Below are 144,179 nucleotides of genomic sequence, written 5' to 3'. Positions count from 1 at the left end.
TATTATTTTCATTAATTGTAGTTGATTTGGAGGCCACCTCAGAAAGCTTGGGGGGGGCGAGCTCCCCTCGCTGCCCCCCCAAATGACGCCCCTGATCAAATGATCCAAACCATTACAACAAACCTGAGCAAATAGGTAAAGATACCAACACACAAAAGTATTTTTCACTTATTATCATGTCTTTTTTGTATGTGCCTGTATTACTTCATAATCGTAAGCAGGTGGTTGTGTGTGTTTTGCAAGAGAGGACAAAGTTATGTTCTGCCTGGGTCGAGATAATGGATGTAGTTGTGCTTATTTAGGCATGGCTAGGAGGGAAAAAATCGAAAATCCACTCATCACAGCAGTAGGCTTTGAACTGCTTGATGAGGTGTATGGGAGTGTAGTGTAGGTCAGTGTGAAGATGTTCAGAACGTTCGTTCACTTCCCAAAAATTTTTGCAGTTTTTTATAGGACACGCTCAAACGACGCCTGCGGCCATTAATCAGGTAAACGTCATTTGACGCTGGCGGACATGGAGGGGTTAAGGATAGAGGATAGAGGATTAAGGTGTAGCATAACTGGGCACCACACAGAACTGAGAGGACCCTTGGATGTCTGGACTGAAGTGGCAGGGCAAGAGGTTACGCTTCCAGTCTATGTGGCTGAGATGGAGGATCCTTGCATTCTTGGTCTGGACTACTGTACCTGATGTCCATGGGTTGTGAGCTGGACTACTGATCCATGAGGCTCAAGGTTAGAGGAAAGTCAGTTCCCGTCATGGCAGTGAGACATACCAGTTCTGGTGGTTAGATGAAGGTGTTCCGCACTACACTGATACCCCCAAGATCAGAACTATTGCTCCAGTGCAAGGTGATGGCTCTTTTGACAGCTGCCTAGGGCTGGTGCAGCCTGATGGACGGTGCAAGACGAAGGCTGAAGTGATGGTGGGGTGGAAACAGACACACGTGAAGTGCGAGTTGTGGTGGCCAGTTTCCCCTGTGAAACACTAAAGAGCATTGGGGGAAAAATTGTGGGACTGTGCCAGGCAGTGGACCGTGAGTGGCATCAGTGGAAGACTTATAAAAGGAGTGTAGTCAAAGAAGATGGGAGTCTGCTACACCACTTACAAGATCTATTTTCAAGGAGCTGCCAGCACCTGGATGACTCACAAGTGCTGGAGTTAGGACAGCTGCTAGTGAAGTTTGATGATGCTTTTTGCATTAACTCGCCCCATCCCGTCGACATATGGGTACGTTGGAACATTTTGCATTTGCCAGTCCCGACGACGTACTGGTATGTCGTGCAATTGCAAGGTCCCTAATTTGCACAATTTTCAATTTTTGTGCGTGATTTTTTGTACGAATACATGGAACACCTTCCTCTATTCCTCTACAAGATGCCAAGCAGGGACAATGCCTTACACCGCATAACCTCCCCCCTCCCCCCCCAAATGCCATTGTCTCAGCAATTCACCTGTTACCAGTGACCTGGCCAATAAAGACATCCAGGGCCAGAGTGATTCCCCAATCGATGACAATGTGGAGGACAAAGTTTACATAGCATTTGAGGAAGAAACAGTCAGAAATGATGATCAGGTAATGTGGCAAAAGAAGGTCAGGTATGGTGATGAGTTAGTGAGTGAAACAATGCTTATAATGCCTATATTACTGTTTGAAAACCAATATACTCTCGTACTACATATAAATTCGTACCAAGTAAATAAATAAATACCGTTTATGAGTGGTGTGAAATACTTACCCTCCCATAGAACTCGTTTTCTTTGGTGCCAGCCTGTTAGAAAACCCAGTCAGGTAAGGAGGTACTGCTATCTGGATCGAGTATTTTAAACCTCAGGTGAGCGATTTCTCTATGAAGTTTTGATGTTTCTCACCAAAAGTGGAGGTTTTAGAAAAAAAAAATCGAAAATACTTCGGGATTGGGGGGTGTCGGAGGTGCGAAATAGCTCAGGACGTGACGGGTTAAAGACCTACACCTGAGATGCACAGATCTGGCACCGGGGATCACTGCCCAATGAAGTACCCGGGGACGATGGTGCCAGCTCAACCGCAAGAAATGGAGAGGGTGATGAAGAATCTTCAAAGTCAGGGAGTGATAGAAAAGTCTAGCAGTCCTTGAGCATCAGCAATTGCTCTGGTAAGGAAGAAGGATGGCTCAGTGAGGTGCTGTGTGGACTATTGAGCCCTGAATGAAGTAACCGTGAAGGATGTGTATCCCTTGCCAAGAACTGATGACATGCTGGATGGTCTGTCAGGCACCAAGTGGTTCTCCACCCTAGACATGAAAGCAGGATACCAGGTGAAAGTTGCAGAGAAGGACAAGGAGAAAACAGTCTTTTCTTATGAGCAGGGTTTATGGTAGTTCAGAGTGCTGCCATTTGGCCTATGCAAGCCCCGGCTACCTTTGAGTACCTCATGGATAGAGTACTGGAAGGCCTGCTCTGGCAGACAGCTCTCATCTGTCTGGATGATGTAACTGTGTTTGGACGGACTTTCGACCAGGAATTGGAGAGGCTGTCAGAGGTGTTCAACAATGCACCTCAAGCTGAACCCTATGAAGTGTTACTTGTTCCAGAAGGAAGTGAAATAACTAGGACACACTGTAGGTATGAACGGCGTCCATACTGATCCGGAGAAGGTGGCAGCTGCGGAAAACTAGCCAGTTCCAACTTGTGTGAAGGAGCTATGGAGTTTCCTGGTTTGTGTACCTATTCCCGGCATATAGTCAAGGAATTTGGAACAATACCTGCACCTCTGTCCAACTGTAAAGAAAGAGACTGAAGTTTATGTGGCCTGCAGTGACTCAGAAGGCCTTCGATGAATTCATGCACTCGTTGGCAAGCTCTCCAGTGCTGCCATAACCAGATCAGGGTCAACCATTCATCCTGAACTGTGACATTAGAGACTATGGCATATTTGAGTCCTGTCACAGAAAAAGGATGACAAAGAGTATGTGGTAGCGTATTACAGAAAAAAGCTCAGCCCACTGGAGCGGAGCTACTCTGTGACCCATAAGGAGTTCTTGGCAGTGATAAAGAGCCTTGACTTCTTCCATCCCTACTTATGAGTCTTATTTCATCATCAGGATGGAACTTACAACATTCCAGTGGCTGAAGACATTAAAGAATCCAGAAGGACAACTGGCATGGTGGCGAGGGAAGCTGGACCAGCACAACTATGAGGTGCAGTGCCTTCCTGGGTGGGTACATGGCAATGCTGACAGCCTGAGTTGTCGGCCTTGTGACCCAGTTTGCAATTAGTGTAGTAGGAAAGAAGATTCTAGAAAGAAGTGCAGCCATATTGTAGTGACAGGGCCAGTGTCAGCTGAAGAAGACCTGAAGAGGATGCAGATGGAGGATACAAATTTACAAACGGTGCTAGAGTAGCTGCAGTGGAATACAGTGCGACCATCTTGGGAAGAGGTTTCCAGGTTAATCCTTGCAAATAATAGCGACTGGAGACAGTGCAACCTTCATTGTTTCAACAACAGACTCCTGGAGCATCAAGGGGAGACACCAGATGGCCTCAGCAATAAGTGATAACTGGTGTTTCATAACAAAATGAGGTCTGTGGTCTTAGAAAAGTCTCATAACCAGATCACTAGTGGGCATCTGGGAATGAAGAAAAGTCTAAGTCAGCTGGGACAGAGATTCTACTGGACTGCCATGCAACAGGATGTTGAAGGATGATGTTGGGCTTCTGATGTATGCTGTACCAAAAATGGACCCAGGAAACTTGGTTGCACCCCACTTCAGTTGTACCAAGTGGATGCACCAGTGGAAAGAGTTGCAGTGGATATTGCTGGACCTCTGCCAGTCACTGAAAGAATAAACTAGTATATATGTTTGCCATGGATTACTTTACTTCACAATAGGCCAGAAGCCTTTGCCATTCCCAATGAAGAAGCTGGAACTGTAGCTCAGGTGTTGGTTGACCAGTTATTCAACTGTTCTGGGATAACACAAGAGCTACATTCAGACGAGGGTAGAAACTCGTGAATGCTGCAGGTTAGTGGGGATCAAGAAGACCAGGATGACCCCACTAAGGCCACAGTCAAATAGGATAATGGAGTTCAACTGGACCTTGGGACAAGAACTGGCCAAGTACTGTGTAGAGGGACAGATGGAATGAGACAAGTAATTACCTGCATTGCTGATGGCCTATTGGTCTGCATCCCACGAGTCTACCGGCTACACTCCTGCAAAACTGATGCTGGGCCACGAGTTACAATTGCCTATTGATTAGTTTTTGGGAAGATCACCTGATGAAGAACTGCCTACAGACACCTCCAGCTATGTGAAGCATCTTTAAGAAAGTCTGGCTGAGGTACATCACCATGTTCAAGAACTTCTGAAGATTTTAGGTGCAGTGATGAAGTGCGAGTATGATACCCAGGCATGTGAGGTTAGCTTCAAGGATGATGACAAAGTTTGGTTATACAATCATCAATGGAAGAAAGAACAGTCACTGAAGTTACAGTCTGTGGGATGAGCCCTACACTGTGATGGACCAGCTGTCAGGTGAAACATATCAGATTCAGAGAGGTAGGCAATCTTGCCGAACGGTGGTACATGTGAATCATCTGTGGCTGTACCATGGGCCAGGATAGTACAGCTGGGACATCCTCGAGGAATTGTGTACACCCGCAGCTGATGATGTTGAGGATGACCAAGGAGCTGAAGAACAAGAGGGTGGTGATGGTTTCCATTGGGAAGGAGGAGGACCAGGCTATTCTAGATGGAGTGAACTGTGAGGAGGAGCAGGAATATCATCAGAAGCAGCATAGTAGAAGACCTGATAAGTTGGAGGACTAGTTTGTGTATAACCAAATAATTAGTCTGGATTAAGGATTATCTTTGTAAATATTGTGTAGCTTTGTCAGGACGGGAAAAGGATTAGGGAGGGAGTTGTGTTGAGAAGCAGGAATGTTAGCTGGGTAGTACTGGAAGGATCCCAATGGTTCTCGAGTTTTCATTTACAAATCAGAGTTGCCAGATAGCCTGCTGTTGCAAGCAGAGGTATTTTGTAAAATATGCATTAATTTTTAATCGTTTTCTATCTATAATGTTTTGCTTGGATGGTTATGTAATATTGAGATTTAACTTCAACCTGTTTGCTAAAGCATTTAGAATGCTACGTTATGTCAGAAAGCTCTGGAATATTTTAGATATTCCCGACATAGAAAACTGTTGTTGCTAGGCGGACGTACTAGAACATTTGAGTTTCGAGCAAGGTTTTAATAGAATGAAGGACAGATTAGAGGAGTTTCGGTTTAGTTTTCCTTGTGACCTTGAGAGGTTAGCGTAGCTCTTAAGTGGTGAAGCAGACAGTTTAGGAAAATAAAGACAATGAGCGTGTGAAGCCAGTGTTATTATGACACCTGAGTTGATTTTGTGTACATAGAAAGGCTGACCCAACAAGGAACTATTCACTGGGCGACGTCCATTCTATACTGAGATACTGCTGTTGGAGCCTGTGCCAGTGTGGAATGAGGACATAGCAGTATTTTCTTTTTCTATCCTAGTATGCTAGATTAATCTTACCTCTCATCCCAGGAATCACTTCACTTCGACAGTACTTTCATCCAATTCAGTTTTGTACATTTTCAGACAGCTTATCTGTTCTGTTTTCCTAGATTTATCCTAAACTGTTCATATGTTTGATGTTGGTCTCCTTTACTAAATATTTATCTCATTATTTCCTCTTTGTCACAGTCACTGCTTAATTGCTCCTTTCGTGTGTGTTTTTTTTTTCTAACCATTGCGCTCAGATCAATACTCCCTGCCGTTGCTAGACTCATCCACTTCTTCGTTACAGTGTCATTTTCATTCTAATCATTTTAAAAAATATATTTGCATGTTTCAGTCCATTTCCTTAATCCTGCAGCTATTTACAGGTAAGAAAAAGCTCTTGGGGGTACAAAGATGCCTGGATTTTTTTTCTTTTGTATGAATCTCATGAAATGACATTATTATTTTTACTAACAAATTTTGTATTAAAGGCAACACCCTAGTGTTCACATCTGAGTGTTTGATTTAAATAGGTACACATTTAGTCAGCATTCCTAACCAACTATTTCACACTTGCCTAAGGTAACTTTACCTAATTTTATCTTACCCAAATCAGCTTATTAATTTATTTTTGTGCAAAAGACGAACTACATACTTAATAAAGAATGTAAATGATTGCATTTTTTGTTGGTAATGAAAAACAAAAAAGATGTATTCTAATTTTTACCACATCACTGTACCTTTACAGTACAGTATAAGGAAACACTGAAGCTGGTGAAAATTACACACCTAACTAACCATTTACCAACACTGCCCTAACTCTAATATCTGTAATTACTGCCATGTAATATAATATTGTATGTATACTATTTTGTATGCTATACAATTATTTAGCCTCAAATATCAGGGGAAAGTAGTAGGCTACACTACCAAGCAAAGTACCGACTTTCAGTGATTATGTTAGCAGACACGGTAGCTGCTGCATGAATCAGCTATACACTTTAACTGCATGTGATATACTTCATAAAGCACTCCATTAAAATGAAAAATATTTATATTTGTTTCATGATTATCCTTAGCTAAGATAGTTACACACGGATATTGTTTGCGTAAGAGTAGAAGCTTGTAGGTACGGCCTCAAATGTGAGAACTACAGCACTGAGATGGCTAACGCAAAGGCTTTATTAATGTTGCTGTTTCAAAGATATATTTGGAATTACACAGATAGTCTGAAATAAACTTGGGAGCGCAATTCCTTAACTCCAAATATTATGCACCACGTTGCCGCCTCACCACCAAGAAAGTTTTTGTTTATTCGTATTGTTAAGAAACGGAATTTGCTGGAAGGTTCTTCAGAGGAGTAGACTGTAGCACCAGTCGAGCAGGGCAGTACTCCCGAGGTGGATGGAAAGCTGTTGACAGGGAGTGCTGGAGCTCCCGTTTCATCAGCCCTCAGGACTAGTTCCTGACCATCCCCCTTTGCTGAACTTTTTCAGTGTCTCAGTTACACAGAGAGTAGGCCAGCATGCTCTCCAACACAAATTTTTCTAACTACACCAAACTACATGCACAGTACACACTACACTTCCTTTCCCCCCCCAAAAAAAAAAAAAAAAAAAATCATGGCGTCTCATCACCCAGCCTCCGAGTCCCCAGGGGGGGGAGGGCCATAAATGCCCCCACCTTCCGCCCCTCTCTCGGTGATGACTCGAGGTGCCTGGAACCACTGTCTGACTCTCTTCTTCTTCATTTCTGTAGCATTCGTGGCCTTTCATCTAACTTTCGCTCTGTTGAGCACCACCTCTCCTTCTCTAAACCTCATCTTCTTTTTCTAACTGAGACTCAGCTGTCTGAGGCAACTGACAGCAAACCGTTTTCTGTATCCTCCTACTTTCTCTATACTCATTTCAAAGTCAAAGGTAGCTATAGTATATATATACGCAACGACTTATCTCGTTCTCGTGTTCCTGAACTCGATTCTTCTGAATTTTCTACACTCTGGCTTCGGCTTTCCTGTCATTCTCTGACTAAATATATCTGTGCTGTTTACTTATCCCCTAATTCAACTGATTATCAAAAATTCTTCGACTATCTTACTTCTACGATGGAACACATTCTATCCATCCATTTCTCCTTTCTCTGAAATCTCCATTCTAGGAGATTTCAATGTTCACCACCACCTTTGGCTCTCCTCTCCTTTCACTGTTCCACCTGGTGAACAAGCCTACATCTTTTCTATCCTTAATGACCTAGAGCAGGTTGTTCAGCATCCTACCCATATCCCAGACCGCCTTGGAGAGAGCTCCAACATACTTGACCTCTTCCTTACAACTAATCCTTCTGCTTACACTGTTAATATTTTCTCTCTGTTGGGCTCCTCCGATCACAACCTTATCACCTTAACCTTTCCTATCACTCCGGTACGGCCTGTGGACTCTCCAGGGAAACGTCGTCTGTGGCATTTTGGAGCTGCAGATTGAGAGACCCTCATGCAGCACTTCTTTGATTTTCCCTGGAATGATTATTGCTTCCATGGCCGGGAGCCATCTGAGTGTGCCTTGCGCATTACAGAGGTTATTCTCTCGGGCATGGAAGGATACATTCCTTTCTCATATCCTTTGACTAATGCAAGAAAGCCTAGGTTTAATTACGCTTGTTCTAATGCTGTCCGCAACAAGGAGAGGGCCTACAAAAGGTACCGGAGCCAACCCACGCCTGAATCACATCATCTTTACGTTTCTGCCTGGAATCGTGCTAAGTCTGTTCTTCGCTCTGCTAACATAATTTCATCCATACTAAATGCTCTCAACTCTCTAACTAGAATTCTTCCCGTTCCTTCTGGCATCTTGCCAAAAACCTTTCTAACAACTTTACCTCATCATCCTTCTCTTCTCTTTTCTACTCTGATGGTTCTGTAGCTATTTCATTTACTGATAAAGCAGATCTCTTCACACAGACTTTCTCCTCCAATTCCACCTTAGACGATTCCGGTGCTGTTCCTCCATCACTTCCCCCATCTGACTTCCTCATGGCTGACATTAAAGTTTCTTCAGCTGATGTATTTTCTGCCATCACTGGCCTCAATACTAACAAGGCAGATGGGCCTGATGGGATCCCTCCTGTTGTTCTCAAGAACTGTGCTTCTGTGCTTACACCCTGCCTAGGCAAACTCTTTAGCCTTTGTCTGTCAACTTATACCTTTCCTGCTTGCAGGAAGTTTGCTCTCATTCAGCCAGTCCCAAAGAAGGTGACCACACCCAACCCTCCAACTATCGTCTAATTGCTTTAACGTCCTGTATTTCAAAAGTTTTCGAGTCAATTCTCAATAGAAAAATTTTAAGGCATCTTTCCTATCACAACTTTCTTTCTGATCGTCAGTATGGGTTCCGTCAGGGATGCTCCACTGTCGATCTTCTCACCTACCTTTCAGACTCCTGGTCATCCTCCATTCGGAACTATGGGGGAAGCTTTGCCATTGCACTTGACATCTCAAAGGCTTTCGATTGAGTCTGGTATAAATCTTTAATTACCAAACTGCGCTCTTACGGTTTCTATCCTTCTATCTGTGCTTTCGTCGCTAGCTTCCTTTCTGGTCTTTCTATAGCCGCTGTTGTAGACGGCCATCGTTCTTCTCCTAGATCTATCAACAGTGGTGTTCCTCAGGACTCTGTCCTATCACCAATTCTCTTCCTTTTATTTATCAATGACCTTCTAAGCTGTACATCTAACCTTATCCACTCATATGCTGATGACTCCACCCTTCACCTTTCCATTCGGTTCCCGCAACGCCCATCTGATCAGTTACTTCAACAAACAATGGATGAGGCTATGGCACATCTAATGTCTGACTTGGCTCGTATCTCTGACTGGGGTAAAAATAATCTTGTTGTTTTTAACACATCTAATTATCAGTTCTTACACCTATCAACCCGCCAAAATCTTCCACTGGTACACCCACTAATGTTTAATAATATTCAGCTTAATCCTGCATCATCCTTGAACATGCTTGGGGTTTCATTTACTCGGGACTTATCTTGGAAAGATCATATTACATCTCTTGTAAAATCTGCTTCCAAGAGATTGGGTGTGCTAAGCCGACTCCATTCTTTCTTTACTCCTACACAATTGTTAACTCTATACAGGAGTTTTATCCGCCCCTGTGTGGAGTACAACTCTCATGTGTGAGAAGGTTCCCCACATACAGCTCTTCTCAATAGGGTGGAGTCAAAGGCTTTTTGTCTCATTAACTCTCCTCCTCTTACTGACTCCCTTCAACCTCTGTCTCTTTGCCGCACTGTTGCATCTTTATCTCTTTTCTTTCGCTACTTTAATGGTTACTGCTCCTCTGAACTGTCTGCATGCATTCCTCCACCTCCACGACGGGCGCGTAGCACCCGTCTAGCAGCAAACTCTCATCCCTTTTCTGTCCAACTCTCTAATGCTAGAGTTAACCGTTACTCCCAGTCTTTGATTTATGCAACAGGTTAGCTCTGGAACTGTCTCCCTCTGTCTGTATTTCCTACTGCCTATGATCTCCAGTCTTTCAATCGCAGTGTGTCCAGGCATCTCGAAATGAATGGATCTTGAATTTGGCTCTCTCTTGTATTTTGTTTTTCTCTTGGAGGGAACTGTTATTGCAGGCTCATGGCCTTTGGTTCCTTCTTCCTCGCTTTAAAAAAAAAGGACTTCTGGCATTCTTCAGTTACGAGAATCAGAATTGTCAGTTAGGCAACTATTTTTGAGTGGAGATATTTTGTAAAGTTATGCATTAAAGTTTATGATCTTTTTCTCTATAATATTTTCATTTATGTGATTGTTAAATTATGTAATTTTATTTCAGTTTGTATGCTGAAGCATTTAGTGTTATGTAATGTAAGAAAACCGGCATGTTTGGATGTCCCTGATTTGGTAACTTTTGTTGCTAGTGGCAGGTATCCGCACATCCTAGAATGCTGGAGAAGAAGGGAAGGCTATTTAAAGTGTGGAAGAGCCTAGAGCAGTCAATTTCGTTTGTTTTAGTTTTAGTGCAGTTCAGTGTTAGTGCGGCCTGGTGAAGATTGTATAGATTGGGTACTTGTGAAAATAGTGAAGTGTGGTTGGCACTTGGCAAGCATGCAGTGTAATTATCTGGTGAATAAAAACCGCGAACATATGAAGCCAGTGTTTATTTTCCACGCCTGAGCCGATGTTGTTGCACACCAAAACTCTGACAACAGGAAGTACGACTCACTGGGCAATGTCCTCCCTATACTGAACTACTGCTGTTGGAGCCAGTGGCACTGTGGGACTGGGACATAACTGTGGTGATTGGAATGGGATAATTAGAAAAGTGCTTCAGTGAGTCAACATGGAGGCAGAAGGTGAACAGACATAAGACCAGGCTAGACAAGAGGAGGTATTGCTAACTGCTACAAGTGCAGAATGAAGGACAGAAAGAACTCAAAGAACAATTACAGGCACAAAATGATTAACAGAAAGAACGATATGAAAAGCTTCAAGAGGCATTAAGGAGCAACAGAGGGAATTACAACTGCGGATGGAGACAGCTAGATGCTTTCATGGGGGAAATGAAACAAGAACAGTAAAATTTAAGGAGGAAGTAGATCCAAGCTAAAACAGCAGAAGTATGAGGTATGCACTAATGTGATGGAGTGTAGACTGCATGTGGACAATCAGCGTAAGATTAGTGAGGGAAAAGTGATGGAGTGCAGACAGGATGTAGTAGACCAGGTGAAGCATGTAGACGGCCATTTGAAGATAATTAGGGAGAGAATTGAGACTGTAGAGAAATATTACACTGCTGAGCCTCAGGTTTGTGTACAGGGAGCATTACAGGGTTGAATAATCAGAATGCAGAAGTTTCAAGTCGAGGACTTAATTATGATGATTCAGTTTTTAGCCCCAAACAAGTGAAGTACATGGCTATGATGGGGGTTTAATTAACAAGAAACCTCAGGAATTTGATGGTAGAGTATCTTGGGAAACTTATCATGCATAGTTTGAGTTACTTGCTGAGCCGAATGGTTGGGATTATAGGTAGAGGGCAGTGCAGCTTGCTACTAGCCTTTAGGGTGCCGCATTCGATACTCTGGTCCAGATGTCAGTGGAGTAGAGGAACAGTTATCAGTCCTTAGTAGAAGAACTGGAGTGCAGATATGAGACCATGTACCAGACTAAGGTTTAGAAAGCAAAATTTCAGAGCCATAGGGAGGCTTGAGGAGAATCCCTACAGCAGCTTGCTCATGACCTGGAGAGTATGGCACACCAGGCATACCTAGGAGCAGCACCTAACCTGTCGGCTATTCTTCTGAGGGACCAGTTCATCGATGCTCTGCATAGTGTGGAGTTGAAAGTGCAAGTGAAGCAGCACAACCCAGAAGTATGCAAGAAGAAGCATTAGCCAGGGCTCTAGAATTCGAGTCCAATGTCAGATCCAGTACATCCAGCTTGCAGGTAGGACGTAGTGCAGGGCTCAAGGCAAGAAAGGGGCACGTACATGAAGCGGAGAAATTCAATGGAAGCTGCTGGTATTATGAGAAGCCAGGACATCGGAAAGTAGCCTGCAACATGTGGAAGAGGGAACAGACGATCAGGAGAAGTTGCTGGTATTGTGAGGAGCTAGGACATCGGAAAGTGTACTGCTACAAGTGGCAGAGAGAACAGAAGAAGATCAGAGGTTGCTGGTTCTCTGAGAAGCCATGACACAAGAAGGTGGATTGTTACAAATGGAAAAACGAACAAGAATGGAACAGTGCAAGGGAACCCACGATTGCAACAAACGGGTGTTGGACATGTGGTGAGGTGAGGCACTTTAGCTGTGATTGTCCACATGAGAAAGACGGCAAGAAGAAGGCTGCAGAAGACGAAAAGGATGAGGGTAAGTTAGTAAAGGCTGGTGACAAGAGGCAACAACCAGCTAGTTTTTCCCAAGAAGCCTGACCTCTGAGGAGATGCAAGAGAACCTTGGCTGATAGATTGCGAGAAAACGGAAGAACGTTCGGCAAGCAGTGTAGTAGGAATTGGAATCTTAGCAAGAAATGCCACCGTACTGTAGTGACAGGGCCAGTATCAGTTGAAGAAGACCTGAAGAGGGTGCAGATGGAGGATGCAGATTGCAGATTTACAACCAGTGCTAGAGCGGCTGCAACGGAGTACAGTGCTACCATCTTGGGAACAGGTTTCCAGGTTCAGCCCTGCAACTAAGAGGTAATAAAGTCCTTCTTCATTTGAACAACAGACTACTGGAGCGTCAGTGGGAGACACCCGATGGCCTCAGCAAGTATTAGCAACTGGTGTTTCTGAAGAAGATGAGCTCCGAGATCTTGGATGAGGCTCATAACCAGATAACTAATGGGCACCTGGGAACGAACAAAACTCTATGCCAGCTGTGACAGAGGTTCTATTGGACTGACATGCATCAGAATGTTGAAAAGTGGTGTCGGGCCTGTGATGTATGGTGTACCTTCTTGGAATGAGTTGCAGTGTACATTGCTGGACCTCTGCTGCACACTGAAAGAGGAAACCAGTATATATGTGTCACCATGGACTACCTCATAAAGTGATCAGAAACCTATGCCATTCCCGATCAAGAAGCCGTGATTTTAGCTCAAGTGTTGGTTGACAAGTTTTTCTGTCACTTTGGGATGCCACAAGAACTACACTCAGACCAGGGTAGAAACTTCTGAGTCTGCTGTGTTCCGTGAGTGCTGCAAGTTACTTGGGATCAAAGATATCAACACGACTCCACTAAGGCCACAGTCAGATGGGATGGTGAGGAAATTCAACTGAACCCTGGGACAAGAACTGGCCAAGTACTGCATAGAGGGGCAAACGAAATGGGGTCAGAAATTACCTGTGTTGCTGATGGCATATTGGTCTGTATCCCACGAGTCTGCCGGCGACACCCCTACAAAACTGACGCTGGGTCACGAGTTACACTTACCCATTGACTTGTTAAGTGGAAGACCACCTGGAGAAGAGCTTACTTCAAACACCACCAGCTATGTGAAGCATCTTCAAGAAAGACTGGCTGAGGTACATCATGAAGTGCGAGAAGCACTAGAGTTTTCAGGAACAGTGACGAGGTGCAAGTATGATGCTCGTGCAAGTGAGTTGAGCTTCAAGGATGGTGACAAAATTTGGTTATGCAATCCTCAGCAGAAGAAGGGACAGTTTTTGAAACTGCACAGCCTGTGGGACTGGCCTTACTCTGTGCTGGACTGTCTATCAGATGTTTATGTACTGGATTCGGGGAGGCAGGAAGTCTTGCCCAAAGGTGGTACACGTGAATTGTCTGTGGCTGTACCATGGGCCAGGACAGTACAGGTGGGACGTCTTCGAGGAATTGTGCGCTCCCGCAGCAGAGGATGTTGAGGAGGACCAAGGAGCTGAATACATGAGGAAGAGTTGACTGTGTGGAGGAGCAGGGACGTCGTCAGAGGTGGCATAGAAGACCTGATAAGTTGAATGATTATTTTGTGTACAATTAGATGTTTCATTAGGATTAAGGATTCTGTTTGAATAAATTGAGGAGTTTTTTCGGGACGACAAAGGACTAGGTAGGGGGTATTGTTGAGAAGCGGGATTTGCTGGAAGGTTCTCAGTACTTCTGACATTTTTCAGTTACAAGTATCATTATGTGATTGTTAAGTTATGCAAATTTAATTCAGTTTTTATGCTAAAGCATTTAAAGTGTTATGTAATGTAAAGAAAACTCTGGCATATCTTTGATTTGGTATCTATTGTTGCTAGGGGCAATTACCGTCACTTCCTAGAATGTTGAAGAAGCAGGGAAGGCTATTCAAGGAGGCAGAAGAGCTTAGGGCAGCCAGTTTCGTTTCAGTATTAGTTTAGGTGCAGTTCAGTGTCAGTTCAGTGTCAGTGCGGCCTAGGGAAGATTGTATAGCTCCGGTACTTGTGAAAATAGTGAAGCGTAGTTGGTAAGCATTAAGGGTAATTATTTGGTGAACACAGACCGCGAACCTGGGAAGCCAGTGTTTATTTTCCATGCCTGAACCGATCTTGTTGCACACCGAATGGCTGACCACAGGAAGTACGACTCACTGGGCAATGTCCTCCTTACAGTATATTAAGCTATTGCTGTTGGAGCCTGTGGCAGTGTGGGTCCGTAACAGTATTTGTTGACAGAAATGTTTAGTCATGTAAAAGTATTTGAGCAGCTCTATATTTCCAATACATTTTAACCTGCCAAAGAAAATTTTATTCCAGAATTATTCAGTATTAATGGAATAGTTGGTGAGTGGGCTGTGCCTGCTGAGATAGATGAGAATGGCAGTGCGTTAGTGGACATTTGTGCTGGGAGGGGGTTGGTGATAGCCAATACACTCTTCAGGCATAAAATGATCCACAGATATACATGGCGAGTGATGAGGAGGGGGTGGTGAACTGAATGAAAGGAAGGCAATGATTGATTATGTGTGTGTGGATGAAAGGATGTGAAGATGTGTAATGGATGCAAGAGCTTATAGAGGTTGGGGGAGTGGACTCTCTGACCACTTCTTGGTGGTGGCCAGAATTAGGATCCAAGTAAGATGGAGGAATAGGAGAAGGGAAAGACGAGAGGAAGGAGTGGTTGCAAGGAGAGTGGAAAGGTTACAAGAGGATGAGAAAAAGGCAGAGTATAAGAGAGAAGTGGAGGAACGATTGGGCAAATATGAATTGGAGCAGATGGGGGACGTGGAAGGTGTGTGCAGGATATTTACAGGAGAAATATGTGCAGCATGTAATGTGGTGTGTGGGAGGAAGAGAAGACGGAGGGGGGTGCAAGGAACAGCGTGGTGGCCTGAAGAGGTGAGACAGGCTGTGGCACAAAAGAAGAAAGCATACAATGAATGGATGAGAAATAGGGGCGAGGAAGAAGTTGAGAGGCTGAAGAGAGAGTTATATGTAGAAAGAAACAGAGAGGTGAAAAGATTAGCAATAGAAAGTAAGAAGAGAGTGGATGACGAATTTGGAAGGAATTTGAGTGTAAAGTGGAGGGACTGTAAGAAATTGTTCGGGGTTCCAGAACATTTTCTTAGGTGAAAAGAGTAAGACAGGATGGAAGTGAGGTTAGTAGGGGAGTGAAAGATAAAAATGGTATATTACTAGTGGAGAAGGGAGAAAAGTGAGCAGATGGAGAGAACACTTTAAGGAATTGTTGAACATACGGGATGGAAGTAATGCGAGTATACAGTAAGTGGCTGGGGAATGGCTGGGAGAAGGAGGGATGTGAAAAGACAGGAAGAAATCAGTAGGATAGAAGTTGTGGAAGCAATGAAGAAAGTTTAATTGGGGAAAACCCCAGGAATTGATGGAGTGTGTGGTGAAATGCTGAAGCATGGGGGACAGATAGTAGTATTAGAATGGATGTGGAAGATATGCAGATTGGCCTGGGAGGAAGGTAGAGTCCTGGAGGATTGGAAGTCAGGTATAATTATTCCCTTGTACAAAGGAAAAGGGGAAAAAGAAGCGTGTGGTAATCATAGGGGCATTTGTCTTCTTAGTATAATAGGAAAAGTGTATGGTAAGATACTTATTGACAGAGTTAGAGAAAGAACAGAGGAATTAGTTGGAGAAGAACAGTGAGGCTTTAGGAACGGAAGAGGTTGTGTAGATCGGATATTCATTCTTAGATCTTTATTGGAAAAGTTTCTGGAGAAGGGAAAGAAGTTGTATGCGGCTTTCATGGATTTGGAGAAAGCATATGACAGGGTGGATAGACAAGGATTGTGGAAAGTATTAAGAATAAATGGAGTAGATGGGAAGTTGTTGAATGCTGTGAGGAGTATGTGTGATGGTGCTAAGGCTGCAGTGTGTGTGGATGGTGAACTAAGTAAATTTTTCTCTTTGAAGGTTGGGTTGAAACAGGGATGTGTCATGTCTCCATGGTTGTTCAATCTGTACATGGATGGGGTAATAAAAGAGGTACAAGGTACGGTAGTGGATGTTGGAGTGGCTCTGGTGAGAGAGGATAGTGTCTGGAAACTCCCTGTACTGTTGTTTGCAGATGATACTGTGTTGTTGAGTGAAGACGAAGGGGAACTGCAAGGCTTGGTGGATGAGTTTGGGAGAGTGTGTATGAAACGGAATCTAAAGGTGAATGTAGGGACGGGTAAAGTTATGGTCTTTGAGAGAGGTGAAGTCAGTGAATGTACAGTGAGGTTGGATGGTGAGGAATTGGAAAATGTGAGTACGTTTAAGTACCTGGGTAGTGTGATGAGTAAGGATGGAAGTTTGGAGGGTGAAGTGTTGGAAAGGGTACAGCAGGGAAGAAAGATTGCTGGTTCTTTGAAAGCAGTGATAAGAAACAGGGAAGTGAGCATAGAAGTGAAAAAGTTACTACATGACAGTATTGTGATACCAACTCTAACGTAGGGAAGTGAAGCTTGGACGTTGTTGGAAGGACACAAGTCAAGAGTGAGAGCAGTGGAAATGAGTTATTTAAGAGGAGCCTGTGGAGTCACATGGAGAGACAGGCTGACGAATGAGGATATAAAGGAGCGTTGTGGTGTGGATGTGGATGTGATAGGAAGCGTTATGAGGAACACACTGAGTTGGTTTGGCCATGTGGAGAGGATGGAGGGTGACAGACTGACGAAGAGAGTGTATGTGAGTGAGGTGGAGGGGGGAAGAGGGAGGGGGAGGCCGAGGATGAGATGGAGGGATGGGGTGGAGAGGTATATGAGAGAGGGGGATGTGAGTTGGGAGCAGGGCAGTGAAATGGCGGGGGACAGGGCGACTTGGAGGCGATTTGTTTGTGGCCACCCTAAACGGGATTGAGGCGTCTGGCAATAGATAGATAGATAGAATTACAATTTCAAATACTTTACCAAGAGAAGACGTGATAGCAATTGGTCTGTAATAAGAGGGGTCAGAAGAACTTCCTTTCTTTGGAATTGGGTGGATATTGGCTTCTTTCCATGAATAAGGGAGTGAAGAAGTACGTATACATAGTCTGAATGATGTAGCTAGAACAGAAGGAAGTTCTGGGGAGCACTTTTTCGAGACAATTGGAGGAATTCTATCTGGGCCTGAAGTTCTGTTGGTTGGTAAACTGTCCAGGATAGATTTTGCGTATCTAGTCTGTATTTCAAGAGGAACAACTTCGGGAGATTAAAGTTCTAGTACTGAGACGTTCTGCATGGCTTCCTCTATGGTTGAATTTCTGGCAAATGTACTTGCAAGGATATTTGCTTTACCACGTGGATCATTTGTACTGTTACCATCTGAAGATTTTAGTGAGGGAATGGGTGATGACTTATTAAAGTTATTATTGAAAGAATTGAGAATTTGCCAGAATATTCTATTGTCATTAGGACTGTTAAGTAGGTTTGATGCTTAGTTTTGAAGAAAATTTGATTTAGCGATATTTATTACAGCTTTTGCATGGTTTCTAGCAATTTTAAATTGACAGAGCGATTCATATGTTTTTAATTCTAGGTAAGAGTTATATGCTAATGACTTTTGGGCCTTTAGTCTGGCACAATTGCTATCAAACCATTTTGAAGAGTTCGATCTTTTAGTGAACTGTTGACTTGGTATGAATACATCCATACCAGCTAGTATTAAGTAATTAAAGTGGGACTGCGTGGAACTGACATCACTAGGGAAGAAAGACTGCCACGGAATGGCAGCGAGATAATTTCAAAATCCATCCCAGTTTGCCCTTTCAATGTGCCATCGGGTCACCCTGACAGGTTCAGAACGGGAAACTTTGGGGGAGCGTGCTAATAAGGCTTTAATGAGACTGTGGTTGGAGTATCCAAGTGGTGACAATACTTTTATCCTGTATTGATCTAGGTTATCTGCCAGGAATAGATCCAAGGGATGGGCGTTATGGTCAGGATTATCTGGTATTCTGGCTGGTTGCTTTACCAAGTGCATGAGATTAAATGATTCTGCAAACAGCTCGCACTCTAGACCAGTATCGTCAGTCCTGACAGAATGCGATAACCATTCTACATTATGTATGATAAAATCGCCTAAAATGGTAATTTCGGTGCTAAGGGTAAGGTTAAGTTTACTCAACTGTGTGGATATGGAGTTAGATACACTGGGTTCTGAAGAAGCATTGTGGGAGCGATAGACTACACAGATGTACTTGGTAATATTTGTATAATTTAAAAACATACAGTGAGTAATCAAAATTTGTTGAGGTGAAGTTTAAAACAGTGTCAACTACATATTCAGTCTTCAGCGGCATGATTGGCCATTCTCTTTTTACCTACTTGGATGATATAACTGTAGTGAGCAAGTCTACCCCTGAACATTTTGCTAAGCTTCAACAAGTATTTGATTGCCTTCAGATGGCTGGTCTAAAGGTTAAGCTCAGTAAATGTGACTTCCTAAGAAAGAAAATGTAATTCCTTAGGCATGTAGTTGATCCTGCAGGTATTCATACTACTGAAGGTAAGATTACGACGGTCATCAACTTCCCAGAGCCTAGCAGTACAGATGCTGTATGGAGTTTTCAAGAACTGAGTGGTTACTTCCGGCGATTTATTATAGGGTATGCACAGATCGCCGATCCTCTGACTCAATTACTAATAAAAATGCCCCTTTCGTGTGGACTAATTATCAGTCACAAGCCTTCAAAGCACTGAAATTAGCCCTTGTAAATGCCCTAGTCTTGGCCTTCACTGATGGTCTTCCCTGATTATACGAAACCTTTCCTTTTATGTACGGATGCATCAGGCGCAGGAACTGGTGCAGTACTGATGCAATTAGATCAGGCATCCAGGAAGCGTGTAATAACGTATGCTAGTCTCTCCCTCAACCCTGCTAAACGTAATTACAGTATAACGAATATGGAATCCCTAGCAGTGGTCAGGTCCCTGAAACAATACAGAGATATAGTATATGGTTACACAGCGCACATCCAGACATACCACATCCCTCTTTCTGATTTGTTCAAGGGTAGAAACTTTACAGGTTGGCTGCCTCGATGGTCAGTCATCATCCAAGACTACTCCAACCACACACACACACACACACACACACACACACACACACAGAAACTGAAAACAACAGCTTCGCTATCGTGACTGGTAAATATGCAACCCCCCGACATGTAAAATTACCCCCCAACAATACCAGGACACAAGTCCTGTATGAGGCAGCTCTAGCATGTATTCAGTAAGGATGGTGGTGAGTGCCTGCGCCGAAGTGGTAACATGCAGAGGTGTATTCTGTGCTGGGGGACTACTCAGGCTTGTGAACAGGCTATGAAGCCTAAACTCAGAGTAGGACATGTGTGTGTATATATATATATATATATATATATATATATATATATATATATATAGTAGACACAAAAAGATAAATATATATATAGATAGAGAAGAGAGAGAGAGAGAGAGAGAGAGAGAGAGAGAGAGACAGACAGACAGACAGACAGACAGAGAGGGAAAATTGTAAGACCATTTTCGCCTTGAACCTCTTAAGTCCTAATCGCATCAATTGATACGATTTGAGTTTTATGCCAAAACGCCTAATCACATCAATTGAGCGCTGCCTGTAAAAAACTGCTGAGCTCTTGCTCCAACCCGATTATGACGTACATGGCTTCAGGCCAATGAGAACTATCTCTTGATGTGGCTTAAGGGGGGATCGGACCAACCCAGGCGGTGGGGGGGCACCCCCCTCTCGGCCGCCTCCATGCCACCCTCTACTCCACTCCCTCACGCCCTCCATGTCCCCCATCACTCTCCCACCCCTCCACGCAACTGCATCTCTCCTCCCACAACAACCTGCGTCCCTTCCCACCCTCTCTTGCCCCTCCTCCCTCCCTGCTAGCCTCGTTCTCCTCCCTCAAACCCCACCCCATCTCCCCCCCTTGTCCCTCACTACTCTTCCAACTCCCAACAGGCCCCCGAGTGTCAGGCTTGATGTACGTGCCTGTTTCATATTATTTCTACTTCTTTCCACATTTTTACACCTCACTCTGTTCATTTCTCACTTCGTTCCTATCAGTTTCTATATGTACGTAACTGGAGAATGCTGTATGTTGTACTACATATGACGCATCTTTTTTTTTTTTTTTTTTTTTTTATTCTCCCTACCTTCCCAGATTAGCACCTCTGAGTAGTGTCCATTTGTGTTAGTTTTCAAAAGACTATGAGGCCTTGTAGGGCTACTCCCCGCACCTGTTTCATCTCCCCACACATACAAACACACTTGTTTTCATGATTGGTGTGATAAATTCCGATGAAATGGAGAGTTTCCACTAGAGAATTTGGTTTTTGCCGAAACTGTAATGATAAGTGTGATGAAGTGTAATGATAATGTAATAATTGTAATAGTGTGATAAATGTGTAACGAGAAGTTGGAACAGTAAAAAGAGAAATCGGAAACAAATAACTGTTTTTTTTTTCTTTCTTATGCATGCATTTATAGCATAATTCAACTTTATTTTAATGTCCTTGATGATTATAAACATTTATATTCGTCTGTGTTAGTTCTGGAATGACTATGAGGCCTAGTAGGGCTACTCCCCACACTTGTTTTATCTCCCCACACCTACATACACACCTGTTTTTATGGTTGATATGACAAATCCCATTGAAATGGAGGGTTTCCACAAGAGAATTTGGTGGTTGCCAAAATTTTTCTTCCCAAGTACCACCAAGGCCTTGTAGGCATACACCCCACACTAGTTATCTCCCCACACCTACATACACACCTGTTTTCATGGTAGATGTTACAGAACACACTGAAGTGCCTTCTTTTCATGGGAAAAGCTGGTTATTTCCAACCCCCGTACCTACAGGGCTACTCTCCATAGCCTACTTTATCTCCCCACAGTCTAGTAATCTCCCCACACCTACATACACCTGTTTTCATGGTTGGTGTGACAAAACACTTTGAAATTACCTGTTTCAATAAGAAAAATAGGTAGTTATCAAAATTTTCATGGTTTCGATTGTTTTCAAGGGGTAACTATCATAAACTTTTTTTCAACTTTGACACGCGATTGTGCGGTAACCATTAGACCTACGGGGGTACGGATTGCGTTATCAGGTGTGTAAATTCTTCCTCTTTAGCTAGAACACAGTCAATTTGTCCTTGGTGAAAGTCGCCAAAACACCCCCAAATTGCGGTTGTGGGGGTCGGTCTAGCAGCCGTGGGAGTATCACTGCAGAGCTCGTGAAACTCGGCTAGTGGAACCCGTAGACTTCATGGTCACATCTGCTGATGCCTACAACCCGTTGAGGGAGGCAACTGACAGCAGATCAGAGCAGCCGGGAATCCAGAAGATCAGAGGAACCGTGTGTTGGTTCAACGTCAAGGCTGGGTACGGTTTCTTCAAGCGCCAGGACACTGTTGCTGATGTTTTCGTGCACAGCCGAGCGATCGTTGCACCCAACACACGACACCTCCAGCGCTCTCTAGGCGAGGGTGAGACTGTGGAGTTTAGTCTCTCACAGTCTCTTAAGGGTTCTGAGGCCAGGGAAGTCTCTGGGCCAGGGGGTGTTGCTGTGCAGGGCTCTGCCCATGCACAGCGGCACCCCACGGCCCAGAGACGCTGGCCTCACGGTCCTGGGTGTTCTGGGGAGACTAATCTCCTTGTTTCGATGTGTGTCGCTATGGCACAAGCTTTTGGTGGGGGTGACAAGGCCGTTTTGTGCGTTCTCCTTCCTCAGATCTTCAAGGAGAACGGGCTACCTAGCCTTGCCATCCCCCGGAGCTTTGCTGGCAATGCACGTTTAGCCCTTCGTCAGGAGCTTCATCCCCGGCCGCCGCAGCCCCAGCCGCAGTCGTGGCCACGTCCACCTCGGCCTCGCAGTACATCACGGAAAAGGCTGCGACTGGATGGTCCCCTCAACAGGGCAACTGGCTCTACGATCACCGACCCGGCTCCGATCACTGACATGGAACTTGAAATCATCACCACCACTGCTGAGATCCACCCCATGCCACCTGCAGCCGAGGGGGAAAGGACTTGTGGGTGTTCAGGGCCCTTCCTCCCCAGAGTCTCCATCTGCTGCTGAGGGTGTGGGCCTCACTCCTGCTGCCGTGCCTTCTGCCTCTCCCCCTACACCTGAGGCTGTCCCAGATCCTCCACCACTGTGCCCAAAGATCTTGCCTCCTCATCTTGCAGAGTCAGCTGCCATCGATCCTGCAGCTGCTCGTGAGTTCCTCGCTTCCGAATTCGAACGTGGCTTGCTTGAGTTCATAGATCAGATGAGGAAGACCAATGATCTTGGGGTTCCATCTCGCCTACGTGACTCAGAGGACTTAGAAATCTACGAGGATCCAGATCGGGACTCTGATTACACTGACATCGACGATTCTGACGAGCAGACTTGAGCTGCATTCCATCGTGCTCTAGTCTTTGCAGCTTGTGACATTGCCCTCTGCCTCCTCTATGCTCATCCTCCTCTGCCTTGCCGCTTCCTGCTTTTTTTTTTTTTTTTGGCCTGTTGTTTTTTTTATTCTGCTATTCTCTGATGGGCTCTCTGTTTGCTCATGTCCCCACTTTTCGTTGTGGGGACGAATATTCAACAACAACAAGCGGTTGTGGGAGGTACCCTGCCTGAAACAATTGCGATCTTGGTCATCAGTAACTGTAGTTCCTTCACAGTTGAGATTTTGACACATGTTGATATAATCATAATATATATATATATATATATACTGAATAGTGCAAGGAAGAAGGAACCAAAGGCAGGGAGCCCACAAACTCTTCCCTCCAAGAAAAAATAAATGATAAAAGAGAGCCAGATGCAAGAACCTTACATTTCGAGATGCCTGGACACACTGAAAGACTGGAGCTTATAGGCAGTAGGAAACACAGACAGAGGAAGACAGCTCCAGAGTTGGCCTGTTGCATATATGACGAACTCTTGCATTAGAGAACTGGATAGAAAAGGGATGAGAGTTTGTTGCTAGACAGATGTTACGCGCCCGTCGTACTGGTGGGGCGATGCAAGCAGACAGTTCAGAGGAACAGTGACCATTGAAGTAGCGACAGAAAAGAGATAAAGAAGCAAAAATGCAGCGAAGAGACAGAGGTTGAAGGAAGCTAGTAAGAGGAGGGTAGTCAGTGTGATGAAAAGACTATTACTCCACCTTGTTGAGAAGAGCTGTATGTGGGAAACTTTCCCACACATGAGAGTTGTACTCTACAGAGGTGAAAAAAAAAAAAAAAGTGTATCAAGTCAACAACTGTGCAGGGGTAAAGAAGGCATGGAGTCAGCTTAGCATACCTAATCTCTTGGAAGCAGATTTTACAAGAGAGGTAATATGTTCTGTCCAAGACAAATCCCGAGAGAATGAAACCCCAAGTATGTTTAAAGATGATGTAGGATTAAGATGAGTGTTATTAAAAATCAAAGGGTACTCCCTTGGAAGATATTGTCGGGTTGATAAATGTAAGAGTGTAGCTTTTGATGCATTAATGAGCCAAGTCAGACATTAGGTGTGCCATTGCCTCATCCATTGTTTGTTGAAGTAACTGCTGATTTGGATGCTGCGGGAAACAAAAGGAAAGGTGAATGGTGGAGTCTTCAGCATATGAATGGATAGTGTTAGATGTATAGCTTAGAAATCAATGATGAATTAAAGTAAGAGAGTTGGCGAATAGACAGAGCCCTGAGGAACACCACTATTAACAGCTGTAGGAGAAGAATGATGGCCATCTACAACAGCAGCTATAGAACGACCATTAACCCCTTAACCGCGGGGCATCACTTTCATGATGCTCGGGCGCAATGGATCATACCGCGGGGCGTCACTTTAGTGATTCTGTGTTATTTTGAATTCTCCCAGGCTTACAAGTGGTGGCTTGTATCATCTATCAGTACTGCCCATGTCCAGCAATACTGTACTCCCATCCATTTTTGACAATTTAGCCATTTTTCCCCATTCCTGACCCCCCTCTCTACCTCCCCTCCATTACCGTCTCCTCTCGCCTGCCCGGCCGTGCTGCGCCAAGCAAATCTTCCCCTGAATTTTTCACTGATTTCATCCATTGAAATAAGCCCTATGCCCTATTTTTATACAAATAATATATACAAAAAAGAAATAAGGTAAGTGATAGTCCTATACACCTGGAATTGGCTAATTTTCACCTGACATCACCTCACGTGCATTCGTTCGCTAATATTCCACGGTGATTTCCCCTTTGAAATATGCCGTCTAATCTATTCTTCTAAAAAAAATATAAATAAGAAAGGAAGGGAGAAGCCTAAGTTATATTTACATTCACCTGGAACTACCTATTTTTTTATGTATTTTTGAGATTTCCTACCAATCATTTTTTAGCATGTACTGCTAATGTCCAACAATAGTCAGCACTCCTTATCTCATCTGTACTCCCATCCACTGTTGACAATTTAGCCATTTTTCCCCGTTCTTGACTCCCCTCCCTACCTCCCCTCCATCACCCTCGCTCCCCTCCCTACCTCACCTCCATTACCTTCTCCTCTCGCCTGCTCAGCTGCGCTGCGCTAAGCAAAACTTCCTCTGAAATATCCACTGATTTCATCCATTGAAATAAGCCCTATGCCCTATTCTTATACAAAATAATATATACAAAAAAGAAAAAAAGGTAAGTGATAGTGCTATACATCTGGAATTGGCTAATTATCACCTGACAACACCTCACGTGCACTCGTTTGCTAATTTCCCACGGTAATTTGCCCTTTGAAATGTGCCATATAATCTATTCTCGTAATAAAAATATATATAAGAAGGGAAGGGAGAAGCCTAAGTGATATTTACATTCACCTGGAACTACTTATTTTTTATGTATTGTCGAGATTTCCTACCAATCATTTCTTAGCATGTAAGTTAGCAGCTGTCACCCTGTTGTCATTGTCAACCCTTGCCTGCCCATATACGCCGCATCATTCAGTTCCTTGTTGTCCTCTGCTCTGAGGTCAAACCATGTCGCACTCGTGCCCCGCCATTTCCGCCGCTTCTGTGCCCATTGCAAAGGGCCCTGTGACCTCAACCCCTAGATAAAGTCGTGGGGGAAGCAGGAAAGGACTAAGTGACTCAGCAGTGGAATGTGAACTGGCAGAATTATCAATGATAATGATGGATAATGACTTTGATCCTTTGAGTGAATCGTGTGATGAGCCGGGGGAGGAAATCGTGAGAGAAACTCCTAGTACAAATGCTTCAGTGTCCCAGGTTATCCCTAGCTCCAAAGGAAAGGAGCCCTTAGTCCAGCAAGGGAAGGAATTTGGGAATGGAGTGAAAAGGCGGTGGGTTAGCCCCGGAACAATGGCCCTGTGTAACCCAGCCCGCCATGAGTCCCGAGGTAAATCACCTCCTCGCTTCCCCAGCCCCACTTCACTAATTTCTTCCTCATCTTCAGCGGAATTTTCTCCTGAGTCTTAGTCGTCGGAGTCTCCACCAGCACCTACAGTGAAGGCAGGCCATTGAGGAAGAGGTAAATCCCTGACATGTAAAAGTTGAGTAGCAAGTAGAGTAAGGGCTGCTAGTGCTACACAGCAACCTAGGGTCAGTGCGAGTGACCTTGAAACAGCCCAGTCTGCCTCACAGCCAGCCTCCACCCTCACCCACCCTACACCGCCACAAAAGGGAATCCTGGACGCCTTCGTGTGGACGGAAGGTTCCGATTTCGTCCCTGAACATCTTAATTTTGACGAGAGTTCCTCAGGGATACAGCCTGCCTTCACTCTTGATGAGGATGCTGAGTGTGTGGACTTCCTTTTGGCCTTCCTCAATGACGAAGTCATGCAGCACATATGTGATGAGACAAACAGGTACGAATCACAATGTGCTGCAAGTGGTGCAGGTGCAACGAAGATGCAACAATGGACCGTACTGGGAGTGCAGGAGCTGTATGTGTTCTTCACCCTCATGCTTCTCATGCCACACTCAAAGAAGCATGTTGGAAGAATACTGGTCCATGGACCCCTTACTACCCTCACCCACCTTCAATAAGTACATGGCCAGAGATTGCTTCCGGAACATCATGGGAAACCTGCACTTCGCCAACAACGATGTACCTTCCCAAACCGACCCACTCTGGAAGATCCGGGAGATTCTGAGCAGAATGAAGGATTAGTTTATGTCATTCTTCCACCCCTTTCAGAAGGTTGTCATAGACGAATCCTTGGTTTTATTCAGAGGACATCTTAGGTTTCTACAGTACATTCCAAGCAAACACCATCGCTTTGGAATCAAGTTCTTTGTAATGTGCGACTGTAAGACCGGGTACATCCTTGACTTCGTCAACTATTCAGCCAGCACTATCGATCTGGACAAAACACACCCCCTTGGCTTCTCAGGTTGTGTAGTGAAAGTGCTGCTTGAAAGGTATTTTGATGGGAATCATGTGGTGTATACTGACAATTATTATACAGCACCGAAACTTGCTAAATATCTTTCAGAGCACGGCATTGGCTCCTGTGGCACTGTGAAGTGCAATCGTGCCCACTTCCCCAAATTCCCAGAGGCAGGAAACTCGCGGGGAGGAGACGTGCACCTATGCAAGTCTGAGAAGATGCTGGCAATACGGTGGCATGACAAGAGGGTCGTGCACATGCTCACCACCATACACAAGGGGAAAATGAAAGACAGTGGGAAGGTTGACCGTAGGACAGGCGAACCTGTGAGGAAACCTGATGCTGTCATAGACAATAATATCAACTTGCGTCTGGTGGACTAGTCTGACATGATGACTGGAGAGATCGACTGCCTCAAGAAGAACACTAGGTGGTACAGGAAAGTTTTTCTGCATCTCATAGACATGACGATGCTGAACGCCTTCATCCTGTACAAGATGAATGTAAAGCCACCCAAGTCCTTCTCCCTGAGGTTGTACGCCAGGACTTGTGTTCAACAGCTGCTGGAAAGATATGTTAGGGTGACAGCAGCAACTCCAAGGCACCATGCAGTAAGACTTCCCGACAGACTTGAGCAGAGGGCGTACATGGATCGGCACAGACTGGTGCAAATGCCTACCACAACCAAGAGGAAGGCTGCGATCCGCAGGTGCCAGGTGTGTGCACATACCACCTGATGCATACCTGAGCACAAACGCACCTCTTGGCAGTGTGCTGAATGCCAGGTTCCCCTCTGCATTACCTGCTTCTTTGATTACCACAGCCTGAAGCATTTCTAAAAGTGCAAGTGGAAAATGTAAATAATGTGTAAATAATGTGTAAATAGCAAGTGAAAGCAATGGATGTAAATATGATGGAGCAGTGTAATATAGTTTTATAAGTTACTGCAAGTGACAGTGCATTACATAGTGTAAGTAAAATAGAAGTGTAAATATTGAAAATACAATAGAAAATGTAAATAGAAATGTAAATAATTAGTAATATAAGAATATGAGTACAAATACTTGAAGTTATGACAGAGAAAGCGAAACCGTGGCTCTCTACGTATTTTACTGAAAGAGAAATTGAATGCCTACAGTGACAATAAACTGCTGTTACTGAAGAAAACGTATGGATAAAGACTGAAGATATATATAAGTGTTATATAGGAAGAGGAATATAAAGTGTGAGTGTTTTTATGAATAATAAATGACAGAATACCAGCGGCGACTGAGTGCAAGTGTGAAGGTCATACGCGCTCGTAATTTTCATTGCTTTCACAGTGTTTCTTTTTTGGAGTATGGATTCCAAATTATTTGAAAATCATAGAATAGTGTTTTTAGTGATAATATCAGGCTGTAGTAATCATATTATGGGTTGTCGAGAAGTGTAAATTAGAGACTTCGTTACGCAACTTCAGAAGTCTCCACAAGGCCTACTGTACTCGAGGAAGGCTCAACAAACATCCCAGGAGAAAAATGAAGGTATGTGCCATAAGCATATTTAATTTTAATATTCTAGGACTAATAACTGATTTTCGGCAAATATTATTAGAGAGTCTGTCGGAGGCGAATATGCCCACGGGACACGCAAGTCAAGCTAAAACAACCCCGCGGTTTAGGGGTTAAGGAAGCTGGAGATGAAGGCACAGATAGAAGGACAGAATTCGTGGGGGGGGGGGTAGTTTGAAAATTAAAGAATTATGCCAGTTTTGATTGAAAGCCCCTGGGGGGCTCGGAGTCGAGTATTGTTTCCACTCGGTTTGTCTCTCAGTTTGTTTGTTTGTTTGTTGTTTGTCTGTCTGTCTATTAACAACTTTATCCAAAAACTACTGATGCGATTTTGACTAGGTTTATAGGGATGATAGACTATGACCTGATGATGAGACATCCTTATCCTGGTAAGGTGACAATTCCTGGAGAAGCCTCTTATCGTTTGCTGGAGCTATAGATGCTTTTGTTGCCATGACCAATGATATCAGATATTGCTTGATAATGAACACAACAAACTGCTTGAATCCTCAACCTTCTTCTGTGTGATGCTCTTCTGATGATGGAACTATATATAACTTGAGCCATCCATCTGAAACTGTTTATAACTTTAGCCATCCATCTGGCACTGTGTCAAGCACCAGGGCGCTGAAACCTGTTTCACGGGGCGATATATCACCCAAGAAAACAATGGAAAGTTCTAGCAGCTCTTGGTAATCATCTTGATGTTGGCTTTCTTGCAACTGTTTCATACAAAACGCTATGAGTTCATCACATTGCTCACTATTAATCACCGGCATTTCATTATTGCCATTCAAGGTCTGAAGCTTGTTGTGTCATTAGTATGACCTGGCTATGAAGTGCTTGAATGTGCATGTCGGGACCAGAGAGGGGTCTAAGGCAAACGGTGAAGGCCTTTTGAATATGGATCTCAAGAATGTGACGCCGACAAGGCAGGAGGAGATCCTTGCACAACTGTTGTTAAATAAAGGTGCACGCCCCCGCCCACAATCTGGTGTTGCTGACAGTGTTGTCGAATGCCATTCCTACCACACGTTCAGATATGCCTCAGTCATTCAGGGTTTCAGTGATGACATTGGTCATGGCCTTTCCGGTTCCTGATTCCACACTTGGTACATTCAAAAGCGTCAAAACTCCATCACTTGAGACGATAATTGGAAAGCGTTCAGTGACATTTGCTCCTGTTACACTGGGAATTAGTTTTCCATCCCAATGCACTAAAGTGGCACAGTTGGATGGTATGATTACTTCAGCCATTCTGCAGATTCCTTCCGACTCTTGTTTCAATCTCTGCGGATACTTTGCCTGTTGATAGTATACATTGTTGGATATCGTTCACAGACAGAAATGGTCGCATAAAGCAGATGGACTACAACACTGTCTAAAATCTTGGTCCGATTTAATGCAGCAAGAACTGTAGAAGTGACGATTGTTATGTGCTCGTTGGCGTTTCAGAGGAGGAGCTGCAGCCGAAAAGTATAATCGTCACCTGTTTCGTTTTCATCATTGGTTGGGCTTTTCTCCAGCTCCACTATTCCTCTCTTACTGCTCGAAGACATTCCTCACATTTTCTCCTCTCCTGATCAATCTATTGTCTCTCTCTCTCTGTTTTAGGTCTTTCCCGTGGAGTTTGACGTCAATAACCAGTATAGAGCCTCGCCTTCCTTTCTCCCTCTGAGACACAAGAAACTCCTTATCCTCACGATTTTTGATGAGGTCGAAGGCATTTGTGTGCGCAGTGTCAAAAAGATTTTTCATCTGTTCTTGGAAGTTCTTTCTCTTCTTCTCACCTCTTCTCCAACTTTCTCCATTCTTTACAGAGAGATTCGATTTGGGCGATATAATTCCGTGGTTCAGATGCAGGAATGCGAGCTCTCCCAGAATCCCCCTAGTTCGTCTGGCAGAACACATGCTGAATCCCTCAGTATCTGTGTCTCTGTTCGCATTAGTTAGAAAAGTTGCATTAACACTTGTCCACGAGAAGGTAACTTACTTCCAAGCAGTCTTTGACTTGGTTGGCCAACAAGCCAAATCTTGGTTTGGCTCCTGCTTTTCATCACTGGCACTGACAATTTCAATTTAGTCATTGTAAATAAGTGCTTAATTATATCTCAAAGGCAAATCCCTGAAAAAATAAACATATACTGTATCGATATATATATATATATATATATATATATATATATATATATATATATATATATATATATATATATATATATATATATATATATATATAGACAGTATTGGGACAGATAATTTTTGCCTATACTGGTCATCAGTTATTGTAGTCCTGTAACGTTCAAATGTGGACGGATGTTGATATCGGAACTCCCTCATCTGCAATTTCCCAAACTTACCCTCTTTCCTCCAGTAACACACTGTGTGTGTGTGTGTGTGTGTGTGTGTGTGTGTGTGTGTGTGTGTGTGTGTGTGTGTGTGTGTGTGTGTTTGTGTGTGTTTTCCAGAGTTTCAACCTTTGTCATGTATTTATTTCAAATATTTTTATTCTTGTTTGATATCATTGTTTTGTGAATAATAAACCTCAACAACTAGATTTTGTTTACTGTGGCTCTTGCTAGCCAAGCTTTCTCGCCAGTTGGACACGTACCTAGGTATAGGGGAGGGGAGGATGATATGCGTCTAAGAAAATATTAAAACCTAAGTTTTAAAGCACCGATAGAAAATATTCAGAGTTATTCTGTTTCCATTCAACTGCTATAACCCAAGTCTTTGAACCCAGTTCTCCGTTTCTGCCCTGTTTTCCGTTTTTCTTTACATTCCAGTATTTTTTTTTTCTGACAGATACTTTTGATGTTCACCGTACATAAATACTGTAATTACATATCTAAATTATTCAATCTGATACGCATGTTTTAAATACTAATCTGACTATGGGTATTTTCGTTCGGTTTTATTCACAACTGGATAATGTAGAAACACAAGGGGTAAAATATAGGCTTCACTAACTCCTTTATATATATATATATATATATATATATATATATATATATATATACCCAGGAAGCCATTTACTACGCTGGGTGGTAACCATATAACCGGGGATTCTGGCAGGGTTAAGTGTCCTCCAGATTCCCCTATCCAAAATCACTTAATCATGGCAATTGTTTCAGAGAGCCTCGGAGGGCCCAATACCTGCCAAGGGTCCCAACTAAATGGGCAGACTCGCGTGGCCATGTGGAATGTGAGAGATGTGAATGAGGAGAGCAAGAGGGTGGTAATGGTGAATGTGTTTAAGAGTGCGAAATATGCTGTGATGGCATTATGTGAAACGAAGATGAAAGGGTGCGAAGTGGAAGAGTGGGAGAGTGTGAAATGTGTAAGATCAGGGATGAATGGGCGAAGAAGATGCAAGGAAGGAGTTGTTTTGTTGATGAATGAGGTGTGGCAGAGTGGAATGAGAGACTACAAATGTGTCAGCTCGAGGTGTATGTATGTCAAGTTCAACTTTGAGAAGGTGAAAGTGGCAGTCATTGTAGCGCATGCACCGTGTGAGGACAGGAGTGAGAGAGAGAAAGACAGGTTTTGGGATGAGCTGGGTGAAGTAGTGGGAGAAATGCCCAGGAGCTACAGAGTGATTGTGATGGGGGATATGAATGGATGAGTAGGCACTGGTCCTGAGGATGACATAATGGGTTCCTATGGAGTGCCAGGAGAAAATGATAATGGGAAGAGACTGAAGGATATGTGTCAGGAGAGGAGGTTGTGCACTTGTAACTCGTATTTCAAACAAAAAGATGCACATAAATATACCTGGTATAGAGGGAACGGGGATCGTGTTGAAAGAAGCCTGATTGATTACGTGCTCGTAGAGATGTCAATGATGTGAATGGTTGCTGATACGAGGGCTGTGAGAGGACGATGTGGAGGTCTGTCAGATCATATGATTGTGGTATGGAAGATCAAGCTGAGAGGAGTGAGGTGGATCAAGAGATAGAGGAGCAGTCAGGGAGAAAGACTGAAAGCTGAGAAGCTGAATATCAAAGAAATGGCAGATGAATACAGGACCAAAGTAGAGGACGAGTTAGAATTACTGGATTGGAATTAAATGGATCTGGACAGACTGTGGAATGCATATAGGGATTGCTTAGTTAGGAATACTAAAGCAGTGTGTGGTGTGACAAGAGTAACAAAAAAGAAGAAACGTATGGCATGGTGGGATGAGGAGGTAAAGCGAGCAGTGGAGGAAAAGAGGAAGAAGTGGCTAAAGTGGTTACAGGATAGGGATTCAGTTGAAATAAGAACTGAAAATGTTGAGAGCAAGAAGCACGCAAAGAGACTAGTGAAGAGGAAAAAGAAGAAGGTAAAGGAGGATCTAGGAAGAAAAATGCATGCGAACTACTCTGAAAATAGAAAGTTATTCTGGAAAGAGGTGCGGAAATGTAGAAGTGAAAGCGGAAAGACATGGGATGGTGTGAAGAATGTAAGTGGTAGATTATTAACCCATGGAGATGAAGTAAGGACCAGATGGAAAGAGAGGTATGCAGTGCCAGGAGACGTGACACTCGCATAGGTGAAGAGTGCTGTGAAGCTGCTGAAAAAAGGGAAATCAGTTGGGGTTGATGAGGTGTATGCAGAGATGTTTAAATATAAAGGTGAGAATGGAATGAAGTGCTTGTTGGAGATATGTAAGAAGGCATGGATGAGTGAAACTGTGCCTGCAGAGTGGAAAAAGGCTGTGATTGTACCCCTGTACAAAAATAAAGGTGAACGAAGTGAGTGCAAGAATAATTGTGGCATAAGCTTACTGATCGTGGTAGGGAAGGTATATGGAAGAATTATTATAGAAAAAGTAAGAGAGATATCAGAAGTCCTAGTGAGTGATGAACAGGCTGGCTTTAGGTTGGCAGAGGATGTGTGGACCAAATATTTGCAGTGATACAGATAGTAGAGAAGGCTCGTGAGAAGGACCATAAGGTGTTTATGGCATTCATGGATCTGGAAAAAACATGAAAAAGTGGACAGAGAAGGATTGTGGAAAGTTTTGCGCATGTACGGTGTAGAGGGTAAGCTGCTAGGTGCCGTCAAGAGTTTTTATGATGGTAGTGAAGCATGTGTCAGGGTTAATGGGCATCTAAGTGAATGGTACACGATCAGTGTGGGCGTGCGACAAGGTTGTGTGATGTCCCCATGGTTGTTCAATGTATATATGAATGGGGTGATGAGAGAAGTGAAAACACGAGTAATGGAGAGAGGGATGGCATTGGTAATGAATGGTGATGGATGGAATATCATAAATTTGTTGTATACTGATGATGCAGTACTGCTTGCAAGTACCGGCAAGAACTTGGTAGGCTAGTGCAGAGTTTTGCTGATGTCTGTAAGGGTCGTTCCTTGAGAGTAAATGTAGAAAAGAGTAAAGTGATGGTTACTGAGAGAGAAGGTGACTCCCAGTGCAATGTAACATTGAATGGAGAGAGACTGGAATTGGTGAGAGAATTCAAATACCTGGGTACAGTGATAGAAAAGAGTGGAAAATGTGCAAAAGAAGTTGAAAGTAGAGTGACACAAGGAAGAAAAGTAGTTGGTGCAATGATGGCCTTGATAAGAAACAGGCTTGAGTGTCGCAGCTGCACGAGGCTTACATGAAGGAGTGTTAGTGCCAACTTTAACATATGGATGTGAGACTATGGTGTGGCATGAAAATGAAAAGTTAAGAGTAAGAGCAGTGGAACTGGGACTGCTGAGGAATGTATGTGGAGTACAGAGGGTCAATAGGCTATGAAATAATGTGATTCGTGAAAGATGCGGAGTGAGGAAGTCGGTGTACACCAGAACTGAAGAGAGTGTACTGAGATGGTATGGTCATGTGGAGAGAATGGATAACAGTAGAATGGTGAAGACGGTATATCTGAGCGAATTCAAAGGAGGAAGGAGGCGAGGTAGGCCAAGGAGAAAGTGGAGAGATATGGTGGATGAATGTGTGAGGAAGAGAGGTTTGGAAGTCGGTGAGGCTAGGGAACTGACAGGGGATCGAGCTGGCTGGATGAATTTGGTGAGAAGTGCATGATCAGACGCGGCAGCATCTGGGTTGACTCTGCCGGATATGGGTGTGTGAAGCTACAGAACGTGGTGAATGTTTTTGGTGTATCCAATAGAGCCAGGATTCCGGGGGCTTGAATGATGAGTGAATGGAAGCGTGGCCCATTGGACTGGGCAATTTTGGGCTGTCTAGACATTGCTACTCCTCATCCTGCCCTTCGGTAGGAAAGGAGGTCCGGATGATAATGATATATATATATATATATATATATATATATATATATATATATATATATATATATATATATATATATATATATATATATATATATATATATATATATATATATATATATGTATATATATATATATTTATATATATATATATATATATATATATATATATATATATATATTATGTGAGGAAGAAGGAACCAAAGGCCATGAGCCCGCAGTTACAGTTCCCTCCAAGAGAAAAACAAAATACAATAGAGAGCCAAATTCAAGATCCGATCATTTTGAGATGCCTGGACACACTGCGTTTGAAAGACTGGAGATCATAGGCAGCAGGAAATACAGACAGAGGGAGACAGTTCCAGAGCTGACCTGTTGCATAAATGAAAGACTGGGAGTAACGGTTAACTCTAGCATTAGAGAGTTGGACAGAAAAGGGATGAGAGTTTGCTGCCAGACGGGTGCTACGCGCCTGTCGTAGAGGTGGAGGAATGCAAGCAGACAGTTCAAAGGAGCAGTGACCATTAAATTAGCAATAGAAAAGAGATGAAGATGCAACAGTGCGGCGAAGAGACAGAGGTTGAAGAGAGTCAGTAAGAGGAGAAGAGTTAATGAGACGAAAAGCCTCTGACTCCACCCTATTGAGAAGAGCTGTATGTGGGGAGCCTCCCCACACATGAGAGTTGTACTCCACACAGGAGCAGATAAAACCCCTGTATAGAGTCAACAATTGTGCAGGGGTAAAGAAAGAGCGGAGTCGGCTTAGCACACCCAATCTCTTGGAAGCAGATTTTACAAGAGATGTAATATGATCTTTCCAAGATAAGTCCCGAGTAAATGAAACCCCAAGCATGTTCAAGGATGATGCAGGATTAAGCTGAATATTATTAAACATTAGTGGGTATAGCTGTGGAAGATTTTGTCGGGTTGTTAGGTGTAAGAACTGAGTCTTAGATGCATTAAAAACAACCATATTATTTTTACCCCAGTCAGAGATACGAGCCAAGTCAGACATTAGGTGTGTCATAGCCTCATCCCTTGTTTGTTGAAGTAACTGTTGAGATGGGCATTGCGGGAACCGAATGGAAAGGTGAAGGGTGGAGTCATCAGCGTATAAGTGGATAGGGTTAGATGTACAGCTTAGAAGATCATTGATGAATAAAAGGAAGAGAGTAGGTGATAGGACAGAGCCCTGAGGAACACCACTGTTGATAGATCTAGGAGAAGAATGATGGCCGTCTACAACAGTGACTATAGAACGACCAGAAAGGAAGCTAGCGATGAAGGCAGAGATAGAAGGAGAGAAACCGTAGGAGGGCAGTTTGGAAATTAAAGATTTATGCCAGACTCGATCGAAAGCCTTTGAGATGTCAAGTGCAATGGCAAAGCTTTCGCCAAAGTCCCGAAAGGAGGATGACCAGGAGTCTGAAAGGTAGGTGAGAAGATCGCCAGTGGAGCGTCCCTGACGGAACCCGTACTGACGATCGGAAAGAAGGTTGTGATAGGAAAGATGCCTTAAAATTTTTCTATTGAGAATTGACTCGAAAACTTTTGAAATACAGGACGTTAAAGCAATTGGGCGATAGTTGGATGGTTGGGAGTGGTCACCCTTCTTTGTGACTGACATATATATATATATATATATATATATATATATATATATATATATATATATATATATATATATATATATATATATCATCATCAGCCGTTTGAGTATCCACTGCTAGACCAGCCTATCCCGACCGAAGTCAGGACGATACAGCCTCTGTATCTCTACAAAGTGGCTTAGACTGTCTGCTTGAGATTGTATGTAGGGTGAGAGGTGCTTGTGAGTGTAACTGTAGTGTTGGAGTGGCTTTGGATGTGTGTGTAGTCTGTGAACCAAGTGAAATCGGTCCGCGCAAGCCGACTGGATGCAAGCATACTTTACAGTTAGCGACACTGGTTTAATCACAGCACCCCTTGTGTCCGCCTATGCAGTAAGTGGCCGGGTGAACACTCCAAAAGTTTATTACCCTGTCGGGGCGCGAACCCTGGTCCACCCGTGTACGAAACGCACACTCTACCACAGAGGGTGGACGAAACGCACACTCTACCACAGAGGCACCATATATATATATATATATATATATATATATATATATATATATATATATCTGATTCTTTCTCCTGCTGTCTTCCGTTGATCGAATTCTCGGCCTTTCTTAGTCTCTCTCTCTCTCTCTCTCTCTCTCTCTCTCTCTCTCTCTCATATATATATATATATATATATATATATATATATATATATATATATATATATATATACACCAGAGAGAGAGAGAGAGATACGATCACGGACAGACGGCGGAAGATAGAATCATCTAGGAGGTTCGCCACCAAGTTACGTTACGCTGTCAATCACATCTCTTTATAACCATGTGCAATAAAACTCCGTAACCCAAGAAGTGAGTATAACTCGTCTCACTCACGATAAAAGATTACAGAGAGAGAGAGAGAGAGAGAGACCTATTCACTCTACTTGACATCCAACCATTTTATTGACAGCTGCCCACGTTCCAATCCACTGAGGATAGAGGCAGCCATTAATCTACGATATACTTACAATATCACTCGCCATCGAATCATAACCCTTGACTACGTCTGTATATATATACAGAGAGAGAGAGAGAGAGAGAGAGAGAGAGAGAAAGAGAGAGAGAGAGAGAGAGAGAGAGAGAGAGAGAGAGAGAAAGAGAGAGAGAGAGAGAGGACTCTTTTCACCTTGAAGTAGAGTTTTGAATTGGAGTACTTGAATGAACTGTAGCGCATATTATCTTCAAGGTTACGGAGAAGGATGCCTTCACGTGGTGGTACAGATATAACCAGGTGGTTCCACTGACTGGTTATAAAACATCCCTGAAGGACTTCTCTTTCCACCAAAAAGGAAGATGGTGGGCTGCATGAAAAGGTGCAACTTATGCCTGCAGGCCACCGCGTTCATACTCAGATGAGCCTAAGGTTGCAACTCTCATATACTAAATAAAGTTGATTAATAAGTGGCATGAATAATCTAGAAAAATGTCACTGTGTTCAGGGGGTCAGTCGCTTCCAAACTTGAAAATCTTAGGTATTATGTTATTCTACCACTTACCATTTTTTAAGGGCGACTTCAAGCATTAACAGGGCTAAGATACGTAGCAGAAAGTTTAGGGGAAAATAAAAGTGTGATTGAAACCTGTTGTGAACTTGTAACCACAGTAGTGGCGGTAATAGCAGTAGTTTCACCACCATGTTCATCTCAGTGTCAACGCAGTGGATTGCAAACTGAAGTTGCCCACCTACTTTAGATACCGTCATCGTTTTGGGCGATAGGGAAGAGAACTAAAGGACGTTTGTATTGCTGGGCAGCTTCACCGCCAGTTCATATGGATGTCATCACGTGAAGGCCTCTCTCTCCAGCATCAATAGAGAGATTAAAACGTATCAGTCGTTCTCTGAAATTTAACAGACCAGTTACTGTCACAAAATGTAATGATAATAATAATAATAATAATAATAATAATAATAATAATAATAATAATAATAATAATAATAATAATAATAATAATGATAATAATAATAATAATAATAATAATAATAATATAAAAAGAAGAAGAAGAAGAAGGAGGAGCACTCAGAGAGTGAAACGCTTGAGCAAACCAACTGATCCAAGGGCGGTATATTTGGATTTTCTTTGTCACCATTTCTTCGACCGATTAGTCTCAAAAATGGAATTGCGTCATTCATGCTTAACCCTTAACCATTCCACGAACATTGGTTCAAATAATATCAAAACTGTTTCATCTGATTTGCCTCTGGAACCTTGATCTTTTGTATTCCTCTTTCACCTTGGCGTTTGACTGATTGCTCTCAAAATCGAATCTCTGTCCTTGTTTTAACCTGAATCCTTCAACAATTTTTAGTTGGATAAAAAGTGTTTTAGTTCAGCTTGGGATATGATCCTGACGTTTGACCTATTGCACTAAAAGCAATGGGTAAGCCTCTTCGATGATTCTAAGCTCTTTCACGAAGGTTGATGTGAATAAAATCAAAATTGTTTCAGTTACATTGTTCATGCCCTGAAGCATGGGTTAAACTTGCGACCTTCCTCATAATACGAGGTATGTTCAGAAAGTATCTGACCTTAGGCTCTTAAAATAATAAATTAATAGCTAGCCTGTTGAGCTAGGACAATAATCCCCCTCAAAGTAGGCCCTTTCTGACTTGACGCACATAGACCAGTTTTCTTTCCACTGCCTGAAACATTTTCAGAGTAAGTTTTCGATATCTCAAGCAGGTACTCCATCCCATTCGTTGTGATCTCTTCTATTGTCTCACATCGGGAACCCTTCAGCTGAGATTTGAGCTTGGGGAATAACCAGAAGTCACACAGGGCCATGTCTGGTAAGTAGGGAGCCTGCCTGACCTGCGTTCTTGGCCAAAAATTCTTGAATTAGTTGAGAGGAATGGTCAGGGGCGTTGTCATGATGCAGCTTCCTACTTTCGGTTTGCCAAAGGTCTGGTCTCTTCTGCCGAGCTGCTTCACAATAGACGACGGATAACGTCGAAGTAGTATTGTCTGTTGACTCTGACCTTCTAATACGTATTTGTGATGCCTAACACTGCGGTAGTTGAAAAAAAAATGTCAACATGCATTTTCACCTTGCTGTGATCCTGTCTTTTTTTTTTTTTGGCCAAGGCAACCCTGCATGCATCCACTGGGATGACTGTGCTTTGGTTTCAGGGTTGTACCCATACTCCCAAGCCTCATCTCAAGTGATAACAGCATTCAGAAAGTATGGATCACGATTTACACGCTCCGACATATCCTGGGTAATGTTCATCTGCGGTGCTTGGTGTTCATGTTAAAGGATCTTTGGAACGAACTTGGCAGCAACTCTTCGCATGCCCAAATCATCTGTTAAAATTTCGTTTGCTGATCCATCTTTGATTCCAATTTCGTTAGCAGTTTCTCTGACAGTTAGCTAATGATTTCCCACGGCCAAATAGCAGACTTTCTTCACATTTTCAGCACTTCTGCTTGTTGATGGCCTTCTAGGAGGTTGATCACTCTTGACTGACATTCGGCCATTTTTTAAGCGATTGTACCAATTCTTTATTTGTGTTACCCCCATGGCTTCATTCCCCAAAACTTGCTGGATCTTCCTGATAGTGTCGACTTGTAAATCATCTCGCTTTTGGCAAAATTTGATGTGCTGACACTGTTCAGCTTTTTTGGTCATAATGAAGAGCATGAGAATGTAACAAATGTTATGCGCATGATCATGAACACAGGCTGACCGATAGCCACTGAGTCACTCGTGGTGGCTAACATTAATCATGCATGCGCACGAAGGTCCTGCACTGCACTGTGCAAAAATCCTCCCCTATCCTCAACTGGTTGGAGAGAATAAATAAGTAGGCCAGATACTCAATGAACAGACATCGTATTGATCACTGACTTCACAGAAATGAATCCCTACATTCTTGTGTGATGGGTAACACTTTCACGCAAATAAAAAATGTTTGAGTTGACTTTGGCATTTTGCCATTCCCTGTGACCTTGACCTTTGATTGTTTACAAGGTGACATCTTTATTCATAGTTTGGTTGACATTGGATAAAGACTGTGTGCGGTGACATTCCCCTGTGACCTTAACATTTGATCCATTATTCTTATAATAGAGGGCTTACCCCGTGGCTGGCCATCAACCCATGCACTTAGTATGGCTAAAACCGAATAAAATCAGTTTGATTTATGATTCTTTTTTTAAATGAAAGGAGAAATAACCAAAGGCTAGAAACCCACAAAACTGTTTACACAAGGGTCGAGATTACACACAAAGGTCAAAATTTAGCCCTTGCCTTGACCTCGACCATCGACCGAGTGTTCTCAATTTTAATTATTTAGTTTTTTCCTCGCCGCGAACCCTTCCCACAACTTTGATAAAATAGCCAAAGAAAAAACTGTTCTAGTTTACTTACTTAGGTTAACACTGACCTAACACTGTGACCTTGACCCACTGACCTATTTTCTTTAAAAAACAAGGGTTCTGTATGGGCTATCCTTTAACCCTTTCCCAAAACTTGGTTAACCCCTTAACCGTGGGGCGTCACTTTTGTGACACTTGGGAGCAAGGGATCATACTGCGGGGCGTCACTTTTGTGATTCTGTGTTATTTTGAATTCTCCCGGGCTTTCAAGTGGTGGCTTGTATCATCTATCAGTACTGCCAATGTCCAACACTAGTCAGCACTCCTGATCTCATCTGTACTCCCATCCATTGTTGACAATTTAGCCATTTCTCCCCGTTCTTGACTCCCCTCCCTACCTCCCCTCCATTACCCTCTCCTCTCGCCTGCCCAGCCGTGCTATGCTAAGTAAAGCTTCTCTGGAATTTTCCACTGATTTCATCCATTGAAATAAGCCCTATGCCTTATTCTTATACCAAATAATATATACAAAAAATAAATAAGATAAGTGAGAGTGCCATCCACCTGGAATTGGCAAATTACCACCTGACAACTTTTAATGTGCACTCGTTCGCTAATTTTTGCGGTTTATTTCCCCTTGAAATATGCCATATAATCTATTCTCGTAATAAAAATATATATAAGAAAGGAAGGGAGAAGCCTAAGTGATATTTACATTCACCTGGAACTACCTAATTATTGCAGGCCACCACACTGTATTCTACGCTAAGTAAATCTTCCCTGGAATTTTCCACTGATTTCATCCATTGAAGTAAGCCCTATGCCTTATTCTTATATCAAATGATATATACAAAAAAGAAATAAGGTAAGTGATAGTGCCATACACCTGGAATTGGCTAATTATCACCTGACAACACCACATGGACTCGTTCGCTAATTTTCGCTGTTTATTTCCCCTTGAAATATGCCGTATAATCTATTCTCGTAATAAAAATATATATAAGGAGGGAAGGGAGAAGCCTAAGTGATATTTACATTCACCTGGAACTACCTAATTTATTATGTATTGTCTAGATTTCCTGACAATCATTTCATAGATATATATTAGCAGCTGTCACAAGGCTGACATTGGCAGTATTGCACTCCCCCTGGGCAGCCTGGCAGGCCACCAGTATTAGTTTACTGTCATCTTTCAAGGTGAAAGAACATCGGATTCGCACCTGTCAAATTCCGCCGCTTTTTAGCCCCATGCAAAGGGCCCTGTGACCTCTACCCCCTACTAAACCGGTAGAGGGCTGACAAATGATAGAGAGTGACTACGATCTTTCTGGTGAGTAAAACAGTGCATGTGGAAATATAAATAATGTGTAAATAATGTGTAAACAGCAAGTGAAAGCAATGAATGTAAATATAAGTGAACAGTACAAAATAGTTTCATAAGTTACTGCAAGTGACAGTGCCTAACACAGTGTAAATAAAATAGAAATGTAAATAATGTAAATAAAATAGAGAATGTAAATAGAAATGTAAATGAGTAGTATTATAAGAATATGAGTATATATACTAGGAGTAATGAAAGTGAAAGTTTCACTCTAGCATGTATGAATACTATGAGTTATGAAAGTGAAGGTGAAAGTGACATTCACTCTCAACGCCAGTATACAGAATGAGAAAGTGAATGCTACGTATTTTACTGAAAGAGAAATTGAATGCCTACAGTGGCAAAAAACTACTATTACTGAAGAAAACTTATGGATAAAGACTGTAGATATACATAAGTGTTATATAGTAATAGAGATATAAAGTGTGAGGGGTTTTATGAATAATAAATGACAGAACACCAGCGGCGAACGATCGCAAGTGGGAAGGTTATACGCCCTCGTAATTTTCATTGCTTTTACAGTGTGTGTTTTTTTTTTGGAGTATGGATTCCAAACTATTTGAGAATCATAGAATAGTGTTTCTAGTAGTAATATCAGGCTGTGGTAATCATATTACGGGTTGTTGGGAAGTGTAAAGTGGAGACTTCGTTACCCAACTTCAGAGGTCTCCACAAGTCCTACGGTACTCAACGAAGGCTCAATAAACATCCCAGGGGAAAGCTGATGGTATGTGCCATATGCATATGTAATTTTAATACTCTAGGACTAATAACTGATTTTAGGCACATATTTTTAGAAAGTCTGTCGGAGCGCGAATATGCCCGCGGGAGCCGCAAGTCAAAGCAAAACAAGCCCTCGGTTTAGGGGTTAAAGTAATTTAAAACCTTTCAAAATATGTTCTCTCTCTCTCTCTCTCTCTCTCTCTCTCTCTCTCTCTCTCTCTCTCTCTCTCTCTCACCAACACCCACACCCACACCCACGCACCCACCCACACACCCACACACACACACACACACACACACACACACACACACACACAGACACACATGTACATACACACACATAAAACACTAGCTCTGTCTCCGTGAACATAGGTGTAGTTAAAGTATGTAAAGCTCCTTATTACCCTGATGCTTAAGTCAATTAAAGTGCTCCAGTCGGATTGAGCATGTAATGGTTTACATCCAGAGGGTTATTGCTCCCATACGGCCACTGAGGACAGTGAGGCTGGTCACCCTTGCCTTCAGTGTCAGGACTCCATAGCTTAGCCCTGAGCTCCTACACTCTTGATGGGGCAAAAAAGGACAGGATGATGGATGGGTGAAAGGAAAAAAATAAACATTCCCTTTATTTTCCAAGTACTTTATTTTAATTTCTTCCATCCACTAATACGTCAGTCATAATCTCTAATTATGTCCTGTCCAAGACATCAAATAATCGTTTTGTTTCATACAGAGGTGCTGGGGAGGGACACCTTCATGTGGTGGCACTGATATGACTGGGCGGCTCCAGAGCCTGGCAATACACTCGGTCTCCAGTTACTCCCTATCCCCAAAACGAGAAAGGTGGACTGCAGGAAAAAGTGAAGTTAAGCCCGCAGTCCACCGGGTTCACACTGAGGTGATCCTGGGGCTGCAGCTCTGCTACTGTCGCCTTATTCAGTAGTGACGGTATCATCTGACGGCCTGTATTTTAGATGGCAAAGCTGGCTTCGTAGCACCTCGTCCTTGGCAATTTGTTTTGCATAATACACGTTGGGATTATGGCGTGTGGCAATAGATAGATAGATAGATGATATCGACATAGTTTGTATCAGTAACATACAAGAGGATACTGAGGTGCAATGTGCAGAATAAATAACTAAAGAAGAGGTGTTGCAAAATCTCCATGGTCACTAATAAAACGACCCAATGTATGTTATGCATTTTAGAGCCAGGTGGGGCGTTGGTTAGTTACCAAATATTGCTCGCAAATGGTGCTGGAGTATGGAACCGACATGACTGAGTGGCATATTTATATTCTGTATGGGTATCCGTCTCACCACCAGGAACCCTCAGCCAGGAATGATGTCGCCCCATCATTTCAAAACTAACCCTAGGTTCTTCTCAAATATGTTCAATGTGTGTCGTAGGCAAAATTACTTAACAATAATCAATCCTAACCTATCCCACTAGGGCTGCTTGGCTGAGATGGCTGGCTGTGGTATTGAGACGAATGCCCATTCAGAACGGAAATATGCAACCGGGTGGTGGAGCTTCCTGGTTATACAAAAATCACTCATTGGCCTTCTTATACCCCAAAAGGGACTGCAGGAGGGCAGCTTCAACCTGCAGTGCACTGAGTTAACACTTTGGTGATCCTGGGGTTGCAGCCGCTACAACAGCTAAAACTACACCAAGTTCGCAAATGGAAGAACCCAATTTCGATTCTCGGACCGATCAAACTCTTGGACAAAATTGTTTTTCCCCCTTGTACTTGTTCCATTGATGCTGGAGAGGGACGCCCCCAGGTAGCACTGATATACCCAAATGATTTCTCTTCCCGGTTGTACAAACGTCTTCCAGCTCCCTTTTTACCTCGAAATGAGGATGGTGGAAAGCAGAGGAAGGGCAACTTCAACCTGCAATTCACCGAGGTCACGTTTCACATAAACCCAAAGCTACAATAACAACGGCAACTACTACTACTGTCTGTTAACCTAACAGTAATCTTGGGAACCTGGATATAACAACGATTGTTACGGGTAATATTCTTGGGGAAGACCGAGATTTGGCAAAACTGATTATTTTCCTTAACCACTTCCGTGCAGCCAATAGGTATTAATTTAACGCCTTGTCGTTTTGCAACTGATGGGTCACTGGATACAGCTTTTTTTGAAGAAGATGGAGTCAAAGCTTTTTGTCACATCCACTCCTCTCCTCCTATTTGCTCTCTCTCTCTCTCTCTCTCTCTCTCTCTCTCTCTCTCTCTCTCTCTCTCTCTCTCTCTCTCTCTCTCTCTCCATTGAGGTATTTCATCTTTTTCCCTACAACATAGTAGTGTCGCGTTGTGTCGATCATCGCTGCTTCTCTGCACTGTCTGCTTGCATACCTCGCTCATTAAGGCGGCCATGAAACTCTTATCAAGTAACGTGCTTCAACCTTTTAAAAAATCTCTCCGGATCTTTTCTGGTGGTAGTAGTAGTAGTAGTAGTAGCAGTAGTAGTAGTAGTAATAGGAGGAGGACGATGAGGAGGAGGCTCAGGTTCTTTTGAAACATGAACCCAGTGGACTTGAGGCTGATATTGTCCTCCTGCGGTCCACCGTCCTTATTTCGGGGGATAGAGAGGGAGCTGAGGGAGAATCGTGTAAGCTGGCGTTGAAGCCGTCCAGTTATATTGGTCCCACCACGTGAAGGCGTCCTTCCTCGGCACCGTCCTGGTCTCTAATCTCAGAAGTTATCCTACACTGTTAGTCCTTCAAGTATGCAAATTATCACGTCTGGATCTGTTTTCGTTTGTTCGTATTTCCCTCTGCTTATGACTTCAGTCTTTCAAATGAAAATTGTCCGGGTATCTAGAAAATAACGAATAATTATTCGAAGCCTCTTTTATTATTATTATTATTATTATTATTATTATTAGTATTTTCACTGAAGAAGAAAATTTTCAAAAGCTTTACCTTTGATTTATTCTTTCTGTCATTAGAAATAAACTCGAGCGCTTCTGAAACTTTCTAGTTCCTCAGCCTTAGGATTTATTTGGCATTTACTCTTATGTTTTATTAATTTGGTATATTATTATTGTGTTTGATTTATTTAGCATATTATTCTTGTGTTTGAGTAATTACTCGTTAGTGCAAAGACAGATTGGATAAATAACATATAGAATTATTACAGCACAACAACCACAAAAAAGTGGCAAGGAGGTGTTCAAGCTCCTCCTTAGTCAATTAAAAATCCACCCATGGAGCCGTGTTATCATCAGTTTAGGATCAGTTGAGGAGATGAAAATGAAATTGGAGTTCCATATTGGATCAGATACTGCTATTCGTCTTGTGCCATCGTATCGAGTGAAATCTGATTTTTTTTCCTTTGAACATCCACAGTAAATTGAAATAAATATTCATCTCAGCAACTTGGATTCGAAAACGTACGTTGCCTATGTAACGTCGCAGGAGCCGTTAACAAACTGTGTGATGGTTTCTTTGTCTAGGACCGTGTTTCTCAACTGGTGGTCCATGGTGACTTTTTGGGTGGTCCACAGGACATTCACTATATTTCGTATTAAACTGGAGATTGGTGCATATATTTTTCAATTTACTGAAAATGCAGTATTAAAAATTTTATCAAAATAAATAATTGACCATTCATTATACTGTATTATTCCTATTTAAGAAATATTTTTCAAACCAAAATGTTTGTTGACTATGCTTTATTTATCATTACTCAAAAATGAAATGGTCCACAACATTTTTTTAAATTGGGCTGGTGGTCTGTGGCCTGAAACAAGTTGCGAACCACTGGTCTAAGAGATACATCAACCCTTGCTGAATCACATTATGCGCCACTAGACACCCCTTTTTTATTTTTTAATTACATACCGTCCAGTATAGCTTCTGGACACACACACACACACACACACACACACACACACACACACACACACACACACACACACACACACACACACACACACACACACACACACACACACACACACACACATGCTTGTGATGCCACTGAAGATTTTTCTCTTAACGTTTCCGTCCCAGATACTGCTTTCTGTGCAAGTTTATCGTATCATTGTATTGCCTTGTAGTATTGTTGAATTATACCGTTCTAGTACAAGATTTTTCCTGATGATGTACTGTTGCGGCTGAACACAGAACTTCACTCACGAATTCATCTGCGTATTTGACCTAAACGGCGCTCCATAGCTCAAGTTGCTCACCAGTTTATTTCTGCATGTGACGCGTTAGTATCCTCTTGTAGGTTATGTATGTGATCCATGTCGTCGCAAAAGAACTACAAAAGATATATTAAGGCGAAATGGGGAACATAAATTGCTAGGGAGGAGGTAAAAGACAAACCTGAAATCAGTATTCCCACTGGCTAGGCAGCTCCCTAACACATTTTTCTTGGTGATTCATTCTGCATATTACACACAAAAAATACCTTTCTGTGTTGTTTATATCAGACTATTTTCAACATAATTTACATAAGAAAAGTATTTCGGGGCTTGAATGGAGAGTGAATAAGAGTGACCCATGCAACTGGCCAGACTTTGGTCAGTTCTCATTTTGTCAAGTGTCATTGTTCCTTGGACATTTCTTTACATCATCTTTGGGTGGGAAAGGAGGTCTGGGTGATGATGATGATGGTGAACGTACAAGAGAACAATAACTACTCGTATGCAGAGATAAACTAGGAAGGAAGAGGTGATGGGGAGTCTCGTTAACGGGTGAGAATACGAGCCTTGTAGAGACTGGGCATCTACAGCTCAGTCTTGTCAGGCGTCCTTGGCACCACGAAGTAAGGGTTGAGAGCTTTGTTGGTTGGCGTGGGCAGAGACGAGAGGAAGTTGCGCACCTGAAAGACATCACAGATACTTACTCATCATCATATTATCATCATGGAGATGGAAAGTCAAGTATAAGTCTTTCTGCAGTATTTGGTGGCGTATATCATAGGAAGTAGGAAATCTCATTTACAGCACCTATCCTTCCGCCTCCTAATTATACATTGGATTCGGTAAGGTTAGGCAAAAGTATGCGAGGTTAGGTTAGATAGATTTTTGGATGAATTAGATACTGTAAGGCTAACCGAAATTAAGTTAGGTTAGGTTATATTTTGTTGCTAGGTTAGGTTACATTAGGTTAGGTTCGAATAATTTTTTGCTAGTTTAGCACCGCGTCGGATAGGATAAGAAAACGATTGGCTATGTCAGCTCAGGTTAAGCTTGGTTAGGTTAAATTAGGTTAGTTTGATACTACCTGTAACAAATCCTATTTTTCCCCTCCTGCTTTACTTTCCATGGAGGTGGACTATAAGTGTAGCTAATGCGAAACAAGACCTACTAATGACACTAACCCTGGGTATATATAATAATTAGTGCTGCTGGACTTTCATGAAACTTCTGTCAAAGTCCATAAACAGAGAAAAACAGGAAAGGGGACTGAATTTTTAATTCACACACACACATTATATATATATATATATATATATATATATATATATATATATATATATATATATATATATATATATATATATATATATATATATATATATATGTGTGTGTGTGTGTGTGTGTGTGTGTGTGTGTGGAAGACAGGATGAAAAGGTGTGTTATGGACGCAAGAGTATATAGAAGTTAGGGGAGTGGACTTTCTGACCACCACTTGGTGTTGATCAGAATCAAGGTCTGAATGAAATGGAGAAATAGAAGAAGGGAAGGACAGGAGGAAGTAGTTCATACAAGGATGGTGGAAATGTTATAAGAGGATGGAAAAAGGGCAGAATATAAGAGGTAAGTGGAGGAGCGACTGGGTAAATACGAGCTGGAGCAGATGGGGGACGTGGAAGGTGTATGCAAGATAACCAAAAAAGAAATCTGTGCAGCATGTGAGTTGGTGTGTGGGGTAAAGAGAAGACGAAAGGGGGTTCAGGGAACAGCATAGTGGAATGAAGAGGTGAGACAGGCTGTGTCACAAATAAAAAAAACATATAGTGAGTGGAAGAAGACAGAGTTATATGTAGAGAGGAAGAGAGAGGTGAAAAGAGTAGTAAGAGAGCGTAAGAAGAGAGTCGATGGGGAATTTGGAAGGAATTTGAGTGTAAAGTGGAAGGAATGTGAGAAAATGTTCTGGAAAGAGGTAAAGACAGTTAGCCAAAGAAGTTAGGTGGGGGGTGAGAGATAAAGATGGTAGATTACTAGTGGAGAAGTGAGAAAAAGTGAGCAGATGGACAGAATACTTTAAGGAATTCTTCAATATAGGGAATGAAAGTAATGTTAGTATAAGTAGGTGAGGAATGGCTGGGAACAAATCAGTAGGATGGAAGTTGTGGAAGCAATGAAGAAAGTTAAAATGGGGAAAGCCCCGGGAATTGATGTAGTGTGTGGTGAAATGGTGAAGCACGGGAGACAGATAGCAGTAGAATGGGAGTGGACGATGTGCAGATCGGCCTGGGAAGAAGGTAGAGTCCCGGAGGATTGGAAATCAAGTATAATTATTCCCCTGTTCAAAGGAAGGGGGAAAAAGAAGTATGTGGTAATCACAGGGGCATTTGTCTTCTTAGTGTAACAGGAAAAGTAAATGGTAGGATGCTTACTGACAGAGTGAGAGAAATAACAGAGGAATTAGTTGGAGAAGAACAGGGGGGGGGGGTTAATGAAGGATAGAGGTTGTGTAGATCAGATATTCATGCTTAGATCTTTAGTGGAAAACTTTACAGAGAAGGGAAAGAAGTTGTATGTGGCCTTCATGGATTTGGAGAGAACATTATGACAGGGTGGACAGACAAGGATTGTGGAAAGTATTAAGAATATATCGAGTAGATGGGAAGTTGTTCAATGCTGTGAAGAGTATGTATGAGGGTGCTAAGGCTGCAATGAGTGTGGACAGTGAACTGAGTGAATTTTTCTATCTGAAGGTTGGATTGAAACAGGGATGTGTCATGTCACCATGGTTGCTCAATCTGTCTATACTGTAGAAGGGGTTATCAAGAGGATACAAGGTAGCTCAATGGATGTTGAAGCAACCCTAATGAGAGAGAGCGGTGTTTGGTAATTCCCTGTGCTGTTGTTTGCAGATGATACTGTGTTGTTAAATGAAGACAAAGGGGAGCTGCAAGGCTTGGTGGATGAGGTTGGAAGAGTGTGTAAGAAACGGAATCTAAAGGTGAATGTAGAGAAGAGTAAAGTTATGGTTTTCGAGAGAAGTGAAGTCAGTGAATGTACAGTGAGGCTGGATGAGGAGGAAATGGAAAATGTGAGTGCGTTTAAGTACTCGGGTAGTGTGATGAGTAGGGATGGAAGATTAGAGAATGAAATGCCTGAAAGGGTACAACAAGGAAGGAATGTTGTTGGTTCCTTGAAAGCAGTGATAAGAAACAGGGAAGTGACCACGGAAGTGAAAAAGTTACTACCTGACTGTATTGTGATACCAACTCTAACGTATGGAAGGTAAGCTTGGACCTTGTTGGAGGGACAGACGTCAAGAGTGAGAGCAGTGGAAGTGAGTTATTTGAAAGGAGCACGTGGAGTCACGTGGAGAGACAGATTGACAAATGAGGAAGTGAAGGAGGATTGTGGTGTGGATGAGGATGTGATACAAAGCGTTAGGAGAAACACACAGAGGTGGTTTGGCCATGTGGAGAGGATGGAAAGTGAGAGACTGACGAGGAAAGTGAATGCAAGTAAGGTGGAGGTGTGGAGAGGGAGAGGAAGGCCAAGGATGAGATGGAGTGACTGAGTGGATAGCTATATGAGAGAGGTGGGCGTGAGCTGGGAGCAGGGCAGTGAAATGGCGGGGACAGGGCGAGATGGAGGCGATTTTTTTGTTGCCACCACTTACAGGGTTAAGGCGTCTGGCAATAGGGACGTTATATATATATATATATATATATATATATATATATATATATATATATATGTCCCCTGGTAGGGACCCCCTCCTCTGTTTTTTTAGTTCCTAAAAATAGACAGGCCATAGAAAGGGATGGAGGATTGAGTTATCCTCGTGCCCTGAAGATTGTGTCTATGAATGTGCGTGGATGTAGTACGATTGAAGCTAAACAGGAGGAGACTGGGAAAATGTTTGTGAGAAGAATGTTGGATGTATTAGCTTTGAGTGAAACGAAGATGAAAGGGAAAGGTGAGTCTAAGTTTGGAAGTGTGAATGGAAAATTGCCAGGTGTTGACAGAGGAAGGTCGGGAAAAGGTCTGGCTTTCATAGTGAGCCCGGAAGTGCAGCAGTGTTTGACTGAGTGGAAGGATATATCATCGAGAGTGATGTGGGTGAAAGCGAAATATGAATGTGTGTTGTGGGTATTTGTGAGTGCATCTGGGTCTGGTATTGAAACGGATGAAAAAGTGAGGGAGTTCTCTGGAATGATGTTGATGAGTGTCTGCAGAGTTTTGGAGCAAATGTGAATTTGGTAATGATGGGAGATCTGAATGCTAGAGTGAAAAATGTAGCAGTTGACGGTGTTGTTGGTATGCATGATGTGCCTGGAAGAAATAAGAACGGGAAACGAATGATAGCGATGTGTGTTGAGCGAGAGATGGTAATTGGAAATACCTTGTTTGAGAAGAAAGATATTTATAAGTATACATGGGTGAGACAGGAAGGTGGAAGGATTGTTGATAGAGCATTGACAGACTATGTGGTTGTGTCCAGGAATGTAATAGGAAGATTGGTGGATGTAAGAGTTCTGAGAGGGGAGGGTGGAGGTATGTCTGACCACTACCTGGTAGAGGGAATTTTAAGAGTAGGTAAGAGATGGGTGGGAGCTATACTCCTTTCGCAGCAAGAAGTCCGTTCAGGGTGTGGCAGAAGTTGGAATTTCTCCGAGTGCGACGTTGCCAATTTGACCACCAATTATCGGATTATCACTCTGTCTCCCTACCTACCCCCATCCCACCTGTTTCTCTCTCCCTCCCTCTCTCTCTCTCTCTCTCTCTCTCTCTCTATATATATATATATATATATATATATATATATATATATATACATATATATATATATATATATATATATATATATATATATATATATATATATTGTATATATTTATTATTTACAACATTTTTTCCACACCACCTATGAGGTAAAAGTCTAGGCGCGTTTTATTTTTAAGAGGTTTCCCCTGTAGGCCTAATCCTATCTCTGATCTTTAATCATAATCTTCGTCATCAGAACTTTCTGTTATATTGACGACGAATGACTCTACGAAATGTGGAGGCTTCCCATTGGCTGCTGTCCATTGTTTATATCCCGTGATTGGCTGACGGGCAGCCAATGGGAGAGCGCGAACTAACAGCTCCACGTGGACCCCTCATTTCATATTTACATATCAATCAATGTATTCGGTCAGCCATTACTATAAATGTATTCGGTCAGCCATTACTATCCTGGGTGGTGACTAGACAGGGAGTGACCCTGGGTCCCTCGCCGACCTCGGCGTGGCAACATGGGAAAAAAGCGCTGCCACGTGTCATAGAATTCATTCAAATCGTTGTTATAATTCTAAAAAGTGATACTCAATGTACTATATAGCTTCCTTTACTATATACAGAATATAAAAAACAATTTCCAATAGCACATAGATGAAATATAAGAGAGAGAGAGGCATGTACTACGGTTGATTTGGCAGCATCGCTAGAGGTGATTCACCAGGTGGGCCCAACCCTGAACGGACTTCTTGCGGTGAAAGGACTATAGGAGGGTTAGGTGTGGCTGGGAGGTTTTGAAAATTAGTGAGTTGGATATAAGAAAATGATACAGTATCAGAAGAAATTGAAAGATAAGTAGAGCGCAGTGAAAGATCTGGAGAATGGCAGTGTACTGTAGAGGAGGAATGGCAGTTGTTTAAGAGTGCTGTGGTGAGGCATGCGGAAGAGTTGTGTGGTGTGAGACGAGTGGGTGGTGGTGTAAGAATGGGAAGTGAATGATGGTGCGAGGAAGTAAGTATGGCTGTGGCTGAGAAGACACATGCATATGAAGTAAGGCTGCAGAGGAAGGATGAGGTGTCATATGAGAGGTACAGTATAAGGAAATGAGGAATAGGGTGAGAAGGGCTGTGCATGATGCTAAAGTGGCAGCAGGTGAGAGGTGGGGTAGATGGTTGACTGAGAATTTTCAACAGAATAAGATAATGTTTTGGAAGAAGGTGAAAAGTGTACAAAAGGGAGAGTCTGGGAAGAAAGAGCGAGTAAAAGCAGAGGACAGAAGGATGTTAACTGAGACGGCCGCAGTAAGGAAGAGATGGGCAGAGTATTCTGAAAGATTCTTAAATATAGAGGAGGAAAGGGAGGCTGAGATTGTGGCAGATGGAAAGGTGCAAGGAATAAATGTGTGAGGAGAGTTGAATGATTCTTTGATCACGATGGAGCAAGTGCAGGAGGCAGTAAGGGAGATGAAAACAGGGAAAGCTGCAGGTATGGATGGGTGTGCTGTAGAATGCCTGAATGGTGGTGGAGCGACTACTGTTGTGTGGTTAGTAAGATTGTTGAATGTGTGCTTTGTGAAAAGTATGGTGCCTGTTGACTGGGCAAGTGCTTGTGTGGTCCCGTTGTTTAAAGGTAAGGATGATAAGTATGAGTGTACTAGCTTTAGAGGTACAAGTCTGTTGAGTGTTGTAGGTAAGGAGTATAGTAGAGTGTTAATTAAGAGAGTTAGAGAGGGTACAGAGGGAGTGATTGGTGATGAGCAGTGTGGCTTTAGGAGAGGGAGGGAATGCATGGATCAGGTGTTTGCTGTGAGACAGGTGTGTGAAAATTATTTAGCGAAATGAATGTGTTTTGGGCGTTCATGGATTTAGAGAAAGCGTATGATAGAATTGATAGGGAGGCTTTGTGGACTGTTTTAAGATTGTATGGACTTGATGGTAGGTTGCTGAAAGGAGTGAAAAGTTTTTCTGTAAATAGTAGAGTGTGTGTAAGAGTGGGAAATACTATGAGTGATTGGTTTCCTGTGAGAGTGGGGCAGTGGCAGGGATGTGTGATGTCGCCTTGGCTGTTTAATATTTACAGTATATGGATGGTGTTGTAAAGGAGGGGAATGCAAGAGTGTTAGGTGGATGTCTGAGTCTGGTGAATGTTGACGGTAGTGAGTGGAATCTGAAGCAGCTGCTGTTTGCGGATGATACTGCACTGGTAGCGGATTCAGAGGAGGGATTGAAACAGTTGATAGAGGAGTTTGGAAGGGTGTGTGAAAGGAGGAAATTGAAAGTAAATGAGAATAAGAGTAGAGTGATGAAGTGTACAAGATTGGTAGATAGTAGGAGGATGAATATAGTTTTGGATGGTGAGTTGTTTGAGGAGGTAAAGTGTTTTAAGTATTTAGGGTCACATGTTGCTGTGGATGGAAGAATAGATGCAGAAGTGAAGTTTAGAATGAATGAAGTAGGAAAGGTGCTGGGAGGAATGAAAACAGTGCATATATGTCGTTTGCTTAGAATGGAAGTAAAAAGAAGGCTGTATGAGCGCGTTGTGGTACCAACTGCATTATATGGGACTGAAACATGGAATATGGGTGCAGCAGAGGAACACTTTGAATGTAATGGAGATGAGGTGTCTGAGGAGTATGTGTGGAGTGACGCATATGAATCGAGTGAGAAATGATGAAGTGCGAAGGAGAACTGGAGTTGTAAGGGAGATGGCTGATCGAGTTGAGCAAGGGGTGTTGTGATGGTTTGGACATGCGGAGAGAATGGATAATGAGTGATTGATGAAAAAGATAATTAGATCTGATGTGAGAGGTGTAAGGCTGAGAGGAAGACCATGAACAGGATTGATGGACAGTGTGAAGAGAGCGTTGGATGTGAAAGGAATGTCTGATGAGCAAGGAAAAGTGGCTGTGCATGATAGAGGTGACTGGAGAGAAAAATGTGAATGAATAAACGGTGACGCAGCGCTGAAGAGATATTCTCACGCATTTGGTCTGATCAGCTGATAAGGTCAGGTGCGGGTAAGGGGATGGGTCCATTATGATGTGGCAGGGGTAAACCAGCTCTGCTGGTGGTCCCTGCTGCGGAATTAACTGATTGCGCTGCGCAGTTGACCCTTATACGGTAGGGAGTGGTGAGAATCTGACCCATCTCCCCTTGGGACTAAGATGCGAATGAATGTGTTTGAGTGGATGAGTAAATGGGGAGTGTGTCGTCCTGTCTCGGCTACCTCCCTTTTCTTGGGCGAAGCAGCCTACGTATATATATATATATATATATATATATATATATATATATATATATATATATATATATATATATATATATATATATATATATATATATATATATATAATTAATCCGATCTCAGAGAGCAATGGAAAGGTCAATGTTGAGAATATCTTTAAGAGACAGGAAAAGATCAACTTGGGTGAGAGAACAGACTAAAGTCAAAGATATTATAGAAGTTGTAAAAGAACAGAAATGGAGGTGGGCAGGCCATATAGCAAGAATAAGGGATAACCGATGGAGCAAGAGGCTGACAGACTGGACACCAAGAGATTGTAAGTGTAGCAGAAAAAGGCCTGACAGGAGATGGAGAGATGAAATAGGGAAATTTGCAGGGAAAACGTGGCAAAGATTGGCTTAGTCAAGGAATTCGTGGAAGAGGTTGCGGAAGGCCTTTGTTCAGCAGTGGACTAGTTATGGCTGCTGCTGCTGCTGGTGATGATATTGGTGGTAGGTGAGGGCGCTCACCATCCACTCACTCGATGTAGTGCTGCTTTGGGTGTCTGCCCATTCCTCTCTTCCCATCTTCCTCTTCTGTCTTTCTTTCCTTCATTCTTTTCTCTTCCTTTTGCCTATGGGTGACTTTACACTTCTTCGTTCTTTCTTTCAATCTTTCTTTTCCTTCTGCCTATGGGTGACTCTACACTGAGTGACAAGCCAAATGGTTTCCTCTACACCAGGAAACCATTTACTACGCTGAGTGGTAACCATATAACCAAATTGTGGCGCCTGGTAATTTAGTGGGTAATTAAGGCGCTCCAATCGGACTGAGCCTGTGTAGCTTTATGCCCAAGGGGTGGTTGGGGTTTCTTGTTCACGTAATGCCACTCACGGATGAGTGAGGCTAGTCACTCTCATCTTAAATGTCAGGACCAACTTGCCTAGCCCAGGGTTCCTACGCTCGTCATGGGGCGACATAGGATTGGATGATGGATGGATATATATATATATATATATATATATATATATATATATATATATATATATACATGACTAATCGCTGCAGGAGACTGCTATCAAAATAAATGTTGTGAAATCGTTGCACCCTACGTTCTGTCTACAGCCCGGGATATACTTGGGAATGGTTATGATGGCCAGGTGTTGGAAAGTGTCAGGCCAGTTGCTGAAGGGTGTCAGGTAATATGATTATAGTGAGGCTGAACATCTTGCCTTCTGTTTAACTTCTGGTATTAGTAATGGTGATGATGATGATGATGATGATGATCGCTTTACCTTCTGCCTGGTGTCTGGGATCATCTTTGGGTTGGGTGTGATGGCCAGGTGTTGGAAGGTGTCAGGGGTTGTGGCCTCCCATATGAAGCCCAGCGTGGCATCTGGCGTCGGGTGCCTGAACAAAAGTAAATATGTCAATAAATAATTGCACACACACACACACACACACACACACACACACACACACACATACCTATAGATAGATAGAGTCTGTAGATAGATAGATATAGATATAGATATAGATTGGTGGTAGGTGGGGGGTGCTCACCATCCACTCACTAGATGTAGTGCTACTTTAGGTGTCTGCCCTTTCATCTCTTCCATCCTTCCTCTTCTGTCTTCTTTCCTTTACTCTTTCCTCTTTCTTCTGCCTAAGGGTGACTTTACATTCTCTCTTCCGTCTTTCCTTCATTCTTTCCTCTTCCTTCTGCCTGTGGGTAACTCTACACTGAGTGACAAGTCAAATGATTTCCTGTACACCAGGAAACCATTTTCTACGCTCGGTGGTAACCATCTAACCAAATTATGGCGCCTGGTGGTTTAGTGGGAAATTAAGGTGCTCCAATCAAATGGAGCCATTGTAGGATTACATACAAGGGGTGGCTGGGGTTTATTGCTCACGTAATGCCACTCAGGGATGAGTGAGGCCGTTCATTCTAGTCTTAAATGTCAGGATTAACTTGCCTAGCCCAGGGCTCCTACGTTCCTCGTGGGGCGACATAGGAATGGATGATGGATCGATGGATGGATTTTTTTTTTCTTCAATGCGAGGAAGAAGAAACCAAAGGCTAGGAGCCCGCAAAACAGTTCCTTCCCCCTCTCCCCTCACACACACACACACACAAAAAAAAAAAAAAAAAATTCAAGATCACTTGATTTCGAGATGCCTGGAAACACTGCGTTTGAAAGACTGGAGATCAATGGAAGTAGAAAATACAGACAGAGGGAGACAGTTCCAGGGCTGACCTGTCGCATAAATGAATGACTGGGAGTAACGGCCAGCTCTTGCATTAGAGAGTTGGACAGAAAAGGGATGAGAGTTTGTTGCTAGACGGGTGCTAGGCACCAGTCGTTGAGGTGGAGGGATGCAAGGAGACAGTTCAGAGGAGCAGTGACCATTGAAGTAGCGACAGAAAAGAGATAAAGAGGCAACAGTGCGGTGAAGAGACAAAGGTTGAAGGGAGTCAGTAATAGGTGGAGAATTAATGGGACGAAAAGCCTTTGACTCCATCCTATTGAGAATAGTTGTATGTGGGGAGCCTCCCCACATAATTATGGGAGTTGTACTCTACACAGGGGCGAATATAACCTGTGCATAACTTCAACAACTGTGCAGAGGTAAAGAAGGCACAGAGTCGGATTAGCACACCTAATCTCTTGGAAGCGGATTTTACAAGAGGTGCAATATGATCTTTCCAAGATAAGTCTCAAGTAAATGAAATCTCTTGCATGGTCAAGGACGATGCAAGATTGAGATGCATATTAAACATTAGTGGGGACTCCTGTGAAAAATTTTGTCGGGTTGATTGGTGTAAAAACTGAGTCTTTGATGCATCAAAATCAACCAGATTATTTTTACCCCAGTCAGAGATACAAGCCAAGTCAGACATTAGGTGTGCCATAGACTCATCCCTTGTTTGTTGAGGTAACTGCTGAGATGGACGTTGCAGGAACTGAATGGAAAGGTGAAGGGTGGAATCATCAGCGTACGAGTGGATAGGGTTAGATGAACAGCTTAGAAAATCATTGTTGAATAAAACGAAGAGAGTTGGTGATAGGGCTGTGTCCTGAGGAACACCATTGTTGATAGATTTAGAAGAACGATGGCCGTCTGCAACAGCGGGTATAGATCGACCACAAAGGTAGCTATAGATGAAGACATAGGAAAAAAGGATAGAAACCATAAGAGGGCAGTCTGGAAAATAAAGATTTATGCCAGACTCGATCGATAGCCTTTGAGATGTCAACTGCAATGACAAACTATAGCCAAAGTCCTGAAAGGAGGATGACCAGGAGTTTGAAAGGTAGGTGAGATAATCGCCCGTGGAGCGTCTCTGACGGAACCCATACTGATCAGAGGGAAGGTTTTGATAGGAACGATGCTTTAAAATTTTTCTGTTAAGATTAGACTCGAAAACTTTTGAGCCACAGGATGTTATCCCATTGGCTGCGGTATTTAGTTGAAAGGGACCCTTTGCCTGTGCGGCTATTTCGCCAAAACTCAGCTCTTGCAAAACAACATGAAGTATATATCAGTGTACTCACCATATATCTGTGTATCCTCTGGTAAACATCCTTTTTTCTAAAACACCGTGGTAATGGCGAAGTTGTGAACAGAAGTTAGAGAAGTTCGTGACATAAAACATCTTACATTTACCGAGTGTGAGGGAAAATGGAGCATCAGAGCGGACCCTAAAATAAACTGAATACGCCGATACAAATGTAAACCACATCGGGAAATGGGTGTATTGATAAAGTAGGTGGCTGATGTGGACCGTGGAATAGAAGAACAGTATGTGGAAATGAGTATGGCATGGATATGAGTGATAGGGTGATGTTCTAGTCAAACCGACATAACTGTACACTGCTAACAGCTCGCTAAAATGCTCTGGTATGTTCACAAGTTAGCTAGTTAGTGACACTAAGAATTTGTCGTGTGTGTGTGTGTGTGTGTGTGTGTGTGTGTGTGTGTGTGTGTGTGTGTCCTGAGCAGCCTCTAAAGTGTGTAAGTCGGAGCAAACACAAACCATTGAGGGAAAAGGGGGAGTGCTGATGAAAAAGTGCATGTGTACTGTGAAAAACAAGAAAAAAGCCCACTGGCTACACTGCGCCCCTCATGCAAGACTCCCGTGCTCTGACACACACACACACACACACACACACACACACACACACACACACACACACACACACACACACACACACACACACACACACACACACACACACACACACACACACAAGAAAAATACGTGGATATGGGAATGGAAACAAATTATAGGGGAAAAATGGGGTGTACTGATGGAGAGAGAGAGAGAGAGAGAGAGAGAGAGAGAGAGAGAGAGAGAGAGAGAACACCGGTGGAAGATAGGAAACAAAGACGGGGCTTGCTCAGGTCACCACAGGACAGGTGAGGGTAAGGGATAAACGGACGAAGGTGGGGCTGCCGGAAGTCAAGTGTGCAGAGTGAAATTACCTATTTCCTTTGTGTAATAAATCTATTTCCATACTCATGAGATGTGATTATAGAAGATGACTAACAATCTGTTGTCGGATGAGGTCGAGGAAGCCTAATGTTCAAATATTGTGGGTGATGCATCAGGGTTGTCACTTTAGTGGGATTAAGTTTCAGATTTCCTACATTCCTCGCATTCCTTTGACACTGTATAGTGCGGAAGACATGGTTATGGATGAGTTATGATCAAGTCATATAGGCACACATACATATGGATGAGATAACAGCTGGCTAAAATGCTGTCATTATTATACTGTGATGGCTTATATAAGGGTGGTTTCAATAAAGCGGGGTCAAGGTTCAGGTAATTTATCCTGCCTTCCTCAGATTCATTTAAAACTATAAAGTACTGAATGTAATAAGCATGGATATGGATTACAGGGTTATCGTCAGGTCATACAGACACATAACTGTACATGGGATAATAGCTAGCTGTAAATTGCGAAATGGTTGAAGAGTCTCATTATACTTTTTTTTTTTTTTTCACTGAAAGGCATACGGGAAACTATGGTCTGAATGTCTTTCATTTCCAAGGGCCGTGGTACCTCAGTGGTAAACGACTGAATGATGACAAAGAAGGTGGTTGATTATGGAAGTGCATTGAGGGTTTTTTATCATTTTGTTTTATGATTGATTTTTTTTTTTTACAAACTCGTGTCATTTACCTGAGGAAAATGAGTTCATTTTCCTCAGGAAAATTACACGAGTTTGAAGAACCTGAAATGTTTTTTTAGATATATATATATATATTTCTTAGTTACTATTTATTTATTTTTTATACACTCAGACACTCCTAGCCATAAAAATATAACACAGAACATAGCATGTATTGCAACAGTATGGTTGGAGGTAGAATATTCCCGTCACTGTCCCGTCACTGCTCGCTACATCCACCCGCCATCGTGACTGGCAAGTGACTAACCAGGGAGACGGTGAGAAGGGGTTGACAGGTGTCGCTGTGACCTACAATCTGTCCCACTTTGGGAAGTAGGTCCGGGCCAGATGTGGGTGTATCACACTCACTCAGGAATGTCCAGATATGGGTGTTTCGAAGCTTACGGGTTAAAGAGATTGGACGATAGGTAGAGAGTTGGGAATGGTCACCCTTCTTTGGGACTGGATGAATGAGAACAAACTTCCAGGAAGAAGGAAAGGTACAACTTGAAAGACAAAGGAGAGTTTTCGTAAGGGAGAGTGTAAGCACAGAAGCACAGTTCATCAGGACAACAGGAGTGACTCCATTAGGCCCATATGCTTTGTTAGTACTGAGGCAAGTGATGGCAGAAAACATATCAGCTGACGAAATTTTAATGTCAATCATAAGGAAGTCACAGGGGGGAAGTGATGGAGGAACAGCACCAGAATCATCTAAGGTGGAATTGGAGGAAAAAGTTTGAGTGAAGAGATCTACTTTATCAGTAGAAGAAATAGCTGCAGAACCATCAGAGTAGAAAAGAGGAGGGAAGAATGATAAGGTAAAATTGTTAGAAAGGTTTTTGGCAAGGTGCCAGAAGGAGCGGGAAGAATTCGAGTTGGAGAGTTGAGAGCATTTAGTACGGATGAAATTATTTTTAACAGAGAGAAGGACTTAGCATGATTCCGGGCACAAACATATAAAAGATGTGATTCAGGGGTGGGTTGGCTCTGCTACTTTTATAGGCCCTCTTCTTGTTGCGGACAGCATTAGTACAAGCGTGATTAAACCAAGGCTTTCTTGCATTAGTCAAAGGATAGGATAAGAGAATGAATGTATGATTCCATGCCCGAGAGAATAACCTGCATAATGCACAAGGCACACCCAGATGGCTCCCGGCCATGGAAGCAATAATCATTCCAGGGAAAATCAAAGAAGTACTGTCTTAGGGCCTCCCAATTCACACCTCCAAAGTGCCACAGTCGACTTTTCTTTGGAGGGTCCACAGGCCGTACCAGAGTGATAGGACAGGTTAAGGTAATAAGGTCGTGATCGGAGGAGCCAAACAGAGAGAAAAGATTAACAGTGTAAGCAGAAGGATTAGTTGTATGGAAGAGGTCAAGTATGTTAGGGCTCTCTCCAAAGCGGTCAAGGATACGGGTAGCATGCTGTACAAGCTGCTCTAGGTCATTAAGGATAGAAAAGATGTAGACCGGGTGGATCAGTGAAAGGAAAGGAGAGCCAAAGGTGGTGGTGAACACTGAAATCTCCTAGAATGGAGATTTCATAGAAAGGAGAAATTGATAGAATGTGTTCCATCGTAGAAGTAAGATACTAGAAGAATTTTTGATAGTCAGTAATATTAGTGGATAAATAAATAGTCAGAGAATGACAGGAGAGTCGAAGCCAGAGAGTAGAGAATTCAGAAGAATCAAGTTCTGGAACACAAGAGGAAGATAAATCGTTGCGTACATATACACAACAGCCACTTTTGGCTTTGAAATGAGTATAGAGAAAGTAGGAGGTTACAGAAAAGGGTTTGCTTTCAGTTGCCTCAGACACCTGACTGTTAGTTAGGAAGAGAAGGTGAGGTTTAGAGGAGGAGCGGTGATGGTGAACAAAAAGAAAGTTAGAGGAAAGGCCGTGAATGTTGCGGAAATGAAGAAGTGAGTCAGACAGTGTTGCAGGCAACTCGTTGAGTTGTCACCAGGAAAGGGGGGGATGGTGGGGGCATTTATGGTCCCCCACCTGGCGACTCCGAGGCATAGTTAATATGCGCCATTTTTCTTTTATAGTTTTGAAAAGGAAATGTAGTGTGTATTTTGCATGTAGATTGGTGTTGACAGTTAGAGGAACTTGTATTGGAGAGCATGCTGGCCTACTTTCTGTGTTACCGAAACCATGAAAAAGTTCAGCAAAGGGGGATGGTCAGGAACTGGTCCTCAGGGCTGATGAAATGGGAGCTCCAGCTCTTCCTGTCAACAGCTTTCCATCCACCTTGGGAGTATTGCGATGCTGGACTGGTGCTACAGTCTATACATACATACAGAGAGAGAGAGAGAGAGAGAGAGAGAGAGAGAGAGAGAGGGAGAGAGAGATCGGCCAAAATTTGTTTGCATTAGTTTGGGGTAAGTCCAGTGAGTATCAGAAAATACCAGACATTATGTTTGGCGATCGTAAGTCTCGCGACAACATGAAATTACCGGAAAGTGTGACATGAAAAAATGTTCGTTTGGTCGTTGCTTTTACGAGATCAGTATTAGGTATCGAGCTTATTGTCTTTTTTCAATACCTTGGGGTGAGTCCAAGGAGTGTCAAAAAAATATCAAACAAAATTTCTGGCGATTGCACATGACGCGACGGCGCGAAATTCTCGGAACTGGTGAAACACGAAAATAAGGGAAAATCATTATTTGACTTTCTGGTCAGGATTGATCATCGTGGGCTGAATAAACAAAGATAATTTGTGGACGTTTTATGATGGAAATGGTGTTTGCTAATCTCTGAGGCTGAAGTGTTGTATGAGTTGTGAATTACTCTACCACGACAAAGATCATTAACCCCTTTAAGCTGGGTTAAATACAAAGTGTTGTCAGACTGGAAGGTTAATTTGATCAGTGACCAAGGAGACATTTTTGTCTCATAAATAAATGTCATTGAATTTTATGCAACCATGACTTAGTACTAACGTTGTGGGACTGGTTAAGTTCCGTCAAATAAAAACCAAACCAACTATACTAAGATTCCTGACCCCAAGAAAATGGGACCAGTGTGTAAGGCCGTATTGTAGGTGGCATGGGAGGCTTCGTAGCTCCTCTTTTACGGCGATTTATTTTACATAACACACCTTTTTGCTTCCTCCATGTTACTGGAACAAACCTACCAGTGTAAAGAGGTTAACAATACATATATTAAAAATATATCTCACACTATCTCACAGTTTCTCTGAATCTCCTTAATTGTCACTCACTCACCCAGCAGCAGCAAAGTTGGTCCACAGTTTAGTGATGATGTCCCTAACTTCTAGGTCTTCAGCAGTGACCAGATCTTGAGGCTGAGAGGGTACAGGAGGTGCTGCCGAGGGACGCCCGGGGAATAGGTAGAGTAGCTCGTCGGCGTAGGGTACCCCTGTGGAGAGAGAGAGAGAGAGAGAGTGATGAAAGAACTTGAGACTTGATTATTAAAACTGAAGGAATGAAATCATAAGCAGACCACCAACTTTAACTGTCATTAACTGAACACCATAGGTGTGTTGCTTGTTATTAGCATGCATCCCGCACTTATGAGTGTCGTCGGCAGTAATGCAGAATGATCAGATGTATTATGTCAACAACACATACTTTAGTAAAAGTTGTTAAAAGTTTAATGCTTGTTTACACCTTCACGCTATTCGTTATAGCCCCGTGGTTACCAACTGCCTGTTGTGCAATGGTTAATTTTTTGCTGAAAATGCAGTGAGTGTACATTTTGTAATATTAATAATAATAATAAAGTTAATAATAATAATAATGATGATAATGATAGTAATAATAATAATAATAATAATAATAATAATAACAAGAACAATAACAACAACAATAATCTATCTATCTATGGCCAGACGCCATAATCCCTAAGGGGTGGCCGTTTGTGTTTAATTGTTTTATGGGGAGGGGCATTAACCTTCAATCAATCCACTTGCTGACACGTTGGGAACACGTATGTTGGTTATATGGTTACCATCCAGCACTGTACGTAGTTTCCTGGTTTACAGGAAACCATGCTGGTCGAAATTGTCCTTCAACAGTCCACCAATCTCACTTTAGGGAACAGGGATGAGATAGAGGGAAATTTGTATGATTGGGTATCTTCACGGCCTAATCATATCAGTGCCACCAATTGAAGGTGCCCATCTCCAGCACCAACACCATGCTACAAAATAGAGTATATACTCTTTTCAGTAGAGTGTGTGCAGTCATAAGAAAAACTATCGTTACCCGTCAGAGCACTATGACACAACGACGAAGTGTTGTGGAATGACGGGATAGGAAATCTTTACCTCAAACACGCCAGTGTCGGTTATGTGAGACACAGATATTAGAATTTGTGCTAGAGGTAATAAAAGCTAATTAGATCGTTTGGCCTCTTTGCATAGAGACAATACGCTTTCTTATCCGGCACCGAATTCATTAAATAAAGATATAACCGAATGGTCTGAAGTCGGCAACACACATGCAGACGGCCAATGAGTATGTGCACCCATGCCAGACATATGTAGTACTTCAGCCGATACAAGCCAAGTTAGTAAATTTCAGTGTAATAATGATATGTATTGCTTTCTACATACAGTAAATCTTGAGTACAAGGAAAATAATACATAATCAGTCTCATTGTTTTAATATTTTGTATACCCATCCCCTACGTCCAAAACAGCCTCCAGACGTCTGAAGCTTCCATCTGAAGCATTTAACCACCCATCTAAAGCAAACAAATGAACTCGTGCACCCCTGCTAGACTATCATTAAAAAAAAAAAAAAAGAAACAGTCGATGCCAATAGATTTAATACCATTCAAAATAATTTATTTGTTGTATTCTACAGATAAGTGTTGAATAGCAGGAAAATAATAAACCTGCAGAGTTTCATTATTAATCCCCGTCGGGGCGCTCAGGGTAACGCAAACACGTCCTATATATTTTCCTACCATATGGCTCATTCTTGCTCATTATTCCAACTCTTGTAATGGGATTGTGATATGGCAACACTAGATAGGGAAGGGGCGAACAGCAAGTATCCGCCCACATAGCCTAGCAAACATTCGTTTTGCATCAAACATTCCTGGGGTTATGATACTTTTTCTTATGACTACTCTTTACAGCACAATAATATGAAGAATAAAATAACTGCAAGAAAAAAATATTTCATAAACCTTATTTAGTGAATGCATACAGCCTCAATATTTTAAGCTTTCTTTTTAAAAACCTGTAATACAATATTCTATACAATAAAGAGTAGACTGTAGCACCAGACGAGCAGGGTAGTACTCCTAAGGTGGATGGAAGGCTGATGACAGAGAGAGCTGGAGCTTCCGTTTCATCAGCCCTCAGGACTAGTTCCTGACCATCCTCCTTTGCTGAACTTTTTCAGTGTTTCAGTAACACAGAGAGTAGGCCAGCATGATCTCAAATACAAATTTCTCTAACTGTCAACACCAAAGTGCATGCTCATTACACACAACACATCCTATACAAATTTGGAAGAAAAATAGCGACTAATAACCAAACCTCAGAGTCCCCGGGGGGAAGGCCATATGTGCCCACACCATCCACCCCACTCTTGGTGACAAGACAACTCAACGAGCTGCCTGGAAGCACTATGTGACTCAGTTCTTCATTTCTGCAACATTCGCTGTCTTTCCTCTAACTTTCTCCCTGTTGAGCACTACCTCTCCCCCTCTAAATCTCACCTTCTCTTCCTAACTAACAGTCAGGTGTCTGAGGCAACTCAAAGCAAACCCTTTTCTGTATCCTCCTATTTTCTTTATACTCATTTCAAAGCTAAAGGTGGCTGTTGTGTATATGTTCGCAACGACTTATCTTGCTCTCGTGTTCCAGAACTTGATTCTTCTGAATTTTCTACTCTCTGGCTTTGGCTGTCCTGTCATTCTCTAAGTATATCTGTGCTCTTTACTTATCCCCTAATTTTACTGACTATGAAAAATTCTCCGACTATCATACTTCTATGATGAAACACATTCTATCCATTTCTCCTTTCTCTGAAATTTCCATTCTAGGAGATTTCAATGTTCACCACCACCTTTGGCTCTCTTCTCCTTTCATTGATCGACTTGGTGAACAAGCCTACATCTTTCCTATCCTTAATGACCTAGAGCAGCTTGTACAGCACCCTACCCGTATCACTGACCACCTTGAAGAGAGCTCCAACATACTTGACCTCTTCCTTACAACTAATCCTTCTGCTTACACTGTTAATCTTTCCTTTCCATTGGGCTCCTCCAATCACAACCTTATTACCTTAACCTGTTCTATCTCTCCAGTAAAGCCTGTGGACCCTCCAAAGAAATGTCAATTGTGACACTTTGGAGCTGCAGATTGGGAGGCCCTCAGGCAGTACTTCTTTGACTTTCCTTGGAATGATTATTGCTTCCATGGACGGGAACCATCTGAATATGTCGTGCGCATTACAAAGGCTATTCTCTCGGGCATGGAAGCATACATTCATTCTCTTATCCTATCCTTTGACTAACGCAAGAAAGCCGTCATTTAATCACACTTGTTATAATGCTGTTTACAGCAAGGAGAGGGCCTATAAAAGGTACCAAAACCAACCCTCCCCTGAATCACATCGTTTTTATGTTTCTGCCCGGAATCGTGCAAAGTCTGTTCTTTGCTCTGCTAAAAATAATTTCATCCATTCTAAATGCTCTCAACTCTCCAACTCAAATTCTTCCCTCTCCTTCCGGCACCTTGCTAAAAACCTCTCTAACAACTTTACCTCATCGTCCTTCCTTCCTCTTTTCTACTTTGATGTCTCTAGCTATTTCTTCTACTGATGAATCAGATCTCCTTGTTCAGACTCTTTCCTCCAGTTGCACCTTAGATGATTCTGGTGCTGTTTCTCTATCACTTCCCCCCTCTGACTTCCTCATGGCTGACGTTAAAATGTCTTCAGCTGATGTATTTTCTGCCATCACTGCCCTCAGTACTAGCATGGTATATGGGCCTGAAGGGGTCCCTCCAGTTGTCCTCAAGAACTGTACTTCTGTGCTTACACCCTGATTAGGTAAACTCTTTTGCCTTTGTCTATCACTTGTACCTTTCCTTCTTGCTGGAAGTTTGTTCTCATTCAGCCAGTCCCAAACAAGGGTGACCATTCCCAACCCTCTAACTATTGTCCAATTGCTTTAACATCCTGTGTTTCCAACGTTTTTGCGTCAATTCTTAATAGAAAAATTTAAAAGCATCTTTCTTATCACAACCTTTATCCTGATCATCAGTATGGGTTCCATCAGGGACGCTCCACGGACAATCTTCTCATCTACTTTTCAGACTCCTAGTCATCCTCCTTTCGGGACTTTGACGAGAGCTTTGCCATTGCTCTTGACATCTCAAAGGCTTTTGATCGACCCTCCATAAATCTTCCATTTCCAAACTTACCATTAACGATTTCTATCCTTTTATCCTTGCCTTCATCTGTATCCTCTTAATGGGCATTCTATAGCCGCTGTTGTAGACAACCATCGTTCTTCTCCTAGAGCTATCAACAATGGTGTTCATCAGGGCTCTGTGCTATCAAAAACTCTCTCCTTTTCATTCATCAATGACGTTCTAAGCTGTACATCTAACCCTATCCACTCGTACGCTGATGATTCCACCCTTCACCTTTCCATTCGGTTTGCACAACGCCCATCTCAACAGTAACTTCAACAAAGAAGGGATGAGGCTATTTGTCACCTAATCTCTGATTTGGGTTGTATCTCTGAATGGGGTATAAAAAAGCTTGTTGTTTCTAATGCATCAAAGACTCAGTTCTTACACCTATCAACCTGACAAAATCTTTCACAGGAGTACCCACTAATGTTAAATAATATCCAGTTCAATCTCATATCATCCTTGAACATGCTTGGGGTTCCATTCACACGGGACTTATCTTGGAAAGATCATATTGCATCTCTTGTAAAATCTGCTTCCAAGAGATTAGGTGTGCTAAACCGACTCCATACCTACCTTACCTCTACACAGTTGTTGACTTTATGCATGGGCTTTATTCGCTCTTGTGTAGAGTACAACTCTCATGTGTGGGGAGGCTCCACACTTACGGCTGTTCTCAATAGGGTGGAGTCAAAGACTTTTCGTCTCATTAACTCTCCTCTTCTAACTGGCTCCCTTCAACCTCTGTCTCTTCGCCACACTGTTGCATCTTTATTTCTTTTCTATCGCTACTTCAATGGCAACTTCTCCTCTGAAATGTCTGCTTGCATCCCTCCACCTCTACGATGGGTATAGAGGTGGCGTGCGGTCCTAACGGACCCAGGTTCAAATCCCAGCTGGGACAGGGAACAGTTTAAGGATTTGAATTTCATTTAATCAGGCTTTACTGATACACCAGAAGACCAGCTGACATGTAAAAATACCCCCGCTAATACCAATACGCCAGTCCTGTATGAGACAGCCCTAGCATGTATTCAATATGGACGGTGGGTGTTAGCGCTGAAGTGGTGACATGTAGAGGTGTATTGTAAGTTGGAGGACTGCTGGGCCTTGATAGCAGGCTGTGAAGCCTTTGCCCAGAGTCAGACACACACACACACACAAAAAAAAAAGAACTCATCCCTTTTCTGTCCAACTCTCTAATGCAAGAGTTAACCGTTACTCCCAGTCCTTCATTTATGCAACAGGTCAGCTCTGGAACTGTGTCCCTCTGTCTGTATTTCCTACTTCCTATGATCCCCAGTCTTCCAAACGCAGTGTGTCTAGGCTTCTCGAAATGAACGGATCTTGAATTTGGCTCTCTTTTGTATTATTATTATTATTATTATTATTATTTTATTATTATTATAATTATTATTATTATTATTATTATTATTATTATTATTATTATTATTTGAAAGGAAAGGTTTGCGGGCTTCAGGCCTTTGGTTCCTTCTTCCTTCCATAATATGAGGAATCTAACAACAATACTATGGAAAAGGTACTACTGTCTCTGGCCTGCAGTATATTTTCCTTATCCTAAACATGGAGTATCTGTTTTGAGTCAAGGGTATGTTCTAAATATTATAATTTCTTTCATATAACTTGTACTATATATTGTAGGAAATGGCCAGATCAACTTCAAGCGCAGCAGGGGAACATCTTAATAATCAATTTTTATGGAAAACATTGTGGACCTAGTAGGAAAATATATTGTGTATATATGTGATGGTGAGTCAATAATTATCCACATTTTTCTTATACACTATACCCCGACTTCCGACAGTGTTGTGTACCAGTGGGAATGTTTGATCAGCGAGTAGGTCTGATATCAATGCAATTTTTGCCATAAGATACTGAAGAAAAGCGTTCCAGGCCCAATTCCCAAAGTCTCATGTACCTTAATCAATGAGACTGACACCATAGGCAATTTTATTTTCCTCACAAATAATACTACTGCCAAAAAATGAGACATCAAACATCATACGCAGGAAAGTAAGGTGGGTCGGACGTGCGGTGTGATATGCTTCAGGGCAACTGACAGGCAGGTAGCTGGCAGCGCGCCAAGCGGGGATAGGGGTGGAAGGAAGGATGGGGGATGAAGAGTGAGACAAACAGGGGTGGGAGGGTGGGGAGACTGGAGAGAGACATGCTGGAGTGGGGGAGGAAGACAAGTGGAGGTGGGGGAAAGTAGGGGGACAGGAAGGGAGACAAACGGGAGTGGAGGAGGGCAGGTGGACGGGGAGGGAGACGAGCGGGGTTGGGGGTTGGAAACAAGTGGGGGTGGCGGACGACGGGGAGAGAAGGAGGGAGACAAGAATGCCAAACTGCCCAACCTCCCTCCCAACCAGTCTCACTCACTCTCACTGACTCACTGTCTCACTCACTCTCCTTGACTCACTGTCTCACTCACTCTCACTGACTCACTGTCTCACTCACTCTCCTTGACTCACTGTCTCACTCACTCTCACTGACTCACTGTCTCACTCACTCTCCTTGACTCACTGTCTCACTCACTCTCACTGACTCACTGTCTCACTCACTTTCACTGACACTCTCTCATTCACTCTCACTCACTCTCACTGACTGACTCATTCACTCACTCTCATTTACTCACTCTCACACTCATTCTCACTGACTCACTTTCTCATTCACTCTTGCTCACTCACTCAGTCTCACTGACCCACTGGCTCACTGTCATTCACTCTCTCTCTCTCTCTCTCTCTCTCTCTCTCTCTCTCTCTAATACTACTACTACTAATAGTAATTATAATTATAATTCTGAAACTGTTTAAACAATAATCAAAGAACTACACATTCCAGATGAAAATACTATTATCATTGTAGACCTAATTTTAAGTGACTTTGCTATGACTAAAAATTTTTTACTTATTTTGACCTGTGACCTTTACATCAATGTAAAGGTCATTCATAGTAAGTAAATCACGTTTACTCATGACCCACAACATTTCCACCGAGTTTGATCAAAATCGGTCTAATACTTTTCGATTTCCCACTTTCAGGCATGTGCCGGCCTTTTTCATTTTCCTCAACATCTCAGAAAGTATTTGTTGTATCTCAATAGCGATACCCAGGTCCATAGTGTATGTTTGCGAATACATACTGGCTCAGTCGGTAGAGAGGTGGCCTGCAGTCCTACCGGACCCAGGTTCAAATCCCCACTGGGGCAGGGGCCATTTTAACCCGCCCCGTCCCGGAGACATGAATTCTACGTCCTCACATGATGTGCACTCATATCCCGGAGATGTAAATTAACGCGTAACACTGCAAGGTCCCTAATTTGCACAATTTTCAATTTTCGCGAGTGATTTTTGGCACGTATACACGGGACACCTTCCTCTATTCCTCTACAAGATGCCAAGCAGGGACAATGCCTTACACCGCATAACCTCTCCCCTCCCCCTGCATGCCATTGTCTCGGCAATTCACCTGTTACCAGTGACCTGGCCAATAAAGACATTCAGGGCCAGAGTGATTCCCCAATCGATGACAATGTGGAGGACAAAGTTTACATAGCATTAGAGTAAGAAACAGTCAGAAATGATAATCAGGTAATGTGGCAAAAAAAGGTCAGGAATGGTGATGAGTTAGTGAGTGAAACAATGCTTATAATGCCTATATTACCGTTTGAAAACCAATATACTCTCGTACTACATATAAAATCGTACCAAATAAATAAATAAATACCATTTGTGAGTGGTTTGGAATAGTTATCCTCCCATAGAACTCGTTTTCTTTGCAGCCAGCCTGATAGAAAACCCTGTAAGGTAAGGAGGTACTCCTACCTGGATCGAGTATTCTAAACCTCAGGTGAGCGATTTCTCTATGAATTTTCGATGTTTCTCACCAAAAGCGGATGTTTGAGCCCCCCCCCAAAAAAGGTCCAAAAATGTCAGGACTGGGGCATACCATTGCCCAGAAAACGTCGAGATGAGGGGGTTAAGGATTTGAATTTCGTGAAATCAGACTTTACTGATCTACCAGAAGACCCGCCTACATGTCGTAAAAATACCCCCACTAATACCAATACACCAGTTCTGTATGAGACAGCCCTAGCATGTATTCACTATGGACGGTGGGTGTTAGCGCCGAAGTGGTGACATGTAGAGAAGTGTATGGGATGTAGGAGGACTACTGGGCCATGAGAGCAGGCTGTGAAGCCTATGCACAGTGTTGGACACAGAAAAAAAAAAAAAATCTGTAGTTTTTGCTATGCAATTGAGCACATATTGAAACAACAAGCATAGAGAGGGCTAGTTAGGGGTTAGTGCTAGGAAAAAAAATTGACAAAAAAAGCCTGAAACCAAGGTAGGTCACTCCTGAAAATTTCGTCTCTATCTCGAATGAATAGGATGGATGGACAGTGTGAAGAGAGCGCTGGATGCGAGAGGGATGTCTGTTGAGCAAGGAAGGGTGGCTGTGAAATTGTGAATGAATAAGTGATGATGCAGCCCTGAGGGGATATTCTCCCACATTTGGTCTGATCAGCTAGTCAGGTCAGGTGCAGGTGTTATGATGTGGCAGGGGTAAACCAGCTCTGCTGTCGGGCCCTGCTAAGGATGTCACTGATTGCATTGCGCAGTTGACTCTTGTGCGGTGTGGTGCGGTGAGGATCTGTCCATTCTCCCTTTTGGGGCTAAGATGCGAATGAATGTGTTTGAATGGATGAGTAAATGGGGAGTGTGTCGTCCTGTCTCGGCTACCTCCCTTTCCATGGGGGAAGCAGCCTAGGTATATAGATAGATAGATAGATCTTGAACGGTCTTAGAATACCAGCCTTGTATATCTCCCCCTCCCTCAAAAAAAATATATATATATATATACAGTATATATCAATAATATCAATAAGAACTCCACAGAATGTGGAGTTCTCAATAATCTGATCATTTGTTTCTCAGAAAAGCAGTTCTACTTGAGAAATTCCTGGGCACTGGAAATACATCTGCATCTTTATCATCACATGATTTCCGAAATAACAGTGAGGAAGAACGCTGCAGAGCACATAGCCTCAATCACCCCTTGACCCCACCCCTAGGGATCTTTCTTTTAGAGTTCCAAGGTTGAAACTCACCCTCCTTAAAGAATCTCCCAACAGGAACGATTGAATTGCTCCAGCCATGAGTTTTATGACATCCCCTTTGGTCTCCACCTTAGGTTGACTCTTCGATATATGATCCACTGAACAGAGTCAGCTTCAGAGAAATGCGCCACGTGACATGATTAGAACTGCCATTCTGGTCTTATGTGTGTAATAGGTATTGGGTCAGTTTCACGGAGTAATCGCTTGTTGTAAAACCGGTATCTCTTGATCCTATGAGGGCACTCATTACCAAAGAAACCAATTCGTTGGCCAAAGGCATCATTTAGTGTCCATATCTAACAGTCATAAAGTAAAAAACACAGCACCAGCACCCTGATGATGCAGATATTCGAATTTTTACACAAAGATTGATATTGCCAAAACACTCAAATTGAGCGTATCAATAACACCATAATCCAGACCAATGCAGTGAAATACTGGTATTATCATCAGACCTGTTGTTACTGTGTATCACACTACCAACCTACCATTATCATGGATCACACTACCTAGATAAGCTGACATTTAAAAGAATTCTTGTCACCATCACATGCATAGTAGTAGAATGGATGTGGAAGATGTGCAGATTGGCCTGGGAGGAAGGTAGAGTCCCGGAGGATTGGAAGTCAGGTATAATTATTCCCCTGTACAAAGGAAAAAGGGAAAAAGAAGTGTGTGGTAATCTTAGGGGAATTTGTCTTCTTAGTATAATAGGAAAAGTGGATGGTAGGATACTTATTGACAGAGTTAGAGAAAGAATAGATGAATTAGTTAGAGAAGAACAGGGAGGCTTTAGGAAGATCAGATATTCATTCTTAGATCTTTAGTGGAAAAGTTTCTAGAGAAGGGAAAGAAGTTGTATGCAGCTTTCATGGATTTGGAGAAAGCATGTGACAGGGTGGATGGACAAGGATTGTGGAAAGTATTAAGAATATATGGAGTAGATGGGAAGTTGTTCAATGCAGTGAAGAGTATGTATGATGGTGCTAAGGCTGCAGTGCGTGTGGATGGTGAACTGAGTGAATTTTTCTCTTTGAGGTTGAATTGAAACAGGGATGTGTCATGTCTTCGTGGTTGTTCAATCTGTACATGGATGGGGTAATAAAAGAGGTACAAGGTAGGGCAGTGGATGTTGGAGTGGCCCTGGTGAGAGAGGGTAGTGTTTGGAAACTCCCTGTACTGTTGTTTGCAGATGATATTGTGTTGTTGAGTGAAGACGAATGGGAGCTGCAAGGCTCGGTGGATGAGTTTGGGAGAGTGTGTAAGAAACAGAATCTAAAGATGAATGTAGGGAAGAGTAAAGTGATGATCTTTGAGAGAGGTGAAGTCAGTGAATGTACAGCGAGGTTGGATGGTGAGGAAATGGAAAATGTGAGTACGTTTAAGTACTTGGGTAGAGTGATGAGTAAGGATAGAGGTTTGGAGGGTGAAGTGCTTGAAAGGGTACAGCAGGGAAGAAAGGTTGCTGGTTCCTTGAAAGCAGTGATAAGAAAGAGGGAAGTGAGCATGAAAGTGAAAAAGTTACCACATGACGGTATTGTGATACCAATTCTAACGTATGGAAGTGAAGTTTGGCGTTGTTGGAAGGATACAAGTCAAGAGTGAGAGCAGTGGAAATGATTTATTTAAGAGGAGCCTGTGGAGTCACATGGAAAGACTGGCTGACAAATGAGGATATAATGGAGCGTTGTGGTGTGGATGTGGATGTGATAGGAAGCGTTAGGAGTAATACACTGAGATGGTTTGGCCATGTGGAGAGGATGGAGGGTGAAAGACTGACGAAGAGAGTGTATGTGAGTGAGGTGGAGGGGGGGAGAGGGAGGGGGAGGCCGAGGATGAGATGGATGGATGGGGTGGAGAGGTATATGAGAGAGGAGGGTGTGAGTTGGGAGCAGGGCAGTGAAATGGCTGGGGACAGGGCGACGTGGAGGCGATTTGTTTATGGCCACTCCGAACGAGATTGAGGCATCTGGCAATAGATAGATAGATCACATCCCTGCATAAACTGAACTGCTTCATCTAACCAGCCAACAAATGCCTGGATCTTGGTCTTGGTACAGGAGATCTTTGGTCCCAGTGGCTTCATACTGTATGCCTCGAGATCACTGAGGAGTGTTTCCAGCAGCTCCACAAGGATAAACACAGGACATCACCAGTAACGTGATGAAAAGTGGCAATGTTCATCCCTGTTTCACACACAAGCTCTTACTGGAAAGAAATCGGGTGTCCTCCCCCCCCCCCCAACACACTTGACAGCACTGTCAGTGTTTGCATACAATCCAGCTTTCAGCTGAATAAACCCTGTGGGGATCCCATGGAATCACGGGAGTGTCCATAGTGCCACCCGATTTACTGGCGAAGGCAGGAAGCAGGCCTTGCTGAAACTTACAAAGACATTCCGTAAGGACTCGAAGTGCTAGGATCCGGTCAACTGTACAGTAGACTCCTTGGGCGCGAATCTGTTTGCTCAGCCCTCTGAAACTTCAGCAAATGACCTGGGGTACACATCAAGAGAACAAGAGCAAGAACCTTGCCTTGTACTCTGGACACTGTAACACCATGGCAATTACTGCAGTCACGTTGGCCTCATTTCTCTTTCCAGACTGAGATAACCAAATCTCTTGTCCAGTCAGGTGAAATGCATTCATCAGCTACTGCAAGAGTAATGCACGTAAATGTGACCCACTCTTTAATAGAATCCTCCACAGCACTGAGGACCTCGAACCAATTTGAGACTACCAATGCAGACTCATAAACCCTCTTACTTCTGAATGTCTTCAGGTGTAACCCATTTAAGTGGCACTGTCAGATTCTCTCAGTTTTGATTAGCAGTCTCAGTGTAGCAAAAGGAACGCTGTGACCAGCAGCATAGGATTCTGAACTGAAAACCCCGCAGTTTCTAATGATACTACATAAAGTACTTAATGGAATACGGTCAGTCGCCTTGGCAGCCCCTCCGACATTGGAAAACCAAGGCCAGTAGTAAAGACCAGGTCACTGAAATCAGAGATCCAGAAATTCTCATGTTACAGGATTTCGTGAACTCTATATGGAAAGACGTATTGGAAATTTTTATTACAGAACCACGAGGACTTACTCATTTCTCGGAGCTTACCCTGACAGTGCGAGTAGCTGGACTGAAGTCGTCCAAGACCAGTTGTGAATGCCACAAGAAGCACTGTCTACAACGAAGTTGAGTTTGGTATAAAACTGCTCTTTCTTCTCAAGGTCAGTCATCTCAGCAGAAGCATACACTGTAGTAAGAGGGATGTAGCTAAAAGTGTTTGAACCTCACCAACATTATAAATTCATCAACTGGGCTACAATTATCTACTGAAGAGGCAAAGTAAGTAGAAACTGCCACAGCACAACCCCTAATGTGGACAACTCTGTCACAGACAAAACAGTACTACGTATAACCATCACCACCAATTGGGTCAGGGTCAAGCTGCTTCACCTCAGAGAGTGCATCTATGCCGACCCTCAGTCACCTAAGCTCTCGTGACAACAAAGGCAGTTGGTGATGCTCTGAGAGACTTAGAGCATTCAAAACCTCCACACAAAGGGCCCTTCAAAGGCTAAAGCAGCGTGTGGAACTTCGGGCTCGTGTGTCCTCTGTGTCAACATGACGTCTATTAAAAACAGGACTTGGGCGAGTGGGTCCTCTTCCTTCATACAACTTCTGGGGTCCCAGGCATTACCTAGCAGCCATCATGATTGGAGCCAGCTTGACACTGTCCCAAGAGTCCTGCCTTGCCAGCGTCTGAGGCTATATCCCTGCACTTTGCCTTGGCATCGGGGATACAAAGCCTCATCAACAATCAGACATAAAACTGGTTGTCATCCATCCATTAGTGCTTTTATACCAGTACACCCCACTGTTGTTCATTTTTCTTAAATTCCGGTATCATCTTGGGTGTGCTGCGGTGTGGATGACAACAGGCCTCATCTTGTGACTGCCTGACAAGTTGACTGTAAACATTAGTCATCTTGCTCTTATCAATCTTGCATGCCTGTGCCTGCCTCTGATGCTTTGTGATGTATGTCGACTTCAGCATTGCATTGTAGTACGGGGCTGTCTCGTCCACATTGTAGATTTGCTCCCTTGTGTACCCACCCTCTTCAATGATGCCCCTCAAAATCGCAGGGTAATCCCTCGCTGCCAACTCATCCACTGATGCACGCTCCCCAGTGATGCATACATGACAGAGCTCCTTACGTTTCAGGTACCGGCCAAGGCAGCCTGTGGAGGCTAGGAAAGGCATGTCAACTCCCAGCTTACGATAAGCAGCCCTGTAGAACAGTTTCGCCTGCTCACGAATGTACCGTCCATTCAACGGCACTCCTTCCTTCTCCTTCCGAATGACGTAAGTTGCAAGGTAACACTCCATGAGGATGACGTCGGTGTTGGTTAGCCTGCTGCAACCGTCTAGTGCTGGAGCCCTGTAAGTCTTAACTGTTTTCTTGATGGCGTATCAGTTTTTCCATATTGTGCAAACCGTTGATTCAGCCAAACCAAGCTCCTTTCCAATGGTGATGTTTCCCTTTCCCTCTTCCTTCTACTTTATAACCTCCATCTTCAGGGTGAGGGTCAGGAATTTCTTGCATCTTGCTGGCTCAGCAGACATGCTGATGTAATAGGGCAGACTGGAGAAACAGCACAAAAAACAGACTCACAATAGGCAAATGCGTTTTTGTCAGAGTGACTTCCCTCCTATGCGTGTGCCATACCTCTAGTGAGCCTCTTTGTCCAACCCACACAACAGGTGCATTGTACGCATCAACATCACAATTTGGGCGGAGCGTGGCACGTAGTGGAGAGACAGGTGTCGCTCTCGGGGTTCACACATGAAAACACCAGTTTAAGGTAGCTTTTTCCTGCCGCCTTGCATTGTGTGGGTGTGACTCGCGCTACTCTGGTTAGGAAAATATGAAAAACAGGTCCTCGCACACTGGTGGTTTCACATACTAGGATTTTGCGTACATACTAGGGGGATGTACTGTATCTATATTTTATGGAGATGGGGTGCAAACCTCTTACCAGCTTCCAAAGTGAGGGGAGGGTCTAACCTATGGACAGGGTTCCATAACCCTGGACCCTTTGGCTGACTACTCAGGCCTGGCATCAGTTTTCCTTTTCCTAGGTGGACACTCAATTACTCATACACAAGACAAAATTGGTGAACCAGTAGTGTTAAAAATGGTCACATATGAACTTTTGGCTAAAAATAAATACTCTGTCTTAATTCATCTGATAACGGATGACTGATCTTAAAGACCGTCTGCACAGCCTAAGTTCAGAGAATTCAGTTTCCCAGCTTTGGGGTCATAGTGGATTGGAGATTTCGTGGTATTTTTTCCTTAGCAATTTATGCTGCACCTTACACCTCAGTATCTCTTGTTTCAAATGCAGCCTATGTTGACAAAGTGTCGCAAGCCGTTTACTAAAGAACTGTAATATGAATCATACAAAACTAGAAAGCACTCAGAGGGTGCATAATTCCGCCAATGCCATAGCAATTGAAAGGATTCGTATCCCGATCCGCCCCCCAAATTAATCGATTCTTCCCTAGTCCATGGCCCACGCTTCCACAAAATTTCGTCAAAACCGTTCGTAAATTGAGAAGGAAGAGGACAACGAGCGTAGAAAGTACATCATCTTTATTTGAAACGTTTCGACATTAAAAATATCATCAATGACCTAAAAGGAATAATAATATATTTTAAAAAGTGTAAGTCAAAACATTAAAAATCTATCACAATATTGTTTACATTAAAGCACACACACACACACACACACACACACACACACACACACACACACACACAAAGAGGGGGGAGAGGAACTAGAGTTACCTAATATAAAGAGGTACTTCAGATAGAGCGTTATTTAGAGATGGGTTGTGGGTCTTCATATACTATGATTCAAGCAATCTTACGTTAAGTTTGATGAACAAGCTAGAATTTTACAATATTCATTTTTTAGTATGATATCACAAGATTCACAATGGTCTCTTGCTGTTGAGTCAGGAGGGGACCTGAGTCTTTGGCCTGCCTTGCTCGACTGAGCCATATGTTCGTCTCTCCTAAACACGTATTGTGCTACTAAAATACCCGGCCTGGCAACCTGGGCAAGTGAAACAATAGACGACTGACGAACGTAGGTCGGTCGGAACAGGGTTTTTAACCTGAAAGAGTCTATTTCGAATTAATTGTTTGCCATAATCTTAGTCAATCTGAGGATAAAACTTAGCAAGACCCTGAATTAAACAATCTTTCATTTGAGCTGAAGTATCACCCAAGTAGGATAAACTAAGATAAATACCTCCTTACTGGCAGAAGAGATTGGTTGTTTAGGTACGTAATGGGTGTTTAGATAATTATTTAGACGATAGATCAAGTTTTCACTATAGCCATTTTTTACGAAATCTTTACGTAGGAAGGATAACTTATCACGGCACAAAGAATATGTAGATGAAAAAAAAAAATTCCCTACCGATATATAACAAGGTTTAACAGCAGTGATTTAGAACATTTTACAGCAATAACTGAAAAAAACTATATTACCCGGATCTGAAAAAGTAAGCTTACAGAACACAGAACACAAAAGTTTACCATTATCTCACTTAATCATGATACCTAATAATGGGACATAACCATTGGACTCTGTTTCAGTCGTGAACGGTATGTCGATGATGTATTTGCCGTATTTAGCGATAAAAGCCCTGCTCAAGATTTTCTGCACTACTGTACAGCATATTAACACTTGCTATAACATATCGCACAAGACTGAAACAGATTCCAGCGGTTGTCTCCCACTTTTAGATAACATGATTAAGAAAGATAATGGCAAATTGCTGTGTTCTGTGTTTCGTAAGCCTACTTTTTCAGGTTTGGATAGCAGTTTTTCATTTATTGTTGTAAAATGTTCAAAATCAATGGTGTTAAACCTTGTAACTTTGGGCATTTAATCTCTCCTCTATATATTCTCTATTCATTTATGAGATTTGCTCGCTAAGAAAATATTCTGTAAAAAAATGCTGTAGTGAAAACTTGCTCTGTCCCCTTGTAAGAAATTACCTAGACAAACATTACATGCCTAAGCAACCAATCTCTCCTGCCAGTAAGGAGGTACTTTATCTTAGGTTACCAGACTTGGGTGATTTTTCGGTTCAAATGAAAAACTGTTTAATTCGGAGTCTTGCTAAAGTTTATCCTCAAATTGACTTTATAGTAAATAATTCTTTCAAAATTGCCTCTTTCCTTCAGGTTAAAAACCCTGTTCCGACAGACCTACGTTCGTCAGTCGTCTATTGTTTCACTTGCCCAGGTTGCCAGGCCGGGTATTTTAGTAGCACAATACGTGTTTAGGAGAGACGAACATATGGGTCAGCTGAGCAAGACAGACCGATGAATCAGGTCCCCTCCTGACTCAGCAGCAAGAGACCATTGTGAATCTCGTGATATCATACTAAAAATGAATGTTTGAAAATACTAGCTTGTTTATCAAACGTTAACATAAGATTGCTTGAATCAAAATATATGAGGACCCACAACCCATCTCTTGATAGTACTATATCTGAAGTACCTTTTTATGTTACTTATTAGTCTATTTTCCCCTTGCCTCTTTTTTTTTTTTTTAGGCCGTGTGTGTGTGTGTGTGTGTGTGTGTGTGTGTGTGTGTGTGTGTGTGTGTGTGTGTGTGTGTGTGTGTGTGTGTGTTTCACTTACACAGTATTGTGATAGATTTTTAGTGTTGCGACTGACTTACATTTTTTTTTCACCATTCCTTTTGGATCACTGATGATGATATTCTCAATGTCGAAACTTTTGAAATAAAGATGTTCGTTTCTACTCTCGTTGTCCTCTTCCTTCTAAATTTGAGATTCCACTATCCGTTCATAACTTTCTGAGTAATCCCGGATCTGGATCCGTGGATATAGCCTACGATCCGTATCCGGATCCGGCCCCAAATTTAATCAATTCTTTCTTGGTCCAGGGCCCATCTTTCCAAAAAATTTCATTGAAAATCATTGAAAACTGTTGGAGATATTATGCAGGGTGCTATGGATCCGTCCTCAAAATTAATAAGTTCTTCCTTGGCCCATGGCCCACCATTCCACAAAATTTCATCCAAATCCGGTTATAACTCTTTGAGTAATCCTGCAGGGGGACAAACAAACAAACAGACACACTCGGGCTAATACATAATCACCTTGGCGGAGGTAATAAACTGCAAAGGAGGAAGTGTTATGTAGCCTTGGTCACTTACATTCGTTGTCCACGTCAGTCGGGATGCCGTCTAAACTTGGCAGTTGTCCTCTGTGGCGAAATTCGTAGCTGAACGTTGTTTTGTTCCTAGTGACAGAGGCGTGGTGAATGGCAGTAAAATCTTGGCACACGTGGAAGGCAGCGTCGCCCAGCATCTGTCAGACAAGATGAATGGGAGTTAGATTAAGCCCAGCAATCGTTTATACACTATAGGTGAAAAAGAAGTCTAATATTTATGCTTCAAATTGAATCTGTGAAATACAGTCCTCAGCGAAAGTCCTGTGGCTTCTCTACCTTTGCTCTCAATTGACTCCAGAAAAATATCTGACTTCCAAGGAACCAATGCTGCTGAGTTTTTCTTTAGCTTTACGTTCAGTGCGTTTGACATGGAATAAAGACCTGATGATCTATCCCTAAAGTTCAGCAGCCCTAAATGCTTCATATTCTCACATGTTTCCAGTTTTGCAATAATATTTACTGTACATATTAAACATAAGTTAAGGCTCTGTCATTCGGGAATAGTGTGATGGTATTAAAGAGAGGTTTTTATGTCGTCGGTACGTCTTGAGAAAGATAAGTAATGTTTGTTGTCATGCAATTTAAATAATTAGACAGATTCCCTGTCCCAGTCTGGGATCGAACTCGCTTCCTCTCAGGCAGCAGAGTACTTCTCGAGTACCTTCCACATACCAGTGATAAGTGCCATCACTGATGATTGCTGTGGACTCATTACACAGTGTTTTTCGAAATTTAATGAGACTAAAGCAAGAGAGGCGAGAGATAATATAAGTTCAAATACTCCACTACATATGCTTCGCACACATATGACATGCCTGTTACTTTTATCCCTGATACATCATATAATAGAGGAAGACATGAAGTTTCTTTCCACTTAACTTTTATTGGCTCTACTTCATTGAACAGTAGGGGCAGTAAAAACGCTGAAAAAAGATTGTGGCTGTGTTGTTACCTGGGTGACCTGTTCAGCATTGTCTGTGGTGATGCTTGTGCCTCCAAGGTAATACTCGTACACTTCCCTGGCCAAGTTTTCTCTGCCAGGGATGTCTTCTGTGAGGAAAGTTGTTGTGGGTCCTACCACAGAAAAATTATCCTCAAGTGCTTTCTTAAGATTCTCGAAGGCGTACAGAGCTGAAAACAGAAACAAATGAGACAAGAATCTGAGTAGATAGCCTACACAAAGAATATATGCATACAGGACATTATAAATGTGGAAGTCATCTTCCGGTGTCCGATCTCCCAGTATGGAATATCTCGCTAACGAACTTCAACATTTGCCACCACCTTTCCAACAAGTGATCAGCCACTTCCCGGTTTAAGAAACACTATCGTGGAGAAACACTAAGATTGGCATTAATTCTGCAGCCCACCACCAAAACAACCATCACCTCGAGTGAAAGTGTACCTGAGTTACCTTCAGTATGGAGTGTGCATTACAATTATATATTTAAAAATCATATTTTTGAGCAGTAATGTGACAAAAACAAAGGAAATGTGTGAAAAGGTATGTGATAGTACCGGTATGCTGATTATTGGACAAGAACTGGTTGTAAAATAGCCCATAAAAATGGCTAACCATTAAACAGTTCCTACATCAACTCAATTCAGTGACTTGCGATTTCGTCCCTCAAAACAATGTACACATTCGCGGGTACAAAATCTCGGGCCTTGGCGAGGCTGATTTAGCAAAGTTTTCTGTCCATCAGCCTATTCATCCACGTTGTATAGCTCGTATTTATGGACCGATTTTGAAGACTGAGGTGTCATATGAATCCTCTTATGCTAATTGGGTGCACTTGTCGTAGTGGTCGGCATGTTCGGGTCAATCCCAAGGTCACAAGTCACCACGACCGATAAAAGGAGTATAAAGAAGGCCACTTATGTTGGATTTCCCCTGAGACATCATGTGTCACAGTTAGCCAGCCAACCAACAACCAACACCTCTCAGACTTGCTTGCTCTCCATCCACCCACATTTTAATCAAATAAATAATTATTAATTCACTTAAATATATATATATATATATATATATATATATATATATATATATATATATATATATATATATATATATATATATATATATATTATATATATATATATATATAAGAGAGAGAGAGAGAGAGAGAGAGAGAGAGAGGAGAGTGTTTTATTCTCTTATGGAATTACAGAAAGTAAGCTGCAAAAAGAAGGAAAGTATCCTCAAGTTAAAGTGAAAGAAATGGAGAACCTGGGGTGTTTGTAAATATTCAATGAAGAAGTTTTTGAAGGCATGTTTTGCAGGTAATATACTAATGATCTAATTCTGTCAGATTATTCCTTTTGTTAATTCAGCCTTTACTAATAAAAGAAACTTTGTGACAGTGTTATGTTGTATTGATTTTTTTCTCTCTCATAATTGCATGTTGTAACACCGGCGATATGGTTTTTAAATATTTAGACTGTTACTGCCGAGCAAGTGATGTTTGCTTTCAGTTAACTTTAGAAATGAGCAGCCCGACCCGAACGTCACGCTAACTAGAACATAATACCATTACTTCTATATTGAGTTGAAATACTTACAGCATGTGATACATTCATTCGATTACTTTTGTTATCACCTTAAAACTCACCCACAAAGGCTTAGGAGCCCCCTGGAATCTCAAGTTTTCCAAGGGAGCAGTCTGCTCTAATTGGTGAACTTTTCAGTAATAAAAACAAATGACAAAAGATTTTCCGTCGTAGAACCTTGATTTTGGCATCAGCTCTAGCAACTGAGTATTGGAGATTCAACCTACAATCTTATATCAGTGGGAAATAGTGATAGCATGGCGCTCGCTCCTAACGTGCTCACAAAGGGTACTTTATTGATATCATATTTGTTTGAAAAGAAGAAAGAACCAAAGGCAGGGGCCTGCAAATTTCTCGCTCGAAGAAGAAAAAAAGAGAGATATTAGAGAGACAAATTGAAGATCCATTCATTTCGAAATGCCTGGAGACACTGCTTTTGAAAGACTGGGGATCGTAGAGAGTAGGAAATACAGACAGGGAGACACTTGCAGAGTTAACCTGTTGCATACATGAAGAACTGGGAGTAGCGGTTAACTCATGTATTAGAGAATTGGACAGAAAAGGGATTAGAGTTTGTTGATACACGGGTGCCACGTGCCCGCCGTAGTGGTGGAGGGATGCAAGCAGACAATTCAGAGGAGCAGTGATAATTTAAGTACCAGTAGAAAAGAGATAAAGATGCAACAGTGCGGCAAAGAGACAGAGGTTGAAGGAAGCCAGTAAGAGAAGGCGTGTTAATGAGACAAAAAGCCATTGACTCCACCCTGTTGAGAAGAGCTAAATGTGGGAAGCCTCCCCACACGTGAGAGTTGTATACTACACTGGGGCGAATAAAACTCGTGTATAAAGGCAACAACACTGCAGGGATAGAGAAGGTACGGAGTCAGCTTAGCACACCCATTCTCTTGGAAGCAGATTTTACAAGAGAGGCAATATCCAAGATAAATCCCAAAAGAATGAAACCCCAAGTAAGGTTAAAGATGATGCAGGATTGAGCTGGATATTAAAAATTAAAGGGTGTTACTGTGGAAAATTTTGTCTGATTAATGTAAGAACGGAGTTGTTGATACATTAAAAATAACAAAATTACTTTTACCCCAGTCAAAGATATCAGCCAAGTTGGACATTAGGTGTGTCATAGCCTCATCCCTTGCCTGTTGAAGTAACTGCCGAGATGGACGCTGTGGGAAGCGAATGGAAAGGTGAAGGGGGGAGTCATCAGGATATGAGGGGTTAGGGTTGGTGTACAGCTTAGAAGGTCTTTGATGAATAAAAGGAAGAGAGTTGGTAATAGGACAGAGCCCTGAAAAACACCACTCTTCATAACTTTAGGAAAAGAATAGTGGCCTTCTACAACCTCTGTCTGTATTTCCTGCTGCCTATGATCTCCAGTCTTTCAAACGCAGTGTGTCCAGGCATCTCAAAATGATTGGATCTTGAATTTGGCTCTATATTGTATTTTGTTTTTCTCTTGGAGGGAACTGTTACTGCGGGCTCATGGCCTTTGGTTCCTTCTTCCTCGCATAAAAAAAAAAAAAAAAACTATGCTACAGAACGACCAGAAAGGACGCTAGAGGTGAAGGCACATATAGAAGGATAGAAACCGTGAGAGGAGAGATTGGAAATTAAAGATTTCTGCCAGACTTGATCGAAACTCTTTGAGATGTCAAGTGCAATGACAAAACTTTAGCCAAAGTCCCGAAAGGAGGATGACCAGGAGTCTGAAAGGTTGGTGAGAAAATCACCAGTGGAGCATCCCTGCTGCAAGACGGTTGTAATAGGAAAGATGATTTTTTTTGTTAAAACTACTCAAAAACTTTTGAAATACAGAATGTTAAAGCAATTGGGTGATTGTTAAAGGATTGAGACTGGTCACCCTTCTTTGGGACTGGCTGAATGAGAGCAAACTTTTAATAAGAAGGTGTACGTTGACAGACAAAGACGAAAGAGTTTACCTAGGCAGGGTGTAAGCACAGAAGGACAGTTCTTGAGGACAACAGGAGGGACCCCATCAGGTCCATATGCCTTGACAGCATTGAGGCCAGTTATGGCAGAAAATATATCACTTGAAGAAATTTTAATTCCAGCCATGAGGAAGTCAGAAGGGGGAAGAGATGGAGGGACTGCACTGGAGTCATCTAAGGTGGAATTGGAGGAGAAAGTCTGAGCAAAGAGTTCTGCTTTAAATATACAAGAAATAGCTACAGAGACATCAGAGTGGAAAAGAGGAGGGAAGAATGATGAGGAATAGTTGTTAGAACGGTTCTTAGCAAGGTGCCAGAAGGAGGGTTGGAGAGTTCAGAGCATTTAGTATGGATGAAATTATTTTTATTTGAGTGAAGAACAGACTTAGCACAATTCCGGGCAGAAACTAAAAAAAAGATGAGATTCGGGGGTGGGTTGGATTTGGTACCTTTTGTAGGCCTTCTCCTTGTTGTGGACAGCATTAGAACAAGCGTGATTAAACAATTGTAGTTTTTGCATTATTCAAAGGATATGAGAAAGGAATGTATGCTTCCATGCCTGAGGGAATAGCCTTAGTAATGGACATGGCATACTCAGATGGCTCTCTTCAATGGGAAAATGAAAGAAGTACTGCCTGAGGACCTCTCAATCAACCAACATTTCTTTGGAGGGTCCACAGGTCGGACAGGAGTGGTAGGACTGGTTAAGGCGATAAGGCTGTGATCGGAGGAGCCCAATGGAGAGGAAATATTTGCAGTGTAAGCAGAAGGATTAGTTGTAAGGAAGAGGTCAAGTATGTTGGAACTCTCACAAAGGCAGTCAAGGATACATGCAGTGTGCTGTAAGAGCTGCTGTATGTCACCAAGGATAGAAAAGATGTAGGCTTGTTCGTTAGGTGGATTAGTGAAAGGAGAGGAGAGCCAACGGTTGTGGTGAACATTGAAATCTAGAATGGAGATCTCCGAGAAAGGAGAAATGGAAAAGATGTGTTCCATGGTGGAAGTAAGACGGTCTAAGATTTTTTCATAGTAGAGTTAGGGGATAAGCAAACAGCACGGATATATATGGTCAGAGAACAACAGGAAAGCTGTGGCCAGAAAGCAAAGAATTCAGAAGTGTAGCTATACATATTTGTTTTCATTAGTCCATCGCACCCCCATAACATTTTCAAAACAAGTCCATTTTTTTGTGAAGTTTCTGAATGACTCAGTTACCCATAACTACTATATTCAGGATTTTCAATGGTATTTTGAGAACCAATGAGTGCCTGGTAAGGCAGCAACTCAGATTTTTTCGCTCATATTTAGAGTCCCTGAAAGGATAAACTGTGGTTAACGTGTATCACTGTGATACTATCACAGTCAAGAGTAAAGTCAAGAGGAAGAGCTACCCTTTCCCCTTATCATGTAAGTAAAAAATATTGCAAATATAAAAGGTGGGAGGGGGTTCGTATGTACTATACTCTCGGTGAGCTTCAACTCCTTGAACATATGACAGTTGATTGATCTATTTTGGTTCCTCAGACAATTTTAAACCTCGAATAGGGCAGTGAAAGGATACATAAACCTTCCAGTATAAAAAGCCATCTTTAATCTGGATATAATTGTCTGGTAGCAGCAAGAATTTACTAACAAAAGATTAACCAGTATAAAGGGGTTAAGGTTATGATCGGCTAACCAGCGACAATGCATATGCAACTCTGCCCATGCAATACTTACGAAGCGACAGCAAAGCGCCATCGTCCTTGTTAGTGCCTGACATGAGGTCCGCCTTGGCGATTTTGCCTTCTCTCATCAGCTTACCTGGCTCGTCAGGCAGGTACACCCCATCCACTCTGGGTACCATTAGCAGCGGCAGCAAGTACCAGTCCTGTCAACGATAACATATTCATACATCTGAAAACGTCAACATATATTAGCACACTTGTCAGCACCAACGCATATTAATACTCCTCACAACACCAAACACACATATTACCGTAATCAGCCTGAGTCATAAGACACACTTCAGCAACGTGTGCTGTACAGCTGCCGACAAAGGGAGCGAGGACATCTAGTTCAGAATCGAGGTGGTAGTGTCCTCATCGCACACGGTAACGGAGGCGTGTCGTCATGGAACTTTACCCAGTCATTCACATTGATGTCAGTGAACTGTGATCCAGTGTTTCGACACTTACAGATTCGTTTATCCTGGTTTCTATACTTGTCAGGCGAAATTATAATACTGTATAACACAAGTAACAAGATATGGAAAAGGTAAAAAATACAAGTATAACCAGGATTCCTTTCAGTTATTAGTTCATTTTTTCTTTAAAGAGAGATATTCAGAGGCAAATTATATACATGCTGCAGATTTTACAGGACTACATGGCTCTCTATCGCCTATTATAGCATTGGTAGATGTTCGTATTCATGCTTATGTCGTTGAAACTTTTTCTCTTTTTAAATTGCGGCCAATCACCCCCCAGTCACCTCCCACGCATCCAGTCACCAACCCATCTACTCCTACAACCCCCCCCCCACCAAGCCATTCTACACACCCCACTCAACCACCCCACCCCACCCTTAACAATTAGACTTGAATTACTGTGGGTTGAAGTTTGGGGAAACTAATATGGAGATGTGAATTCCAAAGAGAATCTATTCAAGGAATGAAGGAATTCTGGTAGGTAGAAGCTCAGCAATATGACAGTGTGACGATTATCATGAGCTCTTCTACAGTATATTCCCAGGTAGAACGGTGGAAGGCGTGGAGAGGTGGCACAATGGATGCAGTTATACCTGAGAAATTACCATAGAAATATCTAAAATAATGAAGGGAGGCAACATTCCTCCTTACTTGTAAGCAGGCATTTAATTTGTATTGCTGGGTTATTATTTATCCCTGCAGATTTTCTTTTTTCTTCTTTAATTTTTCCAATTGTTTCAGTGCAACCTCTGACATACGCTCCACAAGGCAGAACAATATTAGAGCTAGGAGAGCACATGACTTGTAAATTATGGCTAACCGCTCGGTAGTGAAGAAGCTAGGTACTCTGTGCGGTAAATTAAATTTCTCTGTCGCGGTTGTAGCCAGTGATCTAACGTTACTGTAAAGTTTAGCCTAACACAAAGAATTTTAGTATTATTTGAGATAGGAATATTGGTTGCACTGAAGGTATCATACGACTTAGACAACATGCAATATCCAACTATTGGTTAACTCTCTCTCTCTCTCTCTCTCTCTCTCTCTCTCTCTCTCTCTCTCTCTCTCTCTCTATATATATATATATATATATATATATATATATATATATATATATATAAAAAATATATATATATATATATATATATATATGGTTTTCGTACCATTAAATGAGTCAATGTTATTTTGTCCCCATGCAGCGAACATAGGTGAGATTTAACTTAGTGAGACTGTTGGGCTGAACTGGAAATTAAAAATATCAATCTTCGTGACGATGTAAAGGAACTACTGTATGAACAGTTAAGTCATCTGCATCTGAGTGAATGAGATTGTGGGTGGCAGGCAAGATATCATTTATATGAATAAGGAGAAGGGTTAGAGACAGGACTGATCCATGTAGCACACCATTATTTATTGACTGGAAATTTGATTACACACTATCTACCCTTACTTTCATCTAGAACAAAAGATGATAGACTGTTGAAAGGGAGCTTCGATATAAAGAAGCATTGCCATACTCTGTCGAAAACTTTAAATGTATCAATGGATACTACATGGGTTTTCTCACTTTGGCCAGTTGACTGATGGGTTGTAGGAGTAGTTAGATTCAGTATGACAACAGAGGATTGTGGTAAAAGTTATACTGTGTGTCACTAATGAAGTTGATGGATTAGAAATATATGACACGTGCTTATTATCGACAGACTCAAATACCTTCCCATGAGAAAATGTAATAACTATTTATATGTAATCACAGTGGTCAGAGGAGCTTGCCTTCTTTGAAAGAGATGGATGTTGGCATCTTTCCAAAAATTAGGGAATGGAATCTTAAGTATGCAGAGCCTGAATAATCCGGCTTGAACATGAGCAAGCTCTGAAGAACAGTTTTTCACTACTTTGGAAGGAATTCCATCTGTACTTGAAGCTACGTAAGTTGGTAAACAGTCTAGAATTGAATTCACATTTCTTGTCTGCATCTTTAGTAGACCAGTGTCGAGAGAGCCATGTTCTAGTACAGGAACGTTTTAATAGATTACCTCTAAGGTAGAATTTTTGGCAGATATACTGGCAAGAATTTTTACTTTCCATGGGGGCATTTACAAAAATTCCGTCTGAATATTTTAATGGGGAAATGGGTTATGATTTGAAAAAAATAATAATAATAATACTGAGAGACCCAAAGTTGGCCAGAATATTCTATAATCATAAGGACTATAAAAAAGTCTGGATGTTTGGTTATGAAGAAAGTTTGATTTATAGCGATTTATTAATGTTTAGTTAAGCAACGTTGGGTCTGGTTAGTACTTGGATGGGTGACCGCCTGGGAACACCAGATGCTGTTGGCATCCCTACGTGTCAAGTGGGGTTGGTGGAGGATTAGTGCCCCTCCCTGTAAAACAGTTAACTCTAAGCCGTTGGCCACCCCGTTTGGGATACATGGCGTCTGGCAATGAATGAAAAAAAAAATAATGTTTCTGAGTGGTTTCTAGGAATTTTAAAATGTTAAATGGACTCTGTAGTTTTTAACCTCCACCTGACAAAGTCGGAGGAGGGTGTTGCTATCGCTGGGATCAAAAGGTGTTCGTCTGTAGAGATGGACTGCAAGGCGGCTAGACGGGGGTAGAGATTTCGTTTCCAGGCGAGGACTCAGAAAGTATTCACCATAGACTCATGAAATTCATAAAGGGACGTATCTTATAGTGAATTGGTGCCTACTGATAAGTAGAATACTGTCTTATTTTTTTTTTTTAAATGAAAAAGTAAGAACTTGTATATTTCATTTCCAGGATAGGACTCAGGAAGTACTACAGGTACATGCTTCAAACTTGTCAGAAATATATGTCAATATGCCTCCTGGTGCCTTTTGGAAAGTAGAATGCCATGAGACCATAAAATATCATGAAACTGCAAAAACACATGAAACTGATTATTTTAACGCATTTTTCTTTACAAATTTTCCAACTATTACCCCTAGGGGGAAGAAGCTGTGCATGATAATTGATTAATTGAATATCTAATTAGGTATGAAGTTCCATAACTTTATCTACTACACTCAGTAAGAAAGAATTGGTTTATTCAGTTTTTTGGTCTTGTTAGACTCAGTTTACCATGCTGATTCCAATGGTATATATTTTGTTTGTCTATCTCTAGGTTTTTGTCAACAATTGGCAATTGTTTATTTCAAGTCTTGTTACCACGTGCTGATGTAATGGCTGATGAATTGGTTACCACGTCACACACAAACACACACACACACACACACACACACACACACACACACACACAAACAAACAAACAAATACACCATCTGTGTCCATTCAAATGTCGCTAATATGACAATTATTGCATCGTGCAACGCAGATCGAGTCAGTTCACTCTATGAACTAGTCTCACGTTGCTATTTTGGCTGGTCAACATGTTTTTGAGCTGTTCCTAAAGGTGATTCAACTGATGAGAATGACCAGTACACGTTCTTGAAAGCTATCAGCCGATACATTTGATTATGTATGTGAAGAAAATATTGGACTGAAGATAATCAGACACAAAATCCACCTTGATACCAAATTTGCTCATGCATACAAAGCATATTTTGACATAGCAATGGGCGATCAAGATCAGGTTTGGGCTCCACACTGCACATGTGGTAGTTGTTGCTCCTCTCTTGAAGCGTGGCTACAAGGAGCGAGAAAGAAGATGCCTTTCACAGTTCCGAGAGTGTGGCGAGAGCCTTCAAATCACCATGACGATTGTTATTTTTGCATGGTTGGTGTAAGTGATGAGAAGAGCATTAAGGGCAGAAAGACCAGTATATATCCAAATTTGCCTTCTTCGATCTCTCTGGTGCCTCACAATGTTAAGCTGGCAATTTCTGTCCTTAATGCAGACACGGAAGTTATCTCTGACCACGAGAACATAGTCAATGATTGAGGGGAGAGTGACGATGAATCGTATGTTGGAGAATGCTTCGGAGACACTTCACACTTTCCTAATCAGCAAGAACTGGATGACTTGGTACGAAATTTAGGACTCACCAAGTCCAATGCTGAACTGCTTGCATCATGTCTAAGCGAATGAAACTTCTCGGATCCCAGTTGCAAGTTGAGCTATAGGAAACGCCATGGCAAGTTTGCATCTTGTGCGGATGCACAGCTCGTCAGTGACCTGATCGGCTCATTCCACCGGCTTGGATACAGATTGTCAATCAAATTGCACTGTCTGCATTCCCACCTTGATTTCTTCAAAGTAACATGGGTGCAGTCAGTGAGAAGCATGGCGAGTGGTTCCACCACAACATTCTGCTGATGGAACCCAGATATCAGGGCAGGAGGAACGAGGCAATGGAGGGCGATTACGTTTGGGGACTGTTGCGCGATTGTCATCACAACTACAGAAGAAAGTCAAAATCAAAAGTGCATTTCTAGATACTGTGTGCCCAGCATTCCTTGTGATGTTACTGTTTGCTCATTTTCTTGTTATATTCATTATATGCACCCGGAAGTATATAAATTCTTTGACATTCTCAACATTCTTGAAACGGTAACAAGTTGCAGTTCCTGCCCTTGTATGATACATATATTGTTGCATAATTCCTGTAACTCTAGATTTACACAAAAACAAATAGCATATTCGGCATCTACGCGTTGACATTTATCAGAAATAGCGTAATAATTAACATAAACGAAAAATTCGTTTAAATTTGTTACACAGTGTTATGTAATCATAAAAATGGCTGCCCAAATGAAAAAAGCTTGTCATATTTTAATCAGATTTGCTCATAACTTCATTACTGCCATGGATAAACTACTGAAATTTTTAAATTTTAAGGTCTTTGTGATATACATTAAACAATTATTGACCAAATTTTCTGTCTGAAAATACTTTAAACAGCAAAAATATATAAAATTAATCATTAGCTTTGCAACTGTTACACCCAACGGGCTGAAATTGCACAAGATAAATGAACATGTGAATGCCTAATTATGTGTTAAGTTTGATGACTGTATCTATTATGTAACCATAAATAATGGATGCCTGAATAAAAAAGCATAGGTTAAAATTTCACCCAAATCTGCTCATAACTTATTCATTACCATGAATAAACTACTGAAATTTTCATTTCTTAATGCCTCTGTGTTATGCTTATAAAAATTAATGATTAAGTTTTCTGTATTTTTTTTTTTTTTTAATGCGAGGAAGAAGGAACCAAAGGCCATGGCCCGCAGTAACAGTTCCCTTCAAGAGAAAAACAAAATACAAAAGAGAGCAAAAATCAGGATCCGATCATTTTGAGATGCCTGGACACACTGCGTTTGAAAGACTGGAGATCATAGGCAGCAGGAAATACAGATAGAGGGAGACAGTTCCAGAGCTGACCTGTTGCATAAATGAAAGACTGGGAGTAACGGTTAACTCTTGCATTAGAGAGTTGGACAAAAAAGGGATGAGAGTTTGCTGCCAGACGGGTGCTACGCGCCCGTCGTAGAGGTGGAGGAATGCAAGCAGACAGTTCAGAGGAGCAGTGACCATTGAAGTAGCGATAGAAAAGAGATAAAGATTCAACAGTGCAGCGAAGAGACAGAGGTTGAAGGGAGTCAGTAAGAGGAGGAGAGTTAATGAGACGAAAAGCCTTTGACTCCACCCTATTGAGAAGAGCTGCATGTGGGGAGCCTCCCCACACATGAGAGTTGTACTCCACACAGGGGCGGATAAAACCTCTGTATAGAGTCAACAATTGTGCAGGGGTAAAGAAAGAGCGGAGTCGGCTTAGCACACCCAATCTCTTGGAAGCAGATTTTACAAGAGATGTAATATGGTCTTTCCAAGATAAGTCCCGAGTAAATGAAACCCCAAGCAAGTTCAAGGATGATGCAGGATTAAGCTGAATATTATTAAACATTAATGGGTATACCTGTGGAAGATTTTGTCGGGTTGATAGGTGTAAGAACTGAGTCTTAGATGCATTAAAGACAACCATATTATTTTTACCCCAGTCAGCGATACGAGCCAAGTCAGACATTAGGTGTGCCATAGCCTCATCCCTTGTTTCTTGAAGTAACTGTTGAGATGGGCGTTGCGGGAACCGAATGGAAAGGTGAAGGGTGGAGTCATCAGCGTATGAGTGGATAGGGTTAGATGTACAGCTTAGAAGATCATTGATGAATAAAAGGAAGAGAGTTGGTGATAGGACAGAGCCCTGAGGAACACCACTGTTGATAGATCTAGGAGAAGAACGATGGCCGTCTACAACAGCGGCTATAGAACGACCAGAAAGGAAGCTAGCGATGAAGGCACAGATAGAAGGATAGAAACCGTAGGAGGGCAGTTTGGAAATTAAAAATTTATGCCAGACTCGATCGAAAGCCTTTGAGATGTCAAGTGCAATGGCAAAGCTTTCGCCAAAGTCCCGAAAGGAGGATGACCAGGAGTCTGAAAGGTAGGTGAGAAGATCGCCAGTGGAGCGTCCCTGACGGAACCCATACTGACGATCGGAAAGAAGGTTGTGATAGGAAAGATGCCTTAAAATTTTTCTATTAAGAATTGACTCGAAAACTTTTGAAATACAGGACGTTAAAGCAATTGGACGATAGTTGGAGGGTTGGGAGTGGTCACCCTTCTTTGGGACTGGCTGAATGAGAGCAAACTTCCAGCAAGAAGGAAAGGTACAAGTTGACAGACAAAGGCGAAAGAGTTTGCCTAGGCAGGGTGTAAGCACAGAAACACAGTTCTTGAGAACAACAGGAGGGACCCCATCAGGCCCATATGCCTTGTTAGTATTGAGGCCAGTGATGGCAGAAAATACATCAACTGAAGAAATTTTAATGTCAGCCATGAGGAAGTCAGAGGGGAGAAGTGATGGAGGAACAGCACCGGAATCGTCTAAGGTGGAATTGGAGGAGAAAGTCTGTGCGAAGAGATCTGCTTTATCAGTAGAAGAAATAGCTACAGAACCATCAGAGTAGAAAAGAGGAGGGAAGGATGATGAGGTAAAGTTGTTAGAAAGATGATGAAATAATTTCAAATAAATATAAAAACTTAAAAATATTACATTCTCATATATTAAATGCTAAATTTCACTATAATGGCGGTGATGTATTATGACATACCATTTTACTTGCAATAATTACAATATATTATTTAATCAATCATATACTAATCAGCTATATGAAGAACAAAAATTACTGTAAATTTAGAATAAATTTTTAATGTTTATTACCCTCCACCTGACAGACTCAGAGGAGGTTGTTGTTATCACTGGGATCAATAGGTGTCTGTCCGTAAAGTTGGCCAGTAGGGCGGCTGGCCAGGTGCAGAAATGTTCCTGGGCCAGAACACAGAAAGTATTCACTAGAGAGTCATGAAATTTCAGAGTTATTTGTGTTATACTGACCTGGTGCCTTTTGATAGGTAGATGCTGTCTTAAGTAATTTTATTTTAACAATAGAAAAACTAAACAAAGAAAAAAAAGAGAGAGATTTCAGTGGAACCTGCACAAGGAATCTGAAGGGCTAAGGTTATGTGTCCTCAAGGCATTCTCCATATACCCACCTTTAAAAGAAAAGCTTGTGGGTGGGTCAGGGTCATTATGCACTTGGTAAGGTATGCAGGGAGGTAGTGTGTATGTGCTTGGTTAGACGAAAGGTTGCAACAGCATAGCATTGCCTATGTTTTAAAGTAAGTGATATATGCTAAAGATTTTGGATGATTTCTCTGGCACTAATGAAGCTGAACCATCTGTGAGAGTCAGATCTCTTTGTAAATTATTAGCAGGATATGAACAGCTCCTTACCAAGTTCCATTAAGACACAAATTTGTCACAGATGTGGTCAGATATATACTACAACAGTGTCAGATACTAGACATTCATGAGCCTGGCAAACACTCATTCACACACATCATTCAAGCGCCCAGCATCCTGGTTCCTCCTGCTTCAGCAAAGCAAAATTTCTGTTTGGGTAAGTTTGGCTTCACTTAATCTCTTCGCTGCTAGACACCATCCGTGAGTCGAATAAAATAATTTGGAATCATTAATCATAAGCGAGAATAGTACATTATGGTATGAAAGAGTTATCAGAATTTTGTCAGCTTTCCAGGAGCAAGGAAAACCAGCAGACTACACAGCATGATTAGTTGGAAGAGAACCATCACAGATGGAAGTTCCATCAACAACTGCAGTTATGCAGCATTCTTCTTGCAACGTCAGAGAACTTCGTACTATCTATAAGTGCCTTCCGGCCTTCTGCGTCACTCAGCACTGGTCCAAACGAAAATTTTTTCCGAACCGTGCGAGTTCGCAAAGTAATTGCCCAAATGAGAGCAATTTTTGAAAAGCTATCTTCATCACCGCCATTGCCATTACCAACACCATTAACACCATCAGTGCTACCACCACCACCATCACAACACCTACCACCATCATCACAGTTACCAACACCACTGCCACCACAACAGCTACCACTATCATTACCACTATTGTAAATGTCCATCCCCTCCTCTCTCTCTCTCTCTCTCTCTCTCTGCCCCGTCGTATTTTGCCGCGTATGCAACATATACCACCAATTGGGACATTTACTGAGGGACAAAACACCTTTCCAGAAAATTTCAATTGACATGAATCTGAAGCAGTCCAATCTGAGACCCAATTCCAGTCATCCTGCAAAGTTCCCTTTTCCTGTTTGGCTACACTACACACACACACACACACACACACACACACACACACACACACACACACACACACACACACACACACACACACACACACACACACACACACATACCACACACACACACACACACACACACACACACACACACACACATACGCACGCATGCACGCACGCGCGCCAATTATTTTAGTATATCACACTCGTCAGGAATCTTTTTCAGAATATTATTTCTTTGTATATTACAGTCTTTAAATCTCTGACACACTTATGGCACGAACATGGGCAAAATCTCTGACACAGTTATGACACGAACATGGGCAACTTAAGCCCGTCATCGGCTACACTCCCAAGGGGACCACACACTATCCATCTATTATTCCTCCGTGGACTTGTTCCTGCTTCGGCCAGTTTTCCCCATCAGTTTTATCCATGAACATATTCACCCTCAAGGATCTCTTCTCTCCACACACCTTTTTTATAATCATGAGGAGACAGGTACTCCCTCCAGTCTACGTAATAAATTTTCTGATTTAGAGGCCCTTTTCTTTACCGATTATGATGTAATTGGAGTTACAGAATCGTGGCTAAATACTGAGCCGAGAGATTTTCTAGCAGAGTTTAATTTACCAAGCTATCAAATTTTCAGTAGTGAAAGGAAGAATCGAGCAGGGGGCAGTGTGTTGTTATATGTTAAATCAGGATTTCATCCAGTCAAAATTACCAAGACATGTATTGAAAACATCGACACTATATTCAGCTTAGAAATGAATCTTGTCATAAAATCACTCGGGTTATTTTATCGTCCACCCGGTCAGCCACTCAACATCGATAACGAAGTCTATAATTAAACTGCCGAACTATCTTGTATGCAAAGCACTGTAATATTTAGTGACTTTAATTTACCAGTTCCAAAATGGAGAGAAGCCCTATCCTCACACACAGGGTTAGACCTATAAATATAAACTTGCAGGAAAGTTCTTTGTATCAATTAGTAATTTATCCGACACGTGGAGCTAACATCCTAGACCTTGTCTTAGCTACATCAAAAAATGTAGTGAGTAATGTTATTGTAGGAGAAGAATTTAGTACAAGTGATCATAGCATAGTTACATTTAACATTAAATTCAGTGAAGACAGTGTCAAGGCCAGTTGTGAGAAAGTGCCTGACTTTAAGAGAGCAAATTTCAGGAAATTACAGGCAAATGCAGGTGCAGGTAACTGTCATCCCATTGTCAAAACTTTATATATCAATGACGCATGGAGTTACTTCACAGAAACTCAACAGTGCCATCAAATTATGTATTCCTATGCGCAAGAGAAGGCCCGTCAAAAATTCTAAACCCAAATGGTGGAACTCCAACATTAAACATTGTCTAGAAGCAAAAAATCTTGCATATAAGAATTATAATACCACAAAGAGTCCAAGTGATAAAAATGAATATGATGCCCTGCAATGAAAAGCCAAAAAATTAATTAAAAGGAGTAAAAAAAACCTTGTGACATATATTGCAAGTATCAGTAAATCAAATACCAAAGAATTTTTCAGGTTCATAAGAAGCAAAAAGGTAGTAACTCCATCAATCGATCCTTAGTCACAGGAAACGGAGAGCACACTGATGAAACTATGATGGTGAAAATTCTTAATAATTTCTTCGCATCAGTATTTGCAACAGAAAATATACATACAATTCCTACAGTTTCCCCCATTCCTATAGAAGAGGGCAACATAATCACTGACATTACAGTTAGCAATCGTGACGTACTGTTTGCAACAAACAAATTAAAGGAGAATGAAGTACCAGGACCGGACAAAATATCGCCAAGTGTATTGAAGGAACTGCAGAATGAAATATCAAAACCTTTAGCTGAACTTTAAAAACAGTAAGGTGCCACATGAATGGAAGCTTGCAAACGTAACCCCAATATTCAAAAAGGGCAACAGAGCCCAACCAGAAAACTACCGCCCAATTAGTTTAACATTGATAGTTTGCAAATTGCTTGAAACTATTATCAGAGACAAGTTTGTGAAACTTAGAAACAAAAAATCTCAAAAAAGATTCGCAACATGGTTTTCGTGATAATCGCTCTTGCCTCACGAATCTGCTGGACTTTTCCAATGATATATTGAACATGTATGACGAGACTAAATCTGTTGATGTGGTCTACCTCGATTTTCAAAAGGCTTTTGACAAAGTTCCACACAAAAGACTCCTTCAGAAGCTAAAGGCACATGGTTTCAGCGGCAGTGTTCTCGTGTGGGTAGAAGATTGGCTCACTGGACGAAAGCAAAGAGTTGTATTAAATGGAAAAGAGTCAGACTGGATAAACGTTACAAGATGAGTGCCGCAGGGTTCAGTGTTAGGTCCCATTCTTGTCTTAATATATGTAAATGATATTGTCAAAGGATTGTGTTGCAAGATTTCAAAATTTGCTGATGATACTAAAATAGGTAACAGAGCAGATACAGCACTGCAAAGGCAGGCAATTCAGAGAGATCTTGATCAACTGTTTAACTGGATCCAAGTCTGGCAAATGGACTTCAATATTAATAAATGCAAAGTGTTAAACACTGGCAGTAGAAATGTAAGAGCAAGTTATAGCATGAATAATGTCCAAATTGATAGAGTAAACCATGAAAAAAGACTTAGGAGATATAATAACAGATGATTTGAAACCAAGCAAACAATGTACAGAAGCAGTGAAAAAAGCCAATAAATTGATTGGATTCATAGGCAGAGCATTTGAACATAAATCCGATAATATCATCCTCACTTTGTATAATTCCTTAGTAGGCCCGCACTTGGAGTAGTGCGTTCAGTTTTAGTCACCATATTATAAAAAGGATATAGAAAAGCTTGAAAGAGTGCAGCGAAGGATGACAAAGATGATACCTAGATTGAGAAATAAACCGTACGAGGAATGTTTAGAAGCCCTGAATCTCTTTACCCTAACAAAACGGAGGATAGGAGGAGATTTAATTCAAGTATTCAAAATATTCAAAGGACATGATAACATGGCCGTCAATAAATACTTCATAGTTGATCACTCGAATTACACTGGAGGCAATGGGCATAAAATAATTGGCAAACGATTCCAGTCGCATGAAGCTAAGCATTTCTTCTTCAATAGAGTTGTAAATATATGGAATAAATTGCCCTTCAACGTAATAAATAATACAGTGCAAACCTTTAAAGGTCGCCTGGATAAGTATTTGGCATCCAACCCCCAGCTTAACATGTTTACTCCTGAATAAAACACTTGTGTGTGTATAATTTTTTATTATATTTTATTTTAGTTTTTTAGAGCCTGGATCAAAATATGCAATTATAGTATATGCACAGACTAGGATATGCACAGATTGCCCTGAGTTAATGGTCACTACTCATACTTTCGACCTTGATGGGCTGTGGGTCACAAAGGGTCCCTGTTAGTTACGTGGCCACCATCTGGAATTTTTTAATGTGCCAGGAGTCACTGCTTCAGGAGGTGACTTGTTTGCTTGTCCCGCATGGGAAACTTCCTAGTCTAAGTGGAATGAATGGAGCTGGGGCCTGATTGACTGCTGCCTACCTTAAAAGCACCGGGCAAGGCTAACGCACCACCCCTGAATATTCACACTGTGCACTGTGCAAATTCCACGCTGTGTCAGCAGACGCCCCGTCAACTCAACGTACCCGTACATAGCGACATGCATTAGTTATTTATTTATTTGATTATTCATTTTAGTTTACTACTTTCTCTTTCAGGTAATTCATACTGGTAGCTTGTAGATAAGTTTTACAGAATGTAGTTTTTCCTTTTCAGTCTTTCCTATGAAATTTCCATTTCTTTTTTTCCATGGTGCATGGTGGTTTTTCTCACTTTTTCTCGCCAGTTTTAACTGGAGGGTTTGGAGGCGGGGGGAGCCTTCTTGCTTTACTATCCTTATACTTCAGCATGTAGAGTTAGATCTTGTAGTCATAGTCTACTCTGTAACAAACAGCCTCGAAAGACCATAAGGTCTGTTGCTGTTTGGTTTCCTTTGTACTCCTTTGTGATTCTTTCCCCCATGGATTATTTCTCCCTGGGAGCTATTCCTTCATGGACCAATTTCTCTGACGAACCTATTCCTACCATGGACATGTTTTTCCCACATCTGAGAAATTACCAATTCCTCATGGACATTTTTTCCCCTTATTAAGAGGATCTTCCCTTTCCTCAATGGTCTCATTTTCCTTAATGTGGGACGTACCTATTACCCATGTACCTATTGTCCTCTTTGGGAGAATTTACCTCATTCTTTGATTGACATTTGTCACCACCATGAGATTCCTGTTCGATACTTGAACCTACATTCCCTATGAACCTGCTTTTCCCATGGACCTACTTCCTCCATGAGCCTACTTCCAATGGACCTAATCTAAAAGGCTCCAACAGCAGGATGACAACAAGTTTCTTTGCAGAGAGAGAGAGAGAGAGAGAGAGAAAGAGGGAGGTAGAGAAAGAGAGAGTAGGCACAGCAACTTTTGTAGATAAGATACATGAGGCAAAACATGTAATACGCAAAATAAGCTGTTGCTGAACAGGTGCTGCCAAACATTCAAAACAAATGATGTAAGGTTCATGCACTGCAAATCACGGCTGCAGTTCTCTAATAAACTAACGACGTTTTCTGGAACTGTGATTTGTTTTTGCAGGAATGATAAAGAGTACTAGGTCCTCCCACTTCCCCTTCTTTCTACAAAATCAAATCTAAGCAAGAGCATTAGTAAAAGGTAGTTCTTTCATCAATGGAAGAAGGATAAGGAAATGAGGAAGTAGAAACCTCCCTTTTTTTCTGCAAATGAAAATACAAGATAAGTACGAGGAGAATATTAGCTATGTTAACTTGGACTGGCAAATGTTACGTTATCAGTACAGACACTCACAAACAGTTCGTATGTTTGGTAGACGATCTGGCGTGCGTCGAGAACCTGGAGACACGTCAGTATTTTCTGGCTGCCTTGGTCGGTGGGGCAAGACAGGGCCTCGGCGACCCTCTTGGCGGTCTGGGCAGCAGTGCGGGTGACGGCCCATGGACACAGGGCGCTACCAGACTGAGCGATCACGCGGGAGAATAGTCCTGTGGGGGAGTAGTTATTGCATTTATTGACACCTGACAATGATGCATACCCTCTCTCGACACACTAAAAGGCTGCATAATCAGACCGAGGAACCGATTTCCTCAATTATGAAAGAGTATTTTTTTTTCTTCATAACTTAGGCTTATGAATTTCGTGCAACCACTACTAAGTACTAAAGTTATGGGAGCGGCCCAGTTCTTTCAAGTAAAAACAGATTATGACTATAATTGGATCTACTTTTCAAATCTGTATCTAGGAGTTTCTGTAACCGAACGAATTTTGTACTAACATGAACAATAGTTTACCAACAGTCACTTGCCATCAGTGTATACTTGGGCATCTGACATCTTCCTACATATCAGAGAATATCTTTACTTAAACCAATTTGTTCTTTCTTGCATAGTGTCACGGTATATATCTCATACACATAATGACCAGAATCTGTGGGATAATTGCCAGCAAAGTGTTGACCATGACAGTGCATGGCAATAATAACATAAATCTAAGTGATCTCAAGTAAACATCTAATCGTATACAGATTTCCAGTAATATGGCAGCTGCAGTCAAAGAAAAAAAGAAAGATCTTAAATGCATGTATCACCATGGAAATCGCCTCCATGTCCCTGTTTTCCTCCACCATGTATAAAGTGGTAGGAAGACAGCATTGATGCAGAAAAAAAAGGGTGATATGGCTGTGATTTATTTGTTGCCACCCCCTCCAGGATTACAGCGTCTGAAGATATGTAGATAGACAGGTACACTCTGTAGGAGGATAGATAAATGAACCTCCCTTACCTTCAGCGGCTGGTGTCAACATTTGGTGGATGACAGATGCTCCTCCTGAGATCGAACCAAAAATAGTAACTTGGTGTTCGTCACCGCCGAAGTGGTCGATGTTCTTGTGGATCCAGCGCAGAGCTTGTGTCTGGGGAAGTATTGACAAAGGCTTTTGAGGGTGATTCCCCAACGACCCGACGATCAACTCAACTTCTTAACTTTGTTTTTGCAGAAATTACCAGGAATGTTTCAAAATGGGTTCATACCAGCCAGATGCTGATAATCAAACACAATATAAAATGCTTAGTTTCTACACATCAGACATGAAAGGAAGACTGCAGAATTATCCCGAATCTTTTGTTCTTCTGATATAACACTCATTTACGTAAATAATAACATCAGTTTGACAGTGAATCTCTAATTAACCCTCTTTTTTAATAGGCTAATCTTTATAGCAGTGCATTAATACCAGCAACCAATATTTTGTCTGGTTGCACTTTTGGTTTGACTCCTGCCAGATAATGGCTAAATTTTTATTTCATATGATCTATCTCGAGAGGTGTCCTTGCAACTTTTAAGACACTTCTCAAACTGAGGTGTTGGATATAGCCTTCAGTTAGCCGTTCACCACTGAAGTTCCATCCACAGTTGAATGAATATCTTTATAGCAGCCAGCTTAAAATAATTAATACGTCATCGGTATGGTTGATACGCATTTGTTTCCTGGCAAAAGGTAGAGAGAGAGAGATGGATACATACCTGGCAGATAGATAGATGGATGGTTAGATAGCTGGATATAATGACAACTTGAAAACATTAGTTGGGATATTGTAGGTTTGAGTGAGACCCACAGAATAGAAGAAAAAGTAATTCGACTCGAAGACAGCAACCATCTATTTTACTACAGAGGAAGGCAAAATGAAAGAGTTAGTGGTGTAGGACTTCTAATTAACAGAAGTCATGCAGACAACAATGTTAAATTCAGCAGTGTATCAGAAAGCAGAATGGGTTGTAATTAGACTATGCAAAAAATATACTGTATCCTGAAAGTAATACAAATATATACTCCAACTTCCCAAAGCTCAGATGAAGAAACAGAAACATTCTATGACGATTTCTCCCAGATTATACAAGAAGAAAAGACCACATATACTATACTCATGGGAGACTTCAGTGCAAAAGTTGAGAAATCAAAAACTGAAAAAGCATGTCTGGGAATATTTGGAGTGGGAGAAAGGAATGAAAGAGGAGAAATGGTGGAAAATTTTGCTGAAATGTATAACATGACAATAATGAACACATTCTTTAACAAAAGAACAGGGAGAAAGTGGACCTGGAGAAGCCCAAATGGAGAAACAAAGAATGAAATCAACTTCATTATAGCAGATAATAACACGATCACAAATGCCACTGTTACCAACAAAGTAAATATAGGAAGTGACCATAGAATGGTGGGTTGCACGGCCAGATTCAATTTCAGAAGTGAAAGATGATGATTAAAGAAAAAAAGATATACCCAATAAAAGTAAACGGAAACAAAGCAGTCTTCCAGGTGGAAAAAGGGAAAAGATATCAAGCTCTATGTAATGCTGACTGTGACATTGATGAGCTGAATGACGGGCTAACAAAAGTGCTAAGAGAATCAGCGAGGTAGTAGGAAAACCTAATACAACTAAAGCAAAGAAATATTCAGAAAAAAACACTCGAGCTTATTTAAAAAAAAAAAAAAAAGGAAAGGTAATAACTAAGAAAGATGAAGTAGAACGAGCGGAATTAATAAGCTTATCATCAAAAGACAAAGAAAGGAAAAAAGAAAGAGAAAGATGGATTAGATCAAAGAAACCATCACAAAAGGAAAAATTTTGAAATAGGTCCGAACTAAAATGGCACGAGGAAAGCAAAAAAATTACAACACTGAGTCAAAAACCGTGAAGTCACTGAATGCAGAAATAAGATGGTGGACAGAGTTGAAGAATTTTACAAAGGACTGTATGCATCAAACACAGCAATACCAATAACTAACTTTTCAGTTGACACAAGTGAAATACCTGAGGTAACACCAGACGAGGTAAACATTTCTCTTAAAAAACATGAAGAGAGGGAAGGCTCCAGGAGATGATGGAATAGCAGCAGATTTACTGTTGGATGCATGAGTAGAAGCACAAAACAGGCTTGCTCACTTATTTACTCAATGTATCAAAAAAGAAGAAAATTCCCAAAACGTGGTGTAATGCAGTAGTTATTTTACTTTGCAAAAAAGATGACTCAAAAGATCTTAATACCTATCGGCCCATAAGCTTATTACGTCATTTATTAACTCATCACTAAATTCCTTACGAACAGAATAACTACAAATATGGGGGAAAGACAACCTCGTGAACAGGCAGGATTCCGAAGCGGATATTCGGCTATTGATCATCTACACACAATGAATCAGCTAACTGAGAAAACTTCAGAATAAATAAACCACTGTGCTTAGGTTTTGTTGATTACGAAAAGGCTTTGACTCAGTGGAGCACATAGTAATTATAAATTCACTGCGAGAACAAGGAATAAGAACATTGTAAATCTGCTCGAAAACATATATAAAGAGGGAACTGCCACGGTTAAATTGCATAAAGACTCGGAAAAAATTAAGACTGAGAAGGGCCTGCGTCAGAGAGATACAGTTTCACCAAAATTATTTACAGCATGCCTGTATTTTCAGACAGCTAAACTGGGAAAACAAAGGAGTGAACATACATGGAGAAAAGCTAAATCATTTAAGATCTGCAGATGACATCGTCCTAATCTCAGAAACAGCAGAGACATTGCAAAAATGTTAAATGACCTGAACAGCAGAGACCTTTCAAGAAATGTTAAATGACCTGAACAGTTCATCTTTAGCAGGGCTAAAGATGAACTGGAGTAATATTAAAGCAATGTTTAATCCACAAACACAAAAGAGTGTCATCAGAATAAGCAAAGAAATTCCTGAAGAAGTCGTCGAGTACAATTACTTGGGACAAATACTAAAATTAACGAAAGTTCATGTTAGCGAAATAAAAAGACGCATTACAATTGGATGGAAAGCTTTCGGTAAATATGGAAACATCATGAAAAGTAGCTTGCCACTTTGCATGAAACGAAAAGTATATAACGAATGTATAATTCCAGCTATTACGTATGGTTGTGAGACTTGGACACTGGCATAATCGATGGAAAATAAATCAATCCGTTCTCAGAAAGCAATGGAAAGGTCAATGTTGGGAATATCTTTAAGAGACAGGAAAAGATCAACTTGGGTGAGAGAGCAGACTAAAGATGTTATAGAACTAATAAAAGAACAGAAATCAAGGTGAGCAGGCCATGTAGCATGAATAAGGGATAACCGATGGAGCAAGAGGCTGACTGACTGGACACTAAGAGATTGTAAACGTAGCAAAAAAAAAAAAAAAAAAAAAAAAAGGCCAGACAGGAGGTGGAGATGAGACAGACAAATTTGCAGGGAAACGTGGCAAAGATTAGCTCAATCAAGGCATTCGTGGAGGAGGTTAAGGGAGGTATTAGGAAGAGAGAGAGAGAGAGAGAGAGAGAGTCACAAATTTCTTGTCATTATCAATTTCTGAAAGTGCATAATTCCATCGTTCTAAATGAACCATAGGCCTACTGGGTTTATAAAATAAAATTCTAAACTAATATTCTCTGCAGCAGTTAAACCACTAAACAAACAGCCTTACACACAATTTGAACTTAATATAAAATTAAGAACAAATAGTCTTATACATTACCTTACTTAAGCACGACTAGGACATAAACCTGCCTTCATTTGCATCCAGTAGGTATCAACCCTCACCCATTTATTTTCCCCCCCGTGGACCTGTTCCTGTGCTGACATACTGTATAGCATTTCTCACAGCCAGCCTGTTTTTCTCCATTCACCTAATTTCATTTAAAGACATATTTTCCCCATGGATGTATTTTCACTCATAGGTGTATATTTCAAATAGACCCATTTTTTCACACGGACTTATTTTCTTTTTTGACATTTTCCCCTTGAATCTATTTTCACTGATATACCTACCGTATATTTCAGATAGTCCATTATTCCCATGGACCTATTTTTCAGATAGACTTATTATCCCTATCGAAACATTTTCCTCATGGACCTATTTCTCATGTACTTTTTTTTTCTCCATTAACCTACTTTTGCTCGACCATATCCCTTGGACCTTGTTTTTTCACCATGAATCTATTTTCCCCCTACAAGATTTCTCTCATGAACCTCCTTTCCGTCATGAACCTAATTTTTTCCCATGAGAAAGCACAAGATCCTCATATGGACTTTTTTTTTTTTTTTCACCCATGAACCTATTTCCTTCACAGACTTTTTTTTTTTTTTTTTCCCTGGTGGACCTACGTTCTTACTTGGGCACATTCTCCCAGAGGTGTATTGCACATGGTCCTTTCTTTCCCACATGGGCCTTTTCCTTCCCGGGCTCCATTCACACCATGACCTCATCCACCATGGCTCCATAATTCCACTACCTACCCAACACCCCACCCATTCACATACCCACAGCCTCAACCAGTGTACTCTGTCTCATAAGTATGGCAATGGCTCGGTAAGTTTCAACACACACACACACACACACACACACACACACACTGGAATAGGGAATGTAAAATGCAGATTCTGAATACAGTACCTGGTCTTTGAGTCCTAAATTTCCAGGCATCACTTGGTCTTCAGTCGACAAGAAGCCTGTGTGATAAAGCAGTAGCCATTTAGTAGTAATTATTGTGTAACCTAACTGTCTCTATCTCTCTTTCTCCCTGTCTGTTGCTCGTGACATTTCCTAGTCAGTATATGCACATTCATATGGCAATAGGATAATGTTTACTTTTATACCATCCATATCGATAATTTAGGATATCATCACACCCCTTCATCGAGACACTTTTTTTTTTTTTTACTGTGTGTACTTTCAGCAGCAAAAGTTTACCGATAATCGTTTGACACCCTTAGGTTCTAACTTCCATATTTTTCATTTCTCCCCATACGTAAGAGAGTATCCATTCTCCACCTCATTACTTGTGTTCTTCATATTGCCATCACAAGTGTATTTCATGTTACTCTTTCAGATGCAGCAACTGCCAAGGAAATTCTACTAGTAAAACTGTGGTCGGTAATTTCGCTAAAATCTTTAGCCGAACAATTTCAAGCCTCTTACACAATTATCCAGTGAGTGCCTCGGGCTCTGAATTCATGACTAAACTGCTGTTCACTTTAAATATTTCATTGTACAGAGTGTATTCATAGCTCAGTTCATAAAGTGTACTCACCACTGGTATATAATCTGTGCATATTCCATGTGAAACAATTTGACACCACGACCAATCGCTATTGGAATCTGCCGGATAATTCTACCTCACGTCAGTAAACCTGTTATCCCGACATTTCCATATAAGTATTGTTGTTGGATCCTCCCAGAGGCCAGTCGTAGAATCGCCATTGTCACTGAGTTACTGGATTATTAAGTTACTGAAATACAATCATACAAGAGCCACGCCAAGACTCGGCATGCCCAAATTGTTGTACTATGGGACTGGTTCTCTACCATAAGGTCAGGAAAGTTTCAAATTTTCGAGAATTCAGAGTTTGCCCTTTAGAAATTTGTAGAGGAGATTAAAAGTTGATGGGCTAGTCTTGGAATGGCGCTGACATTCCTTAGTTTTGCTCTAGAGTGTGTGATGTTAAGTTATTTAGGTTTTTCTATATCAGCTCACCTTTGGTAAGCTTTCATTAGTCTGAGCAAGTTTGGATACAGTATGGTTTTGAGTTTTGGTTAGGCAGGTCTGTCGATAGTTAGTAGGTAAATCAGAGCGGAAGAAATTTGTGCAGAAATTAGTGTTAGGGTTAGATTGATAGACAGAGAGGCAAACAGATGAGTGGATAAAAGACAAAGAATGTTAAGCGCGTGAATGGAAGGATACATAGATTGATGAATTTGTGGGTAGCAATCAAAATAGGTTAGTGGATGGGCAGGTACACAGATATACAGTTTAGATATATATGTACAGGTGGGTAAAGAAAAAGCGAGATACATGGATATATGAGTAGTGGACTGCAGTGTCATCTGGCAACTCTGACGCGAGAGGGAGGGGCGGAGGTAAAGCCAAATGCCGATTCATTATAAACTCTGTTTTTTGCTTTGTTTCAAACCCTCTTTTCTTTCCTTTTTCTACTGAGGGTCCAGCAGAGGCAGTCACCGGATGTGCTTGTTTTCTTGTACATTCAACAGATTAAGTTTCTTGGGATATCACGAGCTATGATGATCATGTAGAACATTATCACACTTCTCATGCATGATATTTATTCTCTCTGACAAGGAGAAAAGTCTTCACCCCTGATGGTTTGTTTATTTATAAGTTTGTTTGTCTGTTAGTAGGATTACTCAGAAACTAAAAGAGATATTTGGACCAAACTTGATGTGAGAAGATAGCCCATGTCCCAGGGAAGACTTGGTTAACTTTAGGGACCGATCTGGATCGTAATTCAGGTTCTAGGTCCGGAAAACACTTTTTGCGAAACCGTAATCAATGATGAGAGACCCTAACCCATTATGAAGAGTGATTTGGAAATTACGTTGCCCTTGATGGAGAGATGCCCTCCAGTGAGTGCCCCTCTAGTTTTATCGTATAAATAGTTGCAATTAGCAACATAAGTCAGGTACAAAAATATTGCACTTTTTTCTGAGAAGTCTGTTAAATACTAAGTATCTCATCACTGTGTTCAAAAGTCAGTTCACTTTCCTGTTATTAATAACTCTTAAATGTAACATTATTCCGACCATAGTTGTACTGCCTGGGTCAAATATTCGCACATCATTCTACTACAAATGCTTTATATAATGCATGTTTCTTCCACAATGGAACATTATTAAACAGGCATCTGTAGGCAGAGAAACATATAATTTCTTCTCAGCTAAGGAATAGTAGCAAGGAGAGGCAAGAGAGAACTTCTGTATTTATCCAGAGAGAAACATACTAAACTTGGCTCGCCTTCAGAACACTAGCCATCAGAGGGAACTGAAATGGAAGAGATTAGACAGGCTAACATACGTCGGCAACCGTACGTACCGAAGATGCCAAGACGGTATTGCACCACCACCAGCACCACATCGTGATCCAAAAGGACGTCAGGGAGGTACTGGTTGGCACCACCAAAGAAGAACGCGCCCCCGTGGAACCACACCATCACCGGTAGATTCTGAGGGTCGTCCCTCGGCTGTTTCGCGAACAATTCATTAGCACCAGGAATCAGATAACATGACGTGATTGTAATTTTTTTTTCATATGATTATATTCTGCCTAGGTTTTTTAACGAAAGAGACAAACAGCAAATTAACTCCATTCATACTAGGATTAAATAAAGTGCTTAAACAGAACAGAATGTAGCAAGAGATAATGAGAAATACATCTTTTGTGAAACGGTTAAATTCTTCATTCTGAAGGTATTTTCTGTGCTGAATAAAGTTGCCTGAAATTGGCCAAAATAAGACCAAAATGTCCTTTAGCAATAATGTTCATTTGAAACTAGCCATAGCATCGTCTCTCAGTAAACTGTTGCCTTCTCGCGTGTACAGATAAAAAGAAACATCAGCTTCTTAAGTATTGTTCCCAAGTGATCAAGTGCAGTTGTTAAAGAAGTTCCAGGATATTCTATGAAGTATTTAATATGAAACATGAACACCCAATTTTGCCATTTCACTACGACGAATGCATTACATAAAGCATTTCTGAGCTTGTGGTAACCTCATCGAGAGAAGTACTTCGAACAGTAAAATTAGCATAAAACCCGTGAAAGGGTCAACGAGTTGGACATGGGAGGCTAAATAGCACCTTTTCCATAGAGAATTTTTATGCAAAATTCACCTAAGTATTCACTTGCACATTTTATTTTTCGCATTAATACCGAAGCAGTTTATATCAATAACTTACAAGAGGATACTGGAGTGTACTGTATTGAATGAAATACTAAGGAAAAGTATAACGAAATCTCCATAATCACACACAGTACGACCGACCGTTTTACCTTAGGTGTGAAGACATTGAGGTAGAGACAGTCCTCACTGCCATAGTAGTCCTTCTCCTCTGCTTTGCGGTTAGTGAGGAATGGTTCAAAGCCGAGTTGTAAGCAAGGCTCAGGCATCACCGACCCATCTCGCACACCCAACCATTTCTCAGCTGGTTCTGGGTCCTGGAACAGGTTATCATCATCATCATCATCATCAAGCAAGTGATAGATTGCATTAAACAAAATTAACCTTTGCTACGAGGTCGGAATGAAACTCCTTCCTGACTTATCAAATCAATCCTATATTTTGACTACACTTGGCCATTAACGGATCTTCACAACAAACGTGCAGTACCATACCTGCGCTAAAACTGTGTAAGTGCTATTGATATTTAGCAACATTTCAACACTGTTTGAGAAAACTATACTGACATTCTAACATTCATCCAGAGCATGAATGGTGATAGCCTAGCACTATATAAAATCAGGCATGGCAGTATTCTAGCTTTTTTGAAGAAGCAGTATAATAACATACTAACACTGAAAGCCATATTAAGCAACATTGTAAAACTTTTAAAATATTTTATGGTGACATCATAACTCTTTCAGAAAAGGCAATTTTTGCAACATTCTAGCACTTTAAGAGGCAGGCATAGCAACATTTTACCACTTTTTGAAGCTACGTTCTAGAAACTGACAACCCTGGAAAGTTAGTGGTTTAACACGACGGCATGGTGTACCTTGAAGCGTAGGGGTCCGAGGGGAGGTTTGGCGAAGGGTATGCCGTAGTAGGAGTAGAATGTCCTGCCCTTACTCGCCTGCTCCACCACGCCAGAGACATGCCCTTGTTTGGTCTTCAGTACGGGCGCCTGGCCAGTCCCTCCTGTGGCAGCCACCGGAACTAGTAGCGCCGCCACAAGGATACCAACCCTCATTGTTCCTTCTCTTTGATGAACCTGACAAAAAAAAAAAAAAAAAAAAAAAAAAAGTGGGTGGTGCATTGGGCCATTGTAGTTTGGCCCCGAATTGCATGTCTCTACCCTGAGTGCCTGGACTAAAATTGCCCTTTCTCCATCTTCAGTGCTGAGTAGAAAGTAGAGATTTTCATTTGATTATGATGTTAATAGCGACCAAGTGCAATCCAAAGGTGGTGGAGCCTGAGTAGCCTACTGCTTTTTTGTACCACTGAGCAACGAAAAATAAGCAGCCAAGGGAAGAAAATCTCACCCAAGTAGAGACTGACGGACTGGAGTTATACTGACTGGCTGATTACATATGTTCCTTGCCGCCATAGACGAGAGAAATTGTATTGTCGTAGTATGTGATTCTAGATAGGCTACGGGAAGATGACTTTCCTCACATGAGTGAAATTCAAGAGGTCACAGGGTTGAAAACTGCCTGAGTAACCCCTGCAAGGCTTCAATTTCGCTCGTTTGAGTAAATTAGTCTGGAATTAACCTGAAAAAATATCACAGTGAGTTCATAACTGGGAAGATTTCACACACACACACACACACACACACACACACACACACACACACACACACACACACACACACACACGTTACAAACCTGCATACATTACAACCAGGCATGGGGTCAATGGTGAATTAAGCTGGCAATGATGGGGAAAACAGGCGCACTGGAACTGAACTGAAACATATTCTGTGATCTTATGTGAACTGATGTTACGCTGGATACCATACCCTTTTGCGTGACCAGATTTGTTTTATTTGTACTTACTGATTTGTGTGTGTGTGTGTCTGTGTGGAACATCCCTCCATGTTTTAGTGTTGTGCTTTTGGTGCGAAAGGTGTGAGATGTCATACTCTTATGGTTATGTGACCGCATGGGTTTTACCTCGTTAAATCGAATCTAATGTCATCTTCTTTTCAGAAAGTATTGTTCTTTTTTACACTTTGGAATGTGTTGTTGTTTTAATACTGTAAGGAAGTAGTTAATACAAACTAAATGACTTATAATACAGCCATGTTTCTCTTTAATGAAAATCATACAGATTAGTTGAACTGAAAATAAACATAACCTTGACCACTTATCTTATAGCGTTATAACATCCGTAAGATAGATATAAAGCCTCTCTCTCTCTCTCTCTCTCTCTCTCTCTCTCTCTCTCTCTCTCTCTCTCTCTCTCTCTCTCTCTCTCTCTCTCTCTCTCTCTCTCTCTCTGCTGATTTTAGCGCTACCTTCTTATACAACATATTATGTCCCTTCCCACGCTTTACAGATGCGGACCCAAATTTGCCAAGTGGAAGACAATGCCCATGGAAAGTTGATGTAGCCTACTTACATGTTTTGAAGAGCTACAAGATAGCGACACTGAAAGGGTTAGCATTTCATTAATCTGCAGTAATTAGATATATTCCTGTTACCACTGGTATATGATAATACAAATTTTGCTATGTATAATAGTTGCTGCTGATCAACCTCGGTCTGCCTGGTCGAGGAGACCTAGCAACGGCAGCCGAGCAGCCGCCCTCGCAGGACAGTCCCGTGCAGTGAACCGATGTTTCCTTGCGGTGTCGCGAGGCGCAGGGAAAAGTGTGAAGGTTTGGTTACTGAATGGACGCCGCATTTGCATCTGTCCACCCAGTTAACATGGTCACTATAGTAGGCTCCACACTACCCTGTTTTCTGGTTATACAATATTATCACCAATCAGAACTGTAACATTTGAAATGGATTTAAAAGTGACAGGAAAGAAAGGGAAATGTAGGAAGAAAACAGGGCAACCACAGAAAGAGAATAATAAATGTGAATGAAGAAGTACGCTGCATTACAAGAAGTGAAGGATGATAGTTATCACCATCTACCACCATGCTATGTATAGTGCTAATGTTAACCGTTATCATACGAACACCCTTGTTATTGGTGGTGGTACGTGGTGGCAACCATCATACTCTCACGTCATGTACAGTCGACTATTTCTTTCCTCTTAATCATTCCTTTTCTGTGTGTACCCTTCTTCCATCCTATTTCCTCCATTCTTCCTATATTTTACATTACTCATTTCTTTTTCATTTCAGGATCGTCTACACAGAGTTCCTAGCCAGATGGTTTCCTGTAATCCAGGAAACATTTTACAATACTGGGTGGTAACCATATGGCCAAATAACGGGGTGATGTGGAGTCTACTATGGTGCCACTGTTAACTGGATGGACTATGCGGCATCCATCCAGGAATCAAACCTTCACACTCTTCTCCGTGTTTCGCTGTCGTAAGGCGCTGTCTCCTGCAGAGAAACAGTGGTTCTTTGCATGGTATGGCCCTCCAGGGGGGGGGGTGCTTGTCTGCGGTTGATGGGTCTGCTCGGTCAGACAGACTGGGGTTGCTCAACAACAACAACAATCTTTTGTCATTCAGTGAGATCTGAAACATAAATGGTCAACAGGATCACTTCTTACATGAATATCTGGAGTCTCCTAAATTATAAGCTGACTGATGAAGCTTCTGCTGGCAAGCATGATGAAGAACAATCATGAAGACATGGCAACCAATTTTCAGCAGATGTTTATTGTCCTAAAAGGGTCAGTTATAATAACAAATAGTACCTGGATTTTGACGTAATTTGTTCTTAGCCTTCTTCATGGAAACAAATTAATAAACTGCCCCACGGCATTATGCTCTAAGTGAGAGACGGAAGAGTTTACCTGCGCAAAGGGCAAAGGAAATATGAAATGGGCGAATATTAGTGAAGAGATTTTTTTGAAACTAAAATACACTATTATGTACAGTCGTCAGCACAAATTCGGCGCAAGCCTGCTCGTGTGATGTGGTTACTTTGTCTGGCAACAGTGTATCGGAACTAGTTGCCACAGAGGCTTTTATACACGTTAAAGACATGTTTGAAAGAATTAGTACTATGCAGTAAATCGCCCAGAATGCAATATTCTTTATATCTGATTGGCAAAAAAAAAAAAAAAAATGTGCAAAAGACGACAGAAGAATGTTGTTGAATGATGAAACTTCCCCTCTTTCCTCCATACCCCTCCCGATGACCCTCCCCAGGCTACCTCTCACTACACTTCCCCCCCCCCTGCTCTCCTTCCTCTCCACTCTTCTCTCTCCTTACCCTGCCTACCTTGTTAATCTTTATTCACATCGCTAACCTACGTAATTAACCGCACTCTTCTCTGTTTCTTGTCTATTTCTGTAACCTTTTTGTTCCTCTGCATGTGTGAGCATCTTGCTATGCCACAGTCTTTTTCGCCAACCCTCTACTCCAATCGTGGTGCAGTAATTCGAAACATTATGGTTCTCATACTGCTTCATGATTCAGTGAACAGTATGAGGAGAATGAGAACATTTTCCTAGGGAAGAGAGAGGGCGATAAATAGGAGGAATGGGCACAAATGCTTGTTTAATTTCGCCTACTGAAATAATTGTCACTGGCTGCCAGGCTTACTCAAAACACACACACACACACACACACACACACACACACACACACACACACACACACACACACACACACACACACACACACACACACACACACACACACACACACAGACAGACACACACACAGACACACAGACAGACACAGTCACAGGCACACGCACACGCAGTAAGGAATACATCACATGTACGAGACCTCAAACATGTCTGTATCTTCCAGCTGTTGATAGTGTCAAGGGATGGAGAAAAGAATGACAACTGGAATAAAAGAAGTGGGAAGGACACAGAGAGTTTGGGAATGGGACTCGAACAGGAAGGAATATTGATAATTAGCCTTTGATGTGATTAGTTTTTATTAAAGTACTGCTAGCACTTGAGAACAGGACAGGCTGGGTTTAGTAAACAGTCAAGAGAGAATTGCGATGCACTAGTCGGGTTAGTGCCGTGGATAAATGAATGAAGGTAGAGAGGGCGGGGAGAGGTGAAAGTGGAGAGGCATGAACGTGAGTGGTTGGTAGGTGGGAGAGGGAGGGGTGGGGGGGAGACATCGGGGGAAGTAAGGAGGAGAGAGGGGAAGGGAGCTCAGATACGGTTACAATGAAGAATACCAGGGTATTACCGTCATACTTCGTTCCATAACATTCTTCTGTCATCTGTCGCACTTGTTTATACTATTCAAATATGGTATACAGAATTGTGCTCTAGGCGGTCTCTTGTACCACTTCTTAAAAACACGTCTTTAAAGTGTATGAAAGTCTGTGGCGACTAGTCCCCTTACACTATTGCCTGTCAAAAGGACTCACATCACACGAGTAGACTTGCAGCGAATTAATGCAGACGACTGTACATTAAAAGTTAACAAATGAGGGTTTATATATATATATATATATATATATATATATATATATATATATATATATATATATATATATATATATACTATTTTCAAATGAAGTGTTCATATGCATGAAAATAATAATAAAAAAGATGAGAGCATGAACAATAATCTTGGGAAGTTGTTTTTAGTATAGCCATTTAATAGTGTAAGAGACAGAGAGAGAGAGAAATGATGTATTAAAATTACTGGTAAGAGCTTTTTACTGGATGGCTCTTAATCTCACTTATTCAAATAACATATGGTGCAGAGCGTGGTGAGAGCTGCTACTGATAACTGATGGTAGGTGAAGAGGTTAAGTTGTTGGTCACTGGGTGACAGGAAGTTTGACAGTCAGCAGGGTCCTTGCTGGGTTTGCTCACAGGCTTTGAGGCAAACATCAGGGATGTTGGCGGCAGACAGTTTTAGTCGCAGGCAGGCTTATTGACAGGCTGATTTGGGCAGGCTTGTTTGGCGACAGGCTGGCTTATTGACAGGCTGATTTGGGTAGGCTTGTTTGGCGACAGGCTGGCTTATTGACATCAGGCTTGGCTGACAACGGATGGCAGACTGTCGGTATATAGGCTATTGACGGTAGACAGGCTTAAAACAAGGCGTGTTCTTGGACTCACTGCCACAAAAATGTGAGATGTGAGGGCGTAGATTTGCCATCAGGACTTCAGGTTGATCTTAAAGACTCCGTATTACTACTGGATGCTTTATTGGGGGCTTAGATTTTACACCCACGGAATGTAGTTTATCTCTCTCTCTCTCTCTCTCTCTCTCTCTCTCTCTCTCTCTCTCTCTCTCTCTCTCTCTCTCTCTCTCTCTCTCTCTCTCTCTCTCTCTCTCTCTCTCTCTCTCTCTCTCTCTTTCGTACAGTCTTTCAGGCCAGGGGTAGAGTTTCCCTTTTGTGTTGCCCAATGTCACCCCTACACTGTTTACAGAGAGAACAGTCTTTTCAGCAGATGTGGCGAGAAGGCAGCTGGCCTCTGCCGAGTAATAAGATTCCACCACGTTTGAGTCATGGAGTACGCAACTAACATCCACTCGCATACAAATGTTAGCTTATATATATATATATATATATATATATATATATATATATATATATATATATATATATATATATATATATATATATATATATATATATATATATAAAATCTGCGTTTGTTTGTCTGTCCATCAATCACGCCCAAACCAAGGGCCAGAGACCCCCAGATCTATGTATATTCTGAATCAAGGTGACCCAAGGATGGTATTAGGGGGGTCAGAATTCATATCAGGGTCATCTGAGGTCGCCTTTTTGGCCTGGGCAACGCCGGGTATCCCTGTCGCCCAACTTTTGGCATGCAGACACACATGACCTCCAGTTCGGACATTGGCTATGTGAGGTTGACCTCCGAGGTCATTTGAGGTCACGGGTAACACACGCTCGAACGACTAGACCCAGCTGCCCAATTTTTGGCACGGAGACTCACATGACCTCCAGTTCGAACATAGGCTGTGTGAGGTTTACATTAGAGGCCATTTGAGGATCTGAGGTCTCTGGAAATGCATGCTTTAACGACTGGATCCAGCAGCCTAGATTTTGACATGGAAACTCTCATGACCTCCAGTACTGACATAGGCTATGTGAGGTTGACCTCCAAGGTCATTTGAGGTCACCAGTAGGAGGTAATTTGTGGTCATGGTAATAGTAAACAAGTACTCACAAATACTGTGCATTAGTCTGCAAAAGCTAAAATAAGAAGTTCCTGGACGTCTTATAATCACTCTTCAAAAGCATAAGAGGTAAATGGTCTTTCTGGAGTAGAAAGAAAGATTCAACTAAAACAAAAAAGATTAGAGTGTTCGCCTTTTTGGCCCGGTAACTCCGGGTACCCCTGCTAGTAAATAGATAAATGTATGTGTATGTGTGTGTGTGTGTGTGTGTGTGTGTGTGTGTGTGTGTGTGTGTGAGAGAGAGAGAGAGAGAGAGAGAGAGAGAGAGAACGTAAATGCGAACGGAACTGAACTAAAGAGGATCTCAAATGAACCGGAATTCATGAATTTTTATTTTCCTTAGGATTTGAACTGGACTTGATAAATTTTTAAAATTAATATAATATGAATTTTTATTTTCCTTGAAGTGGATGTGAACTAGAACTGATGAATTTTTAAAATTAATATATTCACTTTCGGAACTGCCTTTGAACTGGAATTGAGAAAATTAAATTGACCCCATGTATGACTAGAACTTTTGGTTATGCTCAGCTCCCTAGTGTAAGACAATAAGTGTAACCATCAGGCTCGGTCAATTCACCAGAAATGGCAGTTGAAGATCTACACTCTGTTCACTTTTATAGTTAACATCACTTCATCATCAAAGCGAAGCTATAGAAAGGTATTAATAATCCAAAGTGATTATAGTCAAGAAGAAGTCCCGTGGAAAGTATAGAAAACCGTAGTATTTCCTTTTTCTTCCACTGATTTGCTGGATATAAGCTACTGTACAAAAGGACTAAAATTTCCGACAAATTTATTATAAAGTATACATGCATGCAAGTTATTCGTGTTCTGGGGGAAATCTGTGACATGGTAAAGGTTATCTGATCACTTGTTCGTTTTGCGCTACAAGAAAGGAAGATGAAAATATCGACATTGATCATTTTCATTGCACCACGATAATTGCCATATGTGATAGATGAATGTCGGGTGAAAATTGCTTTGACATAATAGCAAGTACTTGCCGAACATTGTTATGCTTCGAATTTGCGTAAAGAACGAAGCAATTTGTCAAACATTATGAAAAGATGGTCAGTCTTTGATATTGTACTTTCCATATTTATGGCAAAATCGAAGCATAACATTGCTCAGTTAGTAGGTTATATAAGGCAAGGTTAAAATTGTGATCACACACTATTTTCCCATCTTACAATGTAAGTTTTGCTAATGATTCGAAGATTTCCAATGTCGTTATTTTTAACTTCCTTGTAGACCAAACTCTCTAGTATCTGTTTAATGACCCTCATGCAGTCCTTATGCATAACTTTAGCTCTTCCTCTTCAACCTGGTAAAATATTGTCAAGCTATTTGTAGCAGCTTCATGGGTATATTTGTTTTTTTTAATTATTCCTTGAATATTTTGTTTGCTAAATTCTCTTATACGAGTTCGCGCAGTTCGAGAATTGATTAGTCTGTGGGCGTTTTTGTTCATATTCACCTATAAAATCATTGGGGACCTGGATGTATCATCAACAATTTTAGGTCATATTTTATAGGAAAACAGGGACTGGAAGGTTTTGTTTGACTTAATGGTGCTTCTGTCGCTGATGGGCATTAATCATAGGCCTTCTTCTCAGATGGGAGGTGGCATGATGGGCCAAGGAATAGGTGAGGTGGACCGGAAGTTTTTTTAGGCTGTGGGGTTGGGGAACGAAAGCATAGGCTGCTGCTATGAGGGTTGTAGCGTTGCACTTTCAAGAATGGGAGTGTAAAATGGTACAGAAATGGGATTATAGGAGCAAAGAAACCGGAGGGGGGGAGGGTGAACAAGAATTGTGCCTGTGGGATGGGGATGGGTTACGAGAGTATACCAAGCGATAATGTGTGCTGCAGGATTAACAAGTTGAGTGCGCTGAAAATTTTCATTTGCAGTTAATTAGGGAGAAAAGTAACATACATGACCTAAGTGTGAAGCAGACAGTAGAACAGTAGGGCAACTTTTGTCCCTGGCAGTACCGCGGTGCACTGAGGCACTCTAGACCCCCACAGCTGTCTCCCACTTCGGTGATCAGATTAACTCTCAGGCTCCTGTGCAGGCTACTATCTACATCACATACTATCAACACTTGCTGTCCATACCAACTGCTATCCACACCACCTGCTATCCATACAAATTGCAATCCGTCACCTGCTATCCACACAACCTGCTATCCACTGCAACTACCATCCACACCAACTGCTATCCACACCACCTGCTATCCACACCAATTGCAATCCACACCACCTGCTATCCACTGGAACTACTATCCACACCAACTGCTATCCACACCAGTTGCTATGCACACCAACTGTTATCCACACCAACTGTTATCCACACCAACTGTTATCCACACCAACTGCTATCCACACCAACTGCTATCCACACCAGTTGCTATGCACATCAACTGCTATCCACACCAACTGCTGTCCAGACCAACTCCACATCAACTGCTATCGACAGGAACTGCTATCCACACCACCTGCTATCCGCACCAACTGCTATCCACACCACCTGTTATCCACACCAACTATCAACAAGATGTATTGTCCATATCAACTTTTATCCACATAAACTGCTATCCACAAGAACTGCTATCAACACCAAGTGATCCATACCAACTGCTATCCACGTCAACTGTTATCCAACCAACTACTATCCACAACAACTGTTATCTACACTATCTTCTATCCACACCAAATATTATCCACACCGCCTTTTCCACGTCACGTAGATCCACACCAACTATTATCCACACCACATGCTCTCGACAACAACTAATATCGACACCAACTATTATCCACACCAACTGCCATCCACAGCAACTGTTATCAGTCACATCCGATGCATGCCACCTGTTGTCCACACCACCTCGTACCCAAACCACTTGCCATCACTAATTGATATCCACACCATCTGCTATTCACACCACCTATTATTCACACCAACTTCTGTGCACACCAATTGCTATCTATCCCACCTGGTATCCACACCACCATTTATCAACATGATCTGCAATCCACACCACCTGCTTACTATATCTTGTTTATCCACACCAACTGCTATCCACATCAACTGCTATCCACACCAACTGCTATCCACATTAATTGTTATCCAGCTAAGCTGCTATCCACAAGATCTGCCATCCACGTCAACTACTATCCATATCAACTGCTATTCAGAAGAACTGCTACCCACAAGAACTATCCACATCTACTGCTATCAACACCAAATACTACCCACACCAGCTGCTATCCACACCACCTGCTTTCCATATTACCTAGATCCACACCAACTATCCACACCACCTGCTATCCACAGCAACTAATATCCACACCAACTATCCACACCACCTGCCATCCACAGCAGCTGTTATCAATCACATCCTATGCATGCCACCTGTTGTCCACACCGCCTCCTACCCGAACCACCTGCCATCACTAATTGAACTACACCATCTGCTATTCACACCACCTGTTATTCACACCAACTACTGTCCACACCAATCGCTATCCATCCCACCTGTTATCCACTCAACCCAAAATCCACACCATCTGCTATCCACACCACCTGCCTACCAAATCACGATTATCCACACCAACTACTATCCACGCTAGCTGTTATCCACCCCAGTTGCTATCCACACCACTGGCTATGCACACCAGTTGCTATGCACACCAGCTGCCATCCACACCAGCTCTTATCCATACCAAATGTTATCCACACCAACTACTATCCACACCATTTGATATCCACACCAATTGCTATCCAAACCACATGGTATCCATGCCACCTGCTGTCCACCCTCTCTCCCACCTGCTGTCCACCCTCCCTGCCATACACAAGAACTGCTATCCACACCAACTGCTATCCACATCAAGTGCTAACCACAAGAACTGCCATCCACACCAAATGCTATCCACACCAAATGCTATCCACACCAACTGCTATCCACACCAACTGTTATCCACACCAACTGCTATCCACACCAACTTTTATCCACATAAACTCCTAACCACACCAACAGTTATCCATATCAACTGCTATCCACACCAACTTTTATCTACACCAACTGCTATCAAAACCAACTTTAATCTACACCAACTGTTATCCACACCAACTGCTATCCACACCAACTTTTATCCACATCAACTGTTAACCACACCAACTGTTATCCACATCAACTGCTATCCACACCAACTGTTATCCACACCAACTGCTATCAACACCAACTGCTATCAACACCAACTTTAATCTACACCAACTGCTATCCACATCAACTGCTATCCACACCAACTACTTTCCACAAGAACTGCTATCCACACCATCTGCTATCCACATCACCTCTCCACGTCAACAGCTTTCCACAGTAACCGCTATCCAGACTAACTGCTGTCTACAAGAACTGCTATCCACACCAAGTGATCCAGTGTAATTGGTGTTGTGAATCGATGGTGACATGCATAGCAATGGGCTGGGATAGCAGATGTAAATAAAGAAAACAGGTGGTGAGAACAGAAGGAAGTTTGGATAATAGGTGGCACTGATAGTGGATAATAGGTGGCATCGTTGGTGACATGCATAGCAGTGGGCTGGGATAGCAGATGTAAATAAAGAAAACAGGTGGTGAGAATAGAAGGAAGTGTGGATAATAGGTGCCACCTAATATCCACACTTCCTTCTGTTCTCACCACCTGTTTTCTTTATTTACATCTGCTATCCCAGCCCATTGCTATGCATGTCATCATCGATTCACAACACCAATTACACTGGCCAACAGCCAAAATGGTTCTCATACGTGAATTATGTCCCTGACTAATCTGATGGCACTGATATCAAATCTGATATTCATTCTGCGCTATCGGACCAGGTTTCTTGAATATCAGACTGAAAACATATTCAGTGTGTCATAACTTGACTCGACCTTGTAATATATATTGAGGCACACACAGATATTATTGTGATGATATATTAAACAAAAATATGGAAATCCAATGCACATTTTATTAGCAGGCGATGAAGTTCTAAAAATTCTTCTGCACTTTGCTTTTCTGCTTGTTCAGCTGACTCTATTCACTCTGTGCCATCCAGCAGTAGTTGCCCATCATGTTGGGACTGAATCGGCAATGTCTTGTTGAAACCTCTCACAGTGCTCGTCACTGATGTCTCCGAGATTATCTGGGAAGAAATCGAGGTGGGAGTGAAAGATATGAATCTTCAAGGACATCCGTGAGCCCAGAGCTCGATAACTCCATAACATGCATGCCACAATTTCTTCGTAGTTGTCTGCACGACGGTTTCCAAGGTAGTTCTATGAGACATTCACGATGATTCCCATGCGTCCCTCTCCAGCGGGTTTAATGCCTTGAGAATGTCACCATTATTAACCAGCATGCGGATCTGAGGACCATTCAAGACTGCTGCTTTCAACTTGGCTTCGGATGCCACTCCGCCTAGCTTTATAGACAAGTAGTGAAACCCAGTACCCGTTTGATCCATGGCTTTTACGAAAATTTTCGCCAAGCCCAGCTCTAGCAGAGGAAAGAATATGTTTTCTGGATTCACAAGGGGTTTGTGAAGACAGTTGAACCTTCTGGGTGCATCTTTTGGTCACTGATGCTTCTCATAGCAGAAAGCACAGTCTTCATAATTTCATAGCTCCCGGTCATCTCCGCGTGTGCTATTGGTACAGATGGAAGCCGATTCCCGTTGTGTAGGAGGACTGCTTTCAGAGTGTCTTTTTCTGAAACTATAAATAGTTTCCAATGAGCCAGCTTGTCTGGATCAGACTTGGACACTTGTTGCATGAGAGATGTCGCATCTTTGCAAAAGCAAAGATTGTTTGCCATTTTGAAAAACCTAGACAGTTGTCAATGCCGATGACGCACCATGCTGATGCACACTCCATCTTCCAGCAGGTTATGCTGCTTCAGTCGTGATCACACGAGCTCTGCCTTTTCTTTAGACAAATCTAGGTCCGTTATAAGATCATGAAGGGCTCCCTGGTTGAATGGTTTGGGGCCACTTTTTCCTGAGTCGTCCTGGTAGTCATCATCCATGGGGCTATGACTGGAATCAGATTCGCCTCTTAGCTCTCATGAAGGGCTCCCTGGTTGAATGGTTTGGGGCCAAGTTTTCCTGAGTCGTCCTGGTAGTCATCATCCATGGGGCTATGACTGGAATCAGATTCGCCGCTTAGCTCGTGTTCAGCAGGTGGGTTTGGAACCAGTAATTCTGCACTGTTTGGCACTGGTCGGATTGCAGAAGCGATATTGGGGTACTGTACTGTGGCTCGTGTCTTGAGAATTATTCCTATGATGGTCGTGAGACAGAAGTAGCAGTCGTTACTATGGTCTTTGGGCTCTCGCTACACCATTGGAACAGCAAATGGCAAACCCGAACTTCGTTTTCCATGCATCCATTCATTCAGGTGACTGGCGCAGGACATACACGCTATGTGAGGCACCCATTTCTTGTCTTGGTCTCCCAAGGGACATTTGAAGTAGCTTTAGTAATTCACTCGAACAGCCTTCGTGATGGTTTTCTTGAAGCTTTCCTGGGTGAACGCTCCACAAATGCAACATAAACGGTCAGGGTCGTTTATACATTTGCAGCATTCCATCTTTCACCACTGTCAAAGTGACTGAGAATTTCTGCAAGAACAGAAGTGGAAACAATATATGTAACCTGTAACAAAAATACAAATTTAATCAATGGAACTAAACAAACAAATGTGTGAGTCACATTCTGTGAACAAGATACATCGATATACTGGTTTTCAAGAATCGGACCTGATACGTTCTTACTGGTGCCATATTCGAGTTCAGCACCTTCGATTACCCTAGAATTAGACCATTTCAATTCAGAACCATGAAGTAATTTTATTTTCGTTGACCAGTGTTATCCACTCCACCAGCAATCCACACCACCAGCCACCCACATCATTATCCACACCACAGTTCATCCCCTGGTGACAACAGAGTTACCGCCTGAATTTGATATGTTTTTGAACAGGCTTGATTGTGTGTGTGTGTGTGTGTGTGTATGTGTGTGTGCGAGAGAGAGAGAGAGAGAGAGAGAGAGAGAGAGAGAGAGAGAGAGTTTTGTACTGCTGGGGTCAGTAATTCATTTAAACTCATAGTTATGCCAGATCCTAACGAGGTTTGGGTAAGTTAACCCTCTCCTGATAGAAACAACTCTAGTATTCTAATCCAACTGTCTCTGTCTGTCTGTCTGTCAAACACCTAAATCACGTAAATGGTGACAACAAACGAATCCTCTACATGCCACCCTGTCTTCTGCTACCAGTCTGCCTTCTTTCCAACTCACACTCCCATCCCTCATTATACCACTCCACCCGGTCCCTCCGTCTCATCCTTGGTCTCCACTTCCCCTAACGCCAGATGATTTTATTCAGCTGAGGACGAGTCACATTAGCTTGAGAGTTAATACTGCCACCATTAACTCTTGTTTTCGTCGGGATGACCCATAACTCTGTAAGAATCAGACATAATTTCCTCTACTTTTGTATTTTCTTGGGGTCACGTGGAGAGGAGTGAGAATGAGAGACTGACTAAGAGAGCATATCTGAGTGAGATGGAAAGGGACGGGGGAGGCCAAGGTTGAGATCGTTGAACTGGAGTGGAGCAGTATATGAGAGAGGGCTGTGTGAGTGGAAGAAAAGACAACCTGATGGCAGAGGAGAAGATAATAGGGACGCGATTTGTTAGTGGCCACAGCTAACGGGATGAATGCGTCTGACGATAGATGAAGAGATCCTTACTGCCACTTCTATATCTTAAGAGAGCATCTTATCAGTCTCGGAGGCCAGTGAAGACTGTATCTTACATCTGCTCTACAAGTTGATCCTATTGCAATAACAGCAGAATATCTGGAAGACATTATAAATATAACAAAACAATGATCTTTGGCGAAGAAAATTAGTTAACAATATTGTCCAGAAAAACCAATGCTAACTTAGGTTAGGTTAAATTACTTAAGGCCAGACTTAGTTAAGGTAGGTTAGATTACTGTGGGTAATTTAGATTAAAATGGGCAGTTTAGGCGAAGTCTACTAACTTTGGGTAGATGTTGGGCAGCTAGTTGCAAGTACCCTTTGTGTATGAAGGATTTCTGAAGCATGTGATCATTATACATCATCTCAGATCATTCTCCATCACTGTTGACTACACTCTGTAATGAGTGATGTAGGCTGATCAATTCAAATAACCACTGGAGTTCTTGAAATGACCGTCATTTTTCTTTTTTACACCCTCACGGTTTAAAGTTTAGTCATAAGGGTATAATACTTACCAGTGCTTCCTTGCACCTGTGTGCACTCAGTATTAATAATATGTTTATAAAACTTACCTGTGTAGGGCTGTGTCGCAATGGGATGGGGTGTTGTTTATGAGTGTGACTGGAGAGGAGTGCGTGTGCTTGCACTGGCACTCACCACAACTGTCCTGGCGATTACACATGACGCCGCCTTTTATTGCTCTCTCTCTCTCTCTCTCTCTCTCTCTCTCTGTATATATCTGTCTGTCTAGCTACCTCGTTATTAATATTAAATTTATAATTATAAATAATGTATACGGTGCTGAAAAGAACATTTACAATTTGCTCAAGGAGATTCTCCAGTTGCGTAATGGCGTAGTTACATTACTGTGGTAACAATCTCAAGTATTATTATTTTATTGCTTCTTGATTTACCAGCTAAGTTTTATAGTCTTACCTTCACTACAATGTCATATAATTTACTTTATTGTTGCTACCTTCAAGTGACATTATTAAGCCTTAAGGAGATTGTCATAGGAAGACCTTCAGAACTGAGACATAACTCGGGAACCGGTGGCCCGATTGGCGTGGAAATTATTTTATTTTTCAAGTGACAGCATTTTAACGGTACCGAGATCTAACAAAATTTGCGTTACATGCTCCGTGTTTGCTGTGTTACGATAACAAGTAAACCAAGAAACAAAGAAATCGTTTCATTATAATACAGATTATTGTTATTATTAACATAATAACACATTTCTGCAACTAGTACATCTAACGAACAAAACGAAGTGTTCAAAAATTATTCTTTATGACATGTCTTTTATCGTTTATGGTCGGGACAATTTTGATACTATAGCCTAGTTCTGAGAGGCTATTTAATTCAGGTAAGAGTGTGCATGGATGTCTGAGAGGGCTAATACAGGTACCATTAACGCTTCTGTTGGTGTTCTACTAGAGTTAATGCCACGCCATTATATTCCGTTGACTCACAGGCGCCTGAGCGCAAACACGATGCCATGGGTTTCATTTTAATCAAGATCCCTCTTGTTAGTTTTATCAGATTGATACCCTTTTTTTCGATTTCACATTTCGTATTGTATTAATGTTGCCAGCGGAAATAATAGGATCACTACTAATAAAGATGTTAACAAAGTCAATACTTAACCCCTTCATTTGTGTCTTCGGGTCAGTAAAGTCACGTGGATGTAGTGAAAATAAGATAATGTGTCATGGGACTGAAGGGGTTAAGATAGGATCATTAGTTGTGAAGTGTTAGCAATGCTTTATGTAATTCCTTCACTTTGAAAAGTCTCTCCCGCCTTAATAAACTATTCAGAAAAAAAAAAGATGTTTTCAGTTGATTAAAATCGTCTGGAGGGAACAAGAATTAAATACATAATAAGACGCATGTCTTGGTTCAGTGCTTGGTGTGGAAGTAATCCCCATTTTTATGTGCATAGTCGGGAAAAAAATTTCGCCTAATATTTCACCTCTTCTGCGTGTCACTTCTGTTGGCTAATCAGCTAAGATAGAATTGGAAGGGTAGGTTTCTCTTCCAGTAGATGTAGAAGTTCACTTAACGTTCCACTTCTGCTTATCATTTGCTTGTGCTAGCTAATATTTCGATGCTGACAGTTGTTATCTTTCTTTCTCCATAGATATACAAGTTTTTATAATATTTTACTTATTCAGTTTGCTATTTCCATCTGCATGTTTTTGTTCCTAAGGCGAGAGAGATTTGGCATGTTCCTCTATCCATGGATGATCCGCTTTGATACGATGTGACAAATAGGAATGTGAGGGACGTGCCCCAAGTGTGAGGTTGAAACAATGCAATAGTAGGACACTTTTTATACCCGACTGTACTTTTGCATCTCGTTTGTGTTCCTTGTTCATCTTTTCCCTCTTCTTTTGTGACAACCTTTAGCTTTTCCTTAACCCCTTTAACCAGTGATGAATTGGTATATAACATTCTTGCTGCCACCAAACAATTTTATTCAGCTTAAGACAGACTTGTAGTAGTGAAGGGGTTAATGAAGGCTATATTTATCTCCTACAGTTCACAAAGACTCTCCTAAAACGAATATGGCATACGAATGAAGAAAGCGAACAGGAATATAATGCGAATAGCATGTGACTCTGACTTTGAGTGTACATCATTGCCTCGGCGATAATAAGTGCATTGACTTTCTTTATCTTTCCGTGTCCTCTCATCACAAGATGCTGCCCACTTAAGGTAAGAATGCCAAGGAACCTTTATCTATACCAAAGTGATTTATGTTGATGATTGGCCATGAATTACAGGTTAGTAAAACACATTAGTAACAGTGACTGTCGGCTGAATTATGAAGGATCCTAACCAACTTCTATTCTCCATGGTAATTATTGTAACTTGTAAATAAAAACGATTTGCATAAAATTTGCTTTACTGAAGGTAACTGGGCAGACTAGATACCTCTTGGCAGTAGGTAGCCTACATTCATGATCGCTAAAAAGGGGAGAGGGTAGACTGCCTCCAGTGGGCAGCTTAATCGCACACGTCCATCCTCCCACCTCCCCCTCCATACCCCAGCAAAACCACCAACTTGTTAGGCTGATAGATCGGATATCTGAGGCTTCGCTCTCTCACGTCTTGCAGCATGTAAAATTCGTATAATTTTTTACTCCCCACCTGACAGAGTCAGAGGGGGATGTGCTTATCACTGGGATCAACAGGTGTCCGTCCGAAGATCTGGGCAGGAGGGCGACAGGGCTGCTGGACATGCTTAAAGATTTCGTTTCCGGGCCAGAACTCAGAAAGTATTCACTACAGAGTCATGAAATTTTACACAAATATGTGTCTTATACTTAACTGGTGCCTTTGCAGTGTTAGAATGCTATGTCTTAAGTAGATTTTTTTTTTTGACAATATTGAAAAAAAAAAAAAAAAGAAAAAGAAAATCCAGATTTCAGTGCGACATGTACAAGGAATCTGAAAGGTCCAGGTTATGTGTCCTCAAGGCGTTCTCCTTACGCACACCTTTAAAAGAAAAAATTAGGAGGGGAGGACCGTTATGCGATTGGTTAGGTGTGCAGGCATGTGGGATTATGTTCTTGGTCTGATGGAGGGTTGCAACAGCGTAGCGTTGATTACATTTTTACTATTACGTGTATTATTACTCGTCTATATCCACCTTCAGCTCAGTGAGAAATAATTATCTTGAAATTTCAGCAGATTTGAATAGAATTAGCCGAATATATAGAGTTTTATTCCAAATATTTATTCAATGACTTCTAAACAATATGCGACAAGTTATATAACTAATAGCCCTACTCTCTTGCCTTGTCAACTGGGGAGCCATAACTCCATCCACCACTCATCCACCTACTCAGTCAACCCATTCAACACTAACCCTTCCCAGGCACCTGTGCAACCCACCAAGCTAACCTACCTCGGCCATCCACTCTGCCCATCCAAGAATGTTATTCACCAAGCTCATCTAACAGTGCCATCCAACACTTCTACCCACTCACCTACCAACCCATCAACCCAACCGTCTACTCAGATCACCCATGCCACGCAATCTTCTCAGCCATCCTGGCAACTCACCGTGCCCACACACCTTGGCGATCCACACATTCCGACGACCCATCTCTGTCACCAAACATGGTCGCCCAACCTCCCCACTCACGGATGCCACCGACCCTGCTCACCCAACAATGCCATCCATCACATCAGCCCACTTAGCCCTCCAACAGTACCCACCCAGTTCTCCCTTACTACTCACCCATCCTGACCACCCATCTCACCCTGAGAACCCACCCAACCTGTCCAACCACTCCTCCCACCGACCACCGGCCTATTCACATGCTCAACTACCCTTCTTAACCAAATCCATTCATCGTGCTATCATACGCACCCATTAGAACCCCACTCATCTACCAAACCCATCCTATCCAAACCAAACTTACCGAACCCCCCCTGACCACCCACCGATCTAGCCACTAACCCAGTCCACCCCACGCATCTAGTCACCAACCCATTTATTCCTACAACCAACCCGAAAACACTCCACACATCACCTCCTATGAACCCACCCCACCCTTAACACTCATCCTGTCAACCCGCCCTGGCGATGCACAGAACCACGAAACCCACCAATCTAACCTTGTCCATCCTAACCACCCAACCGACTCCAACACACACACACACACACACACACACACACACAGTTAATCACACGCTGGGTATAAAGTTATGCTGTAAGTTGCAAGTACCTACAGTGTAAGACGGATTTCTGAAGTATGTGTTCATCATGCATCATATCGGATGTTTCTGCATCGCCGTTGACTACTCTCTATGATATGTGATGCAGGCTGCTGAGCTGAAATAACCACTGGCGTTAGGAGAAACACACTGAGGTGGTTTGGCCATGTGGAGAGGATGGAGAGTGAGAGACTAACGAGAAGAACGTATGTGAGCGAGGTGGAGGGGAGGAGAGGGAGGGAGAAGCCAAGGATGAGATGGAGGGATGGAGTGGAGAGGTATATGAGAGAGGAGTTTGTGAACTGGGAGCAGGGCAGTCAAATGGCGGAGGACAGGGCGACGTGGAGGCGATTTGTTTTTGGCCACCCCATAGGGGATCAAGGCGTTTAGCAATAGATAGATAGATAGTTATACAAACGACCGTTATATAGCCAATTGGGTATAACACCTAGTAGTGCTACCTTACACCTCCGTGCACCCAATGTTTATATGTTTCTAAGACTTATCTGCACGTGACTGTGTCGCAGTGGGATGGGTGTAGGTTGTGGGTGTGACTGGAGAGGTGTGGGTGTGATTGCCCAGGCACCCTCCACCACTGTCCTAGGGATTACACATGACGTCACCTCCTATTGCTCTCTCTCTCTCTCTCTCTCTCTCTCTCTCTCTCTCTCTCTCTCTCTCTGTTTGTCTATATACTGTATATAGCTATCTGTCTGCCCATCTTGTTATTAATATATCATTTATATCAGTAAATCCAGTGCTGAAAAGAACACTTACAAAGATGCTCAGGTAGATTCGTCCTTTTGGCTCGTGGCGCAGTGACATTTCTGTGCTAATTATCTCAAGTGTAAATCTTTTATTGCTTTCTGATTTACCAAAGTAATCATATACTCTTACTTTCACTTCAGTGTCATATTAGTTAATTTTACTCTAATTATTTTCAAGTGATAATATTAAGCTTTGTGGAGGCTGTATAGTGAAGAAGTTACTGAAAGTTATATCTGAGTCCACCGGTTAGGAATGCCTTTCTAACGATGAATAAAAGGTCCGGAAATAACCAGCATAAAATAACTAATCCTTAATGTGGCTGACGAGACTAAGATTTTGCTACGTGGTATATTTTCTTATCTCTCGATTAATAAATACGTCTAAAAATAAAGCAAGAAATAAGAAATTGATGGGATAGCAATTATTCTCCTCTGTGCTTTCATTGTCCGAACCTTTATTACCCAGCCAGAGGTGATCTAGTTCCAGGATAGGCTACTTCACTGAGACATTTTAAGTGAGTGACCAATTGCTTTTTCTTAAGTAGCAGTCTGTGTGCAGAAAACCCCAAACACGCCTCTGATGGAAACCCATATGGCTAGGGTGCCTAAATCCACAACATCAGTTGCCTGAACGGTTATATAGTTACCACCCAGCGTACTAAAGGGTTTTGTTGTTTTGTTGGCTGAATGAAACTGTTTGGTTTAGCCAGTCAGTGTAGCCACCTGTGTATACGTGAAGAGAGTGGATGGTAAACATCTTTTGTGAAACTCAAAATCAACACGACGGCCAGACGTGCAGGACCTGGTCGTTGAATCTGGTTGACTGATAATATTAAATTTCTTGCTCGTCCCTGGTAACTGTCGGTGAAATTGTTAACACGTCCAGCTGAAAAGTAGAAGACCAATATATTGATCGACTCTGCCCTGTCCGAGTCTTGGACAAAGTTTATTCCCTCTCTTTCTGGCTCATCCAGGGTAATAATAATAATAATAATAATAATAATAATAATAACAACAATGATAATAGAAGTAATAATGATAATAATAATAATAATAATAATTTGTTCATTCATTCTTCATCTAATCCAGATGAGAGTGGCATTACGTGAATAATAAACCCCAACCATCCCTTGGATATTAACCTGCACAGGCTCATTCCGACTGGAGAGCCTCAATTGCCCACACCAGGCGCCATAATTTGGTTATATTGTTACCATCAAGAGCAGTAAATGGTCTCCTGGTGTACAGGAGGCCTGTCTCTCGGTGTAGAGTCACCCGCCGTAGACAGTAGAAAGAGGAAAGAATGAAGGAAAGAAAGACAGAAGAGGAAGGATGGAAAGAAGGAACGAAGAGAGGAGAGGGCAGGCACCCGAGAGCAGCACTGCATGGAGTGAGTGGATGGTGAGCGCCCCCACCAACCACTTAATAATAATAAATAAAAAAAATAATAATAATAATAATAATAATAATAATAATAACAACAATAATGATAATAATAATAATAATAATAATAATAATAATAATAGCAACAACAACAACAATAATAATAGTAACAGCGAAGTGATTTCCTGTAAACCACGAGATCATTTTCAACGATCGGTGGTAACCTTATAACCAACCGATACGTGTTCCCTACGTGATAGCAGGTGGGTTGGCGGAGGGTTAGTGCCCCTCCCCGGAAAACAACTAACTAAAAATTCGAACAAGAAACCTCGGACCAGGACTGACGAACAGGTGACAACTGAGGACCGAACAAAGGACATGGTACAAATTACGACATAGAATGTAAGGGGTGCAAATGATGAGGCGAAAGAGAGATTGACCAGGTGCATGAGAATGCAAAAGTGGATATATGTGGAATAGCTGAGACAAAATGGAGAGATGAGACTGTGAGAGAATGGGAGTATGGATGGGGTATATGCGCAGGAATTGATGAGGGCAACAGAAGGAGTTTGTATTTTTTGTGTGCAAGAGATGGAAGGAGAATATAAGAGAGAATGGATCCGTCGACTCAAGGATTATGTAGGTAAGACTGAAAGTTGGACTACAAATGTGGACAACTGTGTATGTGTATGCGCCAAAGCAAGATCGAGCAAATATAGTGAAAGATAAGTTCTGGACAAATGTGGAGGAGTGCATGGAAAATTTGAAAGGAATGAGGCAGTGTTTTTGATTGGGGATATGAATAGAATAGTAGGGAATGTGAAAGTGGATGGAGCAGTTAGTGAGAGGGGTGTGCTGTAGCAGTGGATGAGAATGGCAGTGCTCTAGTGGACATTTGCATAGGGAGGGAGGTGATGATAGCCAATACCCTCTTTAGACACAAAATGATCGAAAGGTATAGGTGGCGAGTGACGAGAAGGGAGGGTGGTGAACTAAATGAACGGAAGGCAATGATTGATTATATATGTGCAGATGACAGAATAGGAAAGTGTGTAATGGTTGCAAGACTATACAATAGTTGGGGGAGTGGACTTTCTGACGAACACTTGGTGATGGTGAAAGTCAAGGGCCAAAAGAAAAGGAGGAGGAGCAGAAGTGAAGGACAGGAGAAAGTAGTCCACACAAGGACGATAGAGAGGTTGCAAGAGGATGAAAAGAAGGCGGAATATAAGAGAGAAGTGAAAGAGCAATTGGGTAAATATGATTATGTGCAGATGGGGGACGTGGAAGGTGTGTGCAAGATATTCACGGGGGAAATCTGTGCCGCATGTGTGTGTGTGTGTGTGGGGTGAAGAGCAGACGAAAGGGGGTGCAAGAAATAGCATGGTGGAATAAAGTGCTGAGACAAGGTGTGGTGCAAAAGAAGAAAGCATACAGTGAGTGGATGAGAAACAGGGGTGTGGGGGAAGTTGAGAGACAGAAGGTAGAGTTATATGTAGAAAGGAAGAAAACGGTGAAAAGAGTAGCAGGAGAGAGCAAGAAGTGAGTCGATGAGGAATTTGCAAGGAATTTGAAAGTAAATTGGAGAGAATGTAAGAAAATCTTCTGGAAAGATGTACAGAGAGTTAGACAGGGTGATAAAGAAGAAAGTCGTGGAGTGAAAGATAAAAATAGAGAAGGGAGAAAAAGTGAGCAGATGGAGAGAACAGTTTAAGGAATAAATTGTTGAACACAGAGAATGAACGATATGTGGGTATAGGTGGCTGGGGAATGGCTGGGAGGAGGAGGGAGATGAGAAGACAGGAAGGAATCAGTTGGATGGAAGTAGTGGAAACAATGAAGAAAGTCAAAATGGGGAATGCCCCAGGAATTGATGGAGTGTGTGGTGAAATGCTGAAACATGGGGGAAAGATAGTAGTAGAATGGATATGTAAGATGTGCAGATTGGCCTGGGGGGAAGGTAAAGTCCAAGAGGACTGAAAGCCAGGTATAATTATTCCCCTGTACAAAGGAAAGGGGGGAAAAGAAGTATGTGGTAATCATAGGGGAATTTGTCTTCTTAGTGTAATAGGAAAAGTATATGGTAGGATACTTGGTGACTGAGAGAAATTGCAGAGGAATTAGCTGGAGAAGAACAATGAGATTTTACGAAGTGAAAAGGTTGTGTAGATCAGATATTCATTCTTATTTTTTGTAATGGAAAAGATTCTAGAGAAGGGAAAGACGTTGTATACGGTATTCATGGATTTGGAGAAAGCATATGACAGGGTATATAGACAAGGAAGGTGGAAAGTATTAAGGATATATGGAGTAGATGGGAAGTTGCTGAATGCAGTGAAGAGTATTTACGAAGGTGCTTAGGCTTTAGTGTGTTTGGATAGTGAACTGTGTTATTTTTTCTATCTGAATGTTGAATTGAAACAAGGATGTGTTATGTCTCCATGGTTGTACAATCTGTATACGGATGAGGTTATAAAAGAGATCCATGGCAGTGCGGTGTATGTTGGAGTGACCCTAATGAGAGAGGGCAGTGTTTGGAAACTCCCAGTACTGCTGTTTGCAGATGATACTGTATTGTTCAGTAAGGACGAAGGGGAACTGCAAGGCTTGGTGAATGAGTTTTGGAGTGTGTGTAAGAAACGGAATCTAAACATGAAAGTAGAGAAGAGCAAAGTTATGGTCTTTGAGAGAAGTAAAATCACTGAGTGTACAGTGAGGCTGGATGAGGAGGAAATGGAAAGTGTGAGTCCGTTTAAGTTCTTTGGTAGCGTGATGAGTAAGGATGGAAGTTTAGAGGGTGAAGTGTTTGAAAAATTTGAACAGGGAAGAAAGTTTGCTGTTTTTTTTAAAACAGTTATAAGGAACCGGAAGTGAGCATGAAAATAAAAAAAAGTCACAGCATGACAGTACTGTGATACTAACTCTAACGTGTGGAAGTGAAGCTCTGACCTTGTTTAAAGGACTCAAGGCAAGAATGAGAGCAGTTGAAATGTGTTAATTGAGAGGAGCATGTTGAATCACATGAAGAGACAGACTGACAAATAAGGAAGTGAAGGAGGGCTGTGGTGTGGATGTGGATGTGATAGAAACCGTTAGGAGAAATACAATGAGGTGGTTTGGCCATGTGGAGAGGATGGAGAACGAGAGACTAACGAGGAGAGTGTATACGAGTGAGGTGGAGAAAGGGAGAGGAAGGAGGAAGCCGAGGATGAGATGGAGGGATGGAGTGGAGAGGTATAATAGAGAGGGATGTGTGAGCTTGGAGCAAGGCAGTGAAGTGGCATTGGATATGGCGACACGGATGCGATTTGTTTGTGGCCACCCCTTATGAGATTGAGGCGTCTGGCAATACATACAGTAGATAGATAATAGAGAAAATTTTGGTTGTTGTTGTTGTTATTATTATTATTATTATTATTATTATTATTATTATTATTATTATCATTATTATTATATCTATTGCCAGCCGCCTTAGTCCCGTAATGGGCACCCACAAACAAGTCTCCTCCATGTCACCCTGTCCCACACCATCTCACTGCCCTGCCCCCAGCTCACACTTCCCTCTCTCATATACCTTTCCACTCCATCCCTCCAACTCATTCTCGGCCTCCCCCCCCACCCATCTACCTCACTAACATACACTCTCCTCGTTACTCTCTCGCTCTCCATCCGCTCCACATGGCCAATCCACGTCAGTGTATTAAATGTTCTCCTAATATTCTCTGTCACATCCACATCCATCCTACAACTCTCCTTCACTTCCTCATTTGCCAGTCTGTCTCTTCATGAAACTCCACATGCTCCTCTCACTCTTGACTTGTGTCCTTCCAACAAGGTCCAAACTTCACTTCCATACGTTGGAGTTGCTATCACAACTCAGTCATGTAGCGACTTACTTAACCCGCGGCGTCCCGTCGACGTTCTTTTACGTCCACACGTTTTGTCACTGCCAATCCCATCGACGTACATAAACGTGAAAAAATTGCAAGGTCCCTAATTTGCACAATTTTCAATTTTCGCGAGTCATTTTTGGTACGTATACACGTGACACCTTCCTCAACAAGATGCCAGGCAGGGACAATGCCTTACCCAGCATGACCTCCTCCCCCCCCCTGCATGCCATTGTCTCAGCAATTCACCTGTTATCAGTGACCTGGCCAGTATAGCCATGTCATGCCACGGTACGAAATCAGGGCCAGAGTGATTCCCCAATCAATGGCAATGTGGAGGACAAACTTTACTTAGCATTAGAGGAAGAAACAGTTAGAAATGATGATCAGGCAATGTGGCAAAAAAAGGTCATGTATTAGTGAGTGAAACAATGCTTATAATGCCTATATTACTGCTTGAAAACCAATATACTCTTGTACTACATATAAATTCTTAACAGTAAATACATAAATACCGTTTATGAGTAGTCTGAAATAGTTATCCTCCCATAGAACTCGTTTTCTTTGGTGCCAGCCTGATAGAAAACTCAGTAAGGTAAGGAGGCACTCCTACCTGTAATGAGTATTTTAAACCTCAGGTGAGCGATTTCTCTATGAATTTTCGATGTTTCTCACCAAAAGCGAAGGTTTGAGCCAAAAAAAAAATTTTCCTAAAATGGTCGGGATTGGGGGGAGTCAGTGGTGGAAAAGTGGTCGGGATGGGGCGGGTTAAATGTTCGCTTCCATACATGTTATCAGTGCTTTCAACCTTTCGTACTAGTTATACCCTTTCAATCACTTCATCCTCTAAACTTCCATCCTTACTCATCACACTACCCAGGGACTTATGGATTCACATTTTCCATTTCCTGATCATTAAGTCTCACTGTACATTCAATTAATTCATTTCTCTCGGAGACGATAACTTTATCCTTCCCTACATTCACCTCTAGATTCCGTTTCATACACACTCTCCCAAACTCATTCAGCAAGCCTTGCAGTTTCACTTTGTCTTCAATTAACAGTACATTATCATCAGCAAATGCCATACAGGATGTTTCCAAAAGATGCCCTCTTTCATTAGCGCCACTCTGAATCTCATTTATATCCCCATCCATCTCAGCAGTTACTTCAACAAACAAGAGATGAAGCTATGACACACCTAATGTCTGACTTGGCTCTGACTGAAGTAAAAATAATCTTATTGATTTTAATGCATCAAACACTCAGTTCTTACACCTATCAACCCAACAAAATCTTCCACAGGAGTACCCACCAATGTTTAATAATATCCAGCTCAATCCTGGATCATCCCTGAACATGCTTGGGGTTTCATTCACTCGGAACTTATCTTGGAAAGATCATGTTACATCTCTTGTAAAATCTACTTCCAAAAGATGAGGTGTGCTAAGCCGATTTCATACCTTCTTTGCCCCTGCACAGTTGTTGACTTTATACACGGGTTTTATTCTCTCCTGTGTAGAGTACAACTCTCATGTGTGGGGAGGCTCCCCACATACAGCTCTTCTCAATAGGGTGGAGTCAAAGGCTTTTCGTCTCATTAACTCTCCTCTTCTTACTGGCTCCCATCAACCTCTTCTCTTCGCCGCACTGTTGCATCTCGATCTCTTTTCTATCGCTACTTCAATGGTCACTGCTCCTCTGAACTTTCTGCTTGCAACCCTCCACCTCTACAGTGGGAGCGTAGCACCCGTCTAGCAACAAACTCTCATCCCTTTTCTGTCCAACTCTCTAATGCAAGAGTTAACCGTAACTCTCAGTCCTTCATTTATGCAACAGGACAACTCTGGAAATCTCCCTCTCTCTGTATTTCCTACTTCCTATGATCTCCAGTCTTTTAAACGCAGTGCGTCCAGGCATCTCGAACGGATCTTCAATTTGTGTCTGTTTTGTATGTGTGTTTTTTTTTTTCTTGGAAGGAACGGTTTGTGGGCTCCTGGCCTTTGGTTCCTTCCTCACATAAAGAAAATATGTATATACAGACTGAACAACCACGGAGACATGACACGTCCTATTTCAGTCTAACATTCAGATAGAAATAATCACACAGTTCGCTATCCAAACGCAATGTAGCCATAGGACCTTCATACTTAATCTTCAAGGCATTCAACAACTTCCAGTTTACCCCATATATTCTTATTATTTTCCATTCCTTGTCTATCCACTCTGTCATATGCTTTCTCCAATTCCTTGAAGGCCGCATACAAATCCTTTCTCTTGTATAGAGGATAAATATCTGATCTACACAACCTCATCCCTTCCCAAAACCTTCCTGTCCTTCTCCAAGTAATTCCTTTGTTGTTTTCCTAATACAGTCAATAAGTATCCTACCTCATGCTTTCCTATTACACAATGAAGACAAATGCCCCTACGATTACCAAAGATTTCTTTTTCTCCTTCGCCTTTGTACAGGGGAATAATTATATCTGACATCCAATCCTCCGGGACTTTACCTTCCTTCCAGCCAAATCTGCACGTCTTCCACATCCATTCTACTACTATCTCTCTGCCATGCTTCAGAATTTCACCACACACTTTGTCAATTCATGGGGCTTTCTCCATTTTGACTTTCTTCATTGTTTCCATTACTTCCATCCTACTGATCTCTTCCTCCCTTCTCACCACTCTCATTCTCTTAGCCATTCCTCCACCACTTATACTCACATTACTTTCATTTTCTGTCTCCATAGCAGTTCCCTAAATTGTTCTATCTATCTGATGAGTTTCTCACTTTTCTCCCTTATCCACAATCATTATAACATTTTTTGTCTTCCACTTCCCGAGTAAATTTCCTTATCACTCTTTCTAACTCTCTTTATCTCCTTCCAGAACATTTTCTTACAGTCCCTCCACTTAACACTACAATTTCTTCCAATTTCCTCATCCACTCTCCTCTTAATCTCTCTTACTAATATTTTCACCTCTCTCTTCCTTTCTACGTATAATTCTCACTTCCATGTCATAACTTCCTCCATGCGTCTGTTTCCCATCCTCCCATTATATGCTTTCTTCTTTTGCACCACAACTTCTCTCACTTCTTTATTCCACCGAGCTTTTCCTTGCACCCCCTTTCGTCTCCTCTTCACTCCACACACGACCTCACATGCTGCACAGATTTCTTCTGTGAAAATCTTGCACACACCTTCCACCTTCCCCATCTGCTCCAAATCATATTTACCCAATTGCCCCTCCACTCCTCTCGTATAGTCTGCCTTTTCTCCATCGTCTTGCTATCTTTCCATGCTCCTTATATGGACAACTTCCTTCTGTCTTTTTTTCCTTTGATTCCTAAATTGCACTTGAACCTTGACTTTCACCACCACCAAGTGGTGGTCAGAAAGTCCACCCACCCAACCTTTGTATGCTCTTGCATCCATTACATACCTTCTCATTCTGTCATTCACACATACATTACCGGTATCAGTCATTGCCTTCTGTCCATTCAGTTTACCACCCACTCTTCTCATCATTTGCCACATATACCGGAGAATAATTTTGTGCTTAAAGAGAGTATTGGCAATCACCAACCCACTTCCTGTGCAGATGCTAACGTGGGCACTGCCATTTTCATCCACTTCTGCAGGCACACCCCACTCACCAACTACTCCATCCACATTCATATTCCATACATTTCCATTTATATCTCCTATCAAAGACACTCTCTCATTCCTCTCAAGCTTTTCCATGCACTCTTCCACAGTTCCCAAGAAATCTTTCACTCTTCTTGCATGATCATGCGTTGGCGCATACAGGCACACAATCGCTCACGTTTGTATTTCCACTTTCAAACTTACCCTCACAATCCCTGAAGCAACTGATCCATACTGTCTTATATTCTCCTTCCATCTCTTGCACACACCAATACAAACACCATCTTTTGCCCTCTCATTCTCGCTTACTCCCGCACATATATGCCATTCATACCCAAGCTCTCTCACACTCTCTCCTCACCATTTAGTCTCAGTTAATCCACATATCTCCACTTTTGCACCTTCCAAGTCCTGGACAATCTCTTTCTTTTTCACCTCATCATTCACACCCATTACATTCCATGTTGCAATCCATATCATGTTCTTTGTTCTCTCCTTGATCGCCACCTGTTGGTCAGTCCTAATCCGATGCTTCTTGTTTCTATTTTTAGTTGTTTTCCTGGAAGGGACAGAAACCCTCCGCCAACCCACTTGACGACTCGTAGGGAACACGTGTTGGTTGATTATAAGTTTACAACCCAGAGTACTAAATGATTTCGTGGTTTACAGGAAAACATTTGGCTTGGCACTCAATGTAGAGTTACCCTATATAAGGTACCACTACTCTCTTTACATAATAATACATTCCTGCGACAAATGCATCTAAGGAAAAATATGTAGTGTTTATAGAACAGTTCTGTATGACATGTCTTAAATCGTTTATGGTCAGGGCAATTCTGGTGCTAGAGCCTAGTTAGGAGAGGCTATTTCATTCTAGGTCAGAGTGTGTATGGGAGCCTGAGAGTGCTAATATGGGTGCCATTAACCCTATTGTGGGTGTTCTACTTCAGTTAATGTCATGCCATTATATTCCACTGACTCACAGGCTCCTGAGAGTTAGTGACCATTTATCATACTCTGTTTTGCCACTGACAAACGCTTTTACATCTTAAATATTTTATTTTTTTACACCAGACGATTTTATTCAGGTTTAGGGAGATGGTTATTGCTGACTATATCTAATCCTCCTGTCAGAAGTATCGCCTAAGCTGATTATTATCGCTTATTTTCACAGTAAGAACAAGATAAAATTATCCTTTGAAGAAGTTAACCTTTTAGTGTAATGATATGTTTTTCGTTTAATTCTTGCTGTTTTCAGAGGATCATATTTAGCTTAGGAGTGACAATTGAAACTCGTAATACTAGCAATTTATATATACCTTAAGTCACGTTATAGACGCATTTTATTCAATGACTCATCCCAGTACACTCCAGATGATTGTATTCAGCTGACAGGAGCAACTGGAGGCCAAGACGATTGATACTGGTACCATTAACTGTCTAATCATGGCGTCTTGTGTATCATTTAATCACAGCTAATGGAAGGTATTTAAGTTCAGCTACCGGCAAACGAATTTATTCCACTGAAAGCAGGCCAAAGGAGCCTGAGAATGTTAATATTAATGCCATTAACCTTTTCATGGTCGACATAACCCTCAAACTATTTTCTTGCTAACGTCAGACGATTTTATTCAAATAAGAATGATTAATAGGATTCTGGGAATGTTCATACTAATATCATTAACCCTCCCATGGTCAAGATCACCGGTATATTCTCCGCTACACGCTAAATTATTTCACTAAGCAGAAAACGAGTCAGGACCCTGGGAGTATTAATACCTCTAATATTCTTCTCCACCTAACTTATGACAAATATATTGAGTCCAGAGTGAGGCTGTACAGTAGCGCAATTTCTAAAAACGCTTGGCCAGAGAAGCATATCATTAAATATATTATCTTTTCCGCAACGATTTATCTGCACACACTCTTCGGTATGCCCTGGTATGTTACTGATGAAATACAGAGAATAAACAAGTAAGAACAGGTCTTACGAAACCCCCAATGCCATCTCGATAACATATTTGGGTCATAAATTAGGAGTCCCGTCTTGTCTCAGTGGCCTGTGTGGGAACAGGAATTATAATCCAATAACCTCTTGAATCTGAGTAGCGTGCCTTTTATTACCCGTCCCCGCTCCGGAGGGGACGAGTACTATTTTCACTCAGTTTGTCTGTTTGTTTGTCTGTCTGTTAACAACTTTACGCGAAAACTATTGGTGCAATATTGACTAAAATTACAGGGAGGATGAGTTATAACTTTCTGATCACCTGATTAATTTGGGGTCCAATTGGGCCAAGGCCCAGACTGTAGGGCTCAAAAATGTAAAGAAAAAAAAAATGGACGGGTAAAAATCGTTTATTTTCCATAACTCCTTTCAGATTCGTCATATCGACATGAAACCAAAACCTAAAGGTCCATCTTTCCAATCTGCATCCTACAACATGCCTTATTACGTAAGAGGGGTCACCTCCCAGTTAGAGGTAAGGGGGTCAATATCAGGTAAGTTGGGCCTAAAATTTCAAATGGGCTTAAAATCGTAAATTTTCACCCGATTTACTCCAAATTTGATATGTGACATCTCTGACTAGATATCCTGTTGTGTTCATACATCAGCACTAAAATGACCTCCGGGGACGGGTTAGCTGTGTCTTGGCACCGCTTCTTGTTTTTTGTTAGTTCTACCAAACTATTCTTTACAACCTGGGAGGGGTCTCTGGTAATGAAGGCATTTATCAACTCGATACCTGACTGCTGCACGTCAGAGTTTATTATGCTGAAAACAGTTGTCAGGAGATTGTTATAATAAATAAGTAGATGAGCAGCTGCATGCTGTGCATTCAAAGAAAACATCTATCTATCTATCTATTGCCAGACGCCTCAATCCCGTTTGGGGTGGCCACAAACAAATCGCCTCCAAGTCGCCCTGTCCCCCGCCATTTCACTACCCTGCTCCCAACTCACACCCCCCTCTCTCATATACCTCTCCACCCCATCCCTCCATCTCATCCTCGGTCTCTCCCTCCCTCTTCCACCCTCCACCTCACTCACATACACTCTCTTCGTCAGTCTTTCACCCTCCATCCTCTCCACATGGCCAAACCACCTCAGTGTGTTCCTCACAACGCTTCCTATCACATCCACATCAACACCACAACGCTCCTTTATATCCTCATTCGTCAGCCTGTCTCTCCACGTGACTCCACAGGCTCCTCTTAAATAACTCATTTCCACTGCTCTCACTCTTGACTTGTGTCCTTCCAACAACGTCCAAGCTTCACTTCCGTACGTTAGAGTTGGTATCACAATACTGTCATGTAGTAACTTTTTTACTTCCATGCTCACTTCCCTGTTTCTTATCACTGCTTTCAAGGAACCAGCAACCTTTCTTCCCTGCTGTACCCTTTCAAGCACTTCACCCTCCAAACCTCCTTTCTTACTCATCACACTACCCAAATACTTAAACGTACTCACATTTTCCAATTCCTCACCATCCACCTCGCTATACATTCACTGACTTCACCTCTCTCAAAGACCATCACTTTACTCTTCTCTACATTCACCTTTAGGTTCCGTTTCTTACACACTCTCTCAAACTCATCCACCAAGCATTGCAGCTCCCCTTCATCTTCACTCAACAACACAGTATCATCTGCAAACAACAGTACAGGGAGTTTCCAAACACTATCCTCTCTCACCAGGGCCACTCCAACATCCACTACCCTACCTTGTACCTCTTTTATTACCCCATCCATGTACAGATTGAACAACCATGGAGACATGACACATCCCTGTTTCAACCCAACTTTCAAAGAGAAAAATTCACTTAGTTCACCATCCACACGCACTGCAGCCTTCGCACCATCGTACATACTCTTCACAGCATTCAACAACTTCCCATCTACTCCATATATTCTTAACACTTTCCACAATCCTTGTCTATCCACCCTGTCATATGCTTTCTCCAAATCCATGAAAGCCGCATACAACTTCTTTCCGTTCTCTAGAAACTTTTCCACTAAAGATCTAAGAATGAATATCTGATCTACACAACCTCTTCCCTTCCTAAAGCCTCCCTGTTCTTCTCCAACTAATTTCTCTGTTCTTTCTCTAACTCTGTCTATAAGTATCCTACCATACACTTTTCCCATTATACTAAGAAGACAAATGCCCCTATGATTACCACACACTTCTTTTTCCCCTTTTCCTTTGTACAAGGGAATAATTATACCTGACTTCCAATCCTCCGGGACTCTACCTTCCTCCCAGGCCAATCTGCACATCTTCCACATCCATTCTACTACTATCTCTCCCCCATGCTTCAGCATCTCACCACACACTCCATCAATTCCTGGGGCTTTCCCCGATTTAACTTTCTTCATTGCTTCCACAACCTCTATCCTACTGATTTCTACCTGAAAACTGTATAACCAATACTGTGACATGTATGCTCATTTGAAATATATATATATATATATATATATATATATATATATATATATATATATATATATATATATATATATATATATATATATATATTACTGCATCATAAAAGAAACTAGTATCCCAGTGCAAATCCACATGATGGCAGTGGTGGCATATGTGGATAAGTGATGTCTCAGGATACCCTCAGTGAGTAGTAGTAGTAGTGCTAGCAGTACTGTAGTAGTAATAGTCATAGTAGTAGTAGTAGTAGTAGTAGCAGTAGTTGTTGTTGTAACATCATCAGCATCAGCAACAGCAGCAGTAGAGGATGGGAGCCCATTCAATAACCTGTACTAAGCTCTATCTCCCTATATACCTGTGCTGCTTCCCCCAAGGAAAGG

General features: G+C 41.9%; 1 protein-coding gene across 1 annotated transcript; it reads right to left on the bottom strand.

Annotated features, from left to right (window-relative positions):
* Window positions 1-47,369: 47,369 nt before the first annotated feature.
* On the bottom strand, window positions 47,370-111,034 carry LOC145406544 (carboxylic ester hydrolase-like). Its single transcript, XM_080277642.1, has 13 exons — window positions 110,840-111,034; window positions 110,106-110,282; window positions 109,163-109,292; window positions 106,729-106,784; window positions 102,059-102,188; window positions 101,069-101,262; window positions 87,030-87,180; window positions 81,749-81,927; window positions 80,780-80,933; window positions 76,374-76,963; window positions 63,193-63,272; window positions 56,070-56,184; window positions 47,370-47,465 (listed from the first exon to the last, which is right to left on the bottom strand). The coding sequence occupies exons 1-13, from the start codon at window positions 111,032-111,034 to the stop codon at window positions 47,370-47,372; spliced, it is 2,247 nt and encodes a 748-aa protein (XP_080133768.1).
* Window positions 111,035-144,179: the final 33,145 nt, after the last annotated feature.

This window comes from Coenobita brevimanus, chromosome 8 (genome assembly GCF_032717465.1).
Source record: "Coenobita brevimanus isolate Jiangsu-jjx chromosome 8, ASM3271746v2, whole genome shotgun sequence".
In the NCBI taxonomy this organism is placed as follows: Eukaryota; Metazoa; Arthropoda; class Malacostraca; order Decapoda; family Coenobitidae; genus Coenobita; species Coenobita brevimanus.
Note: the sequence above shows the minus strand (reverse complement) of the source record. Positions and strands in the feature narration are given on the sequence as shown.

Coding starts and splice junctions, on each gene's coding strand:
- LOC145406544 (XM_080277642.1), bottom strand. CDS start 111,034: ATGAGGGTTGGTATCCTTGTGGCGGCGCTACTAGTTCCGGTGGCTGCC. Junction 106,785..109,162: donor ATACCGTCTTGGCATCTTCG/GTACGTACGGTT, acceptor TTTATCACACAG/GCTTCTTGTCGACTGAAGAC. Junction 81,928..87,029: donor TGGCGCTTTGCTGTCGCTTC/GTAAGTATTGCA, acceptor TTCTGTTTTCAG/CTCTGTACGCCTTCGAGAAT.